General features: G+C 34.5%; 2 pseudogenes; both read left to right on the plus strand.

Moving 5' to 3' along the window:
* The first annotated feature begins 36,648 nt into the window (after positions 1–36,648).
* Positions 36,649–83,118, plus strand: LOC149573111 (uncharacterized; annotated as a pseudogene).
* Positions 83,119–88,558: 5,440 nt separating this feature from the next.
* On the plus strand, positions 88,559–92,860 carry LOC149573112 (protein argonaute PNH1-like; annotated as a pseudogene).
* The last annotated feature ends 51,319 nt before the right edge of the window (positions 92,861–144,179 follow it).

Genomic DNA, 144,179 nt, shown 5'->3' on the forward strand with positions numbered 1-144,179 from the left:
TTTGTTTATGTTGCAATAAAAGATAAATCTAATGAAGATGAAAATTTTGAGAAAATTTCTCTAATTTCACATGTGAGTAAGAGTGATAAATGGATAATTAGTGGTTTCTCACATCATATGACTAGTGATACAAGTAAATTTCAAAAGCTAGAACGCTATAGTGTTAATTTTGGAAATGATGCATCATGTTATGTGAAAGGTAAAGGATCTATTATATCGAATGACAAGATCATATTCGACAATGCATATTGGGTTGATGGACTAAAATATAATATGTTGAGTGTGGTACAAATAAATAGTTATGATGCTATTGGTGAACTTATTGGAAGTGTAGAGCAAACAAGAGGTAACTTTTTCTATCTAGACCTATTTGAAAATACATGTTTATTTACACAATTTGAAGATGTTTGTTTATGGCATAAGAAGCTATGTCATGTGAACTTTGTGTCATGCTCTAAGTTTACTAGGAAAAACACAATTTTTTTTTTAAAAAAATTGAACAGTGAACTATAGGTGTAAAGATCTAGACTTGTTATGAATTCTTTATTAAATGGTGAGTTGTTTTGATAAAAATTTATATCTCCTCGAGGGTGTAGGGAATTACAAATTTGATCTTTGAGTTTGGAGATGAAAAAGTTAGTTGATGTAATTGAATTTGTTTTTATCAAAATTGTGTCCCTCAATTTTTCCACGGTGGTGCCAAATTATCTCCTAAGATTTATTTAAGATCTAAGAGGTAGGTTGGGCTATCATTTTGATTCCATGCCCAATCCTAGTAATAGGATATTTTGTGATTACATGAGAAGTTCAAGTAGTATATCCATGAGGCTACGATAACTCTATCGCTTGCGAATATGACTATGTTTTCCAATGGTCCTATAAGTCTCAACTTTACATTGTGTAACCTTACTCATTGCATTCTTTATTTAATACTATCAGGGTATAGAAAATGTTATTTTAATGGAATACTTTCATTTTATCCTTTATTAGTTTTTTATTAAATTATTAAGCAATCCTTAATTATTTATCCTCTATGTTCTATATAACGATACCTTCTAGCAACTCATTTATTAATATTTCCATTTCTTTTTACTATTATTATTTTTATCATTTTATTTTATTTTATAATTTACATTAACTTATTTGATTTTTATTTTAATTATTTATTTTTTGTTATGATTATTCTTTTGATTTACTAATTGCACCCTACAATTCCATGTCTATTCACTACAATCTAATAATCCAGGTTATGTTTAAAATACACCCAATTACCAACTTAATTATTTATGCCAAATACTAATGTAGAATATTACACCCCAAATCAATTCCATAATTCCTTTAATAAGAGCTTTCCTTAGGTATCCTAATAATACCTTTTAATAAAATTAATTCCCTAACTATCCTAATTATACCATTTAATAACATTCATTATTATTTTAATTAACCCTAAATTAGAATTTAAATTTCCTTAAGTTCAATATCAACAAAATTTCTATATCCTAACACTTACCTTAATCCTAAACTACACATGCCCCACCCCATCTTATTCATTATTTCAAAACTCTATTTTCCCCAAATTTGAATTTTCTAAGACATGGGGTCATGTGCTCAATTAACACTCTTCCTAATAATATTATGACCAGATTTCATTCCTCCCCCCCTACCCCCAATGCACCTAAAAAAAAGGGTTATGCCAACAATAATTGCAAGTTTTAAACCTATCAAGGAACACTACCCAACACCCATGTACTTCTCCTCTCTTTCCAAGCACATGTTTCCTCATTCTTAGGTGAGTTGTAGTTGGGGAAAAGTCAAATTTTAAAAAATCTTTGCATATATTCAGCTTGCTAGGCACCTAGGAAAGTGTTTCATCATATGCCATGTCAGAGGGGTCAATCCCATCCCACGTTCCAAGGCTTTTATGGGTTGAGGTGCCAAGAAATGTATTTCATCTTAAATTTTTCTTTCTTTTTGTTTAACATGATGCATGCATGGGTAGGAGGTTGCCTTAGGTTAGTGGGAAAGAAGTGGGGTCTAAGACATGATAGGTCTCTTTTTAAATTCTCCCTTGATTTGATATAATGGTTAGTTAAAAAAAAATTCATTTATTTTATTTTCTTATTCTCATTATTTTTATTATTTTTTATTGGTATGATGGTGACATGTATGTCACATGACTCATATGAGTCTCCATTTGCAAACTTATAGAATAGGTTTTTGTTGTGCTAAAGTTTTTTCCCTTAGGATAAGTGTTATGCTTATAATATTTAATGTACTAGATCCTAGGGTATATTCTATTTATTATGTTATTGCTATGTATTTTGGGGAAGGATTTATTTCCTTTCTCCATACATTTTCCAGAGAGGAAATGTATACCTACAGCAAGTCTTCTCATAGATTTGGACTAGGTATTTTTTTTCTAAAGCTAATTTTGTTTTATCCTACCATGGAGTTTTAGTGGTTATGTTGAAGATGTGATACTATTAACTTAGAACTTGGAAACCAATGATCTAATTTTCATAGACAAAATGAACTATCAAAGTATGGCAACTTTCTTCCATTACATAGCATATGAATTTACAATACAACATCTATATTTTAAATTGATCAACTATATCTATAATATGCTTCCACACAATATTTATGAAATATTTCTACCAATGATTTACACTCAACATAAGAAGGAGAGTCTCCTCTCATAACCTCTCCATAATACATTAGATTAAATAATGTGAGACTCATAATGAAAATTTCCTTACAAGAGAACTATATACAATTTCTTAGTCCTTCCTTACACATTTTCATCAACATGCATTAATATGGAAATTTTCACTTTACATCACATTGAAATTAAATGGAGATCAAACATCACAACACATCTTGTGATAACATGGGAAGGTTGATCTCTTTCCACAAACCCTAATATCTTCAAGGAATCCATGTTCACAAAACTTGCACACACACACACAAACAAACTAGGAACCATGGAGGCTCACCTCCCATCCTAGGCTTCCATGAAGCCACCCATCAAGCAAGGGAAACAAGACCCAAATGGGATACACACATACTATTGGATACAATTATTTAATTGTGTGTTTTCTTTGATGTTACACAAATTTCATATCAGTTATCAGTCAGAATCTATCGAGCTCAATTGGTCAACAAGGCAAAAGACAGAGTCTATCAAGCTCAATTGGTCAACAAGGAAAAAGATAGATTCTACCGAGCATTTATGGAGGTTACACTATGAAGACAATTTTTACCGAGCTCAATTGGAAGCTAAAGGCTTCTGTGGCAAAAATTAGTTTCTACCGAGCTCACAAGGTCAGTGAAGGAAAATTATTTCTTATCAAGTTCACTTAGTCTCCAAAGGGTTTTGTAGAATTTATAGTGTTTATCGAGTTTCACTTGGTTAACACTGGAAATCACTTTCTCGATAAGTGTTTACTGAGCTGGTTTAGCCAATGAAGGATTTCATTATTTTGGGAAATAAAGTTTATTTGTTTCATGTAATGTTTATAGCCGACTGATGTATTATTTATTGGTAAATAGAACATGTAAATGAGCTGAATTGACAATTTGTAATGTATAAATAAAAGGTCAAGTTGTTTTTTCAAATGTATGAATGGATCTATGAATGATCAAGTATGTAAGTGAATTTATTGTGAAGAATAAGTGTGAGAAAATTTTGAAGAAGGATCTGATATCCTTGAGGAGCAGCAAAGTTATATTCAATTAGTGAGGATCTATTGAAGTAGAGCAGAGATCTATATTAGCAAAGTTCAGTAGCATCTCATTTAGGTCACTTATTGTTACTTTCTCACCATTGTAGTAGTAATTCCTAAATCTCTTAACAAAGTTGGTCTAATAGCCATTTTGTAAATCCTCTAACAAGGTGGACAATTCTACTGAGTTGTTCTAAAGTCCTCTAGCAAGTCCACTCCTAACAGGGTGATTAAATCCTCTAACCAAGTCACACCTAATAGTGTGTTTTGTAACCTTTAACAGGGTTGGCTCCTAACAAGGCTCACTTCAGAAGAGTGAAAATTGGTAGCTAGTTACTTGGTGGTTTTTCTCATATTGGGTTTTCACATTAAATCTAGTGTCTCTTGTGTTCATGTTATTTTTTTTTGCATGCATGTTAATGATTTTGAATGCTTAAAGATTAGTAACAAGTTAATCTATCGAGTTATAGTATTTTTCTGTGTGGCTACCAAGTGACAGCAGTAATTAAGTTTTAAGACATCTAAGGGATCTATGGATTTGTTTTGTGGTAACTGATTCACCCCCCCCCCCCCCCCCCTTAGTTACTCCATCAATAATTTCAACAATTGGTATCATAGCTTGTGGTGCTTGTAGGAAAGATTTCAAGGATCTAAGCTAAAGATTAGAATGTCTCACAAGAGGGAAATTCCAAAGCTTAACAGGGATAAATTTTTGTCATGGCAAGGTCTCATGAGACTCCATCTAGCTTCTATTGGAGACACAAGATTGAAATATCTGGATGAAGCATATGTAACTCCTTCTAGTACACTATCTACTAATGACATTGCTGAGAAGAAGACTCACAACATCATGATGATAGATATTGCATCTGCCCTAAGCTATGAAGAATTTAATGATGTCAAGGACTACAAAACTAGCTTTGAAATGTGGAACAACCTTAAAGAAATCTATGGAGGAGATGATAATGTAAGAAGAGCCAAAGTAAAAAGTCTAAGAGGACAATTTGATCAAATGAGGATGAGAGAGGATGAAAAAATTGCAAAATATATTGAAAGAGTCAAAGCAAGTGTTAGTGCAACCAACACCTTTGGAGGAGATATCAAGGAGGAAACATTTATAATTAAAGTGCTTAGAACATTACTTCCCATTTATGCAATTAGAGTTCCTGCAATTCAAGAAAGAAGATGTGAATCAAATCATAAGATAAGTTTAGAGGCCATAGTTAGAAGATTGATTGCATTTGAGCTAGACAACTATGATAACTATGTTCTAGCTACCAAGAAAATTGAATCAAAATTTGAAACCAAGCTTTCACTCAAGGAGAAAGGAAAGAAGATAAAGGATTCTTAGTCAAAAAGTGAAGAAGAATTAGAACAAAGTTATGCTAGTGATCTTGAGGTAGTTGAAGCTCTACTAGCAAGGAAATATTCATGAGGCAAAGAGAAATACAAAAGTAAGGTTCCCCTAATATATTTTTCTTGTGAAGAAATTTGACATATTATTGCTAGGTGCCCAAATAAGAAAAACAAGGATGAGAAGAAACGTCACAAGTGCAATGGCAAGAAAGATTTCAAATCATTCAAGGACAAAGGTAAGAAAACATGTTTCATGGCTAAGGATTTTAATGATTCTAATGATGAAGAAGATGAAATTGTGTACATTGCTTTGAAGGAAGAGTCTAACAATGATGAGGAAATGGTACTTATCTCTCATGTGAGCAAAAATGATACATGGATTATAGATAGTGGTTGCTTTCATCATATGACTAGTGATAAAACTAAGTTTGAACATTTTGAAGACTATGATGGTGGTAGTGTGAGGTTTGGTAATAATGAACCTTATTGCATAAAAGGAAGAGGAAGAATCTCACTAACCAAAGAGCTTGTATGTGATAATGCATATTGGGTAGAAGGACTAAAACATAATCTGTTGAGTGTGGCATAGCTACTCAATAATGGATTCAAAGTGGAATTCATGCATGGAAAAGCAAGATTATTGGATGATAAAGGAAAGCTGATTGGATCAGGCACTCAAACAAAAGGTAACTTGTTTTATCTTGAACTTGGTGAATGTTCATGCTTTATTGCTCAAATTGAGGAAAGTTGGTTATGGAATAGGAGGTTGTGTCATGTGAACTTTGATAACTTTGTGAAAATAAGTAAATTTGGGAAAGTAAGAGGCATTCCTAATGTAAAGAAACCAGAGGTTGGTCTATGCAAGAATTGTCAAATTGGTAAGATGGGAAAGACTAGCTTTAAAAGTAAGAACTATCAATCTAAAGAATTTTTAGAAATTGTGCATACTGATTTATGTGGACCTATTGGAATTGAAAGCTATACTAGTGAAAAGTTATTCATTTTTTTTGTTGATGATTACTCAAGAATGATGATTGTCATGTACTTAAGAGAGAAATCAAAAGCATTTGAGAAGTTCAAATGGTATTTGGCCTGAGTAGAGAAGGAAATAGGGAAAATACTAAAATGCTTGAGGTCAGATAGAGGTGGTGAATTCATTTCACATGAGTTTAATAACTTTTGCATTGAAAGAGAGATCAAAAGATAGGTATCAACCCCTAGAACTCCTGAGCAAAATGGAATAGCTGAAAGGAGGAACAGATCTTTCATGGACTATGCAAGAACCTTAATGATTGAAAAGAGCATTGCTATCAAATACTAGAAGGAAGCTATCAACACTGTAGTTCATACCTTGAACCGAGTACAGCTGAAGGACTCATTCAAAACCCCCTATGAGCTATGGTATGGCTACAAACCCAATGTAAGTTAACTAAAAGTATTTGGAAGCAAATGTTATATTTTGAAAGAATCTAAAAAAGGTCAATTTGATGTGAAGGGTGATGAAGGAATATTTTTGGGTTATTCTTGCAAAAGTAAAGCATATAGATGTTTGAACTTGTCTACTCACAAAGTCATAGAAAGTGCACATGTGAAAGTTGATGAATTTGTAGAAAGAACTAAAGAAGACTACAAGAGATTTGTTTTCATTGAACTTGATACAATGCTAGATACACATGTCAATCAGGAATCTTCTACTCTCGAGTCTTCAGTAATCGAGTTGCAGGAAGTTCAAACTGAGCTATAGGAACCCAAGTCACATTCTAATGCTACCAAGCCAATGCCTACCAAGTTTCAAGAACTTGAGCAATAGAAAAAATAGCTAGAACCTAAAGTTGAAGTACAAGAGGATGAGTATGCAAAGTGTTCAAAAGGCAAGGAACCTTTATTAGCCAAGTATGTCAAGAGACATCATGCACTAGATCAGATCATTGGAGACAAATCTAGAGGTACTATGACAAGAAGTAAGTTGAAAGGTACTTATTTACTTGCTAATTTTGAACCTAGAAGTGTCAAAGATGCATTAGAAAATGAAATTTGGATTGAGGCTATGAATGAAGAAATAGAGTAGATAGAGAAAAATAAAACATGGACTCCTGTACCTAGGCCTAGAGACAAAAATGTGTTTGGAACTAAGTGGGTATTCAGAAATAAGTTGAATAAAGATGGTAAGGTGTCAAGGAACAAAGCTAGACTGGTATGCAAAGGATACTCTCAAGAAGAAGGAATAGATTATGGAGAGACTTTTTCTCCTATTGCAAGATTGGAAGGTGTCAAGACCTTACTTGCATATGCTGCATACAAAGGATTTAAGGTTTATCAAATGGATTTCAAGTCGTCATTTCTCAATGGTATACTAGATGAGGAGGTGTACATTGAGCAACCTAAAGGTTTTGTTGATCCAAACAAGAAGGACATGGTCTCCAAATTACACAAAGCATTGTATGGTCTGAAACAAGCCCCTAGAGCATGGTATGAAAGACTACATAACTATCTTATTCAAATTGGTTTTCAAAGAACTAATGATAATAGTAGCTTGTTTATCAAGGAAGGACCAAATAATAAGATTGTTTTGGAAGAAATATTTTTGGATGATACTTTGTTCACAAGAAATGATGATCTTTGCAAAGAATTTTTAGAACAAATGAACAAGGAATTTGAAATGCCAATGTTTGATGAGATCAAATTCTTTTTTGGTCTTCAAATTCAATAGAATAAGAATGGCATCTACATTACTCAATCTAAATACATCAAGGAGATACTAAAAAAGTTTGGTATGGAAGACTACAAACCAGTTAGGACTCCTATGTGTACTAGATTGAAATTTACCAAGGATGATGAATCAAAGAAAGTAGATCAAACATTGTATAGATCTATGATTGGAAAGTTGCAGTATGTAGTGCATACAAGGCTAGATATTGCCCTTGCAGTTGGTATTGTAGAAAGATTTTCAGCAAAACCAAGAGAAAATCACATGATGGCAATCAAAAGAATCATGAGATATTTGAAAGGTACTAAAGATTATGGATTATGGTACAAATTTGGAGGTAATCTAGATTTAAAAGTATTTACTAATTCAGATTGGGAAGGAAATGTTGATGACAGAAAAAGTACAAGTGGAGGAACTTTCTTTCTTGGAAAGAGGTTGGTTTCTTGGAAAAGTAAAAAGAAAAATTGTACATCCCAATCCACAATAGAAGCAGAGTATGTTGCAGCAATAGCAAATTGTTCTAATATTGTTTGGTTCAAATAGTTATTGGAAGGTATGAAAAAAGAAATCAAAGAACCTATTGTTATGTTTTGTGACAATACAAGTGCAATTAACATATCTAAAAATCCAGTGATGCATTCAAAAACCAAACACATTGCAATAAAGTATCACTTTGTCAGAGAATTATTGCAAGATAAGGAGATCAGATTGGAATATGTCCATACAAAGGAACAAATTGTTGACATATTCACAAAGCCTTTACCTAAGGATACATTTTTTTATCTAAGAGGTAAGTTAGGGGTCATTCCCCTATCTAAAGCTCACTAAAATGAAGTTTTAGTGATGTATCAATAGGTATCAAGTTGAAGATCTTTAAGTTGATGCAAAATAATCATGAAAATATTTCATATGAGTCAGTACATAAGGTACATTTCTATTCATCTGGTTTGTGTTTTCTTTGGCATGTGTTGTCAAAGAGGGAGATTATATTGTCATATCTTTCTAAAATTTGAATCTGTTTATGAAGAGTTTAATGTTTGAATAGAAGCTATGTAATTCCTTCATAGAGGGAGATTATTATATTTAAGAAGTTTGAGGAATGAAAAGTAGGAGGGAGAAACATTCTATTAGAAAAAGACTTGTTTTTAAATTTCATTCTGCTATGACAAGTTGTGTTTCCATCAATGCCAAAGAGGGAGATTGTTGGATACAACTATTCAATTGTGTGTTGTCTTTGATGTTACACAAATTTCATATCAGTTATCAGTCAGAATCTACTAAGCTCAGTTGGTCAGCAAGGCAAAAGATAGAATCTACCAAGATCAGAAGGTTAGCAAAGAGAATTATAGAGTCTACCTAGCATTTTTGGAGGTTACACTATGAAGACAATTTCTACCAAGCTCACTCAAGCACTGAAGGCTTCTGTGGCAAAAAATAGTTTCTACTGAGCTCATAAGGTCAGGGAAGGAAAATCAATTCTTACTGAGTTCACTTGGTCTCTAAAGGATTTTTTAGAATTCTAAAGGACTTGACAATTTGTAATATATAAATAAAAGGTCAAGTTGTGTTTTCAAATGTATGAATGGATGTATGAATGAGAAAGCATGCAAGTGAGTTGATTGTGAAGAATAAGTGTGAGTGAATTTTGAAAAAGGATCTGATATCCTTGAGGAGCAGTAGAGTTGTATTTGATCAGTGAGGATCTATTGAAGTAGAACAGAGATTTGTATCAGCAAAGTTCAGTTGCATCTCATTTAGGTCACTCATTCCTACTTTCTGACCATTGTAGCAATAATTCCTAAATCTCTTAACAGAGTTGGTCTAACAGCCATTTTTTAAATCCTCTAACAAGGTGGACAATTCTATTGAGTTGTTCTAAAGTCCTCTAGCAAGGCCACTCCTAACATGGTGATTAAATCCTCTAACTAGGTCACACTTAACAGTGTGTTTTGTAACCTTTAACAAAGTTGGCTCTTAACAGGGCTCACTTTCGAAGAGTGAAAATTGGTAGCTAGCTACTTGGTGGTTTTTTCCATATTGGGTTTCCATGTTAAATCTAGTGTCTCTTGTGTTCATGTTATTTTCTTTTGCATGCATGTTAATGATTGTGAATGCTTAAATATCAGTAACAAGTTAATCTACCAAGTTACAACATTTTTTTGTGTGGCTACCAAGTGACAACAGTAATTAAGCTTTAAGACATCTAAGGGATCTATGGATTTGTTTTGTGGTAACTGATTCACCCCCCCTCTCAGTTGCTCCATCTATAATTCCAACACATACAACATATGATAATGCATGAGAAACTTACAAGATAACACATAATACTCCCTTCTAAGGTTTACATTACGATTCACCATTGGAACCATTGAACATAGGGTGAAGGTGTACTTTCAAAAAGGAGACTTTCCATACCATCACATATCTAATAAATAATTTTAATGCCCTTTTGGGGCTTTCACAATTCAACAATTTCATGCCCTTTTGAAGCTTTCACAAAAATCCTCCAACATACTACCATTAAGCATAGCATCCTTGAATACCCATATGCCATAATCTTCCTTTCTACACCATCATTTCCCTTATCACCCCTAAAGAAAGATATGAATGCATATGGCATACAATGTAGCTCATACTCCAAGGTTCTCAACTATATTTTAAGCCCAACTAAGCCCTTCACCCTAGACTTCTGTTTCCTTCCCAAAAGGTGAGTGAAGCCCTCACACCAATAACAACACTTGACATTCAAATCAAAACCAAAAGGATGAAGAAAGAAAAAAAGAAAAAAAAACCAAGAAATTTCATGAAACACAATGTACATTCATACCACTAAAATACAATACAAGGATTCACAATGGCACAACACAATACCAAAATCTACCACCCAAATATTCACAATACAATGCAAGATCTCATAACAAATGCTCCATGCTTGTAGATTTACTATGCAATTCTAAAAGGAAGAAAATGTACATGGTTTGAAACACCAACCTTGGTCCAAGCTAAGGCAATGATATTTTTTGTAGAGCTCCCTTAGTCCTTCTCCAAACCCTAACTATCTTTAAACTTAGAGAGTAGGTGAACGCCCCACTAATTTGTCCAAGACTCACTAATAAGGTTTCCCCACTATCTGTTTTTAGCAAAGACACTAATCCACCCCCTCTTACAACTTGTATCCCTCTAAATTTTCTATATTTGATGTAGTGGGAACATGGAAGAGAACACATGTGAGAAGTCCATTTTCGAATTGGTGGAGGAATGCATGGGTAAAGGGGCCCTCTAGACTATCTAGTCAATATCATGGTCAAAATTAGGTTGCTAACATGTTATACTATCACATGGGTACTTTATTTTCACATAAAAGACACTTTGGGACCACCTAATGACCCCTCAAAATCCTAGTCAAGTCCAAATTCGAATTTCCTTTGATTGTAACCCATCCCACCCCTTGGAAAGTGGGTTTACTTACTCATTAATAGGGTAATTAGGTTTAGGGTAAAATGCCACCATGACCAAAACCCTAAATGACATGTCATTTCATACAAAATCTACAAGTGTCGAGTGACACATAAAAGAACTCTCCACATCACCACAACATGTTCCTAATGCATCTTTATGATTAAACATTTCCACATACAATCAAACTTACATTTACAAAGAAAAATACTTTCACAAAAAGGCTTTTGAATCTTCCAAAGATTCACCTTGGTTAAATTGTATTCACATAGGTTTAGATCTTGTTTCCCCCAAATTTCCATGGTTCCACTTCCTACACATTAAACTTGAGCATCAATAGTCGAAGGAGGTCATATAAATATATATCATAAATGCATATAATTTCAAATGTTATAAAATCTTGTTAACATAATTCAATTAAATTTCCTTTCTAATCATTTCAAATAAGTCATTCAAAATGTTAAGATATCAAGATTTGCATATCATAAAACATCATAATGAAATTAACATTTATCTGTATATCACATTACATTGTAATCATCATTATCAAATTAACATTTATCTACATATCTCATTAGATGATAAACCATCATGATCAAATTAATATTTATTTGCATATTGCATTAAATCATAATCTAATTTTGTCATGTCATAAAGTTGCATCCATATGTGTTTGATCATCCCATTCACAATATCAGGTTCATAGTTCATATCATAGATGCAGAACACTACTGTAACTATCAAAATCAATAGTTAAGATAAGTCATTATCCTACTAAGTCTTGAGTAATGTCAAAATATCCAAATCTGAACATCAAAAAGCAAGTAACATACCCCCACTTATACATTGCAAGCATTTCTGCAATTCAACTTCTATTAAAGCAATTGAAAAAGGTTAGTACATGAACGAAATCATTAATTATATCATATAGGTCTTAATGTGTAGACATAAGTTTGGATCATCAAAATGCAGATATTAAAATAGCATAACCCTATGTTCTCAAAAGTATGTCAAAACATCAAATTAGAAGTATCATAATACAATTATGTCATCTATACTATGACGAATCAGGTGAGGCCTCACACTTTGATAATTTGGTAACCATTAGTAAGATGAAAAGAGTAAGAGGATTGACAAGATTGAAAAAAGAGTAAGAGGATTGCCAAGATTGATAAAACTTGATAAAGTGATGTGCAAACAATGTCAAATGGGAAAATTGACTAAGTCTAGTTTCAAGAGAAAGACAAATTCTTCTTATGATATTTTGGAGTTGGTTCATACTAATTTATTTGGTCCCATTGGAGTGCAAATTTATTATGATTAAAAGTACTTTATCCTATTTTCTGATGATTAATCTAGAATGACTATGATGTTTCTAAAATAAAAATCTAATGCTTTTCAAATGTTTAAGTGGTATTTGGCTAGAGTTGAAAAGGAAATAGGTAATGGTCTAAAATGCTTGAGATTAGATAGAGGAGGTGAATTCATATATGAGGAGCTCAATACATTATGCAATGACAAGGAATCAAAAGATAAATTTCAGCACCAAGGACTCTGCCACAAAATGGGATAGTTGAAAGAAGAAATATATCAATCATGGACTGTGTAAGAACATAGATGATGGAAAAGAATGTTTCACAAAAGTATTGAAGAGAAGTTGTAAGTACTACTATTTATACACTGAACCGAGTTCAAGTCAAGAAAGGTACATACAAAATCCTTTTTGAATGGTGGTATGGTTATGCACCTAATGTCACATATTTCAAAGTTTTTGGAAGAAAGTGTTATATATTAAAACATAAAAGGAAAGGAAAACTTGATGCAATGAGTCATGAAGGTATATTCTTAGGCTATTACACTAAAATTAAGACATATAAGTATTTAAATTATAATACTAACAAAATTGATTGTTAGAGTTAATGAATTTGCATAAAAGAATGAAGAAGCATGGAAGAAGGAACCTGGGGATTACAAAAGCTTGGTATACATTTATGAAGGAGAACTAAGTACCTTGTCTACACAAAAGAAATAGATTATTCAGCATCAAGAGATTGGAAGTTTTGAGTCATAATAGAGAAGCTTTGTTGAGCCTTGGCAAGTTGTCAAACATCAGATTGTAGGAGTTGAGCCACAAAGAGAGGAGACTTAACACTAGAAAGACAATGTCAAATTACAATAGGAGATACATGCAAAAGATGATCAAGCTAGACCAAGTGAATTACCACAAGGAGAAAGAAGACATAAACTTGTCTTAGCAAAATATGTGAGAAGACACCATACACCAGATCAAATCACTAGAGACAAATATTTGGGAGTCATGAAAAAAAACAAGTTGAAGAATGATACTTGTTAACTATGTGAGTTTGAGTCAAGAACAATTAAAGATGCTTTGCAAAATGAAGATCAAATTAAATCAATGGATGAGGAGATTGATCAAATAGAGAAGAACAAGACATGGATGTTGGTACCAAGGCCAAAGGACAAGAATGTGATTGAAACCAAGTGGGTATTTAGAAACAAGTTGAATGAGAAAGGTGAAGTCACAAGGAACAAAGAAAGATTGGTTTGTAAGGGATATACACAGAGCAAGGAATTTACTATGGAGAGATATTTTCCCTTGTTGTAAGGTTGGAAGGAGTAAGAACATTACTTGCATACACTACTTACAAAGGATTCAAGGTATACCAAATGGATGTCAAATCTGCATTTTTTAATGGAATCTTGGAAGAAGAAGTCTAGATTGAACAACCTAAAAGATTTGTTGATCCTAGCAAGAAGAATATGGTATGTAAATTTCACAAAGCATTGTATAGTATGAAACAAGCTCCTAGGGCATGGTATGAAATATTATATGCATATTTGGTGAAAATTGGTATTGCTAGAACAAATGGTACTTAAAAAGTGAATCTAAGGATAAGATATTGTTAGCTAAAATATTTTTTGATGATATCATATTTATAGGACATGATTTATTGTGCAAGTCATTTGCTAATGAGATGAAGAAAGAATTTGAGATGTCAATGTTTGGACAGATTAAATTATTTGTTGGTTTGCAAGTTTATCAAATGAAAGGGGGTATATACATTACACAATCAAAGTATATCAAGAAGATACTAAATTTTTTTGGAGTGGAAGATTCAAGACCAATTGAAACACCTATGGATACTAGACATAAACTTTCAAATAATTACAATTTATTGAATTAAATCAGACATTATATATGTTAACAATTGGAAAATTACAATATGTTGTCCATAGAAGACCTAACATTGTATTATCTATTGGTATTGTTGCAATATTTTTTATTAATCCAAAGAAGGATCACCTAATGGTTGAGAAAAGGATATTGAGATATTTTAAAGGTGCTAGGGCTATGGATTATAGTATAGGATGAATGACAAGTTTGAGCTAAAAGTTTACACAGATGTTGGTTGGGTTTGACACGTTAACGATAGAAAAAGAACAAGTGGAGGCACTTTCTTTCTATGCAATAAATTGATTTGATGGATAAGTAAGATGCAAAATTGTATTTCACAATCCACATTAGAAGCCAAATATGTTGAAGTAGTAGTTAATTACTCAAACATTGTGTGGATCAAGCAATTGTTGGAAGGAATTAACGAAGAGATTGTTGAACCTATAGTGATATATTGTAATAACACAAGTGCTATAAACATATCTAAGAGAAATGTGATGCACACAAAGACCAAGTATATTTCTATTAAGTATCATTACTTGACAAAATTAATGTGAGACAAAGAAGTAAGATTGGAGTAAGTGAATACAAAGGAAAAGATTCTTGATATATTCAATAAGGCATTATCTAACAATGCATTTATGTATCTAAGAGATAAGTTAGGGCTCATTACCCTATCTAAATCTAAATAAGAAGATGTGCAACATTACATCTATTAATTTGATTATAATATCTTACAAATTGATGAAGGAGGTTACACTTTAAGAGTTACCTAAAGCTATGGAAAGAAGGACCCAAGTATGAGTTGATGCAGCTACAAGTTGGCACATGGTGATGCAATCAAGGAAGAAGATGAAAAGGTGGTGATCTTTTTGTTAGAATAATTTAGAATAATTAAGAGGGGAGGTGAATCATTTATCCTTAGGTATAGATGTACCAATTTAAATTTTAATCACTTCAAATACTGCATATCTAAACATTTACTAGCTCAGTCTCTATAACAAATAATCAATAACATAAACTTGTAGTCTGCTAATCTAATAATACAAAACTTCCAAAATGTAAAACATTAATAGTAAAACATCTCAGATAAAATCCACACAAGTATGACACTAGGATTTAATGGGGAAACCCAATTTGGGAAAAACCACCAATAACATGTCACCAATTGTCACTCTTCTGAAGTGAGCTCTATTAGGAGCCAACCCTATTAAAGCTTACAAAACATATTGTTAAATGTGACCTTGTTAAAGGATTTATCACTCTATTAGAAATGGTTTTGCTAGAGAGATTAAGAATATTCCATTTGAATGCCACCTTGATTAAAGGATTTATATATGACTATTAAGTCAACCTTGATTAAAGGATTCCAATATTGATATAATGGTTAGAAAGTACTAGCAGGTTGATCTGACAAATAAAAATCACTTTAAAAATACATATCATGATTTAGTCCAACAATTAACTCATTGGCTGGCCTCCATTAATATCTTCATCACTGATTTTCTTGGAAATCCTTCAAGAAATCACTCTTCATAACAACACTTCACTGTTCATCCTTCTTCTTAAGTTCACCAATCAAAAGAATCAATAATTGCTCCAACCTTGTTAAGGTCTTCACCAATGTTTAGTCCTTGTACCTCCTTAAATTTTGATCTTTTGTTGCTTAAACATCATTGTAGATATTAGGGTTTTAATCAAATTCCACACATACAATGAATTTTTCTACCTTTTTATTTCCCCGTTTCTCTTCTAGAAAATTCTCCTTTAGTTCATGCATATAAATGCTCAAACATGGTTTCCCCTATATTAAATTCTCTAGGTCATCCATCCTTATCTTCAACACACTTTCCATATTCAAAGGATTCAATTGTATTGATTGGAAATCAATATTTCCTCATAATCTATCAAATGTTATCCCTCGTCCAACACTAGCACTACAACATTTGGGGTCAAATTATGATAGCAATTTACAACAATGGTATAATTTGTGTTGATTTTCATTTTTTTTCTAGTTGTCCCTAACATCATCACAATACCAACATTGGCATCATTATAGTGATGCCCTATGACTATTAAAAAAACAAAACATAAATCATTCCCCAGTTGTTTTGATTGTGGAGAGCTACACGGGAAAGATAGTTGAGAGTTTTGAATGAAGGTGGATATTTGTGAACATTGTCATGCCCTTTGTGATCTCTACATTTTTTTTTGTGATCTCTATTTTTTTTTCATGCTCTTAGTCTATGATTTTGTTATTGTGATCTCTCTAGTTTGATTTTGTGCCCTTTCTCTATGATTTGGTTCTTGTGCCCTTGTGATCTATGCATTTTGTTGTCATGCCCTTTCTCAATGATTTGTTTATCATGCCCTTATGATCTCTATTATTTTTTGTCATGTCCTTGCTCTATGATTTCATTATCATTCCCTTGCTCTACGATTTTGTTGCCATGTTGTGCCCTTGTGATCTCTATGTCCTAGCTCTATAATTTATTTGTTGTGTCATGCCTTTGCTCTACAATTTCATTATCATGCCCTAGCTCTACCATTTTCTTCAAGGGCTATGTAAATTTTCATTTCTTATCCTTATAAACAAGTATCTCTTTATATTTCCTTCTATATATGTATATTTAGAGATCTTTTTTAAGGCACTTATTACATCATGGCACAATAGAAAATTAATCCAGGTGCATACATATTCTAGAATCCAAATAATAAAACAATAAAACTCACTCAACCCATGCTAAGTGACTTACCTCAAGATCCTCAACAAAAATAATGCAGACCAAGAAAAAAGGCCAGAGTTGGCAAGATAATTTAGAAAAACACATCATAGCCAATATTTTTAGAAAGAAATTAGTCATAACTCAATAAATTGGGTCTAGTTGTTGATTAGTTGGGTTGATCACAAATTCTTGTAGAACTATCATTAGATTAGGTACAATACAATGAACAATTAGTTGTTCCCATTTAATAGGATCAAATACAGTTTTCCATGGTATTTCTGTAAGCTACATTTTGTATGAATATTACTCATACAACCAATCAATTCCAAAAAATTTAGTCTCTTGATGGTTCTTGCCCAATTGTTCATGTGCTTGTCTATGCTTCCATATTGTGCATATTCTGTGAACATTGTATTCTATGTAATTATCACTCCACTTCTTATCCATTTCATGGGTTGACCTCTTTATTGACACATTGCAACAAATGATTCATGCCTCCCTTCACTATGGTGTCCCTACAATATTTCTTCATCCCACATGAGCATGATGTCCTCTAGTTCCAACATCATTCCTGCCAATATTTGACTTTTGAATGAAATTTTAGACAATCTTTTTTAAAAATATCATGGTAGCATTCTATCAAACAGTTCGTGTGCCTTGTCTCTACTGTTCAATTGATGAGTTGTCACTAAGAAGTGTTGTTAGATAAGAAGCTTCACATTTATTTTCATTCCTCACCCATCATTTTGTGGATACTGACTTCCTATCCAGTTTCTATAGTCACCCATGCATATGCATTATTTTGAAGCCGATTTTTATTTTGTTAATGCTCAATATTTCATGGCTTTGCGTGATTCCAGGTTCATCTAATTTCTTTCTACAATTTAGTTTTTAATATATTGTCTCAAAACATATGAATGGTAGAAAATGGTTGGGAATGGGGTTTTTGAAGTTAAAAACCTTTCTACTTTTCTATTGCTTGAAGAATATTGATATTTTATTTACAGCTTTTGTATACATTAAAAGGTAGATCAAAGAATAGTTGCCAGTATAGTCTTCATTATGCTTTAGAAAGTAAATTGTGATGTAAAACCCCTAAATCTTATACTTCAATATACTTCAAATTTCATGTGTATTTAGATCCACATTTATTTGGCTTTATTCTGAGAATTTTAGTCTTTACATAGTTTTCCATCTTATGAGTTGTTTGTCAAATTATTTGTAGAAATGTGTGCTACAAAATTGATCATATAGCAATATTCTACATGGAGTCCTTATGAAAATAATGGAGGGTAAGGGTGATGTCATTTTTTGGGGTCAACTACTTCCCACATCATTTCTTTGTATTTTTCTGCTTTTCTTCACCAAATTTTCTTTTTTGTTTCTCTGGCAACTATACCAATGTCATGATTAACATTTTACAAATCACATCTATATACTTGAGATGCCTCTTCAATGACTAGCTTAAAATCATTTTTTTCTTTATTGCTTTATTTTTTCCCCTTTTTAAGGTTTAAAATTTCTAGGTTTTGATTTTATTTATATTTATTTGGGTGCATGGTATTTCTTCATCTAATTGGATCTTGACTATTGATTATTTTGAATAATCAATTTTTTAGATTGACTACTTGCAGATTAATAGTTCCTTAGTGAACTATTTTTGGTGACCAAACAAAAATGGTACAAATAATCCCTTGACCCAAGGTTTAAGTAGTTAGATCTATCCCCTACAATGTGTGATGTGTACCGCAGTGCATCTCAATCTAGGGCCCACAAGTAATTTAGGAATAGAATTTTAAGATTGGTAAACCTAAAGATTATTTTCCAATTAGAAAAAAAATAATTAATAAAATAAAATGCTAATAAATAATCAAATATTTTTTAATTTCTAAAATGTAAATTATATAATTGAATTTAAGTGATATAAATGCGCAACAAAATTACAGTCTCATAACAACAACAAAAAAGATGATTTACAATTAAAAAGAGGAGGGCTTTTAGTTAGCTTTTTTAGTAAGATTAATTTAAAATTTAAAATTTTATTCAATCTTTTACTATAGATGTACTATTTTCATACACTAATCTAAAGCAATGTTGGCTATTATTCTTTTATTTTTCTTTTGGTAGAACTGTGTGTTCAAGAAATTTGTCTTTTTTCTCTTTGACGAAGAAAATATTGTTTGTCATTATAATGTATATAGTTTGATGAGATCCTTGCTAAGTTATTGAAAAAGCTTTAAATTTATCACCAAGTACAAGAAAAATAATAGATAAATGATCTCCTTGATTTTGGACTTGCAATGCAACATCAAATCACTTATATTCCTCAAAACTTCAAACTCACCAAACAATAAGCTTCAACTTCATTGTGTATGATCACTGAATAAGATGAACCATGCACATTATCCCTTCATTGGATACAATTGATTAAGTGTGTGTTGTCTTTTATGTTACACAAATGTCATGTCAGTTGATAGATAGTGCTTGTCGAGCTCACTTGGTTAGTGAAGATAGTTTTCCTTGTCTACTGAGCTCACTCGAGCATCGAAGGAATTGAGGTAGAAGAGAGTGTTAACCGAGCTCACTCGGTTAATGAAGGAAAAGTTGAACAGAGTTAGTATTCATTGAGTTTACTTGGTTGCCAAAGGATTTCTGCAAGTTCACAGTGTTAACTGAGCTTCTATTGGTTAACACAGAGAATCATTCTAAAGTTAGTTTCTATTGAGCAGGGTCGACTTACAAAGGATTTTTCTTATTTTGGCATATGAAGCTAAATTACTTTATATATTGATTATACCTGACTATGATGATGAATATTGGTTATTGTAATTTGAATTTGGGCTGACTTGACAATCTGGAAGGTATAAATAAAAGGTCAAGTTGAGATTTCCAGTGTGTGTGCAAGTGTGTTGATTGAATTAAAAAGAAAAGAGAAGGAGCAAACTTGAAGGATAAGCCGGTATGCTTGTGGACCAAAAAATTAATATTCGATTGGGAAGGATCAAGTTTAAGTAGAAAAGAGATCTAAATTCAGCAATTTAGTTGCATCACAATCAGGTCATTTCATTGTTACTATCTAACCATTGTAGCAGTGATCTAAAATCTCTTAACAGAGTTGGTTTAACATCTAGTTGTAAATCCTCTAACAAGGTGACAATTCCATTGAATTGTTTTAAGACCTCTTGCAAGGCCACTCCTAGTAGGGTGATTAAATCTTCTAACAAGGTCACACCTAACAGTGTGTTTTGTAACCTTTAATAGGGTTGGCTCCTAATAGGGCTCACTTTAGAAGAGTGAAAAATAGTAACTAGTTACATTGGTGGTTTTTCCCAAATTGGATTTCCACATTAAATCTTGGTTTCTCATGTGTTCATGTTATTTCTCTTATGCTTGCAATATTAATTACTATTAATTTTTTAAGAACTGCTCTAAGAAATTCACACTCTACATTTACTAAGTTACATCATTTTCTATGTGTTTACCAAGTAATAGTAGTAATGAGTTTTCTCAGTCTAAATTTATTGTTGACATCTAAGGAATCTAATATTTATTTTAGTGGTAACTAATTCACCCCCTTGCCCCAATTACTCCTTCTATATTTCCAAAAATTGGTATCAGAGTTTTGGCGCTTGCAAGAAAGGTTTCAAGGACCTAAGCTAAAGATCAGGATGTCTTACAATAAAGAGATTTCAAAGCTAAACAGAGACAACTTTTCAGCATGGAAAGGACTCATGAGACTTTATCTAGCCACCATTAGTGATTTAGGCTACAAATACATTGATGAAGAAGACAAAACTCCTAGTGGCACATTATTTGTTGGAGATCTTGTTGAGAAAAAGAACCATAACATCATGATGATTGATATTGCATCTACTCTCAGCTATGATGAATTTGATGAGATCAAAGGCTGCAAAACTACTTTTGGTATGTGGAACAAGCTAAAGGATATCTATGGTGGTGGTGACAATGTAAGGAGACCCAAAGAAGAAAGCCTCAAAGGATAGTTCAAAGATTAGATGAGAATTAGAGAAAATGAAAATGTTTCCAAATATGTGGAAAGAATCAAAGCTAGTGTCAGTGCAATCAAAGCTTCTAGAGGAGAAATCAAGGTGGAAACTGTTGTAAGTAAAGTTTTGAGAACATTGCTTCCTATCTATGCAATTAGAGTATCTATTATTCAAGAAAGGAGATGTGATCCAAATGACAAGTTAAGTTTGGATGCCTTAGTAGGAAGATTGACAACCTTTGAGCTAGACAACTTTGACAATTATGTTCCAGCTTCCAAAAATGTTGAATTTGCATTTTAAGCCAAACTTTCACTCAAAGAAAAAGGAAAGAAAACAAAGGACATTTAGTTAGAAAGTGAAGAGGAAATAGAGGAAAGTTATGACAGTGATCTTGAAGTTGTTGAAGCTTCACTTGCAAAGAAATATTCTAGAGGTAGAGGAAAGTACAAAGGTAAAGTTCGTTTAATCTATTTTTCATGTAAAGAAATTGAACATATTACTGCCAGGTGCCCAAATAGAGAAAGAAAGGATGAGAAGAAGAGCCATAAGTACAAAGGCAAGAAGGAATCCAAAAGTTGCAAATCCTTCAAAGAAAAAGGTAAGAAGACTTTTTTTATGGCTAAAGATTCTGATAACAGTGAAGATGAAATAGTGTACATTATTGTAAAAGATGAATCTGATGAAGAAGAAGATAAGATGGTACATATTTCTCACATTATTAAAAATGACACATGGATCATAGATAGTGGATGTTCATAATGTATGACTAGAGATAGAACAAAATTTGAACACTTTGAACACTATGATGGAGGTAATATAAGGTTTGGAAAAAATGAACCTTGTTGCATAAAAAGGAAAGGTCGAATCTCATTAACCAATGAACTTGTATGTGATAGTGCCCCTTGGGTTGAAGGACTAAAACATAATCTGCTAAGTTTGATACAGCTAATCAACATTAGATTCAAGGTAGAATTCATGCATGGAAAAGGCAAGACTGCTAGATGACAAAGGGAATCTGATTGGATCAAGCAAACAAACAAGAGGTAACCTATTTTATCTTAATCTTGGTGATTGCTCATGTTTTATTACTCAAATGAAAGAAATTTGGTTATGACATAAAAGACTATGTCATGTAAACTTTGATAATATGGTCAAGATAAGAAAATTTAAAAAAGTAAGATGTATCCCTAGTTTAAAGAAACCAGGTGTTGGATTATGACAAAATTGTCAAATTGGCAAAATGGGAAAGACTAGTTTTAAGAGCAAAAACTATCAATCTAAAGATGTCTTGGAAATTGTACATACTAATTTGTGTAGACTCATTGGAATAGAAAGTTATAGTGGAGAGAAATTCTTCATTCTTTTTGTTAATGACTACTCTAGAATGATGACTATTATGCATCTTAGAGAAAAGTTAGAAGCATTTGAGAAATTCAAATGGTATCTAGTAAGAGTAGAAAAAGAAACTGGAAAAAGATTGAAATGCTTAAGATCAGATAGAGGTGGTGAATTCATCTCCAATGAATTCAATAATTTTTGCATTGAAAGAGGAATCAAAAGGCAAGTATCAGCCCCTGGTACTCCTAAGTAGAATGGAATAGCTGAAAGAAGAAATAGATCCATCATGGATTATGCAAGGACTCTAATAATGGAAAAGAATGTTGCTATCAAATACTAGAAGGAAGCCATCAACATTGCAGTTCATACTTTAAACCAAGTATAGTTGAAGAAGGACTCACATAAAAATCCCTATGAATTATGGTATGGCTACAAACCCAATGTAAGTTATCTAGAAGTATTTAGTAGTAAATGTTATATCTTGAAAAAGTCTAGAAAAGACAAGTTTGATATGAAAGGTGATGAAGGGATATTCTTAGGATATCCTTGAGTAAGTCATATAAATGTCTAAATTTGTCTACTCATAAAATCATAGAAAGTGCACATGTGAGAATTGATGAGTTTGTAGAAAAGATTGAAGAAGAAAGCAAAAGGGAACCAGAAGATTACAAAATATTTGTCTACTTCAAACTTGATACATTTTCAGGCACATCTAATAATAAGGAGACTTCACCTCTTGAGTCTTCCTCGGCTACCAAGTTACAAGGAGTACAAACTAAGTCACAAAGACCCGAGTCACATTTTGAAACTACTGAGCCAATGCCTACTGAGTCTGAATGACCTAAGCCTGAAGTCAAAATTTAAAATGAAGACAATGCAATTCATTCAAAAGGAAAAGAACCTGTATTGGCCAAGTATGTTAGAAGGTATCATGCACCTAATTAGATTATTGGAGATAAAGTAGAAGGTACTATAACAAGAAGAAAATTGAAAGATACATGTTTACTTGCTGATTTTAAACCTAAATGAAAGTTGGATTGAGGCAATGGATGAAGAAATAGAATAGATAGAAAAGAACAAAATTTGAAGTCTTGTTCCTAGGCCTAAAGATAAAAATGTGATTGGAACAAAATGGGTATTCGGAAATAAGATGGATGAAGATGGACAAGTATCAAGAAACAAATCCAAATTAGTGTTTAAAGGCTATTCTCAAGAAGAAGGAATTGATTATGGTGAGAATTGTCCTCCTGTTGCAAGATTAAAAGGTGTTAGGACCGTACTTGCATATGCAGCTCATAGAGGATTCAAAGTATATCAACTGGATGTTAAATCTGCATTCCTGAATGGAATTCTTGATGAAGAAGTCTACATTGAATAGCCAGAAGGTTTTGTTGATCCTAACAAAAGGGATATGGTCTAAAAATTACACAAAGCACTATATGGTCTCAAGCAAGCTCCTAGAGCCTAGTATGAAAGACTACATAACTACTTGATATAGATTGGTTTTCAGAGAACAAATGATAATAGTAGTTTGTACATCAAGGAGGGAAAAGATAACAAAATTGTGTTGGTGGAGATATTTGTGGATGACACTCTATTTACAAGAAATGATGATCTATGCAAATCATTTTTAGAACAAATGAACAAAGACTTTGAGATGTCCATGTTTGGTGGAATAAAATTGTCTTTTGGATTACAGATACAACAAAATAGAAATGGTATCTATATCACCCAATCCAAGTATGTAAAAGAGATACTTAAGAAGTTTGGTATGGAATATTTTTAACTAGTTGGTACCCCCATGTGTACTGGACTCAAGCTTACCAAAGATGATGATTCCAAAGAAGTAGATCAAACTTTATATAGATCAATTATTGGAAAATTATAGTATGTAGTTCATGCAAGGCCTAATATTGCCTTAGAATTTGGGATAGTGGCAAGATTCTTAACCAAACCAAGAGAAAATCATATGATGGCAATCAAAAGAATCTTGAGATATCTAAAAGGTGCTAAGGACTATGGCTTATGGTACAAACTTTGAGGAAACCTAAACCAAAAGGTATTCACTGATGCTGATTGGGTAAGAAATCTTGATGATAGAAAAATCACAAGTGGTGTAGCTTTCTTTCTTAGTAAAAGGTTGGTATCTTGGACAAGCAAGAAGCAAAACTACACATTTCAATCCACAGCAAAAGTAGAGTATGTAGCAGTAGTAGTGAATTGTGCTAACATTGTTTAGTTCAAACACTTGGTGGAAGGAATGAAGGTTGGAATCAAAGAGCCAGTATTCATGTGTTGTGATAACACCAATGCAATTAACATATCAAAGAACCCAGTGATGCATTCCAAAACAAAGCACATTGCTATAAAATATCACTTTTTTAGAGAACTGGTGTAGGACAAAGAAATCATAGTGGAATATGTCCATACAAAAGAACAAATTGCTGACATATTCACCAAGCCATTACCTAAGGATGCATTCTTGTATCTAAGAGGTAAGCTAGGGGTCATTCCCCTATCTGAAGGTCACTAAATAAATTTTAGTGATGCATCAACTAGAACCAAGTTAAAGATCAATCAATTGATGTAGCATAATCAAGAGAATATTGAATATGAATCAATACTCAAGGCACAATAATAAAAATTTGGCATGTGTTGTCAAAGAGGGAGAAGTTTATTGTCATATCTTTATCTTTTTAAAATTTTGCAGAGGGAGAAGTTTGGAAAGAAGTTATGCAAAGGAAGAATTCAACATAAAGAAGAAGTTCTTGTGTAAAATCAAAGATGGAGAAATTTTCTATCAAAAAGAATCTTGTTCTGAAATTTTCATTGTACTATGACATATTGTCTTGCTATCAATGCCAAAGAGGGAAATTTTTGGATATAATTGATGAATTGTGTGGTCTTTGATGTTACACAAATATCATATCAATTGATAGACAATGCTTACCGAGCTCACTTGGTTAGTGAAGATAGTTTTCCTTGTCTACTGAGTGTTCAAAGGTTTACTCTGAATAGATGATAGTATCTACTAAGCTCACTATGACATCAAAGGAATTGAGGCAGAAGAGAGTGTTAATCGAGCTCACTCGATTAATGAAGGGAAAGTTGGACAAAGTTAGTATTCACTAAGTTCACTCAATTGCCAAAGGATTCCTACAAGTTTGCAGTGTTAACCAAGCTTCTTTTGGTTAACATAGATAATCATTCTAAAGTTAGTTTCTATCGAGTAGGGTCAGCTTACGAAGGATTTTTCATATTTTGGCATATGAAGCTTAATTACTTTGTAGTGCCTCTCCCATTTGACTTTTGTAAGTCGTCCTGATGGATGCAACCTTGATGACCTTTTGTTGTGATGGGATCATGATTGTGACCCTGAGTGGTCTACACCATTGAGGTGTTTGGGTTTATGTTTTTGTATTTGTTGCTTTGATTGTGCTTAGACTGATCTTTGAGATTATGATGTGATTTTTGGTTCACTGAGGTTTGTGCCAGTGGTTACCAGGATCGATGTGGTATCATGAGGTTGTTTTGTGATTACCTTGAGATGTGTGCAAAGATTGCACTATGTACTTTTTACCATGCTACATGGGACTAGGTTCCTATAGCAGTGGTTAGTCATGTTTTTGACTGTGTTCGCTTATGTGTTTTAAGTGCCTTATTAAATGCTTAAGTAATTAGAATGGATTGCTCTTGTTGGATTATTTGGTTATGTGTTGCAGATATTTACCTTGTTATATTTCTGATTAGAGAGATAATTGTTACTCATGTTATGTTTACACTTGAGTTGACCTGAGGGTCAGATGTTACTCTTTGATTTCAGTATCATAGATTTTAGACTACTATGTTGTTCAGTTAATCATATTGCATGATGATGCCATTTTGAGATGACAGTGTGTTTTATGATGATATCTGGTTATCTGGTATTTTGACATACCTCTGATTTCATTATATGATGGATTTAATGCTATGGTTATTTACTTCATTCCTATGTTGTTATTCTTTATGCGAACGTGAGTGATGTAAATAGATTATTTTAATATAATTAATCAAATGGTTAAATTAGGTGATTTAATGCATTTATTTCTTTGGCTATGTTATTATATACAATTGCATTTGATCATGTTGTTTAGTGTGCAGGATTTATATCCCTGGCAGTGGCACATGGAGTTAGTGATTTAGCCTTTCATATTTTACCAATGTCATCCTTGTATGGTCGACGTATCCTTTATTAAAATGTTTAATTTAAACCTTTCAGTGATTATTAAATCCGAACTCATTGCATTATGTGATTAGACCAGTAAGCGTATCTATGCATTTAGAGGTTCGCATTGTCACGAAAGTTGTTTAAGGTGATTTTTGTGTTTTTGGGTTTTCGAGCTTTTTATTTGATTTATTTTTAATTTCTGGCAGCTTTGCCATAGATGAATTCCTATTTATAGGAATAGCCTATTTTTGTTTGGGTCGATTCGGGGTTTAACTAGATTGGTTGGTTAAATTCCCTAATCGATTATTCACCCAAAAAGTGAATAAGTATCCAAAGAGGAATTTAATTCCTCACTTCTCACTTTTAAATTGGAAAGTTGGAGAGTAAAACCCAAAATCCTCTTCATGAGGATTCACTGTTTTGTTCGTTGTGGGAGCTACGGGCGTGGGATTGTCATGAGGTTAGGCTTGTTGGATCAAGCTTGGGAAAACCTTGGATTTTCGCAATTTTCAGCTACTTCTACGAGATATTTATTTTATGGTTCAAATTCCCATTTTGCCTTTTTGGCTGTGAGGTAGGGCTTTCCTATTTAATTGTTTCTGTTCTGTTTCTGCTTCTGTTTTTGGTAACCATTTGTTTGGAGGCTGAGAACTAGTGTTCCCCTCTGTTTATGTATGCTAGTTCTACCCGGTTGGGCGGGTATGAACATTTCCCTATTTTTTGGGATGAGGGTTTGGAATTTTACGCCGTTATGCTGGCCATTTTCGCATACGGTGTCCGATTCCATTTATTTTTGGATTTTTGGGGTTTTTAAACCCAAAGGCTAAATGGGTTTTAATTTTGAAGTTTTCTAAATTTTTGGGGTTTTTACCTCATTTTGCGTGCCGCCCTATTTTCTTGGGTTTTCTTGGCACAATGTGGGTCGTGGACCTGGATGATCTGTTTGGATATCAATCATACCACTATTGCACCTTTTTTTGCATTGGGATGCATGTTGCACCCGTACTCCCGACTTTGTGTTCGGTTGAGTGATTTGTTACCTGTTATGGTTTCTTTTGGACCTTTACTTTTGTTTCGTGAATGCTAGGATTCGTGTAGAATCCATACTCTCGGATTGAGGCCAGTTGAGTGAGTTCATGATGTTTGGTCTTGTTACATCATTGGGATTCATGTAGAATCCATACTCTTGGATTGAGGCCGATTGAGTGATTTCATGATGTATGATTTTATTGGCTTTGAGATTCGTGTAGAATCCGTCCTTCCCGTGTTGCTTTCAATTGGGTATTTTCTTTGCATTGTGTTCTCATTCCTGTCCTTGTGTTATGATCTTCATGATGGTGGTGCGCCACACACGAGTACATGCGCGTACATTTGTTGGGTGACTTGCAAGGCCCGATCTTTCGTGAATTTGTCGAAAGTTATGATCATCGGGGTTGGGATGGGAGTATGCATGCCCACGGGCACTTGTTGTAGGATGAGCATGGGTAGGGTAGGGTAGCATCTAGAGGGGGCTTCTATCTTATAGCTCGGTGTTCATGGCATCGGAGGTTGACGGAAGATAAGAAGTTTTAAGCAAGTGATAACTAAATAAAATGTGTGATTGTTAATAAAACTTAAGATAAGTAAAATTTGTGAGCACCCGATTAAGTTCGAGGACACAATATGTGAGCACCTATTTAAGTTTGAGGATACACGATCTGAGCTTGGGCTTTTTGATGCCAAGCAACTCTCCAGGATGTCAGCCCCTACTTAGCAGCCTTTTGAGTGTCTGACCAGGACCTGTACTCCTTGCATTGTCTTAGGTTCTTGGTTGCAGCCATCATACTGTCTGGCGTGAGTGTTAGCCATGGATGTTCTTTTGTGTATTTTTGGTTGGATCATTATCTCCATCAGCACGGCGAGTGTGGACCTATGGGTTCCACGTGGTTGGGAGGCGTAGCTACCTTTACCACTACTAGGGATCGGTGTACAGAGATGATCTGTTGTCCTAGTGCGACCATTGTTGGATGTCTTCACTTGGTACTTCGGGTTCCAGAGTATGCTTTCTTGTGATTTATGCTTTCATTGGGATGCTTGTATATCATGTTTAGATGATGTTATTTTATTTGGCACATTCCCTTATTATGATGTTCAGCATATGATTAGATGATGTGATTTGCTTTAGTAGTATATTTGTTGCTTACTATTGTTTAGCATGTGATAGGTGATGTTATCTACTGTAGGATTATCTAATGCGTTATCACTAGCATGTTAGATTTTCTTATGCTGTTATTGTTGCATGGTTTTAGTAGTGACGTCCCTATTACGATAGTACTGATGATCTAGTCGGTGGCTTGGGATGTTACGTGTGGAGGATGGCTAGGATCCACAATGGTCTTATGATGCTATTGACGGTTGGGAGAAACCGCGTACTTAGTTTGATTCTTCAGCTCTCTGTGATGTTTATTTCAATGTGTTCTTTGCTGTTGTAGTTGAGATGGATAGATGTTCTTCTTTCTATGTTGTTCTTGTACTCGAGTGTTCATTCCTCGATTCACATGGATCCGGTACTCCCTAGTGTGGAGGTTCTTTGCTCCATTTTGGTTCTTTTTTCTTAGGAGAGTGTTTTTGTTTTCCATGGGCGACATTTGTTTAGCATGGTGTGACACTTTAAAAAGTATTGCATGCCCATGCAAACTATGTTGTACGACACTGTAAAGTATCGCACACCTTCTTGAGAAATGTCGTACGACACTGGAAGAGTGTCGCACGCCTTCTTGAGAAATTTAATACGATGCTGAAAAGTGTCGCATGCCTTCTTGAGAAATGTCGTACAACACTGGAAGAGTGTCACACACCTTAAGGAGAAGTATCGCCCTCCCTTAGTAAAAAGTGTCGCACGGTTTTTGTGAAAAACTTGCGCGTGCCATCAGCGAGAACTTTTCTTCGTGATCCAATTTTTTTGATAGTGGTTTTGGATACCCTTTTGGGCGTTCTTTGACCCTATGCTATTGCATTTTGAATTCTATCGATTTCTCTTGAAATCGAGTTTTCGTGTTTTTGTTTTAGTCTCTTGGGGTTTAAAATATATCAGTTAAGTATAAGTTTCTTATACTTAAGATATATTTTAATATATGCAAAAAATCATTTGAGATAGGTTTCAGACCTCTCAAAGATAAGTTGTGGATTCTAGGAAATTTTAGGGCTTCAGAAATCCAGACTTAGCCAATTTTTAGGGCTTAAGGATTTCACGCTTAGCCAAATTTCAGGTTTCTACATTTTACCCCAACTTGGTGTTTTGTTGATGAGTGGTTCTTTCTTGTGCCCTCATCAAGTGCATTATTGTTGTTGGCTTTGTTTGCGTGTGTCAGTTTGGTAGTGGCGTTTGGAGATTTGTTGGTTGCCGGGATTGTGGCGAAGTCTTCCTTTGCGATCGTTGTGATCCCTGTATGATGTTGTCTTGTGCATTCATACTTGTAAAAAAAAAAAAAATCTTGGCTTGTATTTCATCCTTGTTTCCAAAGATCTCCAGGTAGGGCATCACATACTTTATGTATTTATTCTAGATGACTATGATGATGAATATTGGTTATTGTAATTTGAATTTGGTCTGACTTGACATACTGGAAGGTATAAATAAAAGGTCAAGTTGAGATTTCCAGTGTGTGTGCAAGTGTGTTGATTGAGTTAAAAATAAAAGAGAGGGAGAAAACTTGAAGGATAAGCAGGTATCCTTGTGGAGCAGAAAAGTAATATTCAATCAGGAAGGATCAAGTTTAAGTAGAAAAGAGATCTGAATTTAGCAATTTAGTTGCATCACAATCAGGTCATTTCATTGTTACTCTCTAACCATTGTAGCAGTGATCTAAAATCTCTTAATAGAGTTGGTTTAATAGCCAGTTGTAAATCCTTTAACAAGGTGGAAATTCCATTTAATTTTTTTAAGACCTCTTGCAAGGCCACTCCTAGTAGTGTGATTAAATCCTCTAACAAGGTCACACCTAACAATGTGTTTTGTAACCTTTAACAGGGTTGGATCCTAACAGGGCTCACTTCAAAAGAGTGAAAAACAATAACTAGTTACATTGGTGATTTTTCTCAAATTGGGTTTCAACATTAAATCCTAGTGTCTCATGTGTTCATTTTATTTCTCTTATGCTTGCAAGATTAATTACTGTTAATTTTTTAAGATCTGCTAAAAGAAATTCACACTCTGTATTTATCAAGTTATAGCATTTTCTATGTGTTTACCGAGTAACAGCAGTAATGAGTTTTCTCAGTCTAAATTTATTGTTGACATCTAAGGGATCTGGGATTTATCTTAGTGATAACTGATTCACACCCCCCCCCCCCTCTCTGTTACTCCTTCTATGTTTTCAACACCTTTATCATGTAGAAAATTCAAATCATTTAGAGGTACATGTTTTTGGTTGGGGCATCAATAGCAAGGTCAAAATGGTTTGAGATTATTCATCTTTGAATGCTCCCACAAATTTGTAGCAGCTATTCTCATTACTGGAAGAATAACTTCAGTAAAGAGTTGAGTGTAAGGAGTTGAAGAAGCAAGTTTTGCTTCTATGTACATGTCATAATCATGAGGCTCCCATAATATCCTCAATGTTGTCTATATGTTTTTTCTACCGTGCAGTCTCTTTCTAAATTTGTTCCTCCTTTTCTTTCTAAATATGCTCCTTCTCCTTCACTCTCATGCCTTAAATTTGATTATCAAACTTCTAAATATCTTCCTCTACCTTATCTAAAATAAACTTCACATTGTGTTGTAACTCTAGCATAGGTGTTTGATCATCGATAGCTTTCATTTGAGCATTCAAGTTTTCAAGATTGGTCAACACCCTCACTTGTAGACCTCTCATGTCAAGAAATTTATGTATTGTTTCAACAACATTTTCTTGCTTCTGAGCTAATAGTTCTTCAAACACATTTTCTTGTAAACCATTAATTTTTTTGAACAATTTTAAACTCTTAGAAAGTGCATTTTTGTTTTCATGTATGTATGTATATATAATAATGTTTTCATGTATGTCAAAATAATAACTAACATTACCATTGGATCATATAATAATGAAGTTATCAACCCAATTAATCAACAACTAAACCAGTTTAACTGGTGTTTCCAATGTCATAGTACCTACTGCAACACTTTCCTGGATTCTATCTAGTGGCTCCCATAATATCCTTATCAAAATCAATTTCAACATTCAAGTTTTCAAGATTAGTCAACACCCTCACTTGTGGACCTCTCATGTCAAGAAAATTTTGTATTGTTTCAATAACATTTTCTTGTAAAACATTAATTTTGTTGAATAATTGTAAACTCTTAGAAAGTGCATTGTTGCTTTCATATATGTATGTATGTATATATTTATGTATATATGTATGTATATATATGTATGTATGTATTTATATATGTATGTATGTATATATGTATGAATGTATGTATATGTATGTATGTATATGTATGTATGTATGTATGTATGTATGTATTTATATATATGTATGTATGTATGTATATGTATGTACATATATGTATGTATGTATATATATGTATTATTAACAAAAAAGAAATGAAAACATGACATTAATCATTCCCTATTTATTTTGATTGATTGTGGAGAGTTGCACATGAAAGAGGGTGGAGAGCTCTGAGTAAGGGTGGAGAGCTCCAAACATTGGTGGAGATCAGTGGAGATACAGGATTTTGTTGTCATGCCCTTGTAATCACTGCATCTCGTTTGCATGCCCTTGTGATCTCTATATATGCATGCATGCATGTATGTATGTATGTATGTATGTACACATATGTATATGCATATATATGTGTATATATATGTATGTATGTATATAAATAAAGAGATCTTGATACAATGGGGAAAAAAGAAAAAAAACTCACTCAATAGTAGCATGGCCGCAGATGCAATGGAAATGCCTATTGGTAAGTAGATTCCTCTTTTTCTCTCTTATTTTTTATGTGTTTATTTCACTTGAACTATTATTTCTTGGGGGCATTTTGTAATATTAGATTCATTTTATGAAGGAGGTGATAAGGACATTCCTGGATGTACATGTGTGATGAATTTCTTGTGAGCAATGAAGATGGACTTCCCTTGAGAGTAGTAGGAGGTGATGAGGACATTCTAAGTACTTTAAAGATTGATCTCATGATATTCCAGGTAACTTACCATGCTTATACATGTATGGATGTTTAATTAATCAACCTTAAATTTAATAAAAGGAATGTGTGCTTTTAAACAAGCTATTGTCACATTGATTATTGTCACAAGCTTTTAAACATAACTATATAAGGAGTCAGTTAGGATGTATATAGGTTAACCTTACATTAACTTTAAAATACAATACAGATGTTGCACTAGGGTATTTTATAGTATTGTAATTATAGAAAACCACCTAATTTTCCTGAGTGGTTGTATGATGGTGAAGAGTTGTATTAGGTAAGTAAAGCTCACTAGTGGTTATAAGAATACAGCTACATCAAAACAATTAGAGACCAAAAATACATATTTGTTAGAGTGAGTATTTCAAAGATCTTGATCCATGGATATAGGTATGTAGGTAGCCTAGTAGGTGGAGTATGTGCAGATGTCTTGGACATAGTTAGGTAGCACTTAACTATTTTACGACATTATATGTAACAAGTAGTTTGACATGAAACCTTGACAAATTCATTGTTTCCTTTTAGATACATTCTAATCCACCATGAACCAACAAGAAGTTAACTTTGAATAACTTAAGAAATAGTACACTTTTCAAACATAATTTCTCACTGCATGATACATTGAAGGTAAAAATGAAGTTTCAAGTAAAGTACGTTGTTGATATTAATCAAACAACCTTCTAATAATTTTTAAAATGGCAAGCCTAGAAACATTGTTTGGCCAATTTATAAATAAAAATATATTTTGAAATATAGCAAAAAATAAATCTTGCAATTACCAAATTCTAATATATAACCCACCATACCAGATTATGAGTCAAGGGCAAACTAAAATATAAAACATTTTACTTCTTAGTAACATGTCTATAGAAAGAGAAAATAAATCTCATACCATGTACATACTAAATTGTAAAAAATATTATCTCAAGGAGCTTGCAGGATCATGCAAACATTCTCTAACTATTATGTTTTTATAATTGTTGACTTAACAATCATATTTATTATTGTCTTCCTCGTGCTTTTTACATATTGTTGCCCCACTTTTTACCATGTACCAATTTTGCAAAGTGGAGATTAACTTGTATTGTATTTAGTTGGGTCGAGTCAGTCCTTTATTCCTCAAGTGATAAGTATCTCCATCGGGTTTTCATCTTTTCCCTTCTCCCACATTGTATGGCTAGGTGGGTTTTCTTTATCATCACGAGTCTTTTGGGTAGTCTAGGACCTTGCTCAATGGAGATTCTTGAATTATGTTACTTCAAATGAACTTACTTGTAGCTCATGTTGTTTTGAACATATGAAAAGTTACACAGCTGGAAAATCCAATTTCATCTTCTCCTTGGTGGGTTTTTGCACCCCAAAGGTGAAACTCCGTCGAGATTCACAAATGCAATTTGCAAGCTTAAATGAATAGAAGCGAATTATGTTATGGATAGATCATTCAAGTATTGTCATGTTTTCACTATGGGAATCTTTCAAAACTCACTAAGATGATAAAAAAAGGCATCAACGAAAAACTCAGAAATAGCTTCTCCTCGGCAGGTTTCGAACCAAGAACTCATTTTTTTGAAAAGGCATTTGTGGAAAGGTAAGCGGGTTAGTGGGTCCCATATTTCACTTGTGAAGCTAGTTTTATATTTTCTAGAGGCTTAAAATAAAGTTATTAGGGTAGAGAAGGTAAAATGAGGGCACAAGCAGAAAAGTGGAAATCGCCTTCTCCTCCGCGGGCTTTCTACCCTTGAAGGCAGTTTTCCTCATCCAACAAAAAATCACTCTTGCAAGCATGGTTATTTGACAAATCGATTACACAAGGCTAAAAAAGATAAGGGAAGCATGTTGATCACATTGAGGAAGGTATTCTATTCAAAATGTGGCTGAGCGGATTTTTAATCACTGAGTACTTCGCTCTTAATTCTTCGCAGCTTGGTGAAAAATGGGAAAGTAAAACTGTAATAAAGGAAAGTAACCATTGGGCCAACAGAAATAGTCAAAAGACAAGAAAGAATCTATTGTAACCTCCACATTTACTAATCTAATGGATTTATCATTTCATTCATTTGTGTGGTGCGGATCTTGAATATTAATGGGTGGATTGGAGTTTCTATACAGAGATGAACATAATGGATGTTCAAACTACTGCCTACTTATATGAACTGTTATGCTATTGAGTTGACTATTGATTTCAAAATTCCCACAGTTACAAAGTTCTACTCTCTATCCTATTTTCAGTTTTAAGATTTCCAATTTATCTCTACCTCAGTCGAGATGGCAATAAGATTTGCTAGATTTGATGGATTGGGTGGAATCAAATCTACATGGTAAAATATCACAGACACTTCACTCCATTTCTTTGACATGCAAGATTTCCAAAGAAGGTTGAGGATGGAACCAATCCATCCCATAATGGAGAAACTCTAGGGAAGTGGGCTAGTAGAAGCAGCAAGATTTCCCATAGTAGTACAAGCCCTAGAACTAATTATTGAATGTATCAATCACTATAACCTAGCTACGAAGCAAATCTTACTACTTGATCAAACGGTGTTAATCTCAATTGATAGGCAAGCAGTAGTCAATTGTTTGTTGATTCTAGAATGAGAGGAGTTCTCTAAATTAATGATTGGAGGAGCCTTGTCTAAATTCTCTCTAAAGAAGATGGTGTGGCGAAAGGAGATCATGAGTTCTTGGTTCCAAAAGCCAAGGGGAGCTAAGAGTAAGGTCCCTAAACCCTTTTTAGCACTAATCTCAAGCCTGAGATTGTGGACATTCTAGTCCTCTTACATTGACTTAAAGGTGAGGTAGAAGCCTTTAATTTTGTAGAACAATACTTCTTTTTGGTGCAAATTATTTGCTTAGATACATAATATATTGACTGGGTGCATGAGGTAAGTGAACATCTATCTAGGGCTCTTAGTGTGGCTAAGTTCTACAATTCATTTTATATGTCTTCTTTCTTGATATATATGTTGGCTTCCCTAAAATTGTGGTTGAGACTCCCCAGATTAGAGAATTTCCCTGATGACGTGAAAAGCTATGAATTTTATTCGTGCTTGCAACTATAGAATAGTTATTTGGAGTATATATGAGTAAATGATGCATTCACAATGAGAATATGTAGGGAGCTCCAAGGATGTCCAGAGTAGAGATTCAGCCTAGAGGCAATGGTAGTCATCAGTCAATTTGGTAGTTATTTCATCCAATTCTCATCCTTTTCATATTTACGTCTTGTAGCTTTCGATGGATTTCCCCTGAAGCTTCCCAGATATCCAGATGACATGATCATGCTCATTGAGATTGTGAGACAAGAAATCCAAGTGAATGTGTTGAGCACCAGTTTGAAGAAAAAGGGATACAAATTTCCCATAAAAGTTGGGGCCTATAGTTGTGAGTCCCGATCAAATACCAAAAACATGCTTAAGGCATTCGAGAACAAGTTCAAATTAGAAGAATATGAAGTGGTGAGGCCTATGTTTGACCCAAATGGGTATGCCAAAGATGTACTTCAAATTGGAGGTGTGATCAAGCATGTTACTACTGTAGAAGATTATTGGGCAGATTGCAGAGATGAGTTGGAGAGTCGTGATCATGCATTTTCCAGACTCACAGTGGAATAGATAAAGGCATATGGCATCGATCTCAATGTAGAAGGACTGGAAGATGATGGGAAAAATATGTATAGTAATATATATTTGACCAAATTAAGGAATACTCCAATCAGTTCTAAGCCATATGTTGATATGGAAGAACACCTTGATGTTATGATGGCCCAAATCATTAAAAGAATTGGAAAAGGGGTCGAGTGGATAGCAAAAAAGGGCCAGAGTAGGAGCAAGACTAGTCAAGCTTCTCTAGCTATTGCTACTCCCACTTCTTCTCAAAGTGCCACTCCCAGTGTTACAACTACGACTGCTCAAGGACCTACTCAATTTGTAGGAGGAGGTGACCAATCCCTGGAGAAAAAAATTTCAGTAGCTCCAACTTGCCAAGCAAATCCTCTACCATTTATTGGAGCCCAAGCTAGCACTAAAGAAAAGAGGACTGAAGAGCTAAAAGATGGTGTTACTGCTCCAGTCTCACCTCCTCATGTTATTGTCCTAGTCTCACCTCCTCATGTTACTACTCCAATATCACCTCCTCACATTACTCCAACTCCATCTCCTCATCATAGCCTTATTCCATTTGCAAGTGCTCCCCTTTTGAAGCCAACTGGTTCCCCCATTCAGATAGTAGAGATCGGGGATGAACAAAGTAGTAGCAGTGAGTCCGCTGAATCTGATGAAGCTGCAATTAAAACTCAAGAGGAAGAGAAAGCCTCAAGTTCATCTAGGTTTCTATTTCAAGATCCTAAGAATCCTTTTTTTGCAACTAAAGTGGCAGTGACTCTAGTGAAGAAGAAAATGTTCAATATAGAGTCACTTGGGGCTGCTTCTAAAGTGATTAGTATAGAGTCCTAGCTAGAAGCCACCTTAGAAATGAAGAGAAAGAGGAAAGAGGAGAGCATCCCTACAAAGGATATTGTGTCTCAAGCAGTTTGCTCTGGGTCTACAATAGTGAAAGCTAAGAAGCAAAAGACTTTGCCAATACTTGGGCAAGATCCAAAAATAGGACACTTAACAATGGAGGTAGCAAAGCCAAACAAAGCAGAGAAAATTGAGGACATAACACTCGAAGATTTCACTCTACATTCAATTAATCTTGGAGAGGCTAGACATGATACAGAGGTGGGCCAATGGAGATCAAGTAATGAGGTGATAGAAGAACAATTGGAGAGCCTTGAATTGTCAAAAATCAAGATGAAGGCTGAGATTGAAGAATTGAAAAGATTTATCAGGCAGTTAGTTGTTCCATTGGCAACCATTACTAGTGTGCCTACTACTAAGAACCCCATAGCAGAAGAAGTGCAAGCTTTCATCTCACAGCTTCTAAAAGATAGGCATTTTGGTCAAATCAAAAGAGAATGGAATGAGAAACTCAATGTAGATGGAATTGCTCTAATCGATCAAATTGGAAATATTATCCTTCGATTGGAAACTAAGAAGGATAATATCATATCTAATCACAACACTTTGGCCACAGAGAAGGCAAGATGTGATGAATGTATTTCTCTCCTGAAAATGATCATCCAAATGAAGGCAAAAGAGGTAGTTGAAGCAAAGATTTTGAAGAAAGGGAATGAGCCTCTATTTGAATGGCTTCAAAGTATGCAATTTAAGATAGAGATGATTCAAGAGGCTGAAGATGGACTCAAAGAAACAAGGGAAAAAGTGAGGAAGACCCAAGACAGAGCATTCGAACTCATGCAAGGATTACACACTGACCCACAAACTAGTGGGCAAGGGAAAGCTCACATTGGGGTAGAAGTAATGAAAAAAAACTTCTCCACATACTTGAGTAATCTAGCTGGGATGACTTCAAGTAGTCAAAACAGAGTGGTAGAGTTACAAACACTTGGTGGATACATACATGTGGTTGCTGGAGAATTGACAAGTCAGCTAAATATAGTAAAGGAGCTATCTCAAGAGCATTTGAAGTGGCTCTTAAGATTCACTAATGTACATGTGCCTAGTCACAAAGAAATGATTCCAATTATAGTATCTACTAAGGCATATAAAGTGAAAACTAAAAAGGGAAAGAAGTCCAAGTGATTCAGTTGACACTCCCTTTTCATTTTCTGATGTAAATTTTGCAAATTTTGTAAATTTTGTAATATTACAAACTAGCATCTTGCCATTTGTCATCCTCAAAAGATGAACTGATTAGAATTCCTATTGTAACGGTCATCTCTCAACTCTATATGTATGAAGTTGAATGATTAATGAAAGGTTAGAAAATTTTGGTGTAGGATACTTGATGTTGCAGAGTCAATTGAAGAGTATTTTATGTCAATTATTTCCTGTTCCAGTAAGTTGATAGTTGTTAATTATTTGGTTCTTTCTCTTAAACTAAGTTACAGTAGGAAGGAAAAGATTGTTTCATTCCTTTGTTTCAAGGTTGTGAATAAACCCAGTAGGATGTGTTGTGAAATATTCAAAGAAGGACTCATTAGACCTTTTTTTTTAAATTCCATTTACATCTATGTTAATAGTTTTCATAGATTAGTTGAATGCTAAGTGTATGAATTCATAGGATGTGTGAGTTCTATCATTTGGTTCATAGACTAGAAATTTTACCGTGCCTAAATTAAGTTCTGCTTAGACTTAATTCAGTTTACCTCTTCTACTCTCGGGTTAAGAGCATACCCCGCATTAGTTTTAGGAACAAAACATAATTCCTTGAACATCATTCACATAGGGAGTTGTACCTACCAAGTTAGAGAGAAGCCGGTGATCAAAGAATGGCTTTTCAACTATTGTAAACAAATATTGTTCATCATTCAAGCATTAAGAGTCATATTTTCATAGGAAACAAGAAAGGACAAATCTATTTACCAACACATATCACCCTTAAGATCTCTACCCCAATTACTTCTTTCTCCCATTGTCTAAACCCTTCTAGGCTCTATATCATCTTGAATTTTTACAAAGGTAGGATTTTTATGAATTCTATGATCAGAAAAATTCTTTTCCATATCTCTATTATCATGATAATCATCATATCTTCTCCTTTTCTCCCTTTTTTTCTAGTACCCTCTCTCAAATGATTCATTGTCTAAATATCTTTTCTTAGGAACTTTAGACACAGTTTTTATGCCTTTTTCACTGTGATTCATTGATCTAGTTATTGATTTGTTGGGTTAATTACAAATTCCTATAAAACTATCATCAGATTAGGTATGATAAAATGAACAATCAGTTGCTCCTAGCTAGTAGGATCAATCCAGTAACTTTAGATTTTACAATTGTAATAAAAAAAAATATGGAATGTGTGACGTTGGAGAGAGTGATTTCCTAACAAATCTATTTTGAAAATTCAACTTTGGTTATGAACATTATTAGGAGACTACAACACTCTTACCCCTATAATTGTTCATCATTGGATTACTCAATCATCACTAGATTACTTGATTGCTACTAACTATTATGTCCAACATACTTTCTAATACTCAATTCATATTGATGCTTGTTCGACCTATATTTTCTCAACTTATAATATTGCTTGGTCAACTCTAGCATCACTTGGCATAAACTTCAAGTTCCTTAATCTTTTGTTCTTTTTCTTGGTCAAACCTACATATTTGGTCTTTCTTTGATCACTTCTTCTAGGCTTTAGTACAATTGTCTTCTCCAATTAGGTTATGATTAAACAATTGTATTGTCTTATCAAGGTCTAACTAATCAAGTTCCCATCCTCATAACTCAAGCTTACCTCTTGGTCCTTTTTTTATGTCCTTCTTCTCAAATCCTCTTCATCAATCATCTTGATATGGAACTCTACTTAGATAGAAGCTATCTTACCAATAATTTTTGACATCAATGACAACATAAAAATTATCTCAAATGTAGTTTCCAACAATCTCCCTCTTTGGCATTGATGGCAACCTCTCTAGTTACCATGCAATCCCAAACATGTAATTACTTCCAGCATCTCCCTCAATGCTTAGCTTCAAACCATCATTAATATCCTTAGTTTCATTTTGATTCTCATCTCAATGTCCAACAATCTCCCTTTCTCAATTTCATTATGATTCTCATCCATAAAACTCTAATATGGAACTCATAGACTCCCTTTATCATATCAAATCATGAAATCAATTAGCTTACTTTGTATTATAGGAAAAACCTTGCATATATTCTCCCTTTTTACAATATCTCTTACTATTTAACTCTACATGAATAAATCCCTCTTCATATGGTAAGTGTATATTATCTCTCTCTTTGACAACAATTCCAAAATACACTTCTTCTTTCTCATAAATCTTTACCATGTAGATATCTTCATGTCAGTGCTTCTGAATCTTATTCACCATCTATCATTTATTCTTATGATAGATACAACATTTTGTTCTTCCTTCATTACTTTAGGAAAATCCTAAAGTATGAATTTCTTGTTATGATGTGGAACCTAATCAGACTTGGAGGTTTATTCAGTGTAGTTTCCCCCTAGATTATTTCTATGAGGTTTTTGGGGCAGCACCCCAAGTGTGCTCCCTATCGCAGTATGGGGTGGGGTCAAGGAGAAATGCCCCTATGAGAGTTTTTAGAGGTAGTTCCCTTGAAGCTAAAAATGACTCTACTAGTGTACAAGGTGTCGATTATTTTTCTATTTTGGTTTCATAATGTATTATGAGATTGTATCTTCTTACAGCAATATTGAGCTTTAAGGGATTGTAGATTGTAATCACTCAATAATAATAATATTGGACTTGTTGTTGGTGGACATAGCCCAAGGATTGGGTGAGCCACTTTAAATCCTTGTGTCTTGTCTTCTCTTTTGTGTGATTTATTATTTTATGATATTGGTTATTTATATGTAATTTCTATTTTTGTCTGTGGTTAATCCCAACAAGTGGTATCAGAGCCAGACTGTCATCATTTTTTTTAGCCTAGATTGTCATCATTCTTTTTTAGCTATCCTCTATAGGAAGGTCTCACGATTCAATGGGAGTCTCATGGTTGAGTGGGAGAAATGGAAGACTAGGGTAAGCTAAAGGCTAAGAAGTTTAATGGGTAGAACTTTCAATTATAGAAAATGAAAATGGAGGATTATCTTTATCAGAAGGATTTATGGCAGCCATTAGAAAGAAAAGCCAAGAAACAAGGAACTTTGACAAATGAGGAGTGGAGAATTTTTGAAAGAAAGGCACTTGCAAGTATTTGATGATGCCTCACACAATTAATGACATTTAATATTAAAAAAGCAAAGATGATGAAAGAGTTGATGCAAACCCTAGAAAAATTATATGAAAATCCCTCCACTTCAAACAAAGTATTTCTCATGAAGTAATTATTTAATATGAAGATAGAAGAAGGTGGATCTATTGAAAATAATTTAAATGAATTTAATACAATTACTACTCAATTATCTTTTGTACATGCTAATTTTGATGATGAACTTAAGGCTCTGGTGATTTTGTGTTCTTTGCCTAAAAGTTGGAATGACTTGGTAATGGATGTGAGTAATTATGTCTCTAGATCTAATACCTTAAAATTCAAAGATGTGATTAGTGTTACTTTGAGGGAGGAAGCTTGTACAAAACCTTGGGTGGATTTACATTAGGAAGTGCTTTGAATGCATAAAGTAGAGGCAGGATGACTAGGAGAGGAAATAATTCTAAAAATCATGGGAAATCAAGAGAAAAATCAAAAGGGAAGAGGTCTCAATCCAAAGGGCCAAGAGATCGCTGGTATTGTGGGAATCTAGAACATAAGAAGAAATATTGGACTTGAAAGAATAATGAAGGAGATAAATTAGAAGGGAAAAAGGAGGAAAATGTGGTAAATAAAAAATCTAAAGAGGATGCTTTATTCTCTCTTTAGAGAGTGTTGATGATTCTTGGGTTTTAGATTTTGGGGTTCCATTTTATGCTACACCCTATAGAGATTATTTGATTGATTATGTCCAAGGAAATTTTGGGCTTTTTTATTTGGGGGATAATGAACCGTGTTAGATTGTTGGAAAGGGAAAAGTTAAGATTAGGTTGCAAAATGGGAATCATTGGCTACTACATGAAATAAGACATATTCCAAGGTTGAATAGGAATTTAATTTTAGTAGGGCAACTCAGTGATGAGGGTTGCATATTATTGTGGTCTCACAACGCATGCCCCATTTTGAGTCACAAAATAGGGACCCCCTAGTTTCAGAAACCTCTAGGAGACACCCAGTTAGGTGCCTTGGTCATCTTGGACCCCTCCTCTAGGTATAGGTCAAAACTCAATCTCTGACTGGGCAATTTCAAGCAGAAGAAATGGGAAAAACTTTTTGTTTTGGTGGATTCTAAAGTGATAAGTGGGCATATGTGCACTTGTGCACATTCACACCAGTGCATGTGTGCTAAGTACACACTTGCATACCATCAGAGTTTTCCACTTGCACACCAACGAAGGTGTGCACTGTGTCCCCATGCCTATAAATTCCCCCACCCCCTCTACTCTCCTCACTTGTTACTAAGCCCCCTCTCTGACTACGCACTTTCACACCCTCCTCAATTGGGAAACTTGCTACTCCCAAGGTATGCTCCTTTGCTCATCAACTTCCACATTTTCCTCATTTTGTTCCCTTTCTTTTTTTCCTAGTTAGGTTTCCCTTGTTTTCTTCTTTCCCTTGTTTTTCCTTGCTTTAGGTTTTTTGTGTAGCCACCTTTTACTTTTGCAAAACTAGATATTTGGGATTCCTCACTTGGACATGGATAGAGAGAGAGAGAGAGATATTTCCTAAATATATATAATACAATGATAATAAACAAAAAAGTTGAAATATATATATACCCAATAAATAAATAAATAGAACATATGTTAGAATAGAAAAATCCTAAGACAAAAGAGGTTGAAAGTGAAAGAGTATGAAAGCTTGGGAGGAAGTTGAGGTTGGATTACAATTTACTTTGGATGAGACTATATAGGTATGCATGTGCACACCCTTAATAAGTGTACATGTCTACACCCAAAAATACCCCCTTCAAAGATTTAAAAAATCCTCTTCACATGTGTGTAGTTGTGCACATGCACAGGTGCACAATGTACATAGTTGTGCACATTGTGTCAAATTAAGCAATTTATATGTGTAGTTTCACACCATGCATACTTGTGTAGGTGTGCTAGGTGCGCTAGTGTACATATCAATCCCCTTAAGAGGGTTTTGATCATTTTAGTTAGCTTTTGCTTAGTTTTTTTCATCAGTATGGGTCCCAACTAAGTTCCATTATGATATTTTGACATCATAATACTAATATTTATCCCCTTTTGTGTAGATACAATGGCATCATCATCATCTTCTATGGAAAAAAAGATAGCACCAAAGCTTGTGTCTTTCAAATACCAAGGAGCACCAAAGAAGTCTCAATTCTAGGACAAACACATAGAGATTTGAGACATTAAACTAGGCTAGATCGATTGGAATGTCTTCCTAACCCTCTACAACAAGCCTATAAATAGGTTAGCTATGGTATCGGCTCTGATCCAAAGTGGGTTAGTGAATGTTGATTCTCCTCCAACATTTGTTCAATCATCTAAGTTGATCATGACATTGGCCTAGCACTACATATCTGAAGAAAACATCATCGAGAGTGTAATTGGAGAGATAGTCCTCAATATCAGACCACACAACATTGAGAAGGTTTTCCACCTCCCAAGGGTAGATCAATACATACAGATCACTTATGAAGGTGCAGACATATGGTATAGGGAGAACAGAGTAGAGGCCAAAGATTTGGTACAATCTAAGTACCTAGTTAATAGGAAAATATTGGGCCAAAGAATGGGAAAGGTTGATATGACACATGGATACATGATTGATGATATCAAATACTCAATTATTCTCTTTAGTAGAGCCATGGGCATTCCTACAATAAGTCACTTAGAGACATGGATGTTACACTTCATCAAAACCATCAAAACAACCAAGATGCCTATTGATTAGGCCATAATTCTCAGTGACAATCTAGACAAGAAACTAATCTTGGTGAAGAATGACCCCCACTTTTATATGACTTCATATATGGTGTATCTCCTAGTAGCTAGGACCAAAGACTATCCTAGATTGTACAGAAAGGGAAGCATGCAAGATGCAAATTCTTGGCCCTATGTAGTACACCCATAGCTGGTGAAAAAGAAGCTTCCACTACAAAGTATGGAATACAAGGTGGTCAATGATGGTTTCATATTTGCCATCATAAAATTCATAGAAGGGGATTATGCAAAGAGGATGGCAGTAGAGGGTGTAACACGAATAACAAAAGTTGGTACCTACTACATCTAGTTTAAGACTTTCTCCTATCTCCAAGTATATGGTACTCTTTTGTGTCCCAAGAAGCTCCCAAGATATCCATTTGATGTGCTTATACTACTTGAGATAGCTTTCCAACTTTCTTTTCATATGACACAGTGAGAAAATAGCATAAGAAGACATGGGTATTATCGATCACCATTGGAATGTTTGAAGTGAAACAGAAGCAAGTTATTGCTACATTCAACTTAGAATGGGATCAATATCCTTTGGAGGACTATAAAGCTCCATGCCCATATTTTGATAATATTGGGATGGTGCAACATCTATTAAGGAAGAAATTTGTACTTGAGGAAGCATTAGAAGATCATTAGATGAGTGTAGTAGATGACTATGATGTTCGTAATAAGGACTATTGTAGAATGAGTTTACAACTAGTAAAGAAGGTGTTGAACATGGAGATACCCCTAAAGGCCCAAGACAAATATTCCCTCGAGATAATGGATCCCTTGTACAATAAGGACAAGATCTATGACAGACCTATCATGAATGCATAAATTGGGTGCGAGGAGAATAATGATATAGACCATTCGGGTTGTTATGTAGTTGACCTCACAAGGGAATGGATTAAGAAACCTTTTCAGATTGATCCAATTCCCCAAGACATACCTCTTCATTCTATAACTCAATTGAAGATAGGAAAAGGAACAAAGGTCACTATACTGACCTACCCTACTAAATCACCAATGAGGCCAGAAATGGTACACCAACACAAGTAGGAGGTCGAGTATTTTGAGATAGGAAAAGGAAAGGGTAAGAAGAGAAAGGAAGCCCATAGGGCAAGAAAGAAAGTGGTAACGGTTCAAGTAGAACCAGTTGCCCAAGAAGAAGAAGCCCAACAAGAGCCAAAACAAGATCAATAGGATAAATAACATGTGCAACTGGAATAGAAAGAAGTTCCACCACCTCAAGCCTTAGACAAAGAAGCATCCCTATTAGTGCCTAAAAGAGATCATATAGAAATAATGGTGGTAGGTGTGAAAAGGATAAGACTAAAGAAAAAGAGAACTCCCTCTCCATAGGTGCTAGAAACTACAATATAGGTGGAAGATGTAGAAGAAAGGGAACACATTGAGTTTGTCCCTTTAAATAAAAGGACTCACTTAGCTATTGTGGATGAAGGAGAGAGGATAAGAACCTCAACTCAAACACCTCCATCTATCCCTAAGGAGCCTATCTAGGTTGAAACCTCAGAAGATGAAAAACAAAAATGGATAGTGGAAATGGAATATGAAGGACCAGATATTTTTGACCTCTCAAATTTTTATTTTATGCCTATAAGCGCTAAGATGGTAGGAGATAAAATGAGGGACACTCCCAAGAATCAGCCATTAGGAGATGATTAGAATCAACTACCTCATCTACCTTAAGGACCTCTTAGCATTCCTCCTCCACCAGAATAGGACATGATGGTGATAATAGATAAAGGATCAGTGGCTCCACCTTCTCTAACAATTGAAACAGAAATAAAGATTCAAAATATAGAGGAAGGTGAATATGTATAGTTGCATGTTGATGAAGTATCTAAGGATAGATAGCAGAAGAAACGAATCAAATTCCTTTGGATATAGAGGCTAGGTCCTTAGCCCAACATTACACAAAATCTCTCTCTGAAGATCTTCCTCAACACCTAGAAGACTTGGGAGATGAGTGATAAGGGAAAGGAGCTTGCTTCATAACCAACTTCTTCAACACAATACATGTCACCAATAGTGACAACACCATCATGGTTGAAGAAGGAGGTTATGATCAGACAAAAGAGGCAAATGAAACTGACAAAAGAGGAGCAGATAAACAAAATTAATAAAGGTAATCCAAAAACCTAATCCACCTAAGGGTGATGCTAGAACACTTGCCTTCATAATTAAGAATCAAGGTTAGGACCTTTTGGCACACATCACCATTCTACCTCCTCAAGCTGACACTGAAGAATTGACTTTGAAGAACTAATAGGTAAAGGAGGTCATATTGGGAAAGCCCATGATAGATATGGAAAAGGTCTTGATTGCCATGGGTTGCAAGAAAATATTTTCACACTTGGACAAATATGAGTCTAACATAATAATGTTGCATAAGTAGAATGAGGTGTTGAGTGGGTACTTGAACGAGGTGGTGGGGCTGATAGACTTTTCTAATCTTGAAATCACTCTTGGAGTTGCACTAGAAAGCAAGGAGGCAGGGCCACTAATAGATTTATTTTTGGATGATTTATTTTTGGATGCACATCAGAAATGGCTTCATAATTTTGAGGAAAGGAGAGTGCAAATAATATAGGGAAATTTGAAACTATTGCACAAAATCTAGACTAATGCCAAAAAATTGGTTTCTATTATAAACCAAGATTTTGGGCTAATGGATCAAGTGTGTACCTAGGCCAATATTTCACAGGCACTCAAATCTATAAAAGGGAAAAGGTATAGAATGTTGATGGAGCTATACTTAGAAGAGGAGTTGCATAAATTAGAAGATTGGGTAGAAAAGATATCTTTGGGGAATAAAGTCATGGAAGGGTCATATGAAGGCATTTAGCAGATTAAAAATAAGGCTTAAGAGAAATTTTTGGAAGTGAATAAATACTATAATGCCGCTAGCATTGAGATTTTTGAAGATGAGTCAAAGACTAAGCTTTCCTCAGTGAAAACTATAGTTCAACAGGTTAGAGATACATTTGAAAATGCTTCATCAAAAGATGATGTAAGGCAAGCATTAAAAACTAAAGAAGCATTGTTAGAATTGGATACTAAGCTTGAGGATTTTGCGGATACAAGAATAGAAGTGAGCAACTACCGACAAGCAGTTAGAAATAAGTATGATTCATTAGATTTAATAGAAGCTAACAAAATGGTGAAGATAATAGAGAAATTCAAAGCAAAATATCTAATCATCATTTTGGTATGAAGGGGAAAAAATCCAAATGTTGGAAATCGCGTTTTGACACTTGGAATATTTTTTGGATTTTTGGGTCCTATCACCAAGGTGGGTTTTCTAGAAGTGCACTTTTTGAAGGTGTGCTTTTCCCAAAAGTGCATTGACAGTTTTGAAAAATAATTAGTGTGTCAACAGTTAACTGCTAGTTGCTATTTTAGAGCATTCCATACATTGGAAATGTATTTTGATGGTAGTTCAACTCCTAGAGCCACCTAGAAAAGGTTGAGCTTCCATTTTTAGAGCTCTTAGTGACTCCCAGATCATCTCATGGCTTCTATCTTCTTATCTCCTTCTATTTTTATTTTAAGTCATGTAAAGGCACATACACCCATTAATTGATATAAATGAGGGTGGAGACCTACTTAGGACCATTTAGAGATTCAGTTTGTATGTAAATAGCTTTATTTTATTATTATTTTAGCATGAGTTTACATTAGAAGAGATCTCACTCCTAACACAAAGGGAGGAGAGGATTCCTTTTAAATACATGGATGTAATATGTACTCTAGATTGTTATTTTAATGCAATAATATATGCTATTGGTGCTCTCATTCTAAGTGTAGATATTCTTGTCGAAGTGTGTTATTTTCATGAATGCATGTTCATGATTATTAATAGACCCAATAATTTTATTGCATTGTTATGATTGTGTGACCTTTTAGTGCTAGTATTTTTCTTTTGTTAACAAATTCCATTATTGTGATGAATTGGAGAAAGAATCACTATTGTTCTTACACAGTGTTTTATCTTGTGTGAGCACACTTTCAATGGCCTCATGATTTGATTAAACATGAAATATCTTTCAATTATTATTGAAGTTCCCATCAATTATTATACCAATGGAGTTGAGGAAGCATTGCTCCTAATTTCAGTGGTTTCCTACCAAATCCTTTTGATAATTAATTTTTAGATGTGTTGTTACTTTGGCTTATGTCCATTAGCAATTTTCCTTTCAATAATTTTATTAAAATCTCTTGTTACTCTATCTTTTTTATTTTAATTTCAAGCACTTGGTTAAAGTATGAATTCATATATAGTTGTATTGATAAATTGCATTCATCATAAAACAAAAAATACAAAAATATATCTTCCTTTGCAGTTACATTTTCAACATATTTGTGCAGATTGGTTGGTACCAACAAAGGCCTCCTTGTGAACATACACAATTATCTTCAGTTGAGTTACCCAACAGGTTGAAAAAATCCATTCAAAACATTGGAGTTTATCATTGATAAAAAAATTAAGAGAGTGATTCAAAAGGAATTTTGTCATTAAGCATCGTGCAAAATGACTGCGCAACACGTATTTACTTTAATGACAAAAAATGAAGGTTTCAAAAGGTTCCCTTGTAGTAGCAAAAGGTGTGAAAGTAGGCACCTTATATCTTTGTACAAGTCATATTGTTCCTTCTACTTTAATTGCTTCATAGAAAAATGAATGTTCAAGAATAGTTGGTGTGGTTGAGCAAGGAAAATAGATAGTTATTGTAAATTTTGATACAATGCAATAGAATAACAAACTTGGGCACATGAGTGAGAAAGGTATGAAGTTACTTCATTCAAAGAAATTTTTATCAGATCTGAAAAGTGTCAATATGAATTTTTTTGAAAGTTGTGTGTATGGAAAATAAAAGAGAGTGAGTTTAGTGAAGAGTGGGAAGGAAAAGAAAAATGAGAAATTGGAGCTTGTGCATATAGATGTATGGCGACTAGCTCATGTATCTTCCCTTGGTGGCTCTCATTATTATGTTACATTTATTAATGATGCAACTAGAAAATTATGGGTTTATTTCTTTAGAAAAGAATATGATGTATTCAAACTTTTAAGAAATGGAAATGCTTGGTTGAAAATGAGACTCGTAAAGATTAAAATGTCTTAGATCTGATAATGGTGATGATTCTTGTAGTTATGAATTTGAATATTATTGATCCTCTAATGATACTCATAGACATAAAATTATTCCATGGACTTCACAAGAAAATGGAGTGGTTGAACGCATGAATATGAAAATAATGAAGTGTGCAAGGAGCATGAGTTTGCATGTTGGAACACCCTTAAATATGTGGGTGGAGGTTGTCAAACTACCAATTTCTATTTTAGATTATTCCATATATTGGAAACATATTTTGACAATAGTTCAACTCCTTTTTTATCAGATGTATCTTTGTTATCCTCTTATTCCTTTCCTCTATTCTCCTTTAACTAATTTTGCAATGTAACTCAATTTATAACACCTTAATCACCATGAATGCTCCATTTATGCATGCAAACTCTCTTCAATTCTCCTTAAGCATTCCTAGAAAGTTTAGGGTTTATCTTCCTTAAGAAGACTTAGGTGACTTAGGGTTAGGTATGAATCATCGGTGGTGATTCACCCATATTGCTACTTAAACCTTCCATTTTTCTAATTAGATGCATGTAATGTATAGGGATTTACATTTAAGATTCATCCTTATCAACAAAGATCATAAAATAATCCTTAAGTAACCTCAAAAATGGTTTACATAGTATTTTGTGCTAATACAAACAACTATGTCAAAATTGTATTACTCTGCATCTGAATTCCCTAGTGTTCAACACTAACTATAACTTCAATATTTTCACTCGGCATCTGAATGAAATCAGTATGTTTCTCGACACTTAAGTCACTTGGCACATACTATCTACTCAAAATTTGAGTGACTCAGCACTTGAGTGGCTTGACACTCACTTTTTACTCAGCATGCTCTATCTTATATGTTATGCTCAACATATATTACTTATTCGATATGAACCAAGTAAATGACTTATAATGACTTAAGTGTATAGACACTCACTTGTCAAAACCAATATGAGATCAACAATCTTTTCCTTTGACATAAGTGTCAAAAATACTTGGTCATGCATTAATGATCTTATCCTTATGAGCATAACATAGATATCTAATATCTATTTGGCTTCTATACAAAATTTCAAAATATAAAAATTTTGCAATACCTAACTTATTAGTCATACCTCAAAATTTCATAACTCCCCCTAAGTTTAAAATCTTTCTCCTACTAAGTAGATTTGCATAAGCTGAGCTGATGCTCTATTAATGTTTTTTTGTCTTTGTCTCTATCTCCCCCATCCTCTTTCTCATTTCTTGTTCTGTTACTCTCCCTTTTTGACACTTATGTCAAAGGGTTATACACTAATAGTGTGTTTGTACAAAAATGATTTGTGGAGCTCTAGTATAATCTTTGGAGTTGCATCCCAATTATCACAAGCTACTTCCAATGACTTGATTTGCATGGCCAGCTTGGCAGCAAGGTTTACTAAGCCTTCAAGTGTAGAAAGATGAGGATATTTCTTCATGAGAGTTTTAGCATAGGCTAGTTCCTTCTGTAGTATCTCCATGTGTGGAGTCAATGTAGATGATGCATATCAGTTTAGCCCTGATGTTGGCTTCATCGGTATGTAATGTTGCTAACTGACTTTGGGATTGTAGGAGGGTATTGAAATGTTTCTCATTTTGAGCTAGAGACTTTGGTAGAGTTATGCTAGATGTTTGCATAATGTTCTCCAATTTTAGGATATGACTCCTAACTTCCCTTGTGAAGAGTGTAGGATTACTCAATTTGGTATACATAGAGAAAATATTCTCTGGTACCTTCTTCACAATCTCTATTTTGGTTGTTAATTTAACCTATGATGTTGCAATAGCACTTGATATATTTTCATTAACTTTATTCTAAAACTTTCTCTCAGACCATTCAATTAATTTAACATTTGTATCTAGCTATGCATTGTTAACCTTCTTCACTATACTAGTTAATTTTTCAATGATTGGGTTTTTTTCTTCTCGAGCCGATAGACTAAATGCATCAAGAAAAATCTCTTTGATATCATTCAAAGCTTGTCTCTACCTATGCTAGCTTCTAAGAAATTCTTGATTTTTCTTCTTTGCTAGAGCCTCTTGGAGAATTCCCATCTACTCAATTGGGATGGTTGCAAGATCAAATTTAGGCAACACAATCTCTTTATCTAATCTTACATCACCATATGATTTTACCTCCTCTACCTTAGATGAGTTTGGACTTGGCCTAGAGGATTGTAATGGTGTAGCTTCTATGCTCGACCTCTAAAGAGCTTGACAAGGAGTAGCAAATTTTGGTAATATTACCATTGCTTGTATTGTTAATTTCTCCTCTGGCTTTGTTGTTAAACTTGACTCTTCAGTCTTTGTCCTTCTCTTTCTTTACATTACAAGTAACACCTTGATTTTGCATTGTAGGTGCAGGAGTATCTACCTGACCTATTAGAGCTTGGGTTCCTTCATTCTATTCTATCTCATCTTTGTGTTCTCCAATTGTCTCACCTTTATCATTTTCAGTTTCCTATATATTAACTGAGACTGGAGTACCCTACATTAATGCACTAACAATGGAAGTTGTTTTCTCCTTCCTTTGATATACCACAATAGGTAATGAAGGTTGTAAAAATGTGAATTGAGGAGGGATTTTAGATGTTACTTATGTTTTTACTTCCTCCCCTAAAAATGCCTTGTCTACCTTCTCAATTTCATCAATACTCACCAGTATAGGATTTTTACAAAGTTTGGCTTGGGAAGTGGATTTAACTAGTATCTTCTTCAAGTCATCCTTTATGAGAGGATTGATGTTCTAAGTGATAATCTCAAAAATATCCTTAATCTTAATAGTGTTAATAATTGCATGTGTCTCCTCCTAAGAACTGGCACTTGAAATTTGTGTATCTGGTGCACTTTGTTATGTTTGTTGCTCATCTACAAATGGTGTTTGGGTGTCTATGTTCATGTTTGTTCCTCTCTCAATTGTATCTTGTTGAGTGTCTTCTTCATTTTCCTCACCTACTTCAATAGGTGTTTTCATAGCTTCCTCAGATGTTTTTCAGTCCATATATTAGCTTCTATATTTGTTTAGACTTTTGTGTAACATCTTTAATGTCATTATGCAATATACTAAATGCCCTATACTTTGGAAAAAATCTTCCAGTATATCTCTTAATGTCTTTTTCCATTGCAACCTTACTCAGTTCTGGCATTACCTCTGCAAGTGTTGTCTCTCTTATTTGTCTTCCAATATCTAGATAATAATGCCACTTCTACTCAACTCTATCATATATACTTTTGGGTATGGAGTTGGCAAGTTCAAGAGGAGCCTTTTTAAATGTTTCCATTATGGCATATACTGCCTCTTTTCCATGCCCATAATTCAACAAGGCAAAAACACAACTAATAATTTTTTTTGAAATGTAGAAACTGAAGGTAAGAAACTTAATCTATCCTTAAAACTAGAAGTGATGAAGAAGATGTTGGAATGAAGTTTGTTTCACTCAAAATCTAGCTTTGCAAGTTCCCTATGAGATGGTCACAGGATTGCTAATTATTGAATGAAAAACTATGTTAAGGTGTTATGATTATGAACCATTAATCTTCTGCACCCAATATGAGACACTCTGAAGTGCAAGTAAATCTCAATTGTGTCTATTGTAGTGATAAAAGTTCTAGGGATTGCAATGAGAAGATGTTTTATCAATTAATCATTTTATTTCTATTAATATTAGGATCATTTTCATATTAGTATTTTTATTATTATTATTTAATTATTGTTATAATTATTATAATAAAGTCACCTATACCTTCTATTCTCAATATACATCTCTTATTTTAATTGCTATATTATCTTTTTTTAATATTAAATTTTAAGTACTATATTTGCGAATAATATTTTCAATTATTTGTCAGATAAAACTACCATCTAATCCAATACTTTCTTTTCTACAACATATCACCTTACTTTCAATCACATGTCAAATTTAATACAATTTTTATGTATATTTTATATTTCCCTTAGAAAGAAATAAAAAATAAAATAACAACTAACCATCTAACTTCAAATACACACACACACACACACACACACACACACACACACACACACACACACACACACATATCACATTAAAACTAGCCACCCCAACTCTTTTATTTCCATATCATATATCTAGCTTAACACATCAATAAAAAAAATTATATGTTATGCTAACATTAAATACAAAAAAAAATGAAAAATTACGTATTTATTTATACTTATGACATCCCTAAAAGTAAATTACATTATCAACTTGTTCTATTTTTAAACCACCCAAGAAATTTTTTTTTTTTTGAAATAAATTAGAACCACCCTAACTACTAAACACCCTTCATTCCCATTAAATGACATCTATTTTTTTTTTTAATTTAATTTCTAAAAATATTCTAACTTCCTAAGAACCCCATCCTACCCCTTTCACTTTGTAACAATATAAAAATAAAATAAAATATAAACTAACTTACTATCTACCTAACTACCTATCCCCCCTCCCCCAACCCCCCCACTAACCTACTTTCTTCCCCTTTCAACACCTACCTCTCATCCCTCTCTCTTCCCACGTGGGGAGGAGGAGAAAGAGGGGTAGGCGTGTTGTACTAAGACACCTATAGCAAATTAAATGCCTCCCACTTGATTGATTTGGCCCCCTAGTTAGGGGAGGGGATGGTATGTCCTCTCCCCCCGCCCAAATGCATATGCTAAAAAAAAATTATTATTATTAAAACTTGCCTTCAATACCATGATAAGACTGAAGCTCAAGCCACCCCCTAAAATGGGAAAGTTATGGTTTTTTTTTTTCCTTCATTTAATTATTTATTGGTGCTAAACTGACATGGGGTAAGCGTGTTGTACCTTACACCTATAGCAAATTAAATGCCTCCCACTTGATTGATTTGGCCCCCTAGTTAGGGGAGGGGATGGTATGTCCTTCCCCCCCCCCCCCCCCAAAATGCATATGCTAAAAATAAAAATAAAAATTATTATTAAAACTTGCCTTCAATACCATGATAAGACTAAAGTTCAGGCCACCCCCTAAAATGGAAAAGTTATGTTTTTTTTTATTTTCCTTCATTTAATTATTTATTGGTGTTAAACTGACATGGTACTACATGTACCCATATGTCAATATATATTATATTTATTTTTGTTAACTACTTGTATATCCTTCATAACTATGATGTTTGACACTTATTATTTTATATTGCTAGGGTCAAAATATGTTTATTTATTCTCATAATATTATTTTATTGACTATAATTTCCTTGGAAAGTGATTTAGATGAATTGCCATACATTTTCCAGTAAGCAATTTTGCACCTACAAGTTACTTATGAAGTTAAAAAATTTGAATAGTTTTCTTCATGGATTCCTATATTTGGTTTAAGATCAACATGAAATAATAGAACAATTCTTCCTATCAATGTAATTTTCATGGTATTTTTTTTTTCATTGAACATATTGAAATCCAATTGCATGGAAACCTCAAAGAACGTCATTTATGCTAAATCCATTATCAAAACTTAATCCATTATTGAAAATTGAATACATAGTTGAAAACTAATACATTTCCAATAGCTTCTAAATGCATTTTCTATATCTATTCATCATTCAAAATTGAGCATGAATGCATCTATTTTTCCTATGAGAGTTGAGAGTAATAGGATAACCAATTGAGATAAACGGATTCACTATGTACAATGATGCTTGATCCATTCCTTCTAGTCATTCAAATACAAGATGATGAAGATACAATCAAAATACAATATGGTTTCCATTCTTAATTCTCTCCCTACTTCCATACAACAATCTTCACAAGAATGAACATAGGGTGGTGGATTCTCCATTAGAACTACACATGGAAAAATTTGCTACAACACATAAGTAATTCACAATTCCTTTCTTACAATATCGTGCACAACACAATAGTGACCTTTCCACCACTAAAATATACATGAATACAAGAAGGGGATTACTTTCTTCATTACATCACAAAATGAAAATTCTTCTTCTTCTTCAATGCAAGGAAGGTTCTATTAGCTCCATGAATCCAAGAGCACAACCTAAAACAAAAATGACAAGGAACCATGGAGGCTCACCTCCCAACCCAGGCCTCAAGGAGACCACCCATAGAGCTTGGGGAAACAAGGCACAAATGGTTACACACTACACATTCACATAACATGCATGATCTCAACATTATAACAAAACACTACACAATACATTACAAGACAACCCAACCCAAGGCTTGCACAAAGATTCAACAATTGAATCAAGTTATAGGGTGAAAGTGGGCTCTCTCCATGAGGAGGATTTCCAAACTATGATTCACAGATATGCGCATATTCTCATTATTAACATGCCCTTTTGAGGCTTACAATGACTTTGGGTGACAAGAAGTCCATATTCCTTTGAACACAAAAATTATCTCCACACATAGGAGAGTTCCTCAACTACATGAGTGAGCCCAACTAACCCCTTCACCCAAGCATCTCTTCCCTTCCAAAGGTGACTGATGCTTCACACCCATTACACAAACACATAACATGAAAAAAAAACAAGATTCAAGGAAGAAAACACATAAACTTCTCACATGCAACACTTAAACAAAATGATCCTTTTTCACAAACCACATCTACAATACACCAAATTTACCATGGAATGAAGAACACCATTTCAACTCTACATGCAATGAAGAACACCATATCAACTCTATATGCTAATGAAGAACACATTATCAACTCTACATGCAAATGAAGAACACCATGGATCATGGATGCCAACCTCACTCCAAGCAATTGCAAATGAAAAGTTGTAGTAGAGCTCATTATCCTCTTCCTCCAAAACCTAGTTTTCTCTAAAGATAGAGAGTGGCCAAGTGAGTTTCTAATTTGGTCGTGCCTCTATATATCACTCTCATTTTTGGATAAAATATAAAATGCATTCTTTTTGGGGTCTCCTAGGTCTTCTAGGCACCCTAGTGGTCATTATTAGGCCCCTAACTTAAAGTATTAACATGGGTAGGAACTATTTTCATCACAAATTTACCTTAGAGCTACTTTTTGGCCCTCACAATGTTAGGTAAGTTCAAATTTCAAATTTCTTATGGTGAAACCCTATTCTCTTACTAATTTAAGGCAATGCGTCAAATTTTTCAATTAATGTATTTAACTCGGGATAAGGTGGTCACATGATCCATCATCAAAGAACATGTCATTTTCACATAACGAGTACAAGTGTCAAGTGACACACACAGAATTCATTATACATCACACATGAAACATTCAGAATCTACACATGAAATACATACCACACACATACATCTCATGTTTATAAAATAAACACATCACAACAAGGTTTATGAATATTATAAAGATTCACCTTGCAAGTGTCATATTAACATGTGTTTATACCTTGTTTCTCCATTATGTTTCCATGGTTCCTTTCTTGTACACTAAACTCGAGCATCAGTACTCCAATGAAAAGCCACATATAAAATACATATGAAAGTAAAAGTACATGATAACTTCATTATTCTACCATTCATATACAACACATTCCATAATTAACTTCCTATTCTCCATCATTTACATATTAAGCATTTAATCATTATCCCTCAAAAACAAACTGCATGTTACTAACTTTCCTAACAAGAAAAAATTAAGCATTTGAATCACATCATAGTTCCATTTCTTATCATAATAGTGAAATACTGAATAAATATCTATTAATCTATCGACTATGCCAATAAGTCCTAATACATATCATAATGGGAGACCACAAGGTAAATATCATCAGGCAAGTATCAAAATTTATTGTCCATCAAGTATCAAAATATATATGTTGAGATATCTAGTCCTAAGTAACAAAATGGAAATACAATATCTATGCTATGATGGGTCGAGGTGAGGCCTCACACTCTTCAACTTGATTCGTTTCAATCTTATCAAGATTATCAAACTCAATGTGAGAGAATCTAGATAAATCAACATTATTTCTAATATTCTCACATAGATTATCTAAATTTTAATAAGAACTATACGACTTACCACTTGAAACTAGTTGTTGTCATCAAATTCGGTCTTCTCTTCATCAAATTCATCTAGGGCAACATATTTTCTCCTCGATCTCTTTTGAGACTCTTCATCCTTGCTAGCTTAACTAGCTCTCATCTCCTTTGGCTTGGCTACTTCCTTAGCCTTCTGTGCAGTGGCTCTTGTGCTAGCCCTTGTTGTAGGTACTATAAGTTGAGTAGGTTTTGCAACCTTCTTTGATTTTCTCACTTTTGGTGCTTTATATTTTCTTTTCTTCTTTTCAATAGCTATAGGTGCTTCATTGGCTTCTTCTCCCTTAGAACCTTCTACAACTTCTACTTTCTCTTCTTGTTGGTCTTCTCCTTGACCTTAGGTTAAGGATAATAGTGCTTGAGCTAGTATATCCTCTTCTTCTTCATCATCGTCTTCTTCCTTCACCAAATTTCTCTTTTAACTGCTTAACAATTTTGTTCTATTTCCTAATGACTGAGGCAGTCTTAAAATCCATGGTGATCTTAGATTTGGCCACATCATAGCTCCCAAAAGTTTTAGCCTCCTTGTCCACTTCTTCTGCAAGTAATGTTGTGATTGTTGTAGAGGCTTTATCAACATTGATTTCATATCCCAATGGTCTTAACCATCTAACTCTAGGAACTATTGCCTAGACATATGTAGAGTCAGTGTGAACTAGGAAGAAAACATCATCAAAATGCTTCTCCACTAGTGAAATTGGTATCCTCGGTCTTTTCTTCATTGACTACTTGAAGTCTTTGAAGTATCTTGTCATAACTAACTCAAAATTATCACATAGTTGCTTAATGAATTCACCTATTTGCACTACAATAGGTCTATTTACCTTCCATGTAACTTTTCCAAAAGTAGGAAATGTATTATGTACATAAAAGAACATACATACAAGAATAGATCCAAATTTGCATTGTGCACTTTTGGTCTTCCTTATGGATCCCAAATTCTCAATCAATTGTTGTAACTGCAACTCGACAAGATCATAAGTATGATCTTTCTTCACTATCTTGTGTCACATGTCAATTGCAATACATGGTACATTGTTGAGTCTACTAGATTGATAAAACTTGTGTGCAATAATCCTTACTACAAAATAAATTAAGGGATCTATGATTGTATCTATTGTCATGCCTCATTTATTCCATACAGCCCCTATATTCTTTTCAATTACCTCTCTTACTTCACTTCTAATTGTCTTGGGCCGATCTAGGGTTGGATACCCTGTAACTCTATGCATAATCTTCTTGGTGATTTTCACCAATCCATTCTCTAACTATATAGAATTATCATGAGTTCTACTCAAAACTATCTTAATCCATTCTGTCTTAAAGATGTTGGGGAAATCTAGGACATGGGTTAAACCTTTCTTCTCAACAATTTTGCATTCCTCCCTCAACACTCCATTTTTACACAATTTCCCATATCTCTCCCTAATCTACATGTCTCCTATGCTTCCAACCTTACATGTATAGAAACATCTAACATCTTGAATCATTAAAACTCATAGTGGTATCATTAACAATGCACCAAATGGAACTTGTTTATAAGCTATGTCTGGAATAGCTCTAAAATCTTATTGTTCAATCTCATTGCTTATCAATTGCACATTCATAAGTTTATTTCCCTCTACAACCTTGGTTGCTAAAGAACTTGATTCTCTTTCATAAAAATAGGTTTTGCAAAAACTTAAACTGCATAGCTCAGCACACAATAAATACCTTTTCAATCCTGTTGAGATGGTGTCAAACAACTATTAAATCCATTTGCAAGTGCTTGGAACAATTTCTCCATTTTTCCTTTATCTCTATGTGCTCTTTTTTGAATTTTAATGATGTTAAATGAGCATAAAATGATCAAATAGTCCTTAAAACACTGCACTTAATGCTAAGTGCTTACACAATTATAAGCTCAACTTCAACAGAATTTTCTTGCTCACTCGGTATCCATGTAATTTTCCATATGCTTGGCAATAATTATGAGCTTGGCCTACACTATTACTTATGATAGCTCGGCATCAACTAACATTTTACTCATTAACCATGGTGAAACTTTTCATGCTTGGCAGTAACATAAAAAATAACAAATCTTAAATATTTCTTCTAGGTTATAATCAATACTTTGCATCTTTATTCATGCATATATAATCTTTTAAAAACTAAATCCTTGGAACTAGTGTATAGTATATCCTCTTAAGTATTAGTTGCACTTATCTCTTGATTGCTTAATTTGAGGAAGTGTGATCACCTAACCCATTAGATGAAGTGATCCCTTCTAAACTTGATGTGTTGCAATCTTCCTTTCTCTTCCATGTCTTGTTCATCTCATCTCTGACATTCTCAACATCTTCCTTTCCTTTGCCTTTGTTGAACTCACTGTTTGGTGCCTTTGACCTTGTTGGATAATTCATGCTTATAAGACCAGTCTTCAAACAACTAAAACATGTGGTTTTACTCAACCATCTACTATAGTCACTTCTGAAATGTGTTCTTATGCAATTTTCAACAACATGTCCATATCTATGTAATGCCCTGCCCAGAGATCCTTGGAAACAAGGATGAAATAAAAGCAAGATAAAAAAAAATTAAAGCAAGTGTAAGTGTACATGATAACAACATACACGGATCACAAAAATCACAATGGAAGACTAACCAAACATCTTGACATCAACAAATCTCCAAATGCCACTACTAACCAAAACGACTAACAATAGAAAGACATAGAACTGGATTTGAATAGAAACATTTTGAATCCAAAATGTGACACCAAAAGATTGAAGAACACTAAAGAGGGTATCCAAAACACTTCCCTAAAAGTTTGGGTCTTACCAAAAAGTGCCTGCTACCTACTCGCATAGGTTTTTGCAATTTCTAGGCAATACTTTAATACAGCACTGGGCGATACTTTCCAGTATCACTCGATACTTCTAAAGAAGCAAGATAACATTTCCAAGGATGAGGTGATACAACTTACAAGGGCATATGATACATTAAGGGTATTGTATGATAGTTCTTCTAAGGGGGTATGATAATGGAAAGTATCACACGACAAAACTCCAAGAGGTGTGCGATACTATCAGGAAACTCACGATACAATTCTAATGGGTGTGTGATACATTGTTGTATCACACCATGCTGACACATGGTCACCCACGAAACACAAGAAACACTTGAGGAGAACACAAAGGGTGAAAACAAAGAATAATACCTCCACACCAGGGAGTATCAGATCCACATTTCGAGGCCAGATCACTCGAACCATATCTAAAAGATAGAAAACAATAACTAACCATCTAACAAATAGTAGAAGTAAAAGTACAGAAAGGAAACATCATAGTGTACTAAAAACAACATCACAATAACAAAACAACTAAGTACATGGTTCCTCCCAACCATTAATAGCATCATAAGACCATCATGGGCCCTGGCCATCCCCCACGCATAACATCCTAAGCCACCAATCAGATCATCGGTACTATCATAATAGAGATGTCACTACTAAAACATGCTACAATCATAAGCATAAGGAAATCTAACATGCTAGTGGAAAGCATAAGATCATCCTACAAAGAAGATAACATCACCTATCACATGCTAATCATCAATGTAAGGAAATGCATCAAATCTAACATCATCTAAACATGATATACACGCATCCCAATGAAAGTGTAAATCACAAGAAGCCATACTCTGGAACCTAAAGTACCAAGTGAAAACATCTAGCAACGGTCGCGCTAGAACAAAAGAACATCTTTGTACACCAATCCCTAGTAGTGGTTAAGGTAGCTACACCTCTCAACCACATGGCACCCATAGGTCCACACCTGTCATGTTGATGGAGATAATGATCCAACCAGAAACACACACTAGCAACAACATCCATGGCTAATACACACGCCAGACAATATGATGACTGTACCCAAGACATAGACAATGCATAAACTACAGGTCCTAGTCAAACATCTAAATGGGCTACTATGTAGGGGCTGATATCATGGAGAGTTTCTTGGCATCCACAAGCCCAAGCTAGTATTGGTAGCATCAACTTCCCAACAGAAGGTGCACAATTCCCACTTTTTAATTATCTTATATTTTATTACTACCCAAATGTTTTAATTTAGTTATCACTTATATAAAACTTCTTCTGTCAACCAATGGGAAATAGTCACTAGGTTGTAGGATAGAAACCCCTATATATGCTACCCTACCCTACCCATGCTCATCCAATGATGAGTGCCCGTAGGCATGCAAACTCCCAACCCAACCCCAATTATCATAACTTTCAGAAGTACCACAAAAGAATGGGACTCGCAAGTCAACCGATAATATACACACATGTACTTGTGTGTGGTGCACCACCATCACAAAGATCATAACCCAAGGACTAGATGAGAAAATAATGCAGAAAGTCACTCAATTGAAACCAGACTCAAGAGGACGGATACATCATGCATCCTAATGTGACATAAAAGTGTAATAAAGGTCTGACTGATATCCAAATGGATACTCTAGGTCCACAACCCAACTCATACCAAGAAAACCTGAGAAAATAGGGCAGTATGCAAAACGAGGTAAAAAGCCCAAATTTTGGAAAAATTTTGAAATTAAAACCCATTTGGCCTTTGGGTGCAAAAACCTCAAAAATCAAAAAAAATAAATGAAATTGGACACCATATGCAAAAACAGCCAGCATAACAGCTCAAAATCCCAAACCCCCATCCAAAAATAGGGAAAATGTTCATACTCGACCAACTAAGAAAAACTAGCAAACAAAAAAAGAGGGGAACACTAGTTCTCAGCCTCCTAACATATTGCTACAAGAAACGAAAGTTGAAACGGAGTAAAAACAATAAAACAATAAGGCCATACCTGACAGAAAAAAGAGTAGAAACCAAAACTCGCACAGTAAAATAAATAACTCATCAAATCTACTAAAAGTGAAAACAAAGCATAAACTCCCCGAGCTAGATCCAATGAGACTAACCTCATGAAAACCCATGCTCACAGCTCCTAGAATGAATAGAAATCGAATCCTTCAAAAGAGGATTCTCAAGGAGCTCTCCAAATCCTAAAATCCAAATTAGAAAAAGTGAGGAACTAAATTCCTCTTTCAACACTTATTCACTTTTTGAATGAATAGTCGATTAGGGCAAATAGTCAACTATAGCATCTTGACTCTAAAATTATCTATAATAGAAATTCACCTAAGGCAAAGCTGCCAAAAATTAAATTCGAAAAGATTTAAAACCTGAAAACCCAAAATCACAGAAAATTGCTTAATGCTTTCGTGGCAATGCAAACTTCTAAATGCATAAACACACTCATTGGTCTAATCACATAATGCAAATGAGTTCGAATTAACTAATCACTGAAAGGTTTTAATTAAAGTAATTAAAATAAGGATACGTCAACCATACAAGGATGACATTGGCAAAATATGAACAACTGAATCACTAACTCCATGTGCCACTGCCAGGGATATAATTTTTGCACACTAAAATATATGATCAAGTGCAATTGCATATAATTTCATAGTCAAAGCAACATGTATTAAAAATACCTATTTAATCTATTTACATCACTCACATTCGCAAAAAGCGTAAAGATACAACAATAAAGTAAATAATCAACAAATATGTCCAATAAACCATATAACTAGATATCATCATAGATCTATTGTCATCTCAAAATAACATCAACATGCAAATATGATAAACTAAACAATATAGCAGTAAAGCATCTATGGTACTGAATCAAAGTATAACATTTGACCCTCGAATCATCATAAGGTACAAAATAAGAGTAACAAGTATCTCTCGAATCATTATAGACAATAAGGTGTAGAATGAAAATATGAGAGGCACTACATCCTCCCCCCACTAGCATAGGCTTACTTCTAGAAGCCAGCAAAGAGATAGGGGTACAATCCCTTGAATTGTGAAGCATCCTCCCAAGTTGTAGAGGTCTCATTGCTCAAGTCCCATTGCACCCTTACCTGCTCTATGTCCTAACCTCATAAGGTTAGCCTCTGGTGCTCTAGGATATGGGCTCCAAAGTAAGCTACATGTTCGCTACTTGCAAAGCATCCCAATCAAGAACATGGGTCACATCCAAAATATACTCCCTCAAAATAGAAACATGAAAAATATCGTGGATGTGTGATAGGCTAGGTGGTAACGCTAGTGGAAAAGTAACAAGACCAATCCTCTTGAGGATTTCAAAGGTTTAACAAAATATGGTGCTAGCTTAGAGCCTTTCCCATAATGGATGGCGCTCTTCCTTAGTCGCACTCTCAAAAATTCCCTATCACCAACAAAAAAGTGACGATCCAACCTATGGGCATCTGCATACTTCTTCTGCCTATCTTGAGTAGTTTCTCCCTAGTTCAAACAACCTACTACTCCATATCCTAAAGCATCTCTGGACCCAAAAGAACTCAGTCCTCTAAACGATCCCAACTCAAAGGGGTATGGCATGGTCTATTATACAAGGCCTAAAAAGGTGACATGCCAAGAGAACTATGATACCTGTTGTTGTATGCAAAATTCAACAAGGTACAAATAGTCCTCCCACTTCACCTACCTATCCATAACATATATGCAAACCACATCCTCTAGAATATGATTCTCTCTCTCAGTCTGACCATCGGTCTCTAGGTGATAAGCTAAACTAAAATTGAGTTGTGTGCCCAAAGCATGTTGGAGAGACGTCCATAGTGTAGAAGTAAACACTAGATCTCTATCTAAAATAATCTGATGAGGAATCCCATGCAAATGAACAATATCTACCAAGAAAACATGTGCTATAGAAGAAGTTGTGTAGGATGCTTTCATGGGTAAAAAATGTGCTACCTTGGACAACTTTTCCACTATCTCCATGATGACATAGGAAACCCTATGATAAAATCAATAGATATTGTATCCCACTTCCACTCTGGAATGGTATGTGGTTGTAAACAACCCACCAAATGCTGATGCTCTACCTTCACTCTCTGGCACTCAAGGCATCTAGCAACAAAATTAGAAACATCATGCCTCATCCCTACCCAAAAGCATAGATGTTTGGGATCAGCATGCATCTTCTTGACTCTGGGATGTGTAGAATACAATGCACAATGCACTTCCAATAAAACCAAGGTACAAAGATCACCTGAAACAGGTACATAGATACATCATATGTGTTGTAGTAGTCCATTAGACTGTTAGAAATGCTTTAGAATAACTGAGAGGGGGGTGAATTAGTTATTCAAGATCCTAATGTCCAATTCAAACTTTTTCACTAAGTGTAGTGAGCCCATTCAACTATTATTTCATCCAAGCTTTAACTTTCCTATTCAACAAAGTTACTGTAAATCAGCATGCAAGCATAACACATAAAAGATCAACACATAATATAGTGATTTATGTGGAAACCCAATTTGGGAAAACCACTAATAACATGCTACTCAATTCTCACTCTTCTGAACTGATGCCCTATAAAAGGCTTGCCCTGTTAAAGGCTTACAACACACTGTTAAATGTGACTTGGTTAAAGGATTTAACTACTCTATTTGACGTGGGCCTTGTTAGAGGACTTTAGAACATTCACTTGGAATGCCACCCTGTTAAAGGATTTATAAATGGCTATTAAACCAACCTAAGTCCATAGGATTTTCATATATAATACAATTGCTAGAGAGTATTAGAAAATCTTTGACCTGATTACAACATACAACTTAACTTGCAAATCTTAGATCACTCTTCATCTCTTCACATTTCCTAGCCTTCAATCTCTGCAACTCTATCAGTTTTCCCTCCTTTCAAGCTTTATCTCCTTGAGTCTTCATGCTCAATGTACTAGTTCAATCATCTTTCTCTTACCACTTGTCAAATTAGACCCTCTGTGCTCTTCCTTCTCCTGGATGCCTTCTCCTTGACACCCTTCTAATTACTTCACAATTTGACATTTCAACAATAGCACTTGCTTCTTGGTCTATGACTCCTTAAATAGAAGTCTAGAACTTCTTTTCTTGCTTGATTCTTCCATCCTTTAATTTCAATTCATATGGATTAGGTAGGATTCATTGAATCTAACCCATATTTTGTTTCCTCTAGAAACTTCTTGAATAATCCCCTAAATTCACCCAAAAATAGTTTTCATAGAATTTTGTGCCATCAACTCATCATTCTTATCCTACAACTAGTTCACAAAATTCAAGGTAACAACTATGTCAGCTTAGATTTGGAAAATCTTTGACATTTCCAATAATGCAGTAGCTCGGCAGTATTGAAATTTTGATGCTCAGCACATACTGTGTTACTTGGCATCAACTACATTTTACTGATGCTCAGCACCTGAAGTTCGCTCACCACCTACTAAGATTTTCTAATGCTTAGCACCTTTTACTTTGCTTGGCACCTATTACTTTGTTTGGCACTTGAACTTCACTTGGCACCTAAAGTTTACTCGGCACACACTAGATTTTCCTTTTGCTCGGCTCTAACTGAGAATTTGCTTGGCTTCAACTAGCTTGCTCGACACCCACTGATGAACTTAGTTTAAGCTTTGTAGTCAACCTTATTACAACTAATTCCTCCAATGTTTCTAAGTGTGACCAACCTCTGTATCTTCAAGTATTTTATCAATACATCATTTAACCATTGTCTTAACTAATCCTTGCATTCTATTACAATATCATAACTCAAACTTTCCCTTAGGTACTCTTATTACATCTTGTTGATCAAATCCTCTTCATCAATCAACTAAGTGATAGTACTTGGATCTTATAAGAAAATGCCATTCCTACACATAGCAGGTTTGAAATCAATGACAAAACAATGATTGAAAACATTCTTTTAACAACAATCTCCCTCTTTCAATCAATCTTCTTCATCAATGATCTTTTTAATTAGATTTCCAACATAGACTCTAGAACATAATCAAAAAATCTCCCCTCAAGGGTACGTCTAGACTCGATCTCCACCCTCACCTCTTGATACCAAGTGTCACTAGGAAAAGCCTCCAAGATACAGCCTCGCAAATCCACTCCCAATGGCATCATTGATACCTCATGTCGCCTCCTACTCAAAGCATCTGTGATGAAATTCTCCTTCCCATTAATGTAATGAACATCAAAGTCACACTCACACAAGAACTCCATCCAATGATGTTGTCATGTATTCAGGTTTGGTTGAGTAAAGATATACTGCAAGCTCCTATGATTTCTATGCAACTCAAACCTATGTCCCAAAAGAAAATTCCTCCAATCGACAAGGGCATGCACTATGGCTGCAAGTTCCAAATCATGAGTGGGTTAGTTAAGCTCATGGTCCTTGAGTTTTCTAGACTCATATGCAATCACTCGACCATCTTGCATCAACATTGCACCCACACCTTCCAACGAAGTATCTGTGCAAACCATGAAATCACCTATAGGATTAGGCACTGCAAGGACTGGTACACAGGTCAAACACTCCTAAAGAGCATTAAATGTTGCCTTGCACTGGTCTAACCAAACATACTTCTTCCCTTTCCTCTGAAGAGCAGTGATGGGATAAGCTACTCATGATAAATCCTTCACAAAGCGATGGTAGTAACCAGCCAAACCCATAAAACTATGAACTTTTGAGACATTAGTGGGTACTGGCCAATCCATGATAGCATGAATCTTCTCCGGATCCACTACAATTCCATCACCAATCATGATGTGTCCCAAATACTTCACCTTAGACTGGAAGAACCCACATTTACTCAAGTTGCCATATAATTGATGGTCTCTCAAGCACTGCAATACCTGATGTAAATGGATTTTGTTCTCCTCCACAATCTTGGAATAGATGAATATGTCATCCAAGAATACAATGACACACTAATTGAGGTAAGTGCAAAATACACCATTCATCAAACTCATAAATACTTATGGTGCATTGGTTAACCCAAAGGGTACAACCATGAACTCATAATGCCTATACCGTGTACAAAAAGTCGTTCGATGAATATCAACCTCCTAGATAAGAAGTTGATGGTATCCCAACGTAAGATCAATCTTTGAGAACACAAGAAATAACTAGCAACCCTTATGCACACTCTGCTTTAGCTGATTAGCTGAGATCATATGAAGCAAGACTAGTCTCTAAACTCCTAAAAGTTCCACCTATCCATCTATGTCATCCACACACTGTACCACCTTACGATGGCAATCGATACTAGCCTAATGGGTGGCTAACCAATCCATGCCCAACACAATGTCATAGAATCCCAGAGGTAGAATGCATAAATCCACTGTGGTGGTGAAGGTTCCCAAATTCAAACTACAACCTCTAACCAACGAGTCAACAACCACTCTAGAACCCATGGCTAACTCAACCTGCCACCTATGTACCTGACGCATTGCCATAGCCCACATCACTGAACAAGAGATGGTGAAATGAAAGAATTGGAAGCACCAGAGTAAAAAAAAACTAAAGTTGAACTACCATGTAATGTACATGTAGCCTCGACTATTGTACCTTGGTGGTTACCTTGATGGTTTTCAACCACCGCAAAGGCTCTATGATTCCTACCCACATCTCCTACAGTAGGCTCAGATCTTGTTGCACCCTTACCAGGTCCTATAGATGGTTTGATGGAACTCTCAAATGATTTATGACTAGGCTGGCCATAGCAATTCCCAGTAAAGTTGGGGCTTGTCCCATGACCACCCTGAGTAGCACTAGGATATGGTGCACTACCCCTACTAGAATTTTGCTAAGCACTCTAAGAGGATGATCCTATTGAGATTTCTACCCTCGGTTCTAGTTATCTCCTCCCTTACTTGAGGTACCAAAATTTTTTCTACCTTTGGTCCAAAATCCCTCTTGTCAAGATCCACGACGACTACCACCACCTTGGGTGGGTGCAGAATAAGCTTGTCCCTTCCCTGAGGATTGGGAATAATACTGTGCATCCTATCCTAAATTCCTTGCACTTTGGTTTTGAGAACTAGATCTACTACTGAAACCTCTAGCCAAATTTTCCTCAACAATATGTGCCTTCTCAACAACAAGAACAAGAGTCCTAGGCTGATGCATATGGACTTCTCCAATAAGGCCATCCTTAAGGCCTCAAATGAAATGATGAGCTAAGAGTAAATCATCATTTTTGTAGCATGAATACTGCCTAAGTTCAAAGAATCAAATTTTGTACTAATCCACTGTCATGTTTCCTTCCTAGATTGTGTGGAATTCATCAACATGAGCCTCTCTAAACTAAAGAGATAAGAACCTCTCTTGGAACCTTTGCTCAAAGATCTCCCAGGTGAGATCTACAACACTAACCTGAATCTTCTAACTCTCAATATTCCACCAAATGGATGTGTGGTCCCTCAACTGCATAATTGCACAACGAGCTCTCATTTTGGTTGAATATGGATACATGGTAAAGCACCACAAAAACCAAGTCTCAGCCTTGAGGCCACTTCCCTTACCATCATACATTACTGATTTTGATTGCTGAAGGGACTTCATGATATCCAACTTGATGGAATCCTCAATGTCACGGTCCCTACCACCCTGATGGTGCCTTCTGCCCCCTAGTAGGGTAAGAGAATTCTCATTTTCATGTTCCTCCTCTCTATGCTTTGAATGATGGGAATCTCCATGATTAGATCCCTCTTCCCAATCATGATCCTCTTGGTGCTCCTCAACATGAGGGCCCAACCGAGCAAGAATCTACTGGAGTACTGACAACAATACCCCCATGCCATCCTGATTAGCATTAATACCTCATTCTCCCTCTCCATCCTAAAATTCCTCTTCATGGTGTTCTTCCTCTTGAACAACCCTTAAGTTACCACCCCAACTAGACGTACGTACAAGAGGCATCCCTATGGAAGCAACAAGATAATGTCAGAACAATCAGATCATAAGCATAAGATTCAAAACATGAACGCAAGAGATATCAAAATAACAACATAATATAATAGTACAGAACAAAAATTAAAACCATAGTCGAAGCATAACATAGAGATCCCAATGTTTCAACATGGGCTCTAATACTAGATGTAATGCCCTACCTAGAGATCCTTGGAAACAAGGATGAAATACAAGCAAGATAAAAAAATTTAAAGCAAGTGTAAGTGTACATGATAACAACATACACGGATCACAAAGATCACAATGGAAGACTAACCAAACATCTTGACATCAACAAATCTCCAAATGCCACTACTGACCAAAACAACTAACAACAAAAAGATGTGGAACTAGATTTGAATAGAAACATTCTAAATCCAAAATACGACACCAAAGGGTTGAAGAACACCGAAGAGGGTATCTAAAACACTTCCCTAAAAGTTTGGGTCTTACAAAAAAATCTCTGTTGCCTGCTCACACAAGTTTTCATAATTTCTAGGTGATACTTTAATGCAACACTGGGTGATACTTTCCAGTATCATGTGATACTTCTAAACAAGTAGGGTGACATTTTACAGGATGAGGTGACATACCTCACAAGGGCATGTGATACATTAAGGGTATCATACAACAGTTCTTCTAAGGGGGTGTGATAATGGAAAGTATTGCATGAAAAAACTCCAAGAGGTGTGCAACACTATCAAGAAACTCAGAATACAAGTCTAATGGGCATGCAATACATTATTGTATCACACCATGCTGACACATGGTCACCCAAGAAACACAAGAAACACTTGAGGAGAACACAAAGGGGAAAAATAAAGAATAAAACCTCCACACCAGGGAGTATTGGATCCACATTTCAAGGCAAGATCACTCAAACCATATCTAAAAGATGGAAAACAATAACTAACCATCTAACAAATAGTAGAAGTAAAAGTACAGAAAGGAAACATCGCAGTGTATTGAAAGCAACATCACAATAACAAAAAAACTAAGTATGTGATTCCTCCCAATTGTTAATAGCATCATAAGACCATCATGGGCCCTAGCCATCCCCCACACGTAACATCCCAAGCCATCAATCAAATTGTTGGTACTATCATAATAGGGATGTCACTACTAAAACATGCTACAATCATAAGCATAAGAAAATCTAACACACCAGTGGAAAGCATAAGATCATCCTACAAAGTAGATAACATCACCTATCACATGCTAATCATCAATGTAAGGAAATGCATCAAATCTAACATCATCTAAACATGATATACAAGCATCACAATGAAATCATAAATCACAAGAAGGCATACTCTGGAACCCAAAGTACCAAGTGAAAACATCCAACAATGGTCACGCTAGAAAAAAAGACCATCCCTGTACACTAGTCCCTAGTAGTGGTGAAGGTAGCTACACCTTCCAACCATGTGGCACCCATAGGTCCACACCCACCATGCTAATGGAGATAATAATCCAACCACTAACACACACAAGAAACAACATCCATGGCTAACACACATGCCAAACAATATGATGACTGAACCCAAGACATAAATAATGCATAAACTGTAGGTCCTAGTCAGACATCTCAATGGGCTACTACATAGGGCTAACATCATGGAGAGTCACTTGGCATCGACAAGCCCACGCTAGTATTGGTAGCATCAACTTTCCAATGGAAGGTGCAAATTCCAAGTAGCATCAACTTTCCAATAGAAGGCACACAATTCCCACTTTTTAATTATCTTATATTTTATTACCACCCAAATGTTTTAATTTAGTTATCACTTATATAAAACTTCTTCTGCCAACCAATGGGAAATAGTCACCAGGTCAAGTAGGATAGAAGCCCCCCCATATGCTACCCTACCCTACCCATGGTCATCCAACAAGAGTGCATGTAAGCACACAAACTCCCAACCCAACCCCAACGATCATAACTTCTAAAAGTACCACAAAAGAATGGGACTCGCAAGTCAATCAATAATATAGGTGAATGTACTCATGTGTGGTACACCACCATCACAAAGTTCATAACCCAAGGACTAGATGAGAAAATAATGCAGAAAGTCACTCAACTAAAAATAGACTTAGGAGGATGGATACATCATGCATCCCAATGTGGCATAAAAGTTCAATAAAGGTCTGACCGATATCCAAATGGATACTCTAGGTCCATGACCCAAATCATGCCAAGAAAACTTGAGAAAATAGGGTGGCAAACAAAATGAGGTAAAAATCCCAAATTTTGGAAAAAATTTGAAATTAAAACTCATTTGGCCTTTGGGTACAAAAACCCCAAAAATCCAAAGACAAATGAAATCGGACATTGTATGAAAAAATGGCCAGCATAACAGCTCAAAATCCCAAACCCTCATCCAAAAAATAGGAAAATGTTCCTATTTGACCAACCAAGTAGAACCAGCAAATAGACATAGAGGAGAACACTAGTTCTCAGTCTCCTAACATATTGCTACAAGAAACAGAAGTTGAAATGAAGTAAAAACAATCAAATGAGAAGGCCCTTCCTAACAGAAAAAGGGCATAAACCAAAACCCGCAAAATAAAATATATAACTTGTCAAATCTGTTGAAAGTGATGGCAAAGCATAAACTCCTCGAGCCAGATCCAATGAGACTAACCTTGTGAAAACCCCATGCTCACAGCTCCTAGAACAAATAGAAATTGAATCCTTCAGAAGAGGATTCTCGAAGAGCTCTCCAAATTCTAAAATCCAAATTAGAAAAAGTGAGGAATTAAATTCCTCTTTTAACACTTATTCACTTTTTGAGAGAATAGTCAATTAGGGCAAATAGCCAACTATAGCAACTAGACTCTAAATTGACCCAAATGAAAATAGGTTATTCTCCATAATAGAAATTCACCCAAGACAAAGTTGCCAGAAATTAAATTCAAAAAGATTTAAAGCCTTAAAATCCAAAATCACATAAAATCACTTAACACTTTCATGACAATGCAAACTTCTAAATGCATAGGCATGCTCACTAGTCTAATCGCATAATGCAGATGAGTTTGGATTTACTAATCACCGAAAGGTTTTAATTAAAATAATTAAAATAAGGATACGTCGACCATATAGGGATGAAATTGGAAAAATAGGAATAGTTGACTCACTAACTCCATGTGCCACTGCCAGGGATATAATTCATGCACACTAAAATACAGATCAAGTGCAATTGCATATAATATCATAGCCAAAACAATATGTATTTAAAATACCTATTTAATCCATTTACATCACTCATGTTCGCAAAAAGCGTAAAGATATAAGAATGAAGTAAATAACCATGGCATAAAATTCATCTCATAACATTAAAAAAAAATGTGTCCAATAAACCATATAACCAGATATCATCATAAATCTATTGTCATCTCAAAATAGCATCAACAAGCAAATATGATAAACTGAATAGTATAGCAGTAAAGCATCTATTGTATTGAATCAAATTATAACATCCAACCCTTGGATCATCATAAGGTACAAAATAAGAGTAACAAGTATCTCTCGAATCATAATAGACAACAAGGTGCAGACTGCAAACACGAGAGGAACTACACTCTTGACAGTGGTGACAACTATACACTGTATTATAATCCTAATTATAAGAGTTTCCATTGTGTTTTTCCTTTTTCTTCTTGTTTGATGACCACTTGGGTTTGGATCTACACTCAAAAGATCTATGTCCATACTTCTAATAGTTGTAATACTTCAAATCATTATGTGCTTGTGGTCTTGGTTCTGCATTCATATGCCTAGTGTCCTTGTTTATTGCATTTGTAGAAATAACTCATGAACTTCTACTTAGGATTATGATTTGTAGTCTTGCTCCTGCAAACATTAGTAGTATGTCTCAACTTCCCATAATTATGATAGGTGTATTTGGAGTTCTTACTTGTTACTTTGCTCAGCACTTTTGGATGATTCTCCTTCTTCAGTATTGGTGTAGCCTAATCCAGTAGTATCATTAGATCTAGGAGATCTCTTTAGTTTAATAAAGTACTTGATGGCCTCCCTAGTTTTGTTGAAACTTTCAAAAAACTCCTTTTCCCTTTTAAGATCATTGCTCAATTGTTCATTTTTCAATTTAGCTCATGATTGGCAATCATAACTTGATTCATTGTCTCTAATTGCATACTGGTAATTCTCTACATTTATAATGTTCTATCCTCTAATCTGTTGACCAATGTCCTCTTGTCATCTTCAATCATGACTTTGTCTTCTATGGATTTCTTTTTCTATTCAATGACCTCACAAAGTAATATTGATTGGACTTCTTGTTTTCCCTTTAGATTTTTGACTTCTTCAGTTAAGATTCTATTCTTTTCCATCAAATCTACAACTACTGCATCAAATTCATTAGAATCTCCATTTGCAAATAATTTAGTAGTGTCAATCTTTTGGTATTGTGTGTCATTCTCTTCAATAGCAATTTCCTTCCTTATTTTCAATGATCTCTTTAACCCATCTCTTGCTTCATTCAACTGATGTAGAATGAGTTTTATTTCAATCTGCTAGTTCTCAATAATCTTTCCTAACTTGTAGACTTCCATTTCTAAGATCTTTCCTCAAACCTATAAAGCTTTCCCTTTTAGAGAACAAAGTTTTGATATCAATTATTGAAATTACAATAGGAAAAGTAAACTCTAAGTGGGGGGTGAATCAGTGCTTCAAATTTTTTCCCATAAAATCATTCACCTCACATTCATCTCACAATTCAACAAGTAAACTAAAATATCATATTATGCATGTACATCTAAAGCATAAAAGTAAAATATTGAATCACATATATGACACAAGATATGATTACCCAAAAACCCTCCAATAAGAAGGTAAAAATGGGGTGGGGATGACACCCACAGTTTTCACTACTGTAGTTGTAAAGTGTATTCAATTAAGGTTACAATTGTTTGACCATAAAATATGATCTACCCTGTAAAAGGTCTTCCCTAATAAAGGCTTACAAATACTATTAGCTCTCACCTTGTTAAAGGATTTTAACACCCTATTAGAAGTGTACCTAATTAGAGGACTTCAACTCACAATTAAGTAAGCACCTTGTTAGAGGATTTCAACATAGCCTGTTAGGACTACTCTATTAAGAGATCTAACTGATTCACCTATTAGAATGTCTCAACAATGGTTATGCGGTAATCACTTTATTGCTTGATTTTAGATCACCTTTATAAAGATGTGTACTTGATCCTTTTTTATTAGATGTATCTCTGCTATCCTCTAATTCCTTTCCTCTATTCTCCTTTAATTGATTTTGCAATGTAACTCAATTCATAAAACCTTAATCACCATGAAGTCTTTTTTTTTGCATGCAAACTCTCTTCAATTCTCCTTAAGAATTCCTATAAAGTTTAGAGTTTTTCTTCCTTAAGAAGACCTAGATGACTTAGTGTTAGGTATGAATCAATGGTAGTGATTCACCCATATTGTTGCTAAAACCTTCCCTTTTTTCTGATTGGATGCATGTAATGCATAGGGATTCACATTTAAGATTCATCCTTATCAACAAAGATTGTAAAATAATCCTTAAGTCATCTCAAAAATGGTTTACATATTAGTTTATGCCAATACAAATAACTATGTCAAAATTATATTACTCAACATCTGAAGTCCTTGGTGCTCAGCATTAACTATAACTTCAATATTGTCACTCAGCATCTAAATGACTCAGTATGCACTTCTTGCTCAGCACTTGAGTCACTCAGCACATACTATATGCATGACATCTAAGTTACTTGACACTTGAGTGGCTTGGCACTTACTATTTACTTGGCATGCTCTATCTTATATGTTGTGCTCAGCATATATTACTTGTTTGGTATGAACTAAGTAAATGACTAATAATGACTCAAGTCTATAGACACTCTGTCAAAACCAATATGAGATCAACATATTGTTTGTACATAGTGTTTTATCTTGTGTGAGCACACTTTTCGTGGCCTCGTGATTTTATGAAACATGAAACATCTTTTAGTTATTATTGATGTTCCCATCGACAATTACATTAATGTAGTTGAAGAAGTGCTCCTAATTTTAGTGGTTTCCTACCAGATCCTTTTGATAATTTAATTTGTAGACATGTTATTACTTTGGCTAATGCCCATTAGGAATTCCCCTTTCAGTGATTTTCTTAAAATCTCTTGTTACTCTATCTTTTTTATTTTATTTTCAAGCACATTGTTAAAATAGGAATTCATATAGTTGCATTGATAAATTACATTCATCATAAAACAAAAAATACAAAAATATATCTTCCTTTGTAGTTATATTTTCAACAAAGTTATGCAAATTGGTTGGTACCAATAAAGACCTCCTTGTGAACATACGCATTTATCTTCAATTGAGTTATCCAACAAGTTGAAAAAAATCCATCTAGAACCTTGGAATTGATCATTGATCAACTTTATAAGAGAGAGATTCAAAAGGAATTATGTCGTTAAGCATCATGCAAAATGACTGCACAACTTTTAGTTACTTTTAATGACAAAAAATGGTACATTTCAATAGGTTCCCTCGTAGTAGCAAAATGTGTGAAAGTTGGCATCTTATATCTTTGTACAAATAATATTGTTCCTTTTACTTTAATTATTTCATGGTAAAATGAATGTTCATGAATAGTTATTGTAGTTGAGTAGGGAGAACAAATAGTTATTGTAGATTCAGATAAATGCAATGGAACAATAGACTTGGGCACATGAGTGAGAAAAGTATGAAGTTACTTCATTCAAAGAAATTTTACCAGGTCTAAAATGTGTCAATATGGATTTTTTTGAAAGTTGTGTGTATCGAAAATAAAAGAGAGTGAGTTTGGTGAAGAGTGGGAAGGAAAAGAAAAATGAGAAATTAGAGCTTGTACATACATATGTATGGGAACTAGCTCAAGTATCTTCCCTTGGTGGCTCTCATTATTATGTTACATTTATTGATCATGCAACTAGAAAAGTATGGGTTTATTTCTTTAGATAGAAATTTGATGTATTTCAAATTTTTAAGAAATCGAAATGCTTGGTTGAAAATGAGACTGGCAAAGATTAAAATGTCTCAAATTTGATAATGGTGGTGATTCTTGTAGTTAAGAATTTGAAGATTATTACTCCACTAATAGTATTCATAGACATAAACTTATTCATGGACTCCATAAGAAAATGGAGTGATTGAACACATGAATATGACAATAATGGAGCATGCAAGGAGCATGAGTTTGCACGTTAGAATGCCCTTAAATATGTAGGTGGAGGTTGTCAATACTACTATATATTTGATTAGTAGAGGTCCCTCTACTCCTTTGGGTTGTGGTATTTCAAAGGAAGCATGGATTGGTAAGAACGTGAGTTATTCTTTTCTCAAAACCTTCGATTGTGAAGAATTTGCACATATAGAGTCTGAAACTAGAACCAAGTTGGAAGCTAAGTCAAAGAAATTTGTATTTTTTGGATATGGAATTTATGAATTTTGTTATAGGCTTTGAGATTTTGAAAATCATAAAATTGTAAGAAGTAGGGATGTCATATTCAATGAGAAAGTGTTGTACAAAGATCTGTTACAATAGCATGAGAAGAAAGAAAATAGTTATGTAGTGTTGGATGATACTCCAAAAGATGATGTTCTAGCAATTCCTCATGCTCTACAACAATCACAACAACATATACCACACACCCCAATGAATGTTAGATGATCAACAAGGCTAAGTAGACCTCCAAATATATTTTCTCCCTCTTTGTATTCTATTTTATAAACAGATGTTGGTGAACCTAAATGTTATGATGAAGTTGTGTATGTGGATACAAAGATTCAGTGGGAGTCTGCAATGAAAGAAGAAATGAACTCCTTGCTAAAAAATCAAATATGAGATTTATGCAAGTTGCATGTAGGTAAAAGGGCTTTACAAGTAAAATGGGTTCACAGGTTGAAAGAAGAGGATGTAGGCAAGAAAAGATTTAAAGCCAAGTTAGTTGTAAAAGGATTTGCACAAAAAAAGGGCATTGATTTTGATGAGATATTTTCTATTGTTAAAATGACTTCTATTCGTATTGTTCTAAGTATTGTGGCTAGATATGCATTTGGAGTAGCTTGATGTTAAAACAACCTTTCTTCATGGTGATTAGATGAAGAGATAAATATGGCACAACCATATGGATTTGAGGTCAAAGGTAAGGAGAACTTAATGTTTAGATTAAGAGAAGTTTATATGGCTTGAAGCAAGCACCTCGATAATGGTATCTCAAATTTGATAGCTTTATGAATTAACATGGTTACACTCATTTTCATTCTATCCATTTTATTTATTTTAAGAGGTTAGATGATGACAACTACATTGTTTTATGTTTATATTTTGATGATATGCTTTATAGTCAGGTCTAACATGGATTACATTAAGGAATTGAAGTGACACTTAGCACATTCATTTTCTATGAAGGATTTGGGGGAAGCAAAACCAATCCATGGTATGAAGATTTGTAGAGATAGAAAAAATAGAAATTTGACTTTATCTTTGGTTGATTATACTGTGAAGGTGTTGCAATGTTTATTTATGGAGAATAATAAATTTGTCAGCACACTTTTACCTAGTCATTTAAAATTGACTAAGGATATGTGTCCCAAGACACAGGAAGAGGAAGAAAAAATGTCCAAGGTACCCTATGCTTTAGTTGTAGGAAGTTTGATGTATGTCATGGTATTTACTAGGCCAAATATTGTAGATGCAGTGGGAGTTGTTAGTAGGTATATGAGTCATCCTAGAATTGAGCAATGGAATGTAGTTTTATGACTTTTGAGATATTTGAGAGGAATATCCAATAAGTGTTTATATTTTGGTGGCTCTACTATTGATTTACAGGGCTATGTTGACCTAAATTTGGTAGGGGATATCAATACTAGGTGGAGTACTATAGGTTATGTATTTACTATTGGTGAGGCAACAATGATATGGATTTCTTGGTTATAGAAGGTGAATGTTTATCTACTATAGAGGCAGAGTATCTTGCTGTTACAAAGGTAGCCAAGGAGATGATATGGCTACATTTCTTCATGGAGGAATTGGGACACCCACATAGGGACAACTATTTGTTCATAGACAGCCAAAGTGTCATTCCTCTTGTGAAGAAATCTACTCTATATTCAAAGATAAAACACATACAATTGTGGTACCATTTCATTCAGTCAATTTTGGATGATGTAGAGTTAAAGCTAGAGAAGATATGTATAGATGATAATCTAGTAGATATATTTACCAAGGCAGTAACAAGGGAGGATTTGAACTCCTTTTTAGCTTCAGTTGGTCTTCTAGACTAAATAGAATAAAAGAACAACATAATCCATAGTGGTTTGATATTCTAGTGGGAGATATAGGTTTAGCGATGCTATAATCAATCTCCAAGTGGGAGGTTATCATTGTGGAGTCTAATTAGTCTCCAAGTGGGGGATTGTTGTGATGTGGAGCCTAATCAGACTTGAAGGTTTCTTCAATGTAGTTTCCTCCCAAATTATTTCTAGGGGGGTTTAGGGGCAGTGCCCTAGGTGCACTCCTTATCATAGTATAGGGTGGGGTCGAAGGGTAATACCCCCTTAGTGATTTCAAGCGGTAGCACCCCCGAAGCCAAAAATGACTCTACTACTATAAAAGGCATCGATTGTTATTTTTCTATTTGGACAACTTATTCTAACCCTAATTTAGCAAGCAATAAAATCTTGTATAAAATGGCTTAGGGTTAGGGATTTCATAATGTATTGTGAGATTGTGGCTTATTGTGACAGTGTTCAGTTGTAAGGGATTACAAATTGTAACCACTTGATAATAATAATATTGGACTTGTTGGTGGTGGACGTAGCCTAGGGATTGGGTGAACCACATTAGATCCTTGTGTCTTGTGTTCTCTTCTGTGTGATTTATCATTTTTTGATATTGGTTATATTTGCATGTAATTGTTATTTTTGTTCATGGTTAATCCTAAAATTTCTATATCAATTTGTAAGATATTATAATCAACTCATTTGATGTAGATTTTTATCTTAGCTTAAGTAGCCTTAGCTAGGGGAATCACCCCTAATTTACTTCTTAGATACTCATGTACATCCTTAGGTAAAGCCTTAGTGAAAATATCATCTATTTGCTCCTTGGTGTTCACATGTTTTAATCTCACTTCTTTATCTTGAGCCAACTCTCTCAAGTAATGATATATGATAGCAATATCTTTGGTCTTTGTGTGCATTACAAGGATCTTTAATATATTTATAGAACTTTTGTTGTCACAATAGATAATAATAAGATCAATGTTTTCTTTCTTCACCCCTTTCAACAATTGCTTGATCCACACAATGTTGGAAAAATTCACTATTGTTGCCACATATTTATCTGCAACTGTTGATTGTGAAATGTATATCTATTTCTTGTTTGTCCTGGAAACCAATATCTTTCCTAGAAAGAAAGCTTCACTACTTGTACTCTTTATGTCATCAACATTGTCTTCCCAATCTACATCTGTGTACACTTTCAGTTCAAACTTGTCATTATTCTTGTAATATAGCCCATAGTCCTATGTTCCTTTCAAATATCTCAATATCCTTTTCAGTGCCATCATATGAGTTTCCTTAGGATTTTCATAAAATCTTGCAACAATTCCATCTGTCAGTGCAATATCAAGTTTGATGTAAATAACATATTGTAGCTTCCCTATCATTGATCTATATAATTCATGGTTCACATAAGTAGAATCATCATTCTTAGATAGCTTATGTCTTGTAGCCATAGTTGTGTTGATTGGTCTTGAGTTTTTCATCCCAAAAAAATTTAGTATCTCCTTGATGTATTTTGATTGAGTAATGTAGATACCTTTCTTCATCTAATATATTTGTAAATCAACAAAGAATTTGATCTCGCTAAGCATAGACATTTCAACTTCCTTTTACATCTCATCTACAAATTATTTGCATAATGAATCGTGTCACCCAAATATGATATCATCAACAAATATTTTAGATAATAGTATCCCTTTACCACCTTCAATTTTCAAATACAAATTATTTTTATCATTAGATTTTTCAAAACCAATATTTACCAAATAATTATGAGGCCTTTCATACCATGCTCTAGGAGTTTGTTTCAATCTATATAGTGCTTTGTGCAATTTGCATACCATGTTCTTCTTGTTAGGATCAACAAATCCTTTTGGTTGTTCAATACAAACCTCTTCTTCCATTATTCCATTCAAAAATGTAGATTTGACATCCATTTCATATACTTTAAATCCTTTATAAGAAGAATATGCAAGTAATGTTCTAACTCCTTCTAATCTTGCAATTGGAGCAAAAGTTTCCCCATAGTCAATACCTTCTTCTTGTACATATCCTTTGCATTCCAATCTATCTTTGTTCCTTTTGACTTCTCCTTTCTTATTAATTTTGTTCCTAAGCACCCACTTGGTTCCAATAACATTCTTGTCCTTTGGTCTAGGTACCAATGACTAGGTTTTGTTCTTCTCTATTTGCTCAAATTCTTCATTCATTGCTTGAATCCAACCTTCATTGTCCAAAGAATCTTTCACTGATTTGGGCTCAAACTCACATAGTAAACATGTATCACTTCTAATATTTTTCCTCATCATAACTCCAAAGTCTTTTTTTCTAATGATTTCTTCAAGTGCATAATGTCTTCTCATTACTTTGCTAGTGTAGGTTTTTTTCTTATTTCTTCTTGTACAAGTTCATCTTGAAAATTGATTTGAAGCTCATTTTATATTTTTTCTTTAGGTCTTGCTTTAGGTATTTCTTGCTTGACATTCTCTTTCTAATGTTTGGCATATTCTTCATGTATCTTAGCATCATTCTACTGATGCTTGACACCTACAATCTGTTGCTTGGTAGCCTAGTGTTGCGGCATTCACATTTTGTTATTGTTAGGTAGCCTTTTTATATGGTTTAGGTAAGGTGCTTAAAACACCTTCATTGGCATATATGAATGTGTTGTAGTCTTCAGCTACTATCTTGCATTCAACTTCATTTTTTTCTACATATTCATGAACTTTCACATTTGTACTTTTCACAACTTTGTTAGTGTTAGAGTTCAAACACTTATAAGCTTTTCTCTTAGTGGAATATCTTAGGAATATGTCATCATCACTTTTACCATCAAGTTTTCCATTTCTATTGTCCTTCAATGTATAGCATTCTATTCCAAAGACTTAAAAATATTTCACATTAGGTGCACACCCATACCATAACTCAAAGGGTTTAATCTTTGTACATTTCTTATCTTGTCCTCGAGTATAGACTATTATACTTGCAACTTCTCTCTAGTATTTTTGTGACACATTCTTCTCCATCATTAGTGTTCTAGCACAATCCATGATTAATCTGTTCCTCCTTTTAGCTATTCCATTTTGGGGAGGGGTCTTAGGTGTTGACATCTTCCTTTTGATTCCTTTATCATTGCAGGATATATTGACACTAGTACATTTGACACCATTTTTAGACCAAAATTTTTGACCATCTATTAAAATGGGGTCAAATTGGTCAAAATAGGCAAGGAAAAATGTCTTTTTTTAAAAATCCATGCCTGTTTTGGTCAAAATTTTGACCAACACGGGCATAACATGTTAAAATAAAAAAGAGACAAGTTAGGGTTTATTGTTATGAGCATGTGTGAGAGTTACATAGGCATTTTGTTTGGATCACAAGAGCTACATAGGTATTTCATGTGGTTGTAATATATGATCATAGTACTCAAAGACCTTGAGGATTTGGCTTCATCACTTATGACTCGAAAGATGTTATGGAGGTTGTTGTGCAAAAGCCCTTTCACGAGTTCAATGGAAAGATGGTAGAGGTCAAGTGGTAAATCCCTAAGGAACAATCTACTGGGAATGCCAAGTATACTTCAAGAGGAGGTCGAGGAGGGAATTTTTGGATATGGCTTCAATTCAAGTGTGGCAGGACCCTATGGGCCTAAAATGAATACTAAGCATGTTGTTGCTCCAGGAGATAGAGGTGGGTTCACTTCGTATGGACCTATTGGAAGTGGATACAATGCACCTAGGGCTAGCTATGGAAATGGTGTAGGATATGTACCTACAATGAATGGAGGCAGCTATGATAGTTCTTCTTTTCGAACCAACCCAACCTATTCTACTAGCACAGTTGGCACTTATGGAGGAGCTCCCAATGGTTATGGCATCTAGCAATGAGACCTTATAACAACAATCTAGCTCTAGTGAGAAATATGTGGGGTTATGGAACTATACCATATATTGGAGGAAATGGGAGCATAAGTGGTTATGGTGGAGGTGTAGCATGAGGCTTAGGTTAAGGTAGTAATAACCAAAAAAATGGAAGTGTTGTTGGGTATGCAAGTGGCTATGGAAGCTCTAAATATATATATGGCTCAAGTGTCAATGCTTATACAACACAAAATAGTGAGTATGGAACTAAAGTGGAAATATATAGCTCAACAATAGGGGCCTATAGAGGTACATACACTGATAGTTATAGCAACTCTACGTATGGAGACTCCACTTGGAGATCAAGACCATCTGATCCTTTTGGAGCACATTTAGTAGGCTATGGGCTAAGCACAGTTAGAGATGGGTTGCATAAATAAACCCTAGCAACATACATTTAGGCTATTGAGATAAACCTTCCAATGGATATAGAGGTGAGACAATCAATACGATTTAGAAATATTTTCTATTTTTGTTTGTAGTGTTATTTTTCAGAGACAAGTTTGTTTTCAGGTCTTTTTCATGGACCAATTAGGATTAGTCTCAGCTTCATGCTTATTCATATTTTTTTTCAAATTTTTTGTTGTTTTCTCGAGGAAAAAATGTTTAAAATTTCATGAAAATCTATTATATTTTTCATTTTTAAAAATTTGATCAATAGTATATTTTGTATAGAGAATAGCCGCATCCCATTTATATATGGAAAATAGCCACATCCCATTGTAATATGACATGCCTATACATATACCATATTAAGTGCTAATTAGAGTAAGATTACATTTATGTTTGCAAATTTCATGCTTGCTTGTCTATTTTTGTAGTTGAGAGGATAGTACAATCTCTCTAATCTTTTGAAGCTGAGGTGATCTGGTTGATACTGCAATTATTTGGAGTTTTTCTGCAGCTGAGATACACTAAATATATCATTGATGTAATATTTATGGTTTTTTTCTTTTAGCACTTTAAATAGTATGATCCAATACATACACTGACCAAGGAATGGAAATTTCTATATGAAATTAATTACAAGTATTTTAGTTTGGATCATGTTTTGGATCTTAGTTCTAGCTGACGTTAGGCTTTAGATATTTAGTCACATTGTGAGTGACTTGGTCTGTGTCTCAACATGTGACCTGAATATATATCTAATTCAATTAGGTATATTCTATAGTTTTGTATGGGTGTCTGCAACTTTTGTAATGGGAGTTGTATTAAATATAGGTCCAAACAACCTTTTAGTTGCTTTGTAATTCCTCTTTCAATTTTATTTTCAAGTGTCCATGATTGACTCATGCACAGAATAGAATCTTATTGAATCTCTTATGCCTGAGATGATCAAGTGATTGATAGTGTGTTCAATTATTCTTGTGTCATATTATGTAGAGCAATACGTAGGATGGACATTAATCACAGAGATAATGTTGCAAGGATTATATCCTGTTTTAAGGATGTCCACTAAGAATTTGAATGTGATGCTGAATGAAATATAGGAATTTTGGTTTTGAATAAATCAAATTACAATTTGTATAATGACGTTTGTTAAATTTTAGCTTTCCTTTTAACAGTATATCTACATTTTATGTTGGTACCTTTTTACAATTTTCAGTATGACACATGTTGGAAATGATTGAAAAGATCATGAATGAAGAATGATGGAACTGGTAAAGAATGCTTTCAATCATTGTTTTGTCATTGATGTCAAATTTTCTACTTGCAGGAATGACGATTGCTTAAGTGATCCAAATACTATCAATTGGTTGATTGACAAGGAGGTGGCAATCAATAAGTTGTAACTAGAGCACCTAGAGAAAGGTTGAAGTTATGATGTTGTAATGAAGTATAAGGATCAACTAAGCCATTGATGAAATGGTGTATTGATAACATACTCTAAGACATAGGGGATGGACAAACTAAGACACATCAAAGATGTAAGGTTTAACTAAGTCATTTGTAGAACCTGACTAAGTTCATTTGTGAGTGCCAAGCAAACCAGTTGAAGTCGAGAAAGTTCAATGTGTGTCGAGCAATCCTTCAGGTGCCAAGTAACATAGAAGGTGCCAAGCAATCCTTCAAGTGCTGAGTAACACTAAATGTAGTAGAAGTTGAGTAACTTAGGATCCAACAAGAGCCAAGCACTACAAAGTAAATAAAAGTTGAGTGATTCAAGAGAACAGTAGAAGCTGAGCAACACCGGAAAGCTTCAGGTGTCGAGTAAAGTAGGAACTACAAAGGATGCCAAGCAATCTAGAGCTAGATAGTGTCGAGCATCAGTAAACCAATGATGTCGAGTTGCTGCATTATTTGTTAAGTCAAAAGATTCGCAAGATCAGTAATCATAAGTTTGTTACATTGAATTTTGTGAATTAGTTGGATGATAAGAATGATGAGTAGATGTCACAGAATTTTATGTAAGCCATGCAAACCAATTCAAGGCGAATACTTATGGACTTATCATGAAGTTTCTAGAAGAAACAATTTGGAGGGAAAACAATATCATTCTCCTAGATCAAATCAAGTTGATGAGTGAGAATATTTGAGCAGGAAATGAAGAACAAAACTTCTTTATAAGGAGTTATAGGTCAGAGATCAGAAGAGCGAGGAGTGAGTTGGTCATAAGGGTGGTCGTGGTCATGTAAAGGAGCCAAGAGAAGGCTAGTGTGAAGTGTCAAGAAGAGGACACAGTGAGGAGTAAGCACAAAGCATGAAGACTCTGAGTTGATCAAGTGACCATAGATTGCATTGGCATAACAAGTGGAAGAACTCAAGGAGACAGATCTTGAAGGGTGAACAAGCTATCAACACTGCAAGGAAGAAAAGCCAAGCAAAGAAAAGAACTGAAGAGAGATCTAAAATTTGCAAGGTTAGAGTTGCAATCTTTATCAATTCAAAACCTTTCTAATACTTTCTTACCATTGTATTAGACATTGAAATCCTACATTGCTAGGTTAGCTTAATAGCTAGGTGGATAAGCCTCAAGAAAAGGATAGAAGATCCCCTGGAGAAGGATAAGAGATCCTCAGGAGGAGGATAGGAGATCCTTAGAGAGGGATAAAGATTCCTTTGAGAAGATGATTGTAAATCCCATGGACTTGGGTGGGCCTAATAGCTCTATGTAAATCCTTTAATAGGGTGACATTCTAAGTTGAATGTTCTTAAGTCCTCTAACAAGGCACACTCCTAATAGGGTGTAGAAATCCTTTAACAGGGTCACATTTAACAGTGTGTAAAGCCTTTAACAGGGTAGGCCTTTAATAGGGGAAACCATCAGAAGTGGTTGAAATCAATTGTGCAGTTATTTTATGGGTGTCATCCCCACCCTAGTTTTACCTTCGTATTCCTAGAGGGTTTCTGGGTCACCAAAATCCTTTGTGTTATGGTGTGATGCAGGTTTACTTTTCATGATTGTTTAATGTTTAATTGCATGCATGATAACTTCAATTATATGCCATTAAGGATTTGACAAAAAAATTGTATTGGATATTATTGGACCTTGGATAACTGATTCACACCACCCCCCCCCCCCCCCCCTCTCAGTTATTCTAAAAGAATTCTAATAGCACACTAGCGAAATCTATAAAATGCATTATTTGGGTTATTATTTTTCACAATAAGGAAGTGTTGTTGAGATCATTGTGAAGGGAGCAATGGTCATTATCTTCCAAGTCTTGGTGAGGTTAGTACTAATAGGATGTGCATGCTCAATTCTCCCTTGCTATGCCTTTTGGTTTGGTCAATACTCTACAGCATAAAAGTGAAACTACTTAAGTATGAGCCTTGAGGCTTTTGTAGCTCACCTCTTTTTTTTCACAATCCCCATTGTCTTATTGCTTACTAATTATATGTATTTTATCGATAAAAGGATGAAGTCAAGATCATTATTATTATGTGTTGTGATCAATTCTCATATAAGATGCTCACAATTTACTATTGTGTTGTAGGCTCTCGCCTTATATATAATGTATTGTTATTTATTAGGCATATATAACAATATAAATATCCATAACTTTTTTAATTCAATTTGAGATTAAAATACAACATTCTTTACCATGGTTTCTCATTATTTCTTAACTCACTTTAATTATGTTATTTTTTATGTATGATGTGCATGCAAATGACATGTTTTCTCCTAAAAAGTGGGAACAGTACCTAAACTTTGCCTTTGCCTATCTTTATTTGCACTTTCTTCAAAGTAGTCCCAAGCATTGTAGTCTTCTATTTACCATCTTGGGCCAAATCTATGATTATATAAAATAATAATGGAGGAGATTTTCTTGAACATGATTATGGTCATCAATTTGAAAAGTCACATTTGCAATTGTATCCACACATCCATACCTATAATGGCTTTAAAAAATGCAAGGGTTGGCACGTTGCTTAAACACCAATCTTAAATCTAATTTCTCATAAGGTTGTAACAATAACAAGGGAGTCACCCTTGGCTTGCATTAGAAAGCTACAACTTCTCTTAAACCCTTCAAAGCCATGAAAGTCTCTACTTCATTGTTATTTTTAGAGCCAATAAAAAATGAGGCACCATTAACAAACACTTCAATGTACATGTATAATATATTTTTAAAAATATAACAATATATAATATAAACTAGTGATACTCATAATTGCCAATAAACAAAACATTTAAGCGCCTCTTAATATGAAAAACATGGAAATACTCATAAAACATAATCTAGGGATTTTTTAAATGCCAATAAACGATGAAAAATTGTAATCAATATTTAAAATTAATAATCTTCATATTACTTTGCATCAAAAGCATCAAGTCAACATCTGGTACAACTTCACTTGAACCACAATGAGTGACAATTCCACTTCCACTAGCCATGTGTTGAACAAGTTGTCTCATGTAAAGAGATTTCTAGCAAATTGTGCAACAATAACATCTATGTCAATACACTCAAAGGTCTTATCCCAATTCCTTGTCACCTCTTCATTATAATCAAGTTTCATACATGACATAGAGATATAGAATTCAACTTGCATTAAGGTTATAAACTATGAAATAGAGATATTAAATACAAAATCTTCAACTTGCATAGATATCAACCATGAAATGAAGATATTTGTTGCATTAAATTTGTTGCTGAAGATTTTTCAAATTATAGTTTTATTTCAAATTTCATATTTTGAAGAACTTGTTTGATCTTGAATATTCAATTGAATTTATCTTGCCTCTAAATACAGATGTATAAACTATCAGTGTTGGAGCTCTATTTCTCATGACAGATTTTGAGTTTTTGATCACTTCATGTATAAATCTTTCAAGCTCTGAAGATATTTCTAGGTGGAGATGCCATATTAACATTAGATCCAAAAATAAATAGAAACCCTGCTTCAAACGTGGTGATAGAGAAAGTGCTATTAAGGAGTGGATAAAAGGCTTAGCAGTGATTTGGTTTTGATCAATCAGGCACGCTTCATGTGTCCAAACTTTGTCTACTCAAAACTTACCTCTTGTTTATGGCCTATTATTATTATGAGCTTTATAAGTTTATATAGTTCATTTCTTTGTTAAAAATTGCTATTACATTTTGGTTTTCTTTGTGTTGTACATAATCCACATTAGCCTCGTTGTCTTGAACTTCACTTATTCATCTATGACAGTGCTTTAAATTTTTTAAACTTATCTCTCCCTTATGCCACTTTGCATCTTCTAGATTGGTAAGGGGTTTCTCCTTTTCTACGGTACCAACCATTCCAATTGCATTTGATGATAGTGATTATCTATGCTATGGCCCTTTTTGTATGTTCTTTTTTGGGCTTCTTTTATATAAAATATCTATGATTTGATTATGATCTATAAGAATGGGTATGGAAGACAAGCTGCTAATGATATTCAGCATTCTCAATTGTTGAAGTCACCACCATAGATATTGCAGGCACATTATTAAATAACACATTGATATGTTAGGATTGTGATTTTTCTCATCTGTTTACTTTCGAAGTTTATGATTTTTCAACCATTCCTTAATCTTAAGCCCAAATACTACGTACTCTTAGGCATTGCCTTCACAACTAACTATTCTAATGTTGTGTCTATAAAGTGGCCACTTTTATGTGTTCTACCAAATATTTGGTGCCTCTTGTAGCTGCTTTATCAAGTAAAGAAAAATCCTTGTTATGTTCTTTATATTAATGAAATACTTATAACATTCAAAAAATGTTTAGAATCAAACCCATTTGTTTCTTATTACAAGGCCACATCGGCCTTATGATCAAAAAAAGAAGAGGAAGCCTCATGTTATAAGATTAGAACCACAAGAGCCATAGGAGAATACCGAAGATAGTCATGATGTGCCTATTAGCATCGTGACTATCTTCAGCATTCTCCTATGGCTCTTGTGGAATATTGTTTGTTATTGTAGGTTATTCAAGGATTGCAACATTTACCTCCACTATCCACCATTTCTTTAACCAGACCAGAGATCTCCTCAAAATTTTGTTGCTCCAATTTCCTCCAACATTAATATTTGTGACCCTCTCAACCGCTATTATTTGTAATCCCCAATATGTTGGGAAGGGAATCTAGCTAAGACAGATTTTGTTCCAACCTTGTATTTGTTTTTGGAGGTTCTTCTATCAGAAATCCTTCCCTTGTATAAAAGGAGGTATGCCTTCTTAAAGACCCTTATAAAGGGAATCTGTAATGTATACAAGACTCTGATCCCAGGCTATACCGGGGGTTTTCTTTGCCCTATTCTTTTTCCCCCAGTGCCTGCAATTGAACAGGGAAAAAAATTTGTAAAATCTTTTGATAATATAATATAAAGTCTTGATTACTATTGCATATTAATGAATTTTATATCATATTAATAAATGTTATGTGATTGTTTTGATTGAATGTTATAGTTTATAAATGGATGAATGAAATGAATGAAGTATGTAATTAGATGTTAATGGGGAATTTAGATTGATGTTAGGGGGAGGGGGGTGAGGCTAGATGAGTTTCCACCTTCATGTGGTTGGCCTTGTTAAGTAGAGAATATTATAGTATTCTTGAAACCAAGTGAAGCTCAAACTAACATACCAAGGTATCGCAAAACCCAAATCCATCTACCTCTCATCTTCTCATCCCAATAAGTCATATTTTCTGTCAATAGCTTTATTTTTTGCAAAATATTTGGAGGTTTTGAGAATCTTGAACTTTAAAAATTTATTCTAGATGTTAATTTTGTTGAGATGTGGAGAATCGCTTTGTATAGTATGAAGATGTTCTAGAATCTTGATATTGGTTTAAATATGAGCTGACTATAGGTTCTTTATGCACCAAATTTCTATAGAGATCTTCCCATACTAGACCATATTGATGCATAGTTGGAAATTTGATAGGATTCTACTGGTTGGAGAGGTAGACTTCCACCATTAACCTCTATTCTTTGCTTGATGTCCATAGTGTGTTCCCAAGGTGTCATTTTACAACAACCTTGAAGCAGGCTAAAGAAGTAGTGAAATGTTTCCTTACAGCTACCATTACCAATTCCATTTTTTTACAAGTTTGAACAATAGATATTTAATATATCCATTTATTGCATATCCCACATTCATGGATTTCCATGAGATGACATCACTTTAAGAAAGAATAATGTGCCTTGTCTATTCTTCTGTATTTTGCATATGTATCTAACAGCTACCATTACCAATTCTATTATTTTTCAAGTTTGAAAAATGTATATTTAATATATCCATTTACTGCATATCCCACAATCATGGATTTCCATGAGATGAAATCACTTTGAAGAATAATGTGCCTTGTATATTCTTCTATATTTTGGATATGTATCTATCATTGCATTTCCAACAATAAAAATTATTTGACAATAATAGTCTTTTCATCATACTTTGATGGATGTCCATGACCTACTCTAGAGCTCCCATTTTGACATGGAGGGGAAGATACCAACAAAGGTTGCACTTGCCTTTATTTTTTGCATGTGATTTTTTGGTCAGTTCATTTAGCACAAGGATTTGTTTTCTCTTCAATTCCTTTCAGCAAAAATAGATTTGCAGATTGAGTTATTTTAGGAATTCTCTTTCAGTTGAGCTCGCAAGGGAGATCAGCTAGCTAAGATGCTCTATTAGCTTTTACTATGCTTCATAGATGAGATTGCATTATATGGTTTGAACAAGATGTGGAAAAAAATCAAGTGTGTGATATTTTAGAAGATTGAAGATGAGCCCATTCCCGAGTGTAGTAATGAATCTCAAACCTCCTTCAGCCCGAGCATATCATGTCCTGTGAACAATCTTTCTAAAGCTACATCAACACTATAAGAAACATTACTTGATTAAAAAAATCACAATGACTTTTAGACTCCTATGGGGAAGATGTTACGCATCCACACCCTAGAGAAGATTCTAGTCCATCAATAGCGATAGTAGTTTTTCAATATAGATCATTGTTTGCTATTGTTCTAGTTCACACAAGTCATATGAAAAATGCTTATCTTAATATTTTGGGTTTGGTGCAAATGTCAGGTGGTTACATCTCAAGACTAGCCTGAAGTCACAAAGTATGCAGGCCTAGTTTGTGCTTAGGCACACCGGCAAGAGCTCATTCAAGATTTGTATAAAGTCTGGCAAGATCTAGTATGAGGTACTGCTACTGGAGGAATGATAAAGTAGACATCATATGTGGTATTTTTTTAGTCTATGAGGTTTTCATGTTGCTTAGCAAAAGATTGTTACATGTTTGGTTCAAAAGTTATATATTTTAGGGATGTGTATTTGTGTTGGGGATTTGCTTGACTGTAACTTTGCATTTTAAAAGTAGTATTTTGGTACATATCATATGTCTGTCTACATTGTTATGTCCTTGTAAGTTTTTTTTGAGATGTAAATGTCAGGAAGTTGATTCCATTTATATTTGATTTGGAGGTGTTCTACTTGAAATAGTGACCACCTTTTATACCAACGTATAGTACTCAATTTATATTCAGTGTTAAACTAGGATGATTACCTATATTATGTAGTGACAATGTATAGCTAGTACAATCTACAAATTTAGAATGTAAGAGATTTAATTTACAAAGAATTAACTTGAGGAAAACTTTTACAACTTCACACACCATGGATTGGGGACCTGTTCTGAATTACTAAATGATGAAAAGGAGAAAACCCTCTAGAGCACAAATTCTGCCTTGATCATTATACATTTTATTAACACTGAACCAACCAATGAAATTGAAAATTCTTAGACAAGATACTACTCAAAATTAAAAATATGATTTTTGGAAATTCACTTGCTACTTGAAATTTAAAGTATGATATTAGGAAATTTAAATGATTATTTCACTTTGATTCTTTGTAGGGAGTTATTGATTTCTTTTTATAAAGCAATAGAACAAAAGCCTCTACGAATCATATTTTATAGGTAATTTATTACATTTTGATTGGTTTTTGTGGTGAGATTTAGTTTTGCATTTCTTATGTCTCCTTAGTGAGAACTTTGGTATTTATTCAAAGATGGTGTAAGTGAAGGACAGTTTTACCAAGTTCTACTTTATGAACTAGATGCTATTCATAGGGTCAATTTCCTAATACTCACTATAGTACTTGCTATTCAATTGAGATTGCCATGGCTCATTAGTTAGTTTGTATTCTCTTTGGATTTTGTTAAAGAAGATAGTTGAATGCTATATGAACTAAAAGTTCTGTGGTGTGAACAGGCTTGTGCATCTCTTGAGCCAAATTACCAGCCCCCAATGACATTTGTTGTTGTTCAAAAGTGGCACCATACAAGACTATTTGCAAACAACCATGCAGATAGGCATTCTATAGATAGAAGTGGGAACATCTTACCAAGTAGGAAGGTCCTATAAGGCTATATAGTACTGTTCTGCTCTATTTAAAGGTGTTAATTTGTAATGCTAATGTGGGTTTCCTATATTTTGTCAGGCACTGTGGTTGATTCCAAAATTTTCCATCCCATGGAATTTGACTTTTATCTCTGTGGTCATGTTGGGATATAGGTATAATACTTATTTCTTAGATCAACATGTCATGCTTTCTTTGCTATGTATTATAACAAAAACTGATCTAGTTTTTATCATTTATAGGGGACCAGCACATTATCATGTGCTTTGGGATGAGAAAAAATTGTCAGACTAGGAACGTGACTAAAGGATCAGGGGATGCTCGACATTCAATATTAGGCATCTCTAGAAGTAGTACATGGCCAATGCTCAAGTATAACTCAAACCACTCCATTCTCATAGATTTTACTCTTGGGCTTAAAAGTACTATTTTGTCATTTTAAGTAATGAATAGATGTGAAATTGTTAAGCTTTGAGTACAAATGAAACCAAAGATTGTTTGGTAATCTATTTAATAGTAATGGTTGCCTATCAATATTCCCACAGGCATTGTAAAGAATATGCCAGCTACCTACAGTCATACGCACAGATTGAGAATTGGATGAAAAAAATGTAATAGTAGTACCATTAATACAAGGAGAACAAAAACTAAAAATAGAATTTGATCCAATTATAGGTGGTTTGTAAACCATTTGTCAAGATGGATTGATTATTCATGTGATAAATGTTCCCCAATTCTTTAGAGTGCCTTTGTGGAGATTATCATTTCGTGCTAGTTCTATTGTAGTTGTCTGCTCAACCTATGTTCCCAGCCACTCCATATCTTCAATCTCCTTGTCTATGTGTGCCCAAATTCTATGTTGTTAAGCTTGAAAGCATTTTGAATGGAGGCAAGTTGAGTTCATTGTTTGTTGACAAATCCTTTGAGATCGTCAATGAAAAGTGATAGTGGCATCCTAACAAGGCATGATGTTGCCCTTTCTCCTTCTTTCTAGTTGTTTGATCAGTACCAATAGTCCTATATATAGATTGAGAATTGGTTGATAGCACATAATAGCCATAATACAAAGATAAACAAAAGACAAATTAAAACCAACAAAGAGTGGGTGGTGTATATGAGCAATGTTAGTATGCTAATAGAAACCAAATTTAAATAAAGCTTCTACAAACTAAACAAAATTCATAAACTTCAAGATAGACTAAGATGAGCTCTCAATTGAGAATATGAGCCATTAATGGACTCTCTCAATAAGAAGCTCTCTTGTTGAGTAGCTTTATCTAAATGTATAGGATGTATGCTCAATATGCTTCCAAAGGCTTCAATGGATGATTGTGGATTTTTGGTGTGGATAGATGGCTTTAGTATGGATTTGGCTCTCAAAATAGCATTATAACTTTACTTCATGGATTGTGTTATTTTGCAAAGGGGAAGGATCCAATTTATAGGCAAGAGGCTTGAGGGATTGAGGGCTAAGATGCAAGGATGGGAAAAAGCTCATGGAGGGCTTAGATTGCATGAGAGGAGAGCACATGGATTGTGCTTCCTTACAACCAATCAAGGAGTGACACATGTCACATGGTGAGAGGATGGAAGAAAGGGGAAGGATGAGTCAACAAAGGAGGCTCAAGGAATAAAATCTTCATAAAGACTCTTCATAAGTGCTTTGTAAGAACATTTATGACTTTGTGGGCTTTATAAAGTTTTGTGGTTGAAGATATTTGTGAGAGATACCATGAAATTCGAATTTGAGGGTTTAGGGAGGTTTTAAGCTTGCTTAGGGTTGTAAAAATGATTAGAGGAAGGGTTAGAGATGGCTTCGGACTAGGCAAGTGGATGGCAAGTGGATTGCAATTAATGAGGGTGGGTGAAGGAGGAGATATTTGTTAACTTTGGCTTGAGTTAGCAATTTTTAACCCATGTTTAGGGAATGTGACAAGGTTAGGAGGGGATTAGGATTAGGGTTAAAGACATCTTCTAGAAGAGTCTAGACTTTGGATGAGGATAAAGACTTTCTAGAATAGTCTAGAATTTCCTAGGATGAGGATGAAGACTTTCTAGAAGAGTCTAGAACTTCTTAGGATGAGGATAAATTAGATTTTTAGGAAATAAATAAAGTTTTATTTATTTCAAGGGTTTGGGTTGAGGAGATATTTATTAAAACTTTTTAATAAACATGAGGATTAATATTTAATCTTGATTAAATATTTTGAGTTGGGATTAGGGGTAGGAAATGATGAGATTAGCCTTTAATCGAAATTAAAGAAGGATTAGAAGATTTTGGAAGAGGTTATTGGTCTTAAAGAAATTGGCCAAGTTTTGGGCAAAAAATAATTTTTTTATTTATTTTGGGTTTTTTGGTCAATTTATTAATTAAATAATTAATAAATAAGGAAATAATGTTTAAATAAGATTTAAACATTTTTGGGAGGGATTCCTTAATTAAATATTTTTAATTAAGATAAAGGGATTTAATGGCATAAAAATTAATTAATTAATTAAATAATTAATTAATTAATAAATGATGATGTCATCAGGACTTTTTCAGAAAATAAAAATACTTTATTTTCTAAAGGTTTTTAGGTGTCTACATTTTTCCCCTCTTTTATGTGATGCCGCAAGTGGCATGGCATCAAAGATAAGAAAATAAGATGCCCAAGGCTAGAGCAGAAGAGGAGAGAATGGACTATGAGATGCCCCCTCAAGAAGGTAGCAGGGAGAGCAAGCGAGGCTCGATGGCTTCTTGAAAAGTACAAGAATTTCGGATGAGCAAGGAACCTCAGATTGGCTTAAGAGAAGAGGCTGAATTAGCTCAAACTCTCACTATGGGAGAATGATAAAGAAGAATCAGATGCAGAAGAGGAAGCAAGCTTAAGACTTTAGGGAAGGTGGAGGATGAAGGAGCAGAGCGCTATAAAAAGGAATCTAGGATAGGGAGATGGATGAGGGGATTATAAAGCTGATGCAATAAGATTTCAAAGAGTCAGATTGTAGGAAGATGGGTTTCAGAGATCCCTAGGACTAGGATTGTGGATCTCGAAAGATGAGGCTTGGTGGATTGATTTGAATTGGTGGATCCCTAAGACTAGGATTGTGGATCCCTAAAGCTAAAGGTGAGGGGTGATTCAAAGAGATACTGATGCATAAGCTGGGGTAGGAGAGACGGATGTTGGATATGGATGGGGGATAATGGAGATGAAGGAAAACCATTGAAGCTTTTTGAGCGGGGGGATACTTCAAAGAGAAGTACCACCATGTAGTTGAGCACTAGATTTGCTATAGGACTATTGGTTAATTGCCAAGGTTACCAAGAACATCAAGGCCTTTTCACCAACCGTCCAAAGGACTGACAAACTAACTCAAAACAAACGTGCAAGGATTTCCCCAGCATCACACATGAATCCTAGAGGAAGCAGCATGGAAACGACACTAGAGAACCCACAAGCAGAAAAGAAAAACAAATGAAAGACCTGATCAAGACCTTACGCTCTAATTGCCCCATTCATAGCATACCATGATATGGAAGATCGTGGCAACCTTGAGGAGGGAACAAGGAGATTGCTTGGAAAATATACTTCAAGACCCAAAAGGGAAGATCCCAAATCAAAAGAAAGTGAAAATCCAAAAGAGAGTCGTTTGCCAACGAGATGGGTAGGACAAGGTACTAACGGACCAAGATCAGACATGAGGAAAGCTATATCCTGCAAGGACCTATCAGAGAGCACTGAAGCTGGTGGATTTGGATGAGTGATGTGTCTGGCAAGCTGAACTAAGAAAGATAACACTTTGGTGACAGGAGATCTAGCTAAAGGATGCATTGGAATAGCTAACCAAGATGTGCGATGGGTGCAAGATGCTGATCAAGGAGGAACTGACATGAAAGCTGGATAGATACAATGGTACTAAGCTAAAGAGGATGTACAATCTGACAGACCAAGATATTTACAAGTGAGCTAATCAAGATATGGTACAAGCTAACGGACCAAGATAGTTACAAGCAGGCAAAAGCTCAGGATGATAGGATAGCGGGATGGTTCGATGTTGTGCAAGATGCGAAAGCTAAGGGTGGGGTGATAGCGAAAGATATGGATTTGGCAGGATGCATCCAATGATGATGAGAGATTTTGTGACCAAGGATAGCTAGAGGAGCAGGATGAGATGGCTGGATAGGATGGTAGATAGCTAGGATTATGATGGATATAAAGAGATGACATTGGGTTTGCATGAGGATAGGCCAGAGCTAGATACCAATGACAAGGGAGGATGGGCAAGACAAGATCTCCAAGGAATATAGTGCCCCCAATCAGAAGATAACATGCGGAAGGAGGTTTTATGATGGATGTGATAGGATTGAAGCTAGGATGGAAAAAGCTAAAGGGGCTAGGGAGATGGATGATAGCTGAGATGATTGGCTGAAGCTGCATAAGATTAGTGGATGGTGTGAGATGGAAGCTGGAGGATGGAGGATAGGTGGATAGATTGGAAGATGGAGTTGGATGTCAAGAGATGACCAAAAGCATGAGGGTGATAGGCTAAGCTGGGGATGGCGAGATTACGCATGACACTTGTTTGCCAAGTTTTCATCATGGTACTTGTCCAAGGTGCTTGAATTGCCAAGTTTTCACCAGTGGATGCTTTATTTTTATTTTCTTTTTTGACTTTTTGACTTTGGACTTAGCTGGAATGATTTTGGCTTTCTTTAGCTATTTTTGGCTTTTTTTGGAATTTTTCACTGGCTGTTGGAATGTTCAATTTTGTTGCTAGCTGTTGGTACACCGGATGTGTGATTTATGCAATAGATTGGATTAGATGGGATTGATGGTAGGAGATGGAGTGATGAAAAGGTTGGAAAGGAGCATGATATGGGGATGCTTGCAAGAGCAACATTGGCACATGTTGGGACGGGTGTGAAAAGAGCATATGGGGGATAGATGGTAGATGCGAGCGTGATGGAGAATTTGTGGAAGCGTGCTTGGGGATATAGGCACCCAAGATGGAGTTAGGAGATGGGGGACATGAGTCACTAGCTGGGGGATTAGCAATGGTGGATGCCATTATGCATTGGGTTTCAACTTTTTTCTTGGGGATCCACATGGTTTTGGATTTTCTTTTCATAGGCTTTTGCATTGTTTTGCATTCTTTGATTGGATTTTTCCTTTTTGGAGTATGTCTTTTAGAATAGACATATGATTGCCTAGGATGTGGATTTTTAGGTTTATGCATTTTGAAGTTGGCATTCACATTGCTGTGGTAAGCTTTGGGAAGATGGTTAGGAGAAGCTTTGTGAGATGGAGAGGATATGAAAGAGGATGTAGGGGGATGATGATGGATGATGTGCCCTGATATGTGCCTTTGTTGATCTTGCATAGAAATGGAAGGAATAGGATTTTTATGATGGCTGATAGGAGGATGGAGGATGGTAGATTTTGGGACATAGGGACCCAAAATGGATTTAGCGGATGAAGGGGGGATATGGTAGGTTGTTTTGGGTTGCAAAGATGGTGGAGGGGGGATGACATAAGATTTCTTGAAGGAGTGATGGGAGGCTGGCATGGGGGGTTTGGAGATAGGCTTGGTTTGGGGGTGTGGTGTACCAACACCTTTAGATGGTGAGCCTTTGGATACATATCCAAGACCATGAAATCCTAGATTTTTTTGTGCAATAATAGGCTCTCTGATTCCTTGCTCTTGTGGTCCTAAACCTTGACCTTGGTAATGCCATCGATTGAGCATTTGAACAAGCTGAGGAAACTTTTTGCTTGCAAAAAATGGTAGAAGTGATTTATTAGGTGTATTGCAATGGGGAGATACTATTCTTAATTCTTTTGCTGAGAGAGGGCCACCGTGGATGAATGTAAGTGAACCAAGAGGGTAGATTATAGATGGTGGAATAGCTTGGATAGGTGGTAAGATGGAAGCATGGAGCGGGGGAGATGGAAGGATAGGATCTTGATGTAGCTGGTGGGATGACAAGATATCTTGTAGTGGAGGAGATATGGCTCGAGGTTTTGGAGATGGAGGAGATGGTGACTGCACTATGGATGGAAGACATGGTACGATGATATCTTCATTTATGCTTTGGGGGATCTCAACATGCTTTTGGGCAGGATCTTGATAGGATTGGTTTGGAGTGGATGGTGTGATAGGAGGTGAAGGGATGGATTCTTCAAAGGCAGCGGATGGATAGATGGGAGATTTAGTAGTGGAGATGGGTGAGTAGAAGATGGATGCATAAGGGTCATTACGAGAGATTTTGGAAATGCTTGGAGGCGATGTGGATAGGATTTGGAGGGATTTGACAGGTGGTGGGATTTTGATGCTTGCGGGAAGTGGAAGGATTTTAAGCAATTTGATGGATGGTATGGGGATGATAGCTATGGGAGATGGAGGTGATATTATAGATGGGGAAGCTTCATCACTAACTACTTCACATGGTTGGATTAGATGACATGGCTTATCGACTATTGGAGGCAACTTTTCTTGTATTTCCTCTAGGAGATTCCTTGGAGACTTGTGTGTCGAAGGTGGAGGTGGATTGACAGGAATAGCTAGTGTGATGGGGGTGGAAGATTGGAAGCTTGGTTGATGGGGTGATGGAGGGGAAGCTGGAATATCAGATGGCATGACTAGATAGTTTGGAATAACTCTTGGATTTTGGGGGATGCTTGGGGGAATGTTTCTAAGGCTTTCAATATACCCGTCATAGTCAACAAGATTTTCATCATCATTGGAATAGGAGGTGGCGGGAGCAAGGACAATGCGACCAAACACATCATGATAGGATTGGTACTTCATGCTTTGATGATGAGTTTGATGGGGATGGGGTCTTGCGTATGGATGAACACGAAAGCTCATGGTTGGATTTGGGTTAAGCACAGATTTTGGATTGGCTGATGAAAGATTTCCTAGGGAGAGTCAAAGTTGCATGACAGACCTAAGGAGGGTTGGCTAGAGATTTTTGGCTGTCTTGTGGGTGGAAGACTTCAAGGGTATGCTATCAAAAGGTGAGAGTTTTGCTTTCCTATGTGCAGGATTCATGGTGATTGTGTCAACTTAAGGATAGACTAGTGATCCTATGGCATGACACAAGATTGACCACTTGTGGATCCCAACCTTTAGCTCAAGGTGATGAGGGATACAAGTGACAAAGCTGGATTACCCTAGACAATGCTCTGTCAAAGGGATAACCTTGGTGAGATTGGTTGATTGGTAGGATTGATTGGATAGCAAAATCTAGCAAAGTGACAACAACTCTTTAAAGGCTTGGGTGATTTTGGATTGGGTTGCCAACTGGCTAGGGGGATGATTTGGATGGACTTTGGATTTGGGATTGTTCTAAAGCAAGGAACTAGATAGATTCGGTTGCAGCGGGGGAGCTTGGATGATTTTCTGATAAGGTAGTGACTACGCTAAGTATGCCTTGAGCTGGGAGATTTCTACTTTTCTGGGATTTCGACCAAAGTTGGCAAACATTCATTCAAAAGCTATTAACAAATAAGCAGACAAAAGTTTTGAGCAAGCACGTCAAACACACCAAAATCCTAGGAAGCTTTCTACAAGGATGAAATTTGTTATAGCTAGGGAGTCCTCGATATACACAAGGTACGTGAGGCCCAAATCTGTAGATGAAACCAAAAAGATGTCACACAGCCGAGAGGAGCGGTAACCCACTTCTCCTCTTTCACTTCTCAAGGGTATAAAGTTCCTTGAGGCTTAGCCCAAGTGACAAAATTTTGATCCCAAGAGAGGTGTCTTTGGATTCACCTCCCGATCTTTATACTTCGCCGAAACGCTGGAGTTGAGGTCGTCCCAAGGGGTGATGATATCCCCAAGCAGGCCTCCTAAAAAGTGTAAAACAAGACCACATACATGATCTTGGGCTTTAAAAGACACGCGTTCATTCCAATTGATGATTTAAATTTTGTAAGCTATGATTGAAGACACTTGTGATTATGGCATACAATGTTCATTCCAATTTGACAGCGTCATTAGCATAATGAAAGTCGAGAGATCGTCAACATAAGAAATGCGAGCGCCATTGAAAATGCGTCAAAACCATGCGATGTTCATTGATTTTTAGGCATTCAGGATTGAGTGTGAGTTTATTTTAAGCCCAAAACAAAGATGTGTGAAACTCGATTGCCAAGCGCGCGCCCGGAGGCCCTCCACATCAATAGTTGTTCAATTTTAGTGCCCAAACTTGAAGTGTGATCGATTTAATCTAGAGTTTTGGTCATTTAAAATTTTTGATAAAGTTAAAGCAAACGTTCAAAGACCAAGTGAGTGAGTTAGATTGTGGAACATTTAACACCTTTTTCAAGTAGACCCATCCCCATAAATGGTGTTGAGATTGCAACCAATGGTTGAATTGATGGGTGATTAGAAAAGAGGTGAGTCCAAGGAACTACTCAATTGATTTTTGCAAATTTGTATTTAACTTAACAAAGTCTCTTTATTATTCAAAAATCAAACTTTACCTAAATTGCATGTGGAAAAGAGATTTGTTTGTTCAATTTTAGAAGCTCCAAATGAAGTGTTTGATATTGCAATGGTTAATTGATCCTTGGCATTCAAGATTGGATTTGTTGTTTTAATCATGCATTCAAGGAAAATTTGATTTTAATCCATGGCATTGAAGAGTGTGTTTAGCAACATGCATTCAAAGACAAGTGATTAAACATTCAAGTTTTTTCCTTTGAGCATTCAAGATTGAGATTTTGTGTGTTGTTTTAAGAACTTTGAAGTGCTTTGTTTTAACCTTAGATCATTCAAGATTGTTTTGGACTCAAAAGTGAAAATGACTCTTTGGACTTTGCTTTTCATTCAAGATTTTGTGTTCTAGTTTGCATGTTTTAAGCCCAAAAATGATATTCTTAGATTGTTTTGATGCATGAAAAACCTAAGAAACATTCAAGATTTTGCAACAAGACATTTGTTTGGAACAAATAACAAAAGTTTTAGGACTCTTAGTTTTCATGAGATTTTTTTTTAAAACTTTAAAATATTTTTAAATGAGGTTCATTTTATCCTTGATTGATGCTTTGAGTTTGATTTAGATTTTAGTGTGCACTTAGTGTTGATTTTGAACCTTTTGAAATGGAAACTTGAAGTTCTTTTTAAATTCCCAAAAATGAAGTGTTCCTAACTTTGCATGAATGCATCTAAAACATTGATGTTGCAAGGATGCAAATGATTAGATTAGTTTAGTTTCACTTGTTAAAAGATTTTTTTTTTTTTGCAAATTTTTAATTTTTTAATGGATTTAAGTATGATTTGGGGGTTCATTTTAAGCACTAAAAAGAGGTGTGTATGATTTCGCTTCCCTAAAAAAAAAAAAATGGCCAAGATCTCCCACAAGAAGAAGAAGAAGAAGTAGATGGAATAAGAAGAATATAGACAAGAAGAGGAAGAAGAATTCCAAGTGCTTTGTCCACCTATAAGCTTGAAAAATCTGCAAATACTATGAGATAGACTATGAGTTCCTTTGTCTTCTTCATGCTCATGTGGACCTACAAAACCAATTTATACAATCCTACCAATCACAAAAACAAGAAAAATTAGCCAAAATCAGCAAATGACATACAAAACTTGACTAAAAAAGCTAATGAAGATGACCCATGCGGGGTCCCACCGGGCGTGCCAAAATGTATATGAGCAATGTTAGTACGCTAATAGAAACCAAATTTAAATAAAGCTTCTACAAACTAAACAAAATTCATAAACTTCAAGATAGACTAAGATGAGCTCTCAATTGAGAATATGAGCCATTAATGGACTCTCTCAATAAGAAGCTCTCTTGTTGAGTAGCTTTATCTAAATGTATAGGATGTATGCTCAATATGCTTCCAAAGGCTTCAATGGATGATTGTGGATTTTTGGTGTGGATAGATGGCTTTAGTATGGATTTGGCTCTCAAAATAGCATTATAACTTTACTTCATGGATTGTGTTATTTTGCAAAGGGGAAGGATCCAATTTATAGGCAAGAGGCTTGAGGGATTGAGGGCTAAGATGCAAGGATGGGAAAAAGCTCATGGAGGGCTTAGATTGCATGAGAGGAGAGCACATGGATTGTGCTTCTGTACAACCAATCAAGGAGTGACACATGTCACATGGTGAGAGGATGGAGGAAAGGGGAAGGATGAGTCAACAAAGGAGGCTCAAGGGATAAAATCTTCATAAAGACCCTTCATAAGTGCTTTGTAAGAACATTTATGACTTTGTGGGCTTTATAAAGTTTTGTGGTTGAAGATATGTGTGAGAGATACCATGAAATTTGAATTTGAGGGTTTAGGGAGGTTTTAAGCTTGCTTAGGGTTGTAAAAATGATTAGAGGAAGGGTTAGAGATGGCTTAGGACTAGGCAAGTGGATGGCAAGTGGATTGCAATTAATGAGAGTGGGTGAAGGAGGAGATATTTGTTAACTTTGGCTTGAGTTAGCAAGTTTTAACCCATGTTTAGAGAATGTGACAAGGTTAGGAGGGGATTAGGATTAGGGTTAAAGACATCTTCTAGAAGAGTCTAGACTTTGGATAAGGATAAAGACTTTTTAGAATAGTCTAGAATTTCCTAGGATGAGGATGAAGACTTTCTAGAAGAGTCTAGAACTTCTTAGGATGAGGATAAATTAGATTTTTAGGAAATAAATAAAGTTTTATTTATTTCAAGGGTTTGGGTTGAGGAGATATTTATTAAAACTTTTTTAATAAACATGACGATTAATATTTAATCTTGATTAAATATTTTGAGTTGGGATTAGGGGTAGGAAATGATGAGATTAGCCTTTAATCGAAATTAAAGAAGGATTAGAAGATTTTGGAAGAGGTTATTGGTCTTAAAGAAATTGGCCAAGTTTTGGGCAAAAAATAAATTTTTTATTTATTTTAGGTTTTTTGGTCAATTTATTAATTAAATAATTAATAAATAAGGAAATAATGTTTAAATAAGATTTAAACATTTTTGGGAGGGATTCCTTAATTAAATATTTTTAATTAAGATAAAGGGATTTAATGGCATAAAAATTAATTAATTAATTAATTAATAAATGATGATGTCATCAGGACTTTTTAGGAAAATAAAAATACTTTATTTTCTAAAGGTTTTTAGGTGTCTACAGGTGGCAAGCCACTATTCAAGGGTTTGGGAGTGCTAGTTTGGGGGTTTTGATGTTGTAGGGTATTGGAGAGCAATTACTTTTGGGATTAAGCAATTGAAGAGGTAATAAGTAATTATCCATGAGTTGGGGTTGATTGGATGTCATTTGATGATACTTCCTTTGAAAAATTAGTCATTTTTATGCATAAAAATAGGGTACTAGTTAAGGGTAGTTGTGCTAATCCAAAAAAAACATAAGGAAATCCATGATATGTTGTAATACACCAAATAGGGCATCAGTGAGCATCATTATATTGTAACATATCTTGGGAAAAGCCAAAGTCATCCCCATTTCAAGTATGCAGCAGGCCTAAAGGGCAGAGAATTGGATTGTTGGAACAATTTGAGAGAGTGTTGTATTGGGGTATTGAAATTGTGTCTTACAATCCTTGAGTTCAAATGTTCTAAAGTTTATGAAGCCAAATCCTTCATTTAGGGAGCCTTATAGATACATGATGATGGATGTCCCACATTCTCTTTGGTATTTTTTTAGTTAGCAAGTTAATTTTACAATTTAGATATTGTGGATTGCAAAAATCAGATTTCATTCTTTCGGTATTTGTGTCCATTGATGGAAATTCAACTATTAAATTCTTTAATGTAAAAGAGACATTTTTCTTTCACTTGAACTATGTGATGCAAATTCAGAAATGTTTTATTGGTTTGAAACCATTTAATCAATTGGATATCACTAGATGAGTTGTTTCAACACCTAAATGTTTTGAGGGAATAGTAGATTTTCATTTCTCACTTTCAATGTAATGGTGAATGGGCATTAAATATCTGTTTGGCATGAGGTTTTTGACATTGTGGCTTAGCTTTGATGGAACTGATGAGTGCATTTAATAAAAATAGATATAAACTTTTCAAGGACAAGTCTTGATAATTCTTCACGAAGTAAACAGGTATTTGAATTGCCAGAGTTGAACTTTGATATAGAATTTGTTGCTTATTACTTGCATTGGTTATGTTCAAACATCAAAAGAAGTGCTTGAGCCAAGCCTCATTATGTGCGGGTGGAAATTTAGGATCTTGATGGATTGTTCAAAATACTGATCCTAATTGTATCCATAGACCATTCAATTGAACTATGTATTTGTTGTGGCCTTCCTCCAGGAAGAGGATTCAATTGAACTATTCATCTAGGATTCCACATTTTGCATGCATGTCTACCAAGGCAGTTGCAATTTAAACAAATATATTCTCTCAATATATCTATTTTGTGCATATCTAGCAACCATGACTTTTGATGACCACATTACATTTAGGCATCCTATCAAACAGTTCACATGACTTATCTATGCTTCCATTTTGCAAGCATGTCTCCCAAGGCAAATGCTACTACTTCATCTACACTATCTGAGAAAATCCTTTATGCTTTGATGGATGCCTATAGCTTATCCCAAAGCTCTCATTCAGCAATTATGAGATGATCAATCAAGAGGAAACAGTTGAGAGCTTAGAGTGACACAATTTTCAGATGATCATATGAAATGAAATGGGCATGCGAGTAGAAAGAAACTAGAAAGACATTATGTACAGATGAAGGCATGAAATGGACGGTTTTGGAGCACTTAGCATAAACACTCAGCATTTAGTACATATCATCATTTGAGATCAAATGGGTGTGTGGGATTATACGCATAGTGAATAATAAAGGAGGGAATTGAACCCTCCCTAAGGCTCACACTTGTTGAGGTCCACCTCAGCAATGGCCCTTCTTGTGAAATTGTTGTCTAAAACCTTTCTAATGAGATAATGTGTTATGAGCTCTTCATCAATGGGATGGAATGTGAATCCAAGAGGCAGTTGTGCATCACCCATATCATGACTATAACTAAAGTTAAGAGCCTCTATTATTGAATTCTCTTCCCTATTTCCCATAGTAAAGGAAATGAATATGGGTGATAGGGAAGAGAATTCAATAATAGAGGCTCTTAACTTTAGTTGTAGTCATGATATGGGTGATTCACAAATGCCTCTTGGATTCACGTTCCATCCCACTGATGAAGAGCTCATAACACATTATCTCATTAGAAAGGTTTTAGACAGCAATTTCACAGGAAGGGCCATTGCTAAAGTAGACCTCAACAAGTGTGAGCCTCAAAAAAAATTTCAACCAAGCATTGGTCAAAATTTCAACCAATGCCTAGCATTTTTTTTCCAAGCATTGGTCAAAATTTTGACCAATGCTTGGCAATTTTTTACCAAGCATTGGTTGAAATTTCGACTAATGCTATGCAGTTTTCTACCAGCATTGGTCAAAATTTTGAACAATGCTTAGCAGAACTTGGGCCAACATGTTTGAAAGTTTTAATTTTGATGAGAAAAATTTTGACCAATGGGTTCGTTGAATTTGGTCAAACTTTGGTTGAAAATTGGGTCAAAATTTTGACCAATATTGGTCAAAAAATTACCTCAAATGTACTAGTGTGAATTCATTGGAGATAAACTCTCCTCTATCAGATCTGAACCACTTCATAATTGTACCTATTTCCCTTTCAGCTCTTTTCAAATACCACTTAAATGATTGAAAATCATCAACTTTTCTTTTAAAAACATTATTGCCAACTTTTTCTGATAAATACAGTGGTTAGAAAGTAATAGCAAGTTCATCTGATAATTAAAACTCACTTTGCATATACAAATCATAATTTGGTCCAATAGTTGACTCATTGACTGGCCTCCATTAACATCTCTAGCATTGTTTCACTTGGCAATCGTTCAAGCAATCACTCTTCACCTCAACACTTCATTGCTCAGCCTTCTACTTAAGTTTGCCAATCAAAAGAATCAACAAGTGCTCCAACCTTATTAAGATCTCCACCATCTCTACTAACCTCTTCAAGTTTAGCCCATGTACCTCCATAAATAGGCAATTCTAATCTTTTCTACTTAAGCATTACTTCAGATCTTAGGGTTTTGATTAGATTCCATGCATACAATAAGTTTGTCCACCTTTTTATTTCCTCATTTTTGTTTTAGAAACTTCTCCTTCAATTCATGCATAGAAACACTCAAATGTAGTTCTTTCTAAATTAAATTCTCCAGGTCATCCATCCACTTTCCATATTTCAAGAATTTAGTTGTGTCAACTAGAAATCAAGATTTCCTCATAATTTGGCAAATGGCATCCCTTGACCAACATTGGATTCTAATAATCAATCATCACTGAATTGCTTGGTGGCTACTAACTATTTTATCCAACATACTTTGTAGTGCCTACCCCTAGTTTACTTTTTAGTTATTATTATCAAACTCTTTTAGGCCATCTTTATGATTATGCTTGATGATTAGCAACATTTATTTTCCACATTATTGGATATTATTTCATACTTACTTGATTATATGATGAGTTACCTTGGTACTAGTTTTGATTATGTAAAAAAAGGTTTTAAAGGACTCAAAACCTTGTACAAAGTATCACAAAAATAAGAAAAGAGTAGCTCAGATAAGATAAAGCCTTAGTACCTAAAAAAGAGTAGACTAAACACACTAAAAATAAGAGGCCAAGATACAAATATGCATAAAAAGATAGCAAAAAGAAAGAAAAAAAATAGCCCTGAGATAGCTACAGTGTCTTTAGAAGATTCGCTACTTGGTCTACCTAGATGTTCATGTTTTCTACAGAGGCTTTCATATCATCCAGCTTTTTTTTCTTCTACACCCTCGCTCTTCTTGGAGTTAGCCCTTGTATGCTTGCTAGGACCATGGTCCTCTTTCATAGCCTTAGATCCTTGGCCTTTACTTTGTTTAAGCTTGTTCAATAGGGTGTTAAATTTTTTAGCTACTATCTTTAAGATAGTGCAATTCTGATCAACCAATTTCTTAACCATTTTCTCCAAATTACCCACTCGGTTGTCCAAACCATCCAATCTTTTTTGAAGGTATTTGCTTAGCTAATCTAGATTTTTGTTCTTGGCTTCAAGTGGTGGAACATGTTTCATCAAATTCTTTACCTCGTCAACATTGCCAATAACCTCAGAGAGTCTGTCAATATGTTGACCCAGAGTTCTCTCCCCCCTAGCCATCATGCTTAGCTGATCAAACTCTCTCGAGATGTCCTACATATGCTACCTCAAATTTCCAATAGCCTTCATAATAAGCCCTAGGTTACCAAATGTTCCCTTCAAAAATGCTTGGTCTTCCTCATCCCTATTATGCACAAGGTAATCCTCATTCCCTCCATGTTTGTTCCTATCCAACTCAACCTCCTTAAACCCTTTATCAGCACCCAAATCTTGAGCAATCACTTTTTTTATTTTTCTCTCCATCCTCTTAATTAGTAATTCATAATCTAAGGGAACATAATCCCTTTCTACATTCTTTCCCTTGTTTCCAAAAATCGTGCCTAATATACCTTTCTTCTCAATACCCTCTTCCTGCTCCTCTTTAAAGTCATTGTCTTATTCAAAATCAATCTCCTTATTCTTCTTTTCTTCCCAGACGAGCTCCCCGGATCATATTTCTTCCTCTTATTAACCTCAACCTCAGCAACCTCATCCTCTGTATCCTCATCAAAATCCTCCTTTGGTTCACTTCCCTCCATCTCACAATCTAAAAATTTCTTTCTCAAATGGGGTCTATCCACTTTTTTGGATTTCAAAAGGTCCATAACTAGAACCATTAAACCCTCATGACAAGCATGATCACTCTCAAGATCATTTTGAATGCCTAAAATAATGTTACCCAACAATTTCCTAAGGTGGAAGGGTAGATTAAGCCTAACCCCATGCCTAAAATGGTTAGCCAACATAAATTGGTGTCCATATATCTTAGTAAAGTGGCCATCTAAAGTAAGATATTCAATCACCACAAACATGACAAACCTCCAAGGGCAAGAAATGGAGCGAAGGTTAAAGTATGAATTACCAATTTGTACCAACCTATTGCACTCCTTGACCATATCTACAAACTCTTCAACCGCCTGAGCTGAAAGCTTCTGGTCTCGATAGAAGTTGATACCCTTAGTGTCAAGACCTGTTGCTTTAGCAATAATATCTTCAATAACCTCCATTCTCTAATTACCCACCAAAATACTCCAATCCTTCCATGTTTTTGATGAATTGGTGGGTAATAGTAGGGTTTCCACCTTTTAGATTCTCCATAAATCCTATCAAATTCCCCTGTTCTAGAATGTCCCAAATCTCACTCTTCTTCTTCCATTCTTTGTAGCTCACCAATTCAATCCTCTTTCTCCTTCCTCCCATTTTCTTCAAGCTAAAAAAAGTGCTCTCTTTTTTTTAAAAAAACCCATTGTAATAAAAAACCAATGTCGAAATCATAATAAAGGATTTTGATGAGAAAATAGACCCACAATCTGTGTTGCAATGAATGACAAGACACTGTCTAACTCATAATAACCCGTCACTTTCCAATCCTGCCCAAATCCTAATTAATCCTTGATGGCATATTCATCATTAATGAAAATTTGTTGTTTTCTTCTAACTTTGTCATGCTCAATCAAGGAAATCCCCTTGATAGGAATAATATCACCTTGATTCCAAATTAACTTTTCATGACTTTTACATGCCACATTAGCAGCTCAATCAGCAACTTGATTAGTTTCTCTATACTTGTGGGTGACAACACAACTGCCAAAAGAATTGATAAGATCAATAGCCTTTCCAATAATATTATTAATATTCCAAGAAGGATTAGTAACTTTATTAAGGCATTTTATAATATTAAGGGAGTCCCCCTTAGGCCAAATATTATTCAAATTCAAACTTTTTGCATAGCTATGACCATATAGAGCTGCACTTTCTTCCACCACATGATTATTTTGTTCCCCAATAGGAATGGCCATCCCACCCAATCTATCCCCATTCATATTCCTAATGATGCCACCACAACCCATCATTCTTGGGTTGCCCTTCGAGGCCCCATCAAAGTTAATCTTACACTAGTCCTTAGGAGGACACTCCCATCTAGCCAAATCCCTGAGGTGAGGACCATTTTGAACAAGACTAAGACCATCCAAATTCTAGTTATGAATCACTTTTTCTTCCCAAGCATTCTAAGGTTGGTGCCCTTTTCCACAAGATCTAATACTCTCTATAACCATATTCTTAATCTTGTAGAACAACTGACAAGAATTAGTTTCTTTGCCCCTGAACACCCTATCATTTCATTCTTTCCAAACACCCCAAAAAAGAAATAGGAGGATGAAATCCCACAACATCATAACCAAAGTATCAGTAGAGAGAGACTTTCAACCACTAAATATCTCTTGAATGGAAAGTGGGAAAACCCAAGTGATATTCATCAAACCACAAACTTTTTCCCATAATCTTCTAGTATAAGAACAATGAGTAATCATATGGTTAACTAGTTCATCTACTTCCTTACAATGATAACATCTATTGACAAGGTTAAAACCTCTCTTCAACAAATTGTCAGTGGTAAGAATTTTATCCTACAAAAGAATCCAAAAAAATATGTTGACCTTGGGTGTCATACCTTTAAACCAAGCTTTGGCCCAGCAAGGCTACTAATGCTCTTCAAAAGCATTAGCATGCACCAAAGACACAGAAAATAACCCATTAGGATTATATTACCATATCAAAGCATCCTCCTCTTGAACTAAAAAGACAACATTTAGAATCTTGTTAAGATCATTAAGTTTATTATCTACTCTATTGAGGTTAACCCAATAATCCTCAACAAAAAATCCCAAAAAGCTTCTTGCATTTTTCCATAAAGTCATTCCATCTCTGATTAGAATTGGGGGTATGATCAAGAATCTAGATATCATCCCAAAATTTAATAGTCCTCCCATTTCTCACCTTCCATCTGACCCCTTTATTAATAATCTGTTTATTTTTCTAAGCTTTTTTCCAAATCATTAAACCTCCTTGTAAAGTCTCATTGCTAAGGAATAGTTTAAAATATTGATTTTCCCTATTATATTTATTATTCCAAATGTCTTTCCATTATCCCTTCTCTTTATGCCATCTCCAAATAAGCTTGGCAAGTAAAGAATCATTCATAGAAGCAACCCTTCTAAGACTAAGGCCTCCTTATTAATAGGCATGCAGACTTTCTCCCACACAATCAAAGCCAATCTTTTCTTCTTTTCCATACATGTCCATAAGAAAAGTTTCAGAATTTTTTCAATAGCCAAAGCAAACTTTCTAGGGATCGTAAAAACACTCAAAGCATACAATGACACACTCTATAAAGTGGATTTTGAGAATAATAACCTTACCAACTTGGCTAAGGAGGGATCCTTTCCAACCTGCTAACTTAGAATGGATTTCATCAATCAGTGAACTCCAAAAAATCTCAGGTGGGTCAAGACAAAGGGGTTACCTTGGTACTAGTTATTTCGTGTATGCATGATTATTCTTTCGATGATGATGCTAGTATATAGTGTTTTTAGTTATCTCATGATGATAGTTAGATAGATTATTTATATGTTTTTTCTATGGATACTTACCCCATACTTGCATGTGTATGGTGTATCTGTATTGTTTACTTTATGTATGATGTTTCTGATATGGTTGAGGGAGGGATTTGTAGTCACCTGCTAGTTGGAATCTACATGATGCACCACTCCCTGCTATTGCTTGTTTAGTTTATATTATATGTGTATGTACATGCATGAATTTTATGTAGATTATAGGTATCGAGTATCGACTTCCCTAAATTGCTAGCATGCGTGTACCCTATCGCGGTATCTCAATGGTTAAAGTGGGGAGATAATTCTTGAATCCAAATCCTAACCTTAAGCCAATTGTCCTAGAAAGTAGGACAAGTATCTAAATTTTTTATTCCCTTCTGAATTCATCAAGTGATGTAAATTCATGATTTTGACCCTTGAGTTTGATCTAGTATTTTGTACTTTATAATGGGTTTTTGTATTTAGTCTTATGGGTCTGTGATGATTTTCTATTATAACTAAATCAAATTAAAAGAGTTCTTAATGATTTAATTTAATGGAAATTTTATAAAGAAAATTCAATATTTAATTATATTAGTTTAAAAAGAAATTAAGTAAAAGAATTAAATTTAAAGATATATATATAGTTCTAATTTTGGTGTAATCATATTTATTTAATTTAATAATATATATTTAGGAGTTTCATTTTTATAATAAACTCTAAGTATTAATATTATTTAACTTAATAAATATTTTATCAAAAACATCTAGAAAATTAATTAAGGAAGAAAGGAATCGATTTAATAAAGATATTTTAATTAAAATTGCAAAAAGGTTGCACATGAAAATTAAAATATAATAAAGTAATTAAGAAAAGGGGTTTTTGAGTAATTGCACAATTGAAGCCCTAAGTTGGGGAAAAGCTCTTTATTAGGAAATAAGAGCTCATTTTTGCATATCGGGATTCAGAGGAGCAATTTTCAAGAAGAAGTTTTTTAGAAGAAGGGGAAATTGCTTTCAAGCTCTGTGTGTTTGTCATTTTAGCATCAAATCCAGGTAAGATCTTGTGGGTTTTGCGCAATAGATTCATCCTTTGAAATTTCATGTCTTCTCTGTGTTTGTTGTAGATCTGTATTTTAGAATTCATTGGGTTGAAAACCTTGTTTGAGAAAATAGATTTTCATTATTGGATTGTCTGTGATTTAAATCTGAAAAAAAAAATTAGAACGTTTTAGAGATTCATAAACTGATTGGTAAAAATTAGGATGTGGGGTTTGAAAAGAAAACCATTTTTGTTTTACGAGTTTTAATTGTTTAAATTTTGTTACTCTATCAGATCTAGAATGGACAATTATCAATATATATATATATAATTACCATAGTAATTTATAATTAATGTGATAATTATAAAAATATAAATTTATAATTAAAAAATGATTGGGATTTTTCATGTTAATGGGGGACTTTTTTTTAATTTAAAAATAATAATAAAATATGTTATGGTGGGCGAGGGCCACCACCCCTCAACCCACCTTTCCTCTTACCCTCCTCTTTCCTTGTTTCGGCAGCCATAAGGGCTACGTGCCTTTAAAGTTAGTGGGCTATAAACATTAATAATAAAGTTTAATTTGTTTTTTAATTAAATTTTATTATTAATTTTAATTTATGTTAAGTTTTATCATATGTTATTTAATATATATTAAATGTTATTAATCATTAACTATTAAATATTAATGAATTTTTTTTCTTGGAAAAGGGGTAAAAATTTATTCAATCAAATCCAAATTATAGAGCAAAGGCCAAAGGCTCACAACATCACTACATATTCATGTCTTCCAATAATAGCTGATCAAAAATCCCACGATACTTAGAAGGTAGCTCATCCCTACCACTAATATCCCAACTAACCACATTCTCTGAAGCCCACTTCACCAAACAATCTGCCACTCTATTCCATTCGTGAGGGATATGATGAAAGGAGACAAAGTCCAAGGAACTACAAAGACTTAGAATTTGTCTAGCCAAAGAGGCTAATTTCCAATTAACATCCTCTAAACTCTAGTTATTCAGTATATCCATAACAATCTAAGAATCAAACTCACAGATGATCTTCTTCTAGCCTAAAGAGCATCCTCTCTCAACAACAATCTTAATAGCAAGGGCCTCCATCAGATTATTAGAGTGTTGAGCCTTGTAAATAGAGAAGAGAAAAATGGCACCACCATCATTACCTCTACCTATAGCCCCAATACTAGCATGACCAGGGTTCCCTTAAGAAGAACCATCTATATTAATCTTCAAGATCCCAACCGAGGGAGGAGTCCACCACTCATCCCTACAAAAATGTTGCTTGCCATGGCAAGGCCTTTTTCCAAGAGTGCATCCCTGACTATTATCACCCAGGTTCAAATTCCTCACAATAGCTTGATCACTAAGATCTATACTTTCAAACATATCACATTTTGCAAATGTAGTCTCCTAAAGCCTACTAAGAATCATCCTCCACAATTGAAAACTTCCTAATTTGGAGTCACAAAAAATAATGTAGTTCCTCTCTAGCCAAAGGTTCCAAAGAATGATGATTGGCCCAATCGTCCAAGCAATCTACAAGAAAGAAGTCTTCGTAGGAGGTCTACCCAAGCTTTCCCAAAAATGAATTAGAGATGTAGCATGAATACAACCATGACTCCAAGCCTCCCACCATGTATGCCATATATCTCTCAAAAAAGGGCAAAGAAAAAACAATTGAGAGGTACACTCTTCATTGTGCAAACAAAGGAAGCAAATAGAAGGTCCTTGAAAACCTTGTTTGTGAAGATTCTCCCAAGTGAGGCATTTCTTTTAAGCCAAAAACCATAAGAAAAAATTACATTTGGGCCAAGAAAATTTATTATAAACCTTCTTCCACTGGTGGACCTCAACTGGACCATGTAAGTTCCTATCAAGTATAGCATAGCCTTGAGCCACAGTAAATTTACCTTTTGGGCTAGGACTCCAATCCAAAACGTCCCTCACATTAAGGGAGCTATAAAACCTATTCTCCAAAACATTAGAAAGAAGAGCACAATCCTCATCAGAACCACCCACAGGCCACTTCTAAGGATCCTTCTAGCAAGTCACCTCTACCTAACCCAAACACTTGACAGTCTTAAAATGCTCCACCTTAAACTAGCCAGCATTAGTAAAAGAATGGAAAAGAGGCTGAAGTTGGGGAAAGCTATAGATAATGGGTGGGTGGCCATCCTAAGAATCCTACCAAAATAGAGCATCTGAGCCTCTTTTACAAATCTAGAAGAGACACTCCTTAATCAACTGAGTGCCCTTCTTAAGGGTATCCCAAACATAAGAACCCTTACCTAGAAAAGTGAGTCATGACACATAAAAGGTATCGACACCAAGAAAATACTTGTGGATAAGAATCCTAGCCCAATCTTATTGTTGATTGTTACATCACCTCTAGTACAGCTTAACAACCAAGGTCATGACAAAAAGTGCCATAGACCTAAGACCAAGGCCCCTAGCATGCTTTGGACTGCATACACACTCCCACTTAACTAAACTCCACTTTGAGGAGAGGAGGCTTTCAAACCAAATGAATTTCCAAGAGAGAGCATCAAAATCCCTCACAAAGGTGGAAGGGGAACCTGCACACAACACCTGTAAATGGGGAGAGATTGAACCACAATCTTTAGAAGAACCACGTTCCCAATAGAAGATAGCCACCTCTAAGTCCAATTACTGACTTTACTTTGAAACTTATCCAAAATCCCCTGCCAATACTCTCTATACTAAGATCCCAAAGCCAAAGGGATCCCAAGGTATATTATGGGAAGAGAACTGATCTAAAATCTAAGGATCCTAGCAATCTTGATTTGAATAAGTTGAGGGGTATTGAAGAAGTAAATGGAGGACTTGTCATCATTAATACACTGACATGAAGCCTTCAAATAGATTTCTAAGGCTCTACTAAAGTTCATAGCCTCACTAACTCTAGCCCTGCCCATCAGCACAGTATCATCCACAAATTGGAGATGAGAGTCATCCACAAACTAGAGATGAGAGTAGGAAGGAAGAGAATTGTTCCAACTCCAACCTTGAATAAGACCCTACCCTACCTGAGATTTAATAAATCTTCCAAGACCCTCCACCATGATAATGAATAAATAAGGAGGTAAAGGGTCCCCTTGCCAAAGTCCCTGAGAAGCACTAAACAAATCTAATGGTTCCCCACTAATAAGAATTGAGAAGGAAGAAGAGGTCACACAACTAAGAATCCAATTCACCCACTCCTCAACAAAGCCAAACACTAAGAGAATTTTCTATAAGAATTCCCAACTCACCTGATCATAAGCTTTAGCCCTTTCCTTAGAATTAGCCATAGAATGAATAGCTTCCATTGCAACCACAACACCATCCAAAATTTGTCTTCCTTCAACAAAACCCCCCTGCTTAGGAGAGATTAGAGTACTGAGGAGAGGCTTCAGTCTCTCCACAATCATCTTGGTGATGATCTTTTAAACAACATTACATAATGCAATAGGTCTAAATTGAGCCAACAAATTAGCCCCCTCCTGCTTATGTATGAGAGCCAAAAAAGTAAAATTCATGGACTTGAGCATCTATTTATTCCTATGAGATTCTTTAACCACCTCAAGGAGATCAAACTATATTATTTCCCAGAACTCCTAAAAGAAGTCAATTAGAAACCCATCTGGGCCAGGAGCCTTACCTTTTTTAATGTTAAGCACCACTTTCTTCAATTCAAGTAAGAAAATAGGAAATAAGAGAGCCCCATTCATCTTACCAAAGACTAGGTGAGGAATGCAATCCAAGATTTCCCTCTCCTTATCCCTAGCAACAAGATTAAGCACCACTTTCTTCAATTCAACTAAGAAAATAGGAAATAAGAGAGCCCCATTCATCTCAACAGAGACCGGGTGAGGAATGCAATCCAAGATTTACCTCTCCTTATCCCTAGCAACAAGATCCTCCTTAGAAAAAAAGTTTGAAAAATAATTGACTGTAGCCTTGGAAATATCAATACTAGAAGAGAGATGAGACCCTTTAGGCAAGACCAACAAGGGGAAAGAGTTCCCCTACCTTTGAGCCTTAACCAAATTATGAAAGAATGCAGTGTTCCTATCCCCCTCCTGAAGCTAATCAACATGAGATTTCTGCTTCCAAAAGATCTCCTCCTAAAGCTCCCACTCTTCTAATCCCTTAAGAGCCAAGGACTCAGCTTTACTTAAATCAAGGGTCAACCCTTGATCCTAAATCAAATGAGTGATGTTATCTAACTTAGCCTGAGTAGCTATCTTCTAAGCCTATAGGTTCCCAAAACATTGTTTATTCCACTTCTTAAGCTTGTACTTAACATATTGAAGCCTCTTACAAAAAGAAAATATTGTCGTCCCATTGACAAGCATCCCCTCATACCACCAATCCACCATAAGATCTTGTAAAGACTGATCACTTAACCTCATTAATAGAAATTTGAAAGAAGGGTTTTCGGTGACTCCGTAAGTAGTGATAGAGAGCTTGCTAGGCCAGTGATCAAAGCCTCTCCAATCAAGAATTTCTAAACCGGTGATCAATCTACTGTTCATCCAATAGTAGGAAACTAAAAATCTATCGAGCCTTTTTGAGATAGCCTCAACACCACACCTCCTATTATTCCATGTAAAGACACCATTGGTTGGCTTCACATCAATGAGATTCAAGGAACCAATCATATCCCTAAGAAGATATGTAGAGGGGTCCAACCTAGCTAACCCACCTCATTTTTCATCTAAACTAGTAACAGAATTAAAATCACTAGCCATAATCCATGGAGAAATGGGTCTAAGGCTCGGATGAAAATGATGTGAGCCCAAATATTTGACTTACCTGAAAGATTAGTAGGAGCATAAATATTGGGTAAGAGACACCTTTCTCCAGTCACCAAATAAGATGCAACCAAAGAGATAAAGGACTAACTAGAAATCCACCATAAGGGGAGTACTTTCCTTGGATTCCTGAAGCAAGCCACCCCTTCTAAACTATTTTGAGCTCCCACCCCCTGCCAATTGCCCTAGGGACAAATGCGTGAAGCACAATTAGCCAAACCATCCACTGTAACCTTAGTTTCCTAAATAAAAACCACATCAAGTAACTAAGAATCAATTAATCTACGAACAACCTTTTGTCTAGGGATTTTGTTCAACCTCTATACATTCCATGATAGAATAATCATTTATGGGGGTGGGAGAAGTGGGAATCAATGGGTTTCATAGACCTAGACTCAACCACAGTATCCCCCATAATCTTGACCTTCTCTTGATTAGTATTTCTGCCACTCCTTGACAGTTTATCAAGAGGCCCCTTTTTAAAGAATTTATACTATAAGTCTAAATTAGGAGGGGCTTTGCTGCCCTTCTCCAAGTCTGAGGCCCCCTTAGGAGTAGGGGGATCAAGAACCTCCATAATAGAACTTATCAAAGCCTATGACCCTTAGGATCCCTAGTATCCTGAACCTAAGAAGGCAAATTTGAAGTAATCTATTCAATCTAAAGTTCCCCTAGAGATAATAGCTAACCCTCCTTCTTTGCATCTTCATCATGAAATTCATGCAGACCCTTATCCCTAGAAGAAAGCTCAACTACAATACCTTCCTCCTATACCAAGTCTTCAAGAACATCAAATCTATTAAAAGTATCATCATTGTGTCTATCCAACTAGGTTCTCTTCTTACCCTTTCCTTTGTTACGAAACTTAACCTGAGTAAAGCCCTCATTATCTGTAGGTTCATTAGGTTTAGGATTCTTCCCCTTGTCCCCCCTAGGAGGTTCGAAAACATCCAAGGGGAAGGGTTTAAATCTAGGGAATTTGTGGAGTAAATGACCATATTCATGACAAATTCGACATTTAAAAGGGAGGGTCTTGTAATCTAGCTGTTGGATCCAAGAAGAAGATCCCATGCTTATTTTTATAGAGTCTAGTAATGGATTAGTTAAATCAACTTTTATGTAAATACGACCATAAGAAATTACCTTACAATCTTGAGTTTGTGTAGTTGCCCCCACAAGTTTTCCAAGAAGTAATGAAATTGAGTGAAGAATATCTTCCCTCCAAAATTCTAGAGGAAGCCTTAGCAAATGAACCCACATAGGTACCTATGAAGGGATCTCTTCAACAAAGTTGAAACCCATGTGCCAAGGCTTGATGAAAAGCCCCACCTAGTTAAAGAAATAAGGGCCACCTTCGAAAGCCCCATTCCTTTCCGACATGCATGAGAAGATAACTAGAAAATAGTTATTTGCTGCCAAAATAATCTCCATGTCACCTTTGGGATTCCAAACACGATGAGCCCAGGAATCCAACACAGGTAGAGAGAAATGAAGGTCCAAAAATTTGTAAATAAGAGCATGATTATGCCAGTATTCAATATCCTCTAAAACCTACTTAGGTTGAATAAACAAAATAGCTCGATCCTCATATCTTTCCAAACATCCATTTACTTTTTTTTATTCTAGGCATCCCTTTTGAGGAGGAGACCCCATCACCAGATAAGGGTTTACTCATCTGATCTTCAACATTGGCATGTACTGAAGAAGGCAGATTTTCCATCTCCATATCCTTGGAGGCAATCTGAGACAAAACTAAACCCTGATTCACAATGAGACAAACACCACAACCCCACCAACAGAGAGAGATGGGATAAGAAAACCACAGTCTCCAATCCCAAAACACCACCCACCAAGAAACTTTTGAGCACAACAAAAATGTAGGAAAAGTTGTCCTCCCATAGCCAAACAAGGATTGGACCCTCTAGCCAATCCACGCACCCCTAAGCAAAGAAACCCCACCCCCCCCCCCCCCCCCATGAGTAGACCAACCACAGCCAATAGCTGCAGATAGGAAACAACAGGAAGAAGCTAGGGCATGGCAAGCCCTAGCCCACACCTAGACCATGCACAGTGTTGTCTCCATCCTCGAGTTCAATCCCCCCAATTTTCTCAAATATTAACGATATTATTATCATTATTAATAATTATTATTTTACTATTAGATTAATAATTATGTTATTAATAATTTAACATAAGTTATTTTATTAATAAATAAATTACTATTATATTTGATAATATAATGATTATTATTTATTTTAATAATTTTCTTTTAAATTATAGATTTAATTGTTAAAATGTATTTGGGGAGTAAAATTGATAATTGTATTTGGGGAAAATGATTATTTTAGTAAACCAAGATTTACTTGATTGTAAAAAATTTATATGGCAATGATTTCTATTAGTAAGGGAAAATTTATTACATCTTTTTATTATTTGAAAACCTTAGTAATTATCATACTTTGAAAAGATAGAAATTGGAACTTATTTGTATATCAAATTCTTGTGTCTTGAAAATGAAAATGAAAACTTGAAAACCTATAAGTGAAAATTAAACTTTTGTGTTTTCAAAACCTAATGAATCATGAAAATTACTTTTGTATGTACTTTATGTGATGTGTGGTTTACTAATGTTGGGTTCAGGTTGACTTAGTGCTTTGACCAAATCAGGATGTTTACCAGAGGCTTGGGGAAGTTTTGTTATTGATGATGTTATGTATACAATCCTCAATACCTAGCCATGGTAATGTGTCACATGTTTCTATGATGAGTTATGATTAATGTTTGTTAGTGCTTTAAAGTTCTTGTATAGAACTGAGGTGATGATTATGACTTTCTTGTTGTAACCTTTAAGCTTTTGATCAGTTATCGTCTAGTGCTTTCCAGTTGCTTGTATAGGACTAAGGTGATTATTATGTTTTATCTTTTGGTGTTTTCTACTTGCTTGTATAGGACTGAGGTGATTATTGTGTTTTAACTTTTGCTACTTTCTAGTTGCTTGTATAGGAATGAGGTGATATTGAGATTTGATCTTTAGGTGCTTTACAATTGCTTGTAAAGGACTGAGGTGATTATTGTGTTTTATCTATAGCTGCTTTCCATTTCCTTGTAAAGGGTTGAGGTGAAAATTATGATTCTTTGAGTTGTACTTTTATGAGCCTAGGGTAGGTTATCTATGTGTACGTTGGGAAGTGTCTTGCAATGGAGGTTGGAGCCCAAAGAGGTTGCCTAGGTAACCCATTGTAGGTTATTTTAATAAGTGATAACATTTCATTAAATGGGTTTAAAATGAATTAACAAGAGTCATTATTTTTCCTTGCCCATGTCTCAAGTGCCAGTACAAGCTAGGATGGAGTAGAGGGGATGCTTAGTTGGGATATTGCTTTGTTAGTATGCCTTGTCTGTATGAATGGATATTGGTGCCACATAGAGACACTAAGAGGTGGGAGTCTAAAGAGGCTGCTAGGGTAACCTTAGAGTTGGCTCATGCAATGACACTTGCCCACTTGCATAGTAGATTTCCTACATGTCTTTGTTGCCTATGGGTATACTTGTGTCTTGGTACCCTTTGAGATAGTTTTCTTTTAGGTGTTTCCTTGACCTAGATTTTGGTTATGACTTGTGGCTATTATCTAGTTAGGACTTGATTTTATCTACTCAACATGGTGGGAGTGGGTCATTTAGGTTCCACGAGGTCGGGTGGTAGTGCATTTTTCTTATACCATTGAGATCTTACTATTAGATGTCATTGTTGGATGTACCTATGAAGTTGTACCTTTATTTATAATCTTGTATTTTTGTTGAATGGTTATACTTGTTATATTGTATTTGATTTCAGAGATCTTATGAGATGATGTAATTTATTTTATGGTGTATATTATTTGAGCTTTTCATACCCTATAATTTGTATAGTGGATGATTATGCATTCTATCTATGCCAAGTGGCATCTTTTGTAATTATATATTATTTATTGGATTCATACTTGTGATTATTCCATGATGTGGATTTTGGTTGTGTTAGATTTAATATTAATAAACTTAAATGTGATTCAATGTCATGGGACCCTTAAGAGATGTAAGCTATTTATGATGGTTGTATGTATGTGAGTTATTGCTTTCACTATATTTTATCTATTGTTGTTAAGTTATTATCTTTAAGAAAAACATTTGACAAACTTAGTGAAACTTTGGGTTGATTTCTTTTGGGTCACCTGGCAGGGCATTACATACTTTCTAATACTCGGTTGATATTGATGCTTGGTTGACACTATATTTTCTTTTCATATACTATCGCTCAATCAAATCTAGTATCACTTGGCATAAACTTCAAGTTCTTTAATCTTCTATTCTTTTTCTCAGTCAAGCCTATGCATTTGGTCTTTCTTTGATAACTTCTTCTAGGCTTCAATACAACTATCTTCTCTACTTAGGTTATGATTAAATAATCATATTATCTTGTCAAGATCTAACTAATTAAGTCCCCATTGTAGTTTCTTATTACTCAACATTGCCTCTAGGTCCTTTTGTTATGTCCCACTCAAATCCTCTTCATCAATCACATTGATATGGCACTCTACTCGAGTAAAAATTGTCTTACCAATAACGTTTGACATCAATGACAACATAAGAATTGTCTCAAATGTAGTTTCCAACAATTTCAAAGATTAGTCAGTACAAAAAGTCATAAAAGACAGAGATGTGCACATGATGTATAGAGTGGATGATGTCTTTGGCATTGTTGTCAAAGAGGGAGAAGTATGAAAAATTACCATCTAGTTACAAGAAGAGGGAGAATATGAATGTCACTTACCATCCAATATCTGAAGATGTGTGAGGAAGATGAATGTTATGCTACTTTTATTGAGTTATGTCATAGAGGGAGTCATTATAGTTGGTATTACATTAAAGAATATTAATTGGTATCATAGAGGGAGAAATGTAAAGAAGAATACTAATAACATATAGGAGATTGCATGGATGAGAAGTAGAATGAAACTAAAAATATTAATGAAGATCTAATATAGAGAATACATAGGGAGTTGACAATGAAAATAAAGTGAATACTTTTGTCATTGCATGGTAACTAAAGGTGTTGCCATCAATGCCAAAGAGGAAGATTGATGGAAACTACAATTGGAACAATTTTTGTTTTCTTATTGATGTCAAATCTACTAATAAGACATATTTCTACCTAATCTAAATGTCATATCTATTTGACTCATGAAGAGGATTTGAGAAATTGCTCATAACAATAGTGCCTAGAGTAAAAGTTGAGTTATGGAAAAGAAGCTATAATGGACATTTGATTAGTTAGACTTTGATAAGATAAAGTGATTGTTTATATCAATAATGTAAAGCTAAGTCAAGCAATAGAGTAAAACTTTAAGGAATGTCGAGTGATGCTAGTGTCAACCGAGCCACAGTAAGTGTTAAGAAAATCTAGTGTTGATAGAGCATCAATATCAATCGAGCAAGATAGTTGATGTTGAGCCATAAGTTTTACAATGACTGAGTGATTAAGTGATGACCGAGTGCCAAAGCTTAGTGATTGTCTAGTAACAATGTTGAGAATAAATTTGAGGAAATCGTGATTTTTGGCCAACTCAATTGATTTCTTGGGAGATGTAAACTGTGTTGAAGATAAGATTAATGAGTTGGATCATTAAATTCAAGGTGAGGATTAGGTATGATACCTATGATCTAATTTGATGGATGAGAAGATTTTAGATAAGAAGAAAGATGAATGGATACAATGAACCTGATGAACCAGATCATAAACCCTAAGATCTATGGTGATCATGGAAAATGGAAAAGAAAGAATTACCTATTTAAAGAGGTAAATAGCCAAACTTAAAGAGGGCACACAAAGAACGGTTGATCTATGACACACAAGGGTGAACACAAGTGTGTAAGAGGGAAAGTGAAGCACAAGGAGATTGATTATGTAGATGTTGCTAATATTGATAAGTGAATCTAAGTAGATGGCTTAATTTTTGTTTAAAGGAGAAGGTTGATTGCTTCAACGGTTTTCAAGTGAATCAAGAACAAAGATGACAATGGGGATCTTATCAATGACTCAACACATGAACCAAACAATGATTTGAACCTGCAAAGTGAGTTGTAATCATACAGATCAAAACTCTATTATTTTCTTTCTAATCATTCTAAAAAAATTGTATTGAAATCCTTTTAATAAAGGTTGACCAAATAGTCATTTGAAGGACTTAATAGTCTATGTAAATCCTTTAACAAGGTGACATTCTAAATAGAATGATCAAAGTCCTATGACAAGGCCACTCCTAACAAGGTGATTAAATCCTCTAACTAGGTCACATTTAATAGTGTGTATTGTAAACCTTTAATAGGGTTGGATCCTAATAGAGCTCACTTCGAAAGAGTGAAAAGTGGTGATATGTTCTTGGTGGTTTTTCCTAAATTTGGTTTCCACATAAAAATCCTAGTGTCAAACTTGTGGTGAATACTTTATATGTTTTACATTTGATAAAGTTTATATTCAACAAAGTATGTTATGTTTGGGGTAGTAATTTTATTAATACAATAGAGTCTGAGCAACAACATGATAAGTAGAAAATTGAATGTTTTGATGTTTAATTGTTCAAATGGTACTTATAAACCTTGAGTAAGTGATTCACACCCCCCCACCCCCCCTACCCCCTGCCCGCCCCAATTATTCTAAACATTTCTAACAATTGGTATTAGATCCAAGTGCTTATAGAGAAAAGTTTGAAGGTACTAAAGCTAAAGATCATGACTCACAAAAGAGAGGCTTGATGAGGTTACATATATCTAGTATTAGTGATGATGCTATCAACTTTGTGGATAATGAGTATGTGAAAGTAACAACTACTTTGTAATAGTTTAACAATTGAAGAAGAAGAAAGAACACAATCATGCAATGTTGGAGATTGCCTCAACCCTAAGCTATGTTAAGTTTGATGATTTAAAAGAATGTGATAGTGCAAAGAAGATGTGGAAAAAATTGAAAACTATATATGGAGGTGATGACGATGTGTTAAGAGCCCAATCAGAGAGCCTAAAAGGTAAATTTAATGACATGAGAATGATGGAAGGTGAGAATATAGTACAATACTACATAAGAGTCAAAGAAGTTTTTAATGCTATTCATGGTGTAAATGGAGAAATCAAAGATGAAATTAGTAATAAGCAAGGTATTAAGGACTCTACTCCCTATATATGTCGTTAGAGTGTCTACAATTCAAGAACTGAGATGCACACTAGGTAAAAATTTGACCTTGGAAGGTGTAATTAGTAGACTTACTACTTTTGACATGTCTAACTTTGATAACTACACACCTGCAACTATTGAATCCACCTTTAAAGTCACAATTGGTTCTAAGAAAAAGGAAAGGAAAACATGTGAAGAGAGATAGTGATAGTTCTGATGATGAGCTTGATGAACTTGAAGCCCTTGTTAAAAAAATAGTTGGAAGAGGAAGAGGTAAATATAAAGGTAAACTACTTATTATTTGTTTATCATGCAACAACGTTGGTCATATTGCTACTAGGTGTCCTAACAAAGAGGATAAGGATGAAAGGAAGGAAAGAAAGTACAAAGGAAGAAGAGATGAAAGAGACTACAAGAGATATAAAGATGAAAAAGGTAAGAAATCTTGTTATATTTTTGAAGAAGAAACTGAAAATGAATCTAAAAGTAATGATGATGAAGTTGTCCTTATTGCTATGAAAGAAGATTTTGATGAAGATGAGAAAATTGCATTAATCTCGAATGTAAACAAAAGTGACAGATGGATAATTGATAGTGGATGCTCCAAACATATGACTGGTGATAAAGATAAATTTGAGAAAATTGATCCATAAAAAGGTGGATGTGTTAAATTTGGTAATGATATCCCATGTGGTGTAAAAGCTAAACGTACTATTCAACTGAATGGCAAGATAAAATGTGGCAATGCTTACTGGGTTGAAGGACTTAACTATAATTTGTTGAGTGTTTCACAGCTGAACAAATTAGTTATAGAGTTGAATTCCATAATAAGAAGGCCAAGACATATGATGTTGATGGTAAGTTGATTGGAAGTGGTGATCAGACAAGAGGTGACTTATTCTATCTAGATTTATCTAATGAGAAATGTTTGTTTGCACAAAAAAGAGATATTTGGTTATGGCACAAGAGGTTATGTCATGTGAACTTTGACAATTTGGTGAATATCAGTAAAATGAAGAAAGTAAGAGGGTTTCCTAAACTGAAGAACCTGATAATTCTATGTGTAAATAATTTCAATTGGGAAAAATGGCCAAGTCTAGTTTTAAGAGCAAAACATACACTTCTAATGATATTTTGAAATCGGTTCATGCTAACATATCTGGACCTATTGATGTTCAATGCTATTGTGGAGATAATTATTTCATTCTATTTGTTGATGGCTACTCTAGGATGATGATTGTGATGTTTCTTAAAGCTAAATATGATGCTTTTCAGTTATTCAAGTGGTATTTAGCCATAGTTGAAAAAGAAATGGGGAATAATATGAAGTGCTTGAGATTTGATAGAGGTGGTGAATTCATTTCAAATGAATTCAATACATTATGCAATAACAAAGAAATTAAAAGATAGATGTCAGCACCAAGGACCCTCTTTGGAATGGGATAGTTGAAAGGAGAAACATATCAATAATGGACTATGCAAGAACATTGATGATGGAGAAGAACATATCAAAGAATTATTGGAGAGAAGTTGTTATTATTGTTGTTTATACCCAGAATAGAGTACAAGTCAAGAAATGTACAAATTATATACCTTTTAACTATGGTATGGATATGCTCCTAATGTGAAATATTTCAAAATCTTTGGAAGTAAAATCTATATACTTAAAGATAATGTAAAACTTGATACAAAGAGTGATGAAGGTATATTCCTAAGATATTCCACCAAGAGTAAAGCTTACAAATGCTTAAACTCTAACACTAACAAAGTTGTGGAAAGTGAAAATGTGAAAGTTGACGAGTTTGCAGAAAGAAGTGACATTGCATGCAATGAAAAATCTAAAGATTATCGTACACTCATCTATATGGATGATGGCGATCCCAACACTCCAAATGAACAAGAAAATCAAGCCGCAGTTTCCCAACAAATAGGGAATGATGTAGTGCAACAACCATTGTTGAGCAACAGACTGAAGATGTCAAGTCACAAATAGGAAATTTTGATCATTGATAGAGAATGTCGAGCATGCAGAACCTAGACTAGAACCTGAACAAGAAAGAGCAAATGAGCTTGAGATTTTTTTCCAAAATGAACCTATAAAAGAACAGAGAAGGAAATCACCTATGTTAGCAAATTTTGTAAGAAGACATCACAAACTTGAACAAATTATTGGTGATGTTGAATCCAGTGTTATGACAAGGAAAAGACTCAAAGATGATACATGCTTACTTTGCAAATTTGAGCCCAAATCAGTAAAAGATGTTTTAGACAATGAAGAATAGATTCAGGAAACGAATAAGGAAATTGAACAAAATGAGAAGAACAATACTTCAACTCTAGTGTCAATACCTAAAGACAAAAATGTTAATGAAACAAAATAGGTTTTTAGAAACAAACTCAATGAAAATGGTGAAGTAACAAGAAACAAAGAAAGACTGGTATGCAAAGGATATGCTCAAGAAGAAGGAGTTGATTATGGAGAAACTTTTTCTCCTATGGAAAGACTTGAAGGAGTTAGAACTCTACTTGCATATTTAGCCTATAAGAATTTCAAGGTATATCAAATGGATGTCAAATCTATATTTTTTGAATGGTATACTTGAGGAAGAAGTGCACATTGAATAACTTGAAGGATTTGTAGATCCAGACAAGAAGAATATGGTATATAAACTGAACAAAGCACTTTATGGATTGAAACAAGCCCAAGAGCATGGTATGAAAGACTACATAATTATTTGGTGAAGATTGGTTTTCAAAGGAAAATTTATAACAATAATCTTATTTGAAGAATGTTAAGAATAATGAAGTACTACTATCTAAAATATTTGTTGATGATATTATATTTGGAGGAAGAGAAGCATTATGCAAATCATTTTTTGATGAAATGAAGAAGGAATTTAAAATGGCTATGTTTGGTGAAATCAAATTCTTTGTTGGATTACAAGTATGTCGAATGAAGTTTGGTATTTTCACTACTCAATCCAAATACATCAAGGAGATAATAAAGACATTTGGTATGAAAGACTCAAGACTAGTGAGCACGCCTATATCTACAAGAAATAAGCTATCTAAGAATGATGAATATGTTGATGTGAACCATACATTATACAAATCCATGATTGAAAAATTATAATATGTTGTTCATAGTAGACCTGATATTACACTAGCAGTTGGGATAGTTTCTAGATTTTCAACAAATCCTAAGGAGAATCACATGATGGTAGTGAAAAGGATATTGAGATATTTGAAAGGTACATAAGAGTATGGATTGTATTACAAGAGAAGTGATAAATCTGAACTAAAGGTATTCACTACTCTGATTGGGCAATAAATATTGATGATAGAAAATGCACTAGTGGTGATGCATTCTTTCTAGGAAAAATATTCGTGTCATGGACAAGCAAGATTTAGAATTGTATTTCCTAATCAATAGCTAAAGCCAAGTATGTGGCAATTGTAGTGAATTGTTCAAACATTATGTGGATAAAGCAATTACTAAAAGGTATGAAGGAATAACTTACAGATCCAATAGTTATCTTTATGATAACACAAGTGCTATTAAAATTTTAAAGAATCCAATGATGCACACTAAGACAAAGCACATTGCTATTAAATATCGCTACTTAAGGGAACTAGTTCAAGATAAAGAAGTGAAGTTGGAATATGTGCACACCAAAGAACAAATTGCTGACATATTCACTAAAATCTTACCTAAAGATGCTCATGAATATCTTAGAGGTAAATTAAGGGTGATTCCCCTACATAAAGCAACTTAAGGAGAAAAGGTGTATTACATCAAATGTGCTAATCAGAATATCTTACACATTGATGCAAAACAATTTTACTTTGGGAAATGCCTAAGGTAGATAGACAAGTACAATATAACAGATCAATCATAGATAGATGATAGAAATCACTCAAAGATAGATGATAGAAATCACTCAAACATGCAAATATCTACATAATTCAGATGTATGAAGTGATTGAAGCTAAGACAGTTATGTATCTTTGGAATTGTTGTCAAAGAGGGAGCAATATAAAGAGAAAAAGAGGGAGAGATATACAAAAGAACAAGAGGGAGAGATATACAAAAGTGATAGATTTATTATTGAACAAAAGATGTATCCAAGAGGGAGATCTATTACTTCGGAAGGAGAAAATCAGTAAAGAGAATCAAAATGAAACTAAGGATATTGATCACTCATGGTAGTGAAATATTTTGGATTGTATGGTAACAAAGTTAGATACATTAAGGGTGAGATATTGAGATGTTACCATCAATGTCAAAGAGGGAGATTATTGGAAATTCATAATTGGAACAATTGTTGTTTTGTCATTGATGTCAAATCTACTGATAAGACATATTGCTACCTAATCTAAATGTCATATCTATTTGATTGATGAAGAGGATTTGAGAAATTGCTCACAACAATAGCACCTAGAGGAAAGGTTGAGTTATGGAAAGGAAGTTACAATGGGCATTGATTAATTAGATTTTGATAAGATAAAGTGCTTATTTATATCAAGAATGTAAAGCTAAGCTAAGCAATAGAGTAAAATATTAAGGAATGTCAAGTGATGCTTGTGTCAATTGAGCCATAGTAAGTGCCAAGAAAATCTAGTGTTGACCAAGTATCAATATCAATTGAGTAAGATAGTTGATGTTGAGCCAGAAGTTTTATAGTGATTGAGTGATTAAGTGATGACCAAGTGTTAGAAATTAGCAATTATCGAGTAATAGTGTTGAGAATGAATTTGAGGAAATCATGAATTCTAGCCTAGATAAGAAGAAAGATGAACAAATACAATAAACCTGATGAACTAGATCATAAACCCTAAGATCTATGGTGATCATGGAAAATGACAAAGTAAGAATTACCTATTTAAAGAGGTAGAGAGCCAAACTTAAAGAGGGCACAAAGGTGGATCAGAGATAGGGTGAACACAAGTGTGTAAGAGTGAAAGTGAAGCACAAGGAGATTGCTTATGTAGATGGTGTTGATATTGATAAGTGAATCTAAGTAGATGGCTTAAGTTTTGTTGAAAGGAGAAGGTTGATTGCTTGAAAGGTTTCCAAGTGAATCAAGAGTATAGATGACAATGGGGAGCTTATTAGTGAATCAACACATGAATTGAACAATGATCTAAACATGCAAAGTGAGTTGTAATCATACAGATCAAAACCCTACTATTTTCTTTCTAATCATTGTAAACAGTTTGTGTTCAAATCCTTTTAATAGAGGTTGACCTAACAGTCATTTGAAGGACTTAATCATCTATGCAAATCCTTTAACAAGGTGACATTCTAAATAGAATGATCAAAGTCCTATGACAAGGCCACTCCTAACAAAGTGATAAATCATCTAACTAGATCACATTTAACAATGTGTATTGTAAACCTTTAATAGGGTTGGATCCTAATAGATCTCACTTCAAAAGAGTGAAAAGTGGTGACATGTTCTTGGTGGTTTTTCCCAAATTGGGTTTTCACATAAAATCCTAGTGTCAAGTTTTTGTTGAATGTTTTCTATGTTTTACATTTGATAACTTATTTTATATTCAATGAAGTATGTTATGTTTGGGATGGTAATTTTATCAATATAGTAGAGATTGAGCAACAACAAGATAAGCAAAACAGTGAACGTTTTAATGTTTAATTGTTCAAATGGTACTTATGGACCTTGAGTAACTGATTCACCCCCCACCCCCTCTCAGTTATTCTAAACATTTCTAAAAATCATTGATGTCAAACCTTATGGGTAAGACATTTGATAAAAGTGTAGATTGACATATCTTATGATTGATGAAGAGGATTTGAAAAGAGAGTTGACAAGGTGAACTAGTAAAGTTGTTGAGTAAAGAGGAGTAAGTATGATTAAATTACAATGGGCACCTAATCAATTAGTATTTGGCAAGATAATGTGTTTTTTCATTGAATGAAGTGTGGAAGAGATGATTGATAGAAGACAATTTGAGTAAAACACAAGCTTGACTGAGTAACTATTTACTAGGTCAATGAAGAAGTTAAAGTAGAAGATTGAGGAGCTTAAGTACTAGCTGAGCAAAATAGTATTAGTCAAGTGATGGTAATGGTCAATAGAGATGAAGAAAAACTAGAGTAGCAACCAAGCGCAATGATAGCCGAGAAAGCTAGTATAAGGCTAGCGAGACATAATAGTAGAGACTGAGCTATATAGTGATGACTGAGATGAAGAATGTAGTGATGACCAAGTGTCAACAAATTAGCAGTTTGTGAAAGAATCAAGATTTGAGGCTAACATGGTTGAATTTACAAATTGGTCAAATCATGTTAAAGACAAGGATTGATGATCTGTAAACTAGGATTTACAATTTTTTAGCTTAATCCAAATTACAGATTTAATTCCCGATCTAGGCAGTAATTGTGTGGTTATGTTTCTTAAACCGTTGAAATTACAAGAAGATTAAGATTTATGCTTTAAAAACTTAAAATTAACAATGTGTTTAATAACATAAAACAAAGAATATAACTAAGAATGAAATGAGAGAAATAAGAAAGAGATGGAAGAGACACAAACAATTTGATACGGAGTTCATCCGGGTAGGACTACGTCTCCGGGTCCGCTTCTCAATCAGGGGACCATTCTATTAATTCTGCCAAGAATAATACTTTGTTACAGAATCCAAGCTTCAAACATTCACAGTCTATTCCATGCACTTGAAAGCACTATACAATGCCTTCATGCTTACAAATTCTCTCACAAGGAAAACTATTCCTTTACAAAAAAAAAATCTCCCTGCAAAAATTCTCCAAGACTATTATTTTTCTTGCCACAGACTAATTCCCCTCCCAAGAATTAAAAAATTTCTCCCCAAGAATTTACACAAATTCTCTAATACTCATTGTCCTTGCAAGAGAGAAATAACCCCCTTTTATACAAGCTTATTTGCCTGTTATGGTTAAAACCATAATATTTGACAAATCTTCCATTTTTACACAAAAATCCCTCCGTTACAACAAATTCTTACAAAATAATATAATTTCCAAGCAACAAATGATTTATAAGTAGATCATGAAATCCTTCTCGGATTTATCTACAACAATAATAAATCATTTAAATATTTGATTAGCTCCCTTAGAAATAGATTTAATATTTTAAGGATTTGTATCCTTAATTATAGCGGAGAATAAAGCTTGCTATTTTATAGGGGTTCATAATTCAACCCTTTAAACTAGGGATGGTAAACGACATTTTTAAAAAAAAAAAGTTTGTGGCTAATTTCTTAGAAAATATAAACCCACAAAAATAGGGGCACTTGAACATAGGGAGCTCCTTTTTCTAAGGTAAAAGTAATTCTGCAATATCTTCCACATTTTATCTCAGATTGATGAAATAAACATCGTTGGAAAGCTCTTAAAAAACTCTTCACAATGATACCAATATTGACCATTTTCCATGACTTTATTTTTTTTACCTTTTTCTGAGCCCTCTGATTTGTCGATTTCACCAAACCTTTGACTGACCATAACTTCTGCCTATGAGATCCTTTTGACTCATACCAAGTTATGTCAGGTATAATTTTTTTTGAGATCTTTAGAATGATGTTGAATTTGAGAGATTTTGAGACTATGAAAATTTGAGTCTTGCTAGATCCACTTGGATCAATTGATGAGCTAGTGTATTTAATGCATGAATTGAGTTTGTTAAGCGATCTAAGCTAGGGATTTAAAGAGAAGTTCCCAAAAATTTCAAGAAAGAAGAAGGAAAAAATGATGGATTGATTCAATTAATCTGATCAAAACCTAAGCTCTACGGTTATGTTTAAGAAACAAAAAGATCAAACCTACCTATTTAAGGAGCTATAAGAGATTATTTACAGTTGGTTGATTTTTGGCCTCATGAATTTGTGGAGAACAAGTGAAGAATAGAGTTACAAAGGAAAAGTAAGAATTTGGTAAAGAGTGATTGCTTGAAGAGTTTCCAAGAAGATCAGAGATGGAGAATTTGATGAAGTCTAGTGAATGAACTAGGAATGAGTCGAATGGAGATCTAAATTTGTAAAGTGAGTTGTTTTATTAGATCAAACCTAATTGTTACTTTCTAACCACTTTGGTAGCAAATCAAGGTTGACCTAACAATTATATTATAAATCCTTTAATCAAGATGAAATTCTAATGGAATGTTCTAAAGACCTCTAACCAAGCCACTCCTAATAGGGTGATTTAAATCTTTTAAAAGGGTCACACCTAACAGTTTATTTTGTAACCTTTAACAGGATTGGCTCTTTACCAAGCTCACTTTAGACGAGTGAAAAGTGGTAGCATGTTACTTGGTAGCTTTTCCCAAATTGAGGTTCCATGTTAAATCTTGATGTCATAATTGTGTAAATGTTGTTTTCATTTTTCATGGTATTTATTATTATATTTTTCTATTAATCGTCATATACTAACATAGGGTTAAGTGTAAGATGAATAAGTTGAATTATTGATGATTTTTTATATTGGTTGAGTGGATTTATGAGTTTGATTAAGTTGTTAAAAGATGAATTGGTACATCTAGACCTGAGAATAATTGATTCACCCCCTCTCAGTTATTCTAATCATTCTAACATGCACATCATTTAATACTAGAAACTTATTTCCATATGCCCAATATTATTAACTTCCAAAACGGATTTGGTATAAATATTTTGTTAAAAATGTACTTAATAAAACTTACATACATTTTGTGAAAAATAGTGAAATAATCTCATATACTTATCAAAGTTGTATGTGAGTGACAACCTATACTATTAAAGTTCCTATATTAGTATATTGGTATCAAAGTGTGATCCAACTACTATTATTTTTTAAAGGAAGCAAGTAAACTTCTCAATACCACTTCTTTGCAATAAATAAAATGTTTATATGCAACACTAGGTTGTATAGTATCATTTATTAGTTAGGCGACTAGTTTTTCTTTTACAATTTTTCTTGCAAAGGAAATGATCATCTATGAAATTTAATATGTGAAAAAACAATTTTAACTTGTTTATACTATTTCCACCAACTAATACACATATTTCTATACTAATTTGAAAAGATTACAATGGAATTTAGCTACAAATAAGTTTAAAAAGCTAAAAATAAATGAAAAGAGAGAGGCCTTAAAACAATCTACATAATGTATTCATTGAAATAAGGGTTTAAAAAGGTGTAGACATGCCTATCTTTTCTAGTAAAGAAGGATAAATATTGCAAGAATTTGAATGTTAGTGCAACTTACCCTTTTTACAATCTATTTCAACACTCTTAAATTGTTACTAACATCCCTCTAGCACATTTAAAGAAGATTTATCCCCATTTAGCTTGAGAAAATGCTTTGTTCTAAACCCCCAACCCCTCCAATGCCCTTACTCACATTTTCTTCCAATATCACAAGGAAATGAAGAAATTGAATTTTCCAACACTACTTACTTCTTGGGAAAAAATCAGAAATTGGCTAAGTTATAAACTTGTTTTGAGCTACCAACCTCTTCCAATGATCCTTTCTCTCATCTTGAGCTCTTTTTGTTTTGTTTTTCCCTTGAGTCGACTAGGTTCTTGATAGTGAATCCTAGTTGTACCTAGCCTATGTTTTTTCTTAAAATCTATTTTTTTCTACTTCCTTGTGCAACCATGTTGGCTCTCTTACATTTCTCCTCCCTATTAGCAATTGAGAATATTTAGAGGGGGAAGTGAATCAATGTTCCACAAACTTTCACCCAACTATGGATATTATTTATAATATTAAAACCATCATATATGATCGAACTAAAAAGTAAACATAAGTGTAACACAATGCAACTCATAACACCATTATTTGTCAACTAGGAAAACCATAGACAAGGGAAAACCCTAATGGGGATGGTACCCACAAACTAAACCACAAATCAAAAGTATATTGTGAAAGATATTGACCATGTTAGGAGTCTATTACATCTGTATAGTGTATCTATCCTTCTTAGATAACTAGGCCTTATCAGAAGCCTCAACCCTATTAGGAGTTGGTATTATAATTACAAAAGTAGCAAGTTGAGCCTACTGCTCAAACATGCATATACAATAGGTACAATATTTACACAAAAGGTATAGATACAAAGACCTTTCTAATTGTATTGATATATTCAATATTTGATTTGTCCTTTGTAGATCTCTTTAAAAAAATTGATCTTGCAACTATACAACACCATACTTCCCTCAAGTTCACATTAATACTAATCATACAAAGTGTGCACCACAATAGTATAACATTACATTATAATTCTACACATCTTTCAAACAAAAAGTGTCCTCCTTTATACCCAATTGCTTAACGAGTCAACCTTCAATACCTTGCATGCTTTCCAAAACATTAAACTATATTTTTCTAAGTGAGGGTTAACATTTAGATTATTGCCCCAACCTTTTTAAGTCATTTTTTTTGTGAACCAAGATAATGCCTTAACCAAAATTCCTTTAATTTGTTACCTTCTTTGTTCTGCCTATATAACTTGCACCTATAAAACTTGACAAATCTTTGTTTGTACAATGAATATTCTTAAGCACTCTTAAAAACATGCTTGTTATATCATATCCTTCCTTCCCTCAACTACACATAAGCTCAACTACTATCTATAAACCATGCTAAAGCCAAATGTATGACCATTCACTAGTTTCTTCGAAGTCCAAGTATTCAAAAAACTTAATATAATGGTTTCCCTTCTTCATAGAAGGTATATGTTGCCATAAATGACAATACTAGATATCGTCTTTACATATCATCCTTACATAAATTGTTGAAGAAGGAGATTGTTGAAAATAGATTGATTCAAGTATGATAAATGTGTTTCAATCATTGTTTTGTTAGTGATGTCAAACTTGCTATTTGTTGGTAAGACAACTACTTACACGAATCAAGTACTATCATTTATTTGATTGATGAAAAGGATTTGATCAAAAGATGTAACAATAGTACCTAGAGGAAAGGTTGAGTTATGATATGAAAAGAAGTTCAAGAATCAACTAAGACAGTGATAACATAGTGCATTGATAATCTACTTAAAGTTGCAAAAGAGTGGTTACACTAAGCAAGTTCAGAAGAACAAGTATAACAAAAATTTTCTGCAAAGCTTGATTGAGTGGATAGTGGGTGCCAAGCGAAGTCAGTGCAAGTCAAGTAGAAAATTAGTTAGAGCTATGTAAAAGTTTATTTTAGTGTATGTCAAGTGGTATAGTAGATGCCGAATAAAGTTTAGTTGATGTCAAGCACTAGTAAACTCTAGTTCGCGTCGAGTGATTTTACAGAGGATATCAAGCAACGCAGTATGTGCTGAGCATCAGAAGCAAGTAAATGCCAAGTGCCAACATTATTTGAAAGATAGTGAATTCGATAGATTTGATCCAACAAGTCTATTTTCTTAGATTGTGTGAACCATGTGGAAGATAAGATTGATGAGTTGGTGGCACAGAATCCATGGTAAACTATTTTGAGGTGAATTTCGAGAGGATTGAAGAAGAAGTTTCTAGAAAGGGATGAAATGAAATAAGGGGTAGATTCATTGAATCCTACCTAATCTATCTTAACCCTAAATTGGATGATGGAGAATGAATAGAAAAATATCTTAATTCCTATTTATAGGGATGGCTAGTCAGAAGCAAAGGTTGTCATGTGTGAGAATCTAAGGAAGACAAAGAGTCTATGGTATTACTTCATTTAGTGACCTAAGTGAAGAGTCTACATTGGCATGTTATTCAAGAAGGCTTAAGGGTATGGATGCTTGAAGGGTGAACAAGATATCAAAGTTGAAATGTGTGAAAGCCAAGCATAATGGAGGACACAAACAGAGATCTATAATCTATAAATGGAGTTGTAAGTTATTATCAGATCAAGCCTTATTGTTACTCTCTAAAATTTGAAACCAGTCTAGGGAAAATCCTTTGGATTAAGGTTGACCTAACAATCATTTGTAAATCCTTTAACTAAGTAACATTCCAAGTGAATGGTCTAAAGTCCTCTAAGGCTCACTCTTGATAGGGTGAGTGAAATCCTTTAACCAAGTCACATTTAACAATGTGTACTGTAACTTTTCACACGACATCACTTTAGAAGAGTGAAAAAGAGTAGGATGTTAGTGGTGGTTTTTCCCAAATTGGATTTCCACATAAATCATTGTGTCAAGTGTGTTGATTGAATCTATTATGTTTCATGTTTACATTTTTGCAAATTGATTTGGCAATAATCTACATGTTTTAAGTCACTGCATAACCGTTTGGATACATGCATGATGATAAATGTTGTATGGTTTAACTAAGCCATGAAAACTTTTAATTGTACATCTAGACCTTGGATGACTAATTCACACACCGCAACCCCCCCCTCTCAGTTATTGTAAAGAATTCCAACAATTGATATTAGAGCCATTTGCTTAAGAGGACTAGTTTTAAGGTAGTAGAAGTACAAAGATCAAGATGTCAAAAAGAGAAGTACCCAAGCTTAATAGAGATAACTTTTTTGCATGACAAAGTCTGATGAAGCTACACCTTAGAGGACTTGGAGATCATGTACAATCTACCATTATTATTGAGCATGTTGATCCTACTGGAGCCCTAACTACTAAGGATCTGAAAAAGAAGAAAGAACACAACTAGGCAATGTTGGAGATTACCTCTACCCTGAGCTATGCTAAATTTGATGATATCAAAAGTCTTGGCAATGCAAAGAAAATGTGGGATGCTCTATACACTATCTATGGAGAACACAATAATGATCTGAGAGCCAAAGCTAAAAGTCTCAGAGGTAAGTTTGATGATATGAGAGTGTAAGAAGGTGATAATATTGCTCAATATTGCTCTAGGATAAAAGATGTTGTTAATGCAATAAGGGAAGCTACTAGTAAAATAGATGATGATACTATACTAAGAAAAGTTTTGAGAACATTGCTACCCATCTATGCTATTAGATTTTGTGCAATACAAGAACTAAGATGTGTACCAAGGAATGATCTAACTCTTGAAGGTTTCGTAGGTAGGCTCACTACTTTTGAGCTATCTAACTTTGATAATTACAAACCTCAAAATATTGAATCTGATTTCAAAGCTTTCATTAAAGGAGCTCGATGAGAAGAAGTAGAAGAAAAAGACAAAATATGTGTCCAGTGATAGTGATACAAATGAGGAAGATGTAGATCAAATTGAAACACTACTAGCAAGAAGATTTCACAGAGGTAAAGGCAATTTTAAAGGTAAACTACCTATCATTTGTTTCAATTGCAATGAGGTTGGTCATATTGTTGCTAGATGTCCAAAGAAGAATAACTATAGAGGTGGTGACAAGTACAAAAGTAGAAGAGATGAAGATAGAAAGGATTACAAAGACAAAGGAAAGAAGTCTCACTACATTGCTAAAGAGGAAATAAGTGATGAATCTAATGAACATGATGATGAAGTTGTGCATGTTGCAATGAAGGATGGATTTGATGAAGATGAGGCAACCACACTTGTGTCTTGTGTGAACAAGAATGAAAGATGGATCATTGACAGTGGGTGTTCACATCACATGACTAGAGATAAAAGTAAGCGCATTACCTTGAATTGTTATGATGGAAATAGTGTAAGATTTGGTAATGATGCACTATGTTTGATAAAAGGAAAAGGTTCTATCAAAATCGTAGAAAAGATTTTATGTGACAATGCTTATTATGTTGAAGGACTTAACTATAATCTATTGAGTGTGTCATGATTGAATAATTTAGGATGTAAAGTTGAATTTGAAAACAAGATTGCTAACATATATGATATTGATGGAAAACTGATTGGAAAGGGTAATCAAACTAGGAGTAATCTATTCTATCTTGATATAGAGGATGCTACTTGTTTAGTTGTAGAATTTGATGATGTGTGGCTATGACACAAGAGGTTATGTCATGTTAATTTTGATAACTTGGTTAGTATCAGTAACATGAGAAGAGTTAGAGATTTACCTAAGTTGAAGAAGCCTAACAATAAAATGTGCAAACAATGTCAGTTAGGCAAGATGACAAAGTCAAGTTTTAAGAGTAAAACTCATACCTCTAAAGACATACTAGAGATTGTTCATACTGACTTGAGTGGACCAATTGAAGTACAAAGCTACAAAGGAGATAAGTACACTATGCTACTTGTTGGTGATTATTCTAGAATGATGACAGTTATGTTTATGAAATAGAAATCTGATACTTTCGAAATGTTTAAGTGGTACTCAGAAAGAGTTGAAAAAGAAATAGGTAAAAGTCTAAAATGTTTGAGATCTAACAAAGGAGGAGAATTTACATCAAATGAGTTTGAGATGTTCTATAATGAAAGAGGAATCAAAAGACAAACATATGCTCCTAGAACCCCTCCACAAAATGGAATTGTTGAAAGGAGGAACAAGACTATAATAGACTATGCTAGGACACTCATGATGGAGAAAAATGTTGCCTTGAAATATTGGAGAGAAGCTGTAAGTACAACTGTCTATACCTTGAACCATGTACAATTCAAGAAAAGTACTCATTCAACACCTTTTGAACTATGGTATGGATACTCACCCAATGTAAAATATTTTAAGGTATTTGGAAGCAAATGCTATATTCTCAAAGATTTCAAGAAAGGTAAACTAGATGCAAAAAGTGAAGAAGGTATATACCTAGGTTATTCTACAAGAAGTAAAGCTTATAAGTGTTTAAATACTAACACTAACAAAGTTGTGAAAAGTGAAAATGTGAAATTTGATGAATATACAGAAGTATATGAGGCTAAACCTATGAAGGAACTAGAAGAATACAAATCATTTGTATACTTTTATGAAGGTATGCCTATTGAATAAGATGTCACAAATCAAGCTACAAACCAACAACAAGTTTTAGTGATTGTCGAGTCACATATTGTGAATGCCAAGTTACATTTAGGAACTAAGCTACATTCAAATGTCAAGTAATAGACTAAAGTTGAGGTACATTCTGATTCTAAGATTAGTGTACATGAAAGAGATGTTGAAACACCTGACAGAGATGTACATAGTGACTTAGAAGTTGAAAGATAAAATGAAGAAGCCAGAGCTAAACCCAAGATTGTCTAAATATGCTAAGAGGCATCATCCTATAGCATAAATCATTGGAGATAAAGATGTTATACCAATGACAAGGAAAAAGTTGAGAAGTGATACATATTTGCTGAGCATGAAGGAACCCAAAATAGTGAAATATGCCTCAGAAGATGTGGACTGGAGAAAAACCATGGAAGAAGAGAATGAACAAATTGAGAAAAAAAACATGGACTCTAGTTCCTTGACCAAAAAACAAAAATGTGATTGGTACCAAGTGGGTATACAAAAACAAGTTAGATGAAAATGGTGAAGTCACAAGGAATAAGGAAATATTAGTCTATAAAGGATATGCACAAGAGGAAGGAATTGATTATGGAGAAATATTTGCTTTGATTGCTAGAATGGAAGGAGTAAGAACTTTGCTTGCTTATTCTACATACAAAGGTTTCAAAGTTTATCAAATGGATGTTAAATCTACATTTTTGAATGGTGTACTAGAGGAAGAAGTTTATATAGAACAACCAGAAGGATTTGTTGATGTTAACAATAAGAACATGGTATGTAGATTACACAAAGCTTTATATGGTTTGAAATAAGCACCAAGAGCATGGTATGAGAGACTTCATAACTATCTTGTGAAGATTGGTTTTGAAAGGACTGATAATAAGAACAATCTATACATGAAGATAGATAAAGGAAAAGGTATTTTGTTATATAGAATTTTTGTTGATGATATCATATTTGGAGGTCAAGATACTTTATTTAAGGCTTTTGCAAATGAAATGAAGCAAGAATTTGAGATGTCTATGTTTGGAGAGGTCAAGTTCTTTGTGAGTTTGCAAGTACACCAAATGAAATATGGTATATACATCACTTAGTCAAAGCATGTCAAGGAGATACTGAAAACTTTTGGATTGGAGGATTCGAAACTAGTAAGTACACCTATGGTGACATGACATAAGTTGTCAAAGAATGATGATTTAGCTGAGGTGAATCAAACATTATACAAGTCTATGATTGGAAAATTACAATATGTAGTACATAGCAAACCTAATATTTCTTTATCTATAGGGATAGTTGCAAGGTTCTCTTCTAATCCCAAGGAGAATTATTTGATGGTTGTATAGAGAATAATGAGATATCTAAAAGGAACAGAGGAATACAGCCTATACTATAAGAAAAATAAGAAATTTGAGTTAAGAGCTTATATTAATGTTGATTGGGCTGGAAACATTGATGACAAAAAGAGCACAAGTGGAGGAGCATTTTTCTTAGGCAAGAGGATGGTTACATGGACTAGCAAGAAACAAAGTTGCACCTCACAATCTACCACTGAAGCTTAATATGTTGCTACTATTGTAAATTGTACAAATATTGTATGGAACAAACAACTACTCAAAGGTATGAAGGAAGAAATTATTGAACTAGTAATACTTTATTTTGATAATAAAAGTGCTATAAATATATCAAAGAATCATGTGATGCACACAAAGACTAACATTGCAATCAAGTATCATTAGTTGAGAGAGTTAGTTCAATATAAAGAGGTGAAGATGGAATATGTTAACACAATAGAATAAATTTTTCATATCTTCACAAAATCACTACCTAAGGATGCTCATGAGTATCTAAGAGGTAAACTAGGGGTGATACCCCTATTAAAGGCTATCTAAGTAACAAAAGGAGTGCCCTACATCAAAAAAGTTGTTGATGTAGTGGATCTTATTTTAGGAGTTGCTTTAAGTAATCAAAGAGTTGAAACTACAAATCATTCATAAGCAAGGTGACAAAGGGAGAAACTAAAGAAGCTCATACATTCATATTAAGATGACAAGTCTTTGGCATTATTTTCAAAGAGGGAGATGTACAAGGAATGGGAGATATACAACTAAGAGGGAGATATATAATATAGGAAAAGGAAACAAAGATGGAGAAATTTTGATTACTGAAACAGAAAGTGTATATGTTGATTACATCTACCTAGCAAGAGGAAGATAATGTAGAAGAGGATATAAGAAGAAATTCAGAGGGAGACATAAGGATGACACAATAGAGTTTTTAACCTATTTCAGAAGATGGAAATCACTGATAGAGGGAGAGATTTCAATACAAGGAATTATTTTCTTTTTGGTATTTTGTTGGTCTTACTGTTTTACTTAGTTTGGTTTGTCATCAATGCCAAAGACAAAGATTGTTGAAGAAGGAGATTGTTGAAATAAGATTGATATAAGTATGATAAATGTGTTTCAATCATTATTTTCTCATTGATATCAAACCTATTATTTACTGGTAGGACAAATGCTTACATGATTCAAGTATTATCACTTATTTGATTGATGAAGAGGATTTGATCAAAAGATATAACAATAACACCTAGAGGAAAGGTTGAGTTATAATATGAAAAGGAGTACAAGAATTGGCTAAGACAGTGGTAACATAGTGCATTGATATTCTACTTAAGATTGCAAAATATTGATTACACTAAGCAAGTTCAGAAGAACAAGTATAAAAAAGTTTTCCTGCAAAGCTTGACCGAGTGGATAGTAGGTGCCGAGCAAAGTTAGTGCAAGCTGAGCAAAAAATTAGTTGGAGTTGAGTAAAAGTTTATTTTAGTGTATGTCGAGTGACATAGTGGATGCCAAGTAAATTTTAGTTGATGTCAAACACCACTTAACTTTAGTTAATGCCGAGTGATTTTACAAAGGATGTCAAGCAACATAGTATGTGTCAAGCATTAGAAGTAAGTAAATGTTGAGTGTCAACATTATTTGAAAGATCATGAATTTGATAGATCTGAGCCAACAAGTTTGTTTTCTTGGATTGTGTGAACCATGTGGAAGACAATATTGGTGAGTTGGTGGCACAAAATCTATGGTAAACCATTTTTAGGTGAATTTAAAGAGGATTGAAGGAGAAGTTTCTAGAAAGGGATTAAATGAAATATGGGGTAGATTCACTGAATCCTACCTAATCTATCCTATCCCTAAATTGGACGATGGAGAATGAACAGTAAAATATCTTAATTTCCTATTTATAGGGTTGGTTGGTTAGAAGAAAAAGTTGTCACATGCGAGAACCTAAGGAAGAAAAAGAGTCTAGGGTATTGTTTCATTCAATGGCCTAAGTGAAGAGTTTGCATTGGCATGTTAAGAAAGAAGGCTTAAGGGTATGGGTGCTTGAAGGGAAAACAAGCTATCAGAGCTGAAATGTGTGAAAGCTAAGAAGAATGGAGGACTAAAATAAAGATCTGTAATCTACAAATGGAGTTGTAAGTTGTTATCATATCAAACCTTACAGTTACTCTCTAACAATTGTAATCAGTCTAAGGTAAATCCTTTGGATTAATGTTGACCTAACAATCATTTGTAAATCCTTTAACTGGGTGATATTCCAAGTGAATGGTCTAAAGTCCTCTAAAAGGACTTGCTCCTAATAGGTTGATTGAAATCGTTTAACCAGGTCACATTTAACAGTGTGTATTGTAATCTTTAATAGGGTTGGCCTTTCATAGGGCATCACTTTAGAAGAGTGAAATAGAGTAGCATGTTACTGGTGGTTTTTCCCAAATAAGGTTTTCACATAAATCATTGTGTCAAGTGTGTTGATCGAATATGTTATGTTTCATGTTTACATTTTTGAAAATTGATTTGACAGTAATCTACAAGTTCTAATTCATTGCATAATCTTATGGATGCATGCATGATGATAAATATTTTATGGGTTCACTAAGTTGTGAAAAGTTTTAATTGTACATTTGGACCTTGGATAACTGATTCACCTCCCCCTTCTCAACTATTCTAAAGAATTCCAACATAAATGAAAACACTAGATATCAACTTATTATGAATATTGTTAGTTCTTGCTTCGAGATCTATTATCTATGCATTTGGATTTTGTAATTCATCCACAATGCTCTTTAATTCAACTTCATTTTCTTTAATCTCTTTTTCAATGTCTTTTGTGTACTCAAATGATAAAGTAAATTTTTCATACAAATCTTTACCTTCTTGTAGATATTTCCACAATATCTTGATACAAGTATCGAGAAGTGATAAGTTAGTAGTGATACTATTACATACAATGCTAAATAAGTTAGCATCATGCGTAGCTTGAGCTTTTTTTGCTGCAACTTCTACTAATGTAGAGAATTTTGTAGCAAATTCCTCTATGGTATTTTCTACTTTCTTCTCTATGTCTGACTCATCCACTTGTATTTGAGTAATATCTGACATCTTTTTGTCATCTAATATAATGTGCCCAATGCACTCTTGCTCATCTTCATTGATTCTTCTGCTATCTTGCCAAGTGAAAATGTTATGACTTGCAGATACTTTTGAATGTCCATGCTACCCTCAAACATTTTTTTAACATCATGTGGAAATATTGTGATTAGTGCTTCAAGAGGGGATCTTGAAGTACTAGCTTGTGTAGACTCAACTACCTTAACATGTGCTTGAACTACTGTTATTTTCCTCCCACCTCTAGGTCCTTATTGTTCTAGTGGTTATGATGGCTAAATCTCCATCTACTCACTCTGTTCTTTCTCTTTTTTGGTCTTTTCTTCCTCTTTCTTTTCCTCTTCTTTCTCTATCTTCTTCAAGGATGTAATGCTAGATGTGAATTTATTTACTATGTTTGACCAGTTAGAAGTGTAGTCAAACTCTATGCTTACAAGGGTAGGTGCCAAATATAGTTCTATAGGTACTATGTGATTGCACACAACATCAAAATCTAATTTTCTCTTTTTTTCCTCTTCATCCTCTAAATTGGTGTAATACTCCCAACTTCTTGATCTTTTTGTTTTGTAGGGGGGGTCAATTTTAATAGTAGCAAAGGGGTCTTCACTAGTATCAATAGTGATAGTAGCTCCTCTTATGATCATGGGGTTATCTTCCACTTTTGGTGTATCATTTGTTTCCATTGTAGTGTCATCACGTGGTTCATCT

The sequence above is a fragment of the Cupressus sempervirens genome, chromosome 2 (assembly GCF_028749045.1).
Source record: "Cupressus sempervirens isolate cs-2001-9-10 chromosome 2, ASM2874904v1, whole genome shotgun sequence".
Lineage (NCBI taxonomy): Eukaryota > Viridiplantae > Streptophyta > Pinopsida > Cupressales > Cupressaceae > Cupressus > Cupressus sempervirens.